The following is a 141,961-nucleotide window of genomic DNA, read 5'->3' on the forward strand; positions in this document are numbered from 1 at the left end:
ACCCCCCTGCTTTAATCTGGGCCTGGTCTGGACTACTGGCACTTGTAATCTGGCAGCAAAAAATGCACACAATGTTAGTCTAGAACACATGAGAGGGCAGAGAGACGTCTTTAACCTCATGCTGTTTCCGATTACCCAGATATCACTCTTTCAAGTTGTCTGCACCTTATCTCTGCATTGTCCTACAGGTCAAACTCTTGTCAGAAAAAGGACTAGAAGAAAACAAGATCAATAGCGAAAGAGAGAGTTCTGAGCAGCCACATCAGAGGTAGCCTTTGAAAGTGGAGCCGGGGGCCCCTGTCAGTGTTATGTTACAGTGAGCGCTGGTCTGGAATCTGGACACAAAGAACCTTGTGGGCCTAAATCATGTTTTTATTACCCAGTCATTAGCATGGATTGGCCTGGCTCAGCTCAATTTCCAGGGAGGGCTGGAGAGGCCTGTACTGATGAGTATACTCTTGACAGAGGTGGGGAGACGTTCTGTTAGACCTAGCTACAACCAGAGAGCCATGCGTTTCAGCTCCATCTTCCCACACCAGAAAGTTGCTGTGTTCGAGAAACTAAATTGAGTCGGACTATTGGCAACCCAGAGGGCGAAAATAGCCAAGTATCCTTGTCCTCCTCGAGGCTGCCTTGCGCTGTGTCCTGTAGAGCACTTAGCCTACTTGGCCAGCGGACCTTGGTCCTTGTCCACTTCAGTCTCTCTTTCCACAGAGAGGTTTGCCAAACTCTCCCGGCCTCACTGCAACTATTGTCTCATACACCATCGCAACAGACTCTGGGCCCACAGAACATCTACAAACCCCACACCCTCCATACTGTACACCAGGGTTCCCCAACTGGCAGCCCACGGGCCAAAACCGTGGTTTTATTTGGCACCCCAAGTTTTCTGACAAAAAACAACACATTTTTATTGTTGGACATAATATACTAAAAACACTCGGAGATCAGCTCAGAAATCTGTTCCCAAGTATTCCCACACATAATAGAGAGAAACGTGATCATATACAAATGCACACAAGGTTTGAAATGATGTTTTAGTCAAACATATCTGTCTGGGCTCCTTGCGGCCAATTTGCTGTTTACAAATGATTTGTAATTATGTTCTGGACCCCTGACCATCTGCTCGCGGCTGAATCTAGTTAATGATCCCTGCCGTACATCCACCCACACTGTCAACACATTGCTCTGCCTTTAACCTCAAACCTTTCTCTATTGTTACTCCCAAACACACATAATTGTAGGAACAGGCTCTCATCTCATCCTTCGGTCTTCACTCGGTCTGACACATAAATGAGCACACATGGCTGTTGTTAATCGAGTAAAACACTATCCTGCTAGATAAGAACTTAATTGAAAGATGTGTCAAACACAATTGTCTCATTTCTAAAGTGGGTTTTTCCATGAAGTGAGCTGCTCACAGGCTGGCAGGAGTGTGCCGGCTGGGCCGGGGTTGACAAAGCCAGGAAGGTCGACCCAGTTCAGTTGAGCCGTCCTGCACACAGAGTTGCATCAGGGCACAAAAATGTTCAGCCCAGCGACCAGAGAGCTGTAATTACAGAGGAGCTCTGCTGAGCTCGGCAGGAAGAACGTCAAGGCCTGAGAGAAGTAGCAAGGGATTAGCCAGAGGAAGAGGGCACTTCATGATGCACAAAATACTAATGAAAGAGAGGAAGGGTGGGAAAGACAAAAGTGAGATGGAGGGAATTGTAAGGGGTGAGGTTATGTTAAAAATTGTAACTCGTTAAGTTTCCATTGTAGTCTCTCAATTAACTTAAAACTGTATTTAGTGGTAGATACACAAACAAATGAGGTGGTTTGGCAGGTCATGTATCGGAGGACACGTGACTCGACCTTCACCTATCCCGAGCCCATTGGGCAGTTGCAGCATTGAGACAAGACCGTAATCGGATACCACAAAATTGGGGGTAAAATAAAAAAAACTGACAGCACTGCAGAGCAAAATGCATGTATTTTATTGGCTTGACAAAGCCATGTGGGGAAAAGCTATTCTTATTCCACATGAGTCTTTTTAGAGCCATTTGCTTTCAGTAAAAAAAAATATTTAAAAAATGCCCTGTCCCCCAAATCGTATGCCAGAAAACCTTCCCATTCGTCTTTCCTATTAATTACTTATCTTCATCTACTTCATGGCCCTTCCTACAAATGCCTGTTGTCCATCACTGACACCTTGTGGATCTCCAATATTACTGCAACTTTGTTTTTTGACCGGCATTGGTTAAGGTATATGCCATTTTCAGCTTCATAGTAATAGAGGATAAAGAGTTGAAGAAGTTACCCGGAACATGAAAAGTTTGAAAGAGTTTAAAAAATGTATCCATTTAGCACTTTGGTTTTGCTACAATGATCTGAATAATTATGGGCATCTCCAACTGACAGAAGTTCGCTCTTGCAGAAAACAAGCACAAAAGCTTTTTCAAACTTGTTTTATTTGTACATTCACGGGAGTAAACAAAAAAAAGCTTTAATAATGATTTAAAAAACTATTAAAACCATTTGTGTGGAGTTTTAATATGCACCCCTTCTCCAGCTTGCGTTGACCGTACAGGGAGAACTATTGGATGAGCAGAAAGAAGCATTTAGAAGATGAAAACACAGATCAGAGGAGCGTGTCATTTCTACTATCTTGCAGATAATAGTCTCATCCCTCAAACTAAACAAAGACAGAGGGAACAGAACACTGCACAAACACATCAGTCCTCCCTAGGACACAAGGCTGAGCACAGTGGACTGGGACAACATGCAGCAATGATGAAGCACCCCACAGAAACCAGTCGTGGAACACACACACATACAACTGGTGAAGGCCAAAAACCAGTGTGTGTATGCATAGAACTCTACGTAAAGCACTTACGTATGGGGGGGGGGGGGGGGGGTTGCCTTACTGTCAATCTCACAAGAACATAAGAAAACAAAAAAAGAAAACAGTCAGGCAAAATGAAATAAAATCTAAACTTTCATAATGGAGCAAGACAGATAGCAGCCTGGGGGAAAACACTGCTAAACCATGGTCCCCATCTGTGTCAGTGTGTGTTTAAAAAACGTGACAGATCGTGACTACATCTGTTGGTCTACTGTAGGGTCTTATATTGTAACAACGTAAATGTAGTGATGGGGAATGGGGGGGGGGGGGGGGTATTTTAAGACAGTTCCAGCCATACAAATTCCCTCTAGCGTCGTCTGTCACGAGGTGGGGTGTCACTGCGGCTGCGGGAGCGTCTGGCCCCCCCTGCACTGCTGCCCCCAGGTCTGCGGTAGCAGTCTTCTCTGTGTTTGTCACTCTCTCCATCTCTGCCCCAGTCTCTCTCTTGCTCTCTGTACCGCTCCCCCTCGCCTCTTTCTCCAGATGCAGCACTTGCGGCTTTCATCCTTTCTCTGCGATCTTCTTCCCTTTTCTTCTCCACCTCCTCTTGCTGCCCCTTCCTCCTCTTCTCTCGCTCCTTCATGCGCTCTTGATGAGCCGTCTCCTTCTGTGAAAACTGGCCACAAAGAGACAGAACATGGGAGAACGTCAGAGATGTGGACTGTGAACAATTGAAATCAATACTTTCAACAAATGTAAGGAAGGACATGTAGACCCTATTATCAATAACAAATGAATCTATAATCTTGTTCAGATAGTTGAGTTGTGTGTATAACTGACCTGCTCTTCTGTGAGGGGCAGCCAGTATATACAAGGGGCTGCTTTGGTTTTCTTGAACAGTTCATCCAGCAGTTTGACAGGAGGTTCATCTGCAGCTTTCTCTGAAGAAACACAAAGAGTAAACATACAGTTGACACAACAGGGCACAGATCGAAACACCCATCTTTCCATCACCAACTCGTCACCTTTCTTGTCCATCTTCCTCTCCTTGCGTTTCCTCTCTCTGGAGCGGGATCGTCTGGGGACCGCTTCCTCTCCAGGTTTTCCTGGACCAATGTCCCGGACCTTGTCCCTGTCCCACTCCCTCTCAGCCCGGGTCCTCTCCCTGTGCTCCATCTCACGCTCTCGCTCCGCCCACTGTTCCCGTTCGGGCAGGAAAGGGGGCAGGGCTGCCCCCCGACCAGGCACCGCCGCAGCCCCCCGCTCACCCTCCCCAGCCCTCTCAGGGGGAGGCAGGCCTCTGTGGAAATCCAGCTACAGAGGAAGGGGAGCGTTACCATAACGATAAGGGAACGATATCCATCATCAGGTAGGGCAAAATCACGAGAACGCAGATAGTCTTACCTCCTCCTGCTGAATGAAGTCCAAACTGAGGAACTTTGGGTTGCTTTGAGGCCATTTCACCCCATGCAGGGCTGCACGAGTGGCAATTGACTCCTCTGCACTGGAGTACTGGAAGAAAAAGGAGAGCAAGACAGGACATCCATGAGGAACAGTGAGGCTTGCCTTAGATAAGACAGAATAGGGAGATGTAGGTGATGTTCTGGGCTGCACCTCAAATGACACCCTCGTCCCCCCTATAGTCAAATGCACTAGCTTTGACCACAGCCTCCGACGGATGATAAAAATAAGTTAACTATATGGAGAATAGGATATCGGTTGAGACACAGCCCTGGATTCAGGATGATAGCTAACAGACAGAGACGTACTGTGACGTAGCAGTGAGATTTGATCTTGTCGATCCAGAAACAGTCCTCGTGCATGGTGCCGGTCCTACCGAGCAGCTCCTTCAGCTGGCTCAGGGTGAACGGACGAACCAGGTTGGACACGTGGACGATGTTGGACACTTTGCCTCGTGGAGGAGAGGGCTGCTTGGCCATGCGGACAGGGTCATCTATGGTGATGGACACGCCAGACTTCTTCTGGCTGATGGAGCGACGGATCATTGTGTCACTGGGGGTCACTGAGGACAGGAAAAGATAGAGATACATCAACCTGACCTCACTCAACATATCAAAGGGTAGAATCTAGCCCAGGGTTAGAGGTTTTGATCTGATAAGAAAATTAAGTTTATCTTCAATTTTGGATCAATCTATCACCTGTTTTCATCTCCATGTCATGGCTGGGGGGAGAGGTGCATTGTGTCTCCATGGAGTCGCTCTGGAATGAGCCATCCATCTTCTCCTCTCTGTCTTCTTTAACCTCCCTTCCATCCTCTCGGTCTTCCTCCTCGTGTCCACTCCTCTTGGACTCCTTCTGTCCATTCTCCTGGGTCACTGACGGGACCACCTACATTACAGGTGGGTGGAGAAGTGGCGGCACACACACACACGTTTTAATATGACATTCACAAATGCTAATAGCTTTGGGTTAATTAAGGATGTTAGCCGTTATAGTAAATCCTACTGAATGCACCTTTATTAATGAGTGCAGAAAAACCCATTTCCAGTAATACATTGCTACTACTTGAAACTAGATAAAAATGTAGTCCACAGACCAGGTGAAGTTAAAGTTGAACTCTGACCTGTGTGACTGTGCGTCTGATCTTGAGGTCCTGCTCACCCCGCTCCCTGCCCTCCACCCCAGAGAGGTGATCCTCCTCTGGGTGCAGATCCACCACCATCTCCTGGCCTGGACACAGTCTGATGTCTGGGATCAGAGACTGGGGAAAAACAGAATCAACAGATTAGGGGTGGGAGAAAGAAGCATCAAGACTCAGATAGTAAAAAGTTTGATAGAATGAATACTGGAGGTGTTTTAGATAATGAATATGAACAGAAGTATTTTTTGCAGTGTACTGATGCTGTACCTTCAGAGAGTCTGTGGTGATGCTCATGGATGATTTCTTGGTTGTGACTGCAGTGCTGGATCCCCATCGCCTCTTCCTCCCAGCCCCAGACTCTGTTTCGCCCTCTGCAGTAACAGCACCTGGAGAGGCCTTGCTGCCTTGAAGACATAGGGGAATTCAACCATGGCCAAACGCACAATCGCAAGCGCGCACACACACACACACACACACACACACACACACACACACACACACACACACACACACACACACACACACACACACACACACACACACACACACACACACACACACACACACACACACACAACTGGTGCTCACTCAAACATATGCAAACTAAACAAAAAACCAAGACTACCTACTGGGCTGAAAAAACAAAACAGGCATGAGCGTTTAGAGGGAGGTATACTCACTGCTAAGGGAGATCCTACGGGCTGTGAATGCTTTTGGTGTCACACACTGAAACAAAAAGAAATAAACACACCCCAAAGTAGAGAGGGGAAAAGGTGAGAGGTAGAGATGAAGAGGTGCATGGACAGATTGAAGGGAAGACAGGACAAGAGAAAGTGGGTGGGTGGGTGAACAAGGGAAGAGAAACTAGATGAGACTGCAGGTCACTTTCCACCTCAACATAGCCAGACTATGAATAGCACCAGAGTCATATAGAAGCGCTATATATATATATATATATATATAGATATCTCAATGGCACACTGTAGTTTATATATATGCTTGGTCTCAAAACGGTGCGTATGACTTTAAGATAATGACTGAAGCCCCAAATGTGTTTATGATTGGTGTAGAATGGTGTTAGGGGAGCTGAAGTCTCACACACACAGAAAGACATAGTAGCCTGATGACAATACTGCAGTTTAAATTCATTTCATTGCAATAGAACATCTGAATGGTGTAGCTGGTAAACCAAGAGGCTGCCAGGATTACTGAGTCATAAAACAAGACTATGAAATATTGGGTGGTTTATAACTATTTTTCATTCCAAACTGCAATAAATATGTAAATGAATCCATTTGGATTTGACAATTATGTCAGAATCAATTCCCCCATTTTAGGGTAAGAGGAGGGAGTCAACAAACTATGCATTTTCTAAATATAGGTTTTTGGTAAATAATAACATTGAGAAAGTGACTACTTATTCCCTGGTACTACTGACACCTGATGCTTACTGGGATGGATATGGCCCAATCTTGACTGCATGTACTGTATCTAGGCAACAAGGGTCCAATCAAAGGAGGTTGTCAAGTTTGGGTGGAAATCTGACAGCTGGTTGGCAGGCAGGATGGGCTCTGTAGTTCAGTGGTGGCGGGGCTTGAGTGGCTTAAGAGGTCAGATATCAGTCCTTTCAGATCTTTGTCATGCCTTTCTGTTGTGACTGTCCAACTGAGGTTCAATGGAGATGAGACAAGGATAATCAATAATTAACAAGAGTCACTCCAAACACTAGAAGGGGCGTAAGCAGACACCCTCTTCCTCCGGGGCATCAGGAGACAGTGTTGAGTGACAGGTAGCAGCAGAAAAAGGGATCAAATTGGCAAGTCCCCTTTTCTACCAACAACTAGACATTTGGTTGTGAGTCCAAAGAAATGCTGAAGACCATTGAGAAAGTTAACAAATGTCCAAGATCATGTCTTTGAAAAACAGCCATGAAGAGAGGCCCCAAGTTGTCCTCGTGAGAGATTAATGTGGATCCCATTCTGAACAGTTGGAGAACAAAATCCCAAAATGTCCTTTCTCAGAGAACCCACTTAGTCCAGAACAAATATCGACCAGTTAAACTGTCCATTAAGCAGCACATTCGGGTGTAGATGGTGAGAAGACAAATGTACTGAAGTGACCCCATGGGAAGACATCTACAGGCCTGTCGTTGAAGGGTTTGAAACAGTCTATTGAGTGTCTGCCTCTTCATCTCCACTCTGACCCCTCTGTGTGGTGAGATTGTATGTGGCCATACAGGTGTGTATGAACCAGTTGAGCCAGGTGTTGGTGACAGACAGACGAGATCAGTCATCCCAAACCCTCAGCCCATTAGTCCATTCAAGTGCCATCTCCGGGGCAACGTGGCTTTTGTTGCCACAGCTGTCCCACTGCAGTGCAGACTCGGGGGCCTATCAGTGGTATACCCAGGGCTCTTGGGGACATTGGAACAGGTGCAGCAGTAGTGGCAGAAGTAGTATGCAGGTACCATTATGGGCAATGGAAGAGGCATGAGCACCTTTATAACAAAGCGATCAATGGGGTTTTAAACATCAGCCACAGTAAGAGCATATCCCCTGCTGGTTCTGTCTGAGAGAGCATCAGCAAAGGTTAAGAAAAATACACAGCTAAGTAAAAAAATATTTAAAAAATAAACACCTTGCTAATTAAACCTCTTTAAAAAATGTATGTTTTTTAAGAGGGGGCAATGTCACCGAATCAGTATCTTAACACTACAAAAAAAAGGACTTAACTTTCATTTAGATATATATACATACATACATACAGTGGGGCAAAAAAGTATTTAGTCAGCCACCAATTGTACAAGTTCTCCCACTTAAAAAGATGAGGCCTGTAATTTTTATCATAGGTACACTTAAACTATGACAGACAAAATGAGAAAAAACAATCCAGAAAATCACATTGTAGGATTTTTAATTAATTTATTTGCAAATTATGGTGGAAAATAGGTATTTGGTCACCTATAAACAAGCAAGATTTCTGGCTCTCACAGACTTGTACCTTATTTAAGAGGCTCCTCTGTCCTCCACTCGTTACCTGTATTAATGGCACCCGTTTGAACTTGTTATCAGTATAAAAGACACCTGTCCACAACCTCAAACAGTCACACTCCAAACTCCACTATGGCCAAGACCAAAGAGCTGTCAAAGGACACCAGAAACAAAATTGTAGACATGCACCAGGCTGGGAAGACTGAATCTGCAATAGGTAAGCAGCTTGGTTTGAAGAAATCAACTGTGGGAGCAATTATTAGAAAATGGAAGACATACAAGACCACTGATAATCTCCCTCGATCTGGGGCTCCACGCAAGATCTCACCCCGTGGGGTCAAAATGATCACAAGAACGGTGAGCAAAAATCCCAGAACCACACGGGGGGACCAAGTGAATGACCTGCAGAGAACTGGGACCAAAGTAACAAAGCCTTCCATCAGTAACACACTACGCCGCCAGGGACTCAAATCCTGCAGTGCCAGACGTGTCCCCCTGCTTAAGCCAGTACATGTCCAGGCCCGTCTGAAGTTTGCTAAAGAGCATTTGGATGATCCAGAAGAAGATTGGGAGAATGTCAGATGAAACCAAAATATAACTTTTTAGTAAAAACTCAACTCGTCGTGTTTGGAGGACAAAGAATGCTGAGTTGCATCCAAAGAACACCACACCTACTGTGAAGCATGAGGGTGGAAACATCATGCTTTGGGGCTGTTTATCTGCAAAAGGACCAGGACGACTGATCCGTGTAAAGGAAAGAATGAATGGGGCCATGTATCGTGAGATTTTGAGTGAAAACTTTCTTCCATCAGCAAGGGCATTGAAGATGAAACGTGGCTGGGTCTTTCAGCATGACAATGATCCCAAACACACTGCCCGGGCAACGAAGGAGTGGCTTCGTAAGAAGCATTTCAAGGTCCTGGAGTGGCCTAGCCAGTCTCCAGATCTCAACCCCATAGAAAATCTTTGGAGGGAATTGAAAGTCTGTGTTGCCCAGTAACAGCCCCAAAATATCACTGCTCTAGAGGAGATCTGCATGGAAGAATGGGCCAAAATACCAGCAACAGTGTGTGAAAACCTTGTGAAGACTTACAGAAAACATTTGACCTCTGTCATTGCCAACAAAGGGAATATAACAAAGTATTGAGATAAACTTTTGTTATTGACCAAATACTTATTTTCCACCATAATTGGCAAATAAATTCATAAAAAATCCTACAATGTGATTTTGGATTTTTCTTCTCATTTTGTCTGTCATAGTTGAAGTGTACCTATGATGAAAATTACAGGCCTCTCATCTTTTTAAGTGGAAGAACTTACACAATTGGTGGCTGACTAAACCTTTTTGCCCCACTGTACACGTGTGTGTGTGTGTGTGTGTGTGCGTGCATGCGTATGTATATATATATATATATATATATATATATAACCAGGTCTCATTTTCTTTTTGCTTAAATCCCCCTGTCCCATTGTAGGCAATTAAGTGCTTTTAGGTCATGAAAAATGCTAAGTGATGAGATATGTGTGTATATAATATATATATATATATATGAATGTGTGTGTATGTATACACACAAATAAATAAACTGCTCAACAAAAATTAAGGGAACACTTAAACAACACAATGTAACTCCAAGTCAATCACACTTCTGTGAAATCAAACTGTCCACTTGTCCAATTTCACATGCTGTTGTGCAAATGGAATAGACACCAGGTGGAAATTATAGGCAATTAGCAAGGAACCCCCAATAGAGGAGTGGTTCTGCAGGTGGTGACCACAGACAACTTCAGTTCCTATGCTTCCTGGTTGATGTTTTGGTCACTTTTGAATGCTGGCGGTGCTTTCACTCCAGTGGTAGCATGAGACGGAGTCTACAACTCACACAAGTGGCTCAGGTAGTTCAGCTCATCCAGGATGGCACATCAATGGGAGATGTGGCAAGAAGGTTTGCTGTGTCTGTCAGCGTAGTATCCAGAGCATGGAGGCGCTACCAGGAGACAGGCCAGTACATCAGGAGACGTGGAGGAGGCCATAGGAGGGCAACAACCCAGCAGCAGGACCGCTACCTCCGCCTTTGTGCAAGGAGGAGCACTGCCAGAGCCCTGCAAAATGACCTCCAGCAGGCCACAAATGTGCATGTGTCTGCTTAAACGGTCAGAAACAGACTCCATGAGGGTGGTATGAGGGCCCGACGTCCACAGGTGGGGGTTGTGCTTCAGCCCAACACCGTGCAGGACGTTTGGCATTTGCCAGAGAACACCAAGATTGGCAAATTCGCCACTGGCGCCCTGTGCTCTTCACAGATGAAAGCAGGTTCACACTGAGCACATGTGACAGACGTGACAGAGTCTGGAGACGCCGTGGAGAATGTTCAGCTGCCTGCAACATCCTCCAGCATGACTGGTTTGGCGGTGGGTCAGTCATGGTGTGGGGTGGCATTTCTTTGGGGGGCCGCATACCCCCATGTGCTCGCCAGAGGTAGCCTGACTGCCATTAGGTATCGAGATGAGATCCTCAGACCCCTTGTGAGACCATATGCTGGTGTGGTTGGCCCTGGGTTCCTCCTAATGCAAGACAAAGCTAGACCTCATGTGGCTGGAGTGTGTCAGCAGTTCCTGCAAGAGGAAGGCATTGATGCTATGCTATGCTATGCTATGTATGTATGTATGTATGTATGTATGTATGTATGTATGTATGTATGTATGTATGTATGTATGTATGTATGTATGTATGTATGTATGTATGTATGTATGTATGTATGTATGTATGTATGTATGTATGTATGTATGTATGTATGTATGTATGTATGTATGTATGTATAATATATATACACACGTGTATATATATATATATATATATATATATATATATATATATATATATGACAGGGGGATTTAAGCAAAAAGAAAATGAGAGGTACGCTCAATAGTACCACCTAAAACTATGACCAACTAAGATCTCCAATTCCTCACTGACATGGTTCATTTTGATGTCTGACAACTGGAGTGATGCCTCCTCACTCGTTGGCCAGCGACAGTACGAGTCCTCTTTTCAGAGTCATGAAATCCCAGTGTTCCTCAGTGGCCTTACCTCCTCACTGCTCTCAGGAGCCTTCTTAGGCTCAGCCATGGCAGCCACATTCACCTCCCTATGGAGAGAATGAAAATGAGTTATGACAGTATGAAAGGTTAATGAGACAAGAGGATGGGGGGGGGTTCTAGTTCATGGCAAAAAAAGTATTCATTAGAGGGTAAAAATACAATATGGGGATAGGATGTACAAGCAATATGGTAGTGTCCTGTCCAAAAAATAATGACCTGCCTAACAGGGTGCTCCATTGCTGTAGCAGAGACAAGAAGAGCTGCAATATCTGGTGCAACTACTCCATATCACCAAAGGCGGGAATCCCCCATCTGCACATTTGCTTTTTTAGCATTTACTTCCATAAGAGAACAAGCCTCATTGATAAAATATTAGGCGTTTGTTTTGTACTAAATCAAAACCTAGAACTTGCTCTATTAGAATGTAATCATGCTTCCGTAAAAAAAAAAGAACTTGAGGTATGAAATTAGGTCTACTAACAAAATAGACAATAGATAAAAAATTATGATTGCCATTCGCGCATTCTCTTTCCAATTCATGCAGTCTGCAGTCACTTTGAAAAGCAAGGCCCGTTGGAATATCCTATTCAAGCGCAATCCCTTTTCACTTGGTTCATTCATTAATTCCGTCAAGGAGCGGCACAGTACAATGAGAGCGGTGACTGAACGTTCCCATACAACTCCCGTCCACCCACCATCATTCAACAGGAGGACTCTTGTGCTTCGCATTAAGAATCTGACAGCGCAAAATGTATCGCAACAAAATTGCAATGGGTTCTAAAAGAGCTGGACGAGAAACAATGTCGCTACAATGCAACACTGCAAACTGGGTGTTGCTTTAAAATCCAAGCACCACGACGAACAATCTCTTCTCTTCCTACCTTATGCTTAACGGCTTTTAATCCCCCCGGACAGCATTTTTACTAAACCTGGTAGAGAGCCAAATATCTCAGCCCGATTAAACCATACAAGGAGACACGCTTTGCAATGAATTAGGCTGCTGGCCGATGCAATGCGTTGTCATCGGTTACAACCAAACCATACACGCAGCACAGCCATATTGAATTGAATGAAAAAGGAGACAGGAAAAAAGGACCCTCATTTTCTCAGTCACACCGGTTTCTAGGCAGTCGCATTAAACGCCTGAAAGGAATTGTATTAAACTGCGATTATTCCGTTGACAACACATTTAATAATAGGGGGTCAAGCACCGCATGTTTTAATGGTATTGTTATTTTCCTGCCGTTTGGTCTACAAATAGAGACGGTAAAACCTGCGAGGTTGACACTTGTATTCTCTGGTATTTTTCAGATTGGCTTTATGGAGTTAAGTGTTTGGAATAGCAAACGCAATAATCAGTATTCTGAATAGACTGCACACAAAAGTTAGCTATATTTTTTTATTAAGATAATCATCGAGAATCTGTGGAAAGAACTGAAAACTGCTGTTCACAACTGCTCTCCATCCAACCTCACTGAGCTCGAGCTGTTTTGCAAGGAGGAATGGGTAAAATGTCAGTCTCTCGATGTGCAAAACTGATAGAGACATACATATACCCCAAGCGATTTACAGCTGTAATCGCAGCAAAAGGTGGAGCTACAAAGTATTAACTTAAGAGGGCTGAATAATTTTGCACGCCCAATTTTTCAGTTTTTGATATGTTAAAAAAGTTTGAAATATCCAATAAATGTCATTCCACTTCATGATTGTGTCCCACTTGTTGTTGATGCTTCACAAAAAATAAAGTTTTATATCTTTATGTTTGAAGCCTGAAATGTGGCAAAAGGTCGCAAAGTTCAAGGGGGCTGAATACTTTCGCAAGGCACTGTACTATGGAACGCCATTTGAGTCTGTGTCAATAAAAAAGCTGTACAGAAAAAGCAAACACCAGTCATGGACGATGTGTTTACAATACCACGTTGGTAATAAAGCATCATTTGTTCAACTGCAACTTCTGGGGTAGCTAGCTTTAGCTTGGTACCTAGCTAGCACCAATACAACCAGCCTGAAAACAATGACCAGTAGAAACTGCAGTCATTCTCATTATTCTTAGCAATGATTTCAAATCAAATTTTATTTGTCACATACACATCGTTAGCAGATGTTAATGCGAGTGTAGCGAAATGCTTCTAGTTCCGACAATGCAGTAATAACCAACGAGTAGTCTAATCTAACAATTTCACAACAACTAACAACACCTACACAAGTGTAAAGGGATGAAGAATATGTACATAAGGATATATGAATGAGTGATCGTACAGAACGGCCTAGGCAAGATGCAGTAGATCGTATCGAGTACAGTATATATATTTTTACCTTTATTTAACAAGGCAAGTCAGTTAAGAACCAATTCTTCTTTTCAATGACGGCCCTGAGCAGGTCAACTGCCTGTTCAGGGGCAGAACGACAGATTTGTACCCTGTCAGCTCGGGGGTTTGAACTTGCAACCTTCCAGGCTACCCTGCCGGGTATGTAAACATATAAAAGTGGCATTGTTTAAAGTGGCTAGTGATACATGTATTACAGACAGATGGCAAGATGCAGTAGATGTAAACATTATATTAAATTATATAGATATATTAAACATTATATTAAGTGGCATTGCTTAAAGTGGCTAGTGATAAATTTTTCCATTATTAAAGTGGCTGGAGTTGAGTCAGTATGTTGGCAGCAGCCACTCAATGTTAGTGGTGGCTGTTTAACAGTCTGATGGCCTTGAGATAGAAGCTGTTTTTCAGTCTCTCGGGTCCCTGCTCTGATGCACCTGTACTGACCTCGCCTTCTGGATGATAGCAGGGTGAACAGGCAGTGGCTCGGGTGGTTGTTGTCCTTCATGATCTTTATGGCCTACCTGTGACATCGTGAAGGGGTAGGTGTTCTGGAGGGGAGATAGTTTGCCCCCCCCCCCGGTGATGCGTTGTGCAGACCTCACTACCCACTGGAGAGCCTTACGGTTGTGGGTGGAGCAGTTGCCGTACCAGGCGGTGATACAGCCCGTCAGAAAGCTCTTGATTGTGCATCTGTAAAAGTTTGTGAGTGCTTTTGGTGAAAAGCAAAATTTATTCAGCCTTCTGAGGTTGAAGAGGCGCTGCTGCGCCTTCACCACGTTGTCTACCCTCCCCACTACTGTCCCATCGATGTGGATAGGGGGGGGGGGGGGTGTTCCCTCTGCTGTTTCCTGAAGTCCACGATCATCTCCTTTGTTTTGTTGACGTTGAGTGTGAGATTATTTTTTAGTCAATGAACAGCATTCTCACATAGGTATTCCTCTTGTCCAGATGGGTTAGGGCAGTGTGCTGTGTGGTTGCGATTGCATCGTCTGTGGACCTATTTGGGCGGTAAGCAAATTGGAGTGGGTCTAGGGTGTCAGGTAGGGTGGAGGTGATATGGTCCTTGACTAGTCTCTCAAAGCACTTCATGATGAGGGAAGTGAGTGCTACGGGGCGGTAGTCGTTTAGCTCAGTTACCTTAGCTTTCTTGGGAACAGGAACAATGGTGGCCCTCTTGAAGCATGTGGGAACAGCAGACTGGGATAAGGTTTGATTGAATATGTCCGTAAACACACCAGCCAGCTGGTCTGCGCATGCTCTGAGGACACGGCTGAGGATGCCGTCTGGGCTTGCAGCCTTGCGAGGTTTAACACGTTTAAATATTTTACTCACGTCGGCTGCAGTGAAGGAGAGTCCGCAGGGTTTGGTAGCGGGCCGTGTCAGTGGAACTGTTTTGTCCTCAAAGCGAGCAAAGAAGTTGTTTAGTCTGTCTGAGAGCAAGACATCCAGGTCCACAACGGAGCTGATTTTTTTTTTTTGCAATCCGTGATAGACTGTAGACCCTGCCACATACCTCGTGTCTGAGCAGTTGATTTGCAACTCTACTTTGTCTCTATACTGATGCTTAGCTTGTTTGATTGTCTTGTGGAGGGAATACCTACACGGTTTATATTCGGTCATGTTTCCGGTCACCTTGCCCTGGTTAAAAGCAGTGGTTCGCACTTTCAGTTTCGCGCGAATGCTGCCATCAATCCACGGTTTCTGGTTTGGGGATGTTTTAATAGTTGCTGTGGGTACGACGTCGCCGATGCACTTGCTAATAAACTCGCTCACCGAATCAGCATATTCGTCAATGTTGTTGTTTGACGCAATGCGGAACATATCCCAATCCACGTGATCTAAGCAATCAATGGAATGAGATTGGTCGTTGAACAGACCTAGGAATCCTTGTGAGTAAGTATTTGTATTAGCTAGGTTGCCACTTGTTGATTGCCTATTGAAATTGAACTTCAGTTCATGAAAATAAATAGCTAGCCTGCAACTTAACCCCGTTGCCCAAAGCTAACATTATAAGCAGCCAGCTAGCTTCATCTGGCTAGTGAGGCTCGACCAGAACAGGTTGTGTTGTAGAGCTAGCTACAATAAGGATTAGGCACAATAGTGGAATTTGCAGTTTGCCTTCAAAATAAAAGCATGTCATTGACAGTGAAGCAAATAGAATTATGCTATACTTTTATTTTGAAGTCAAACTGCAAAGTCCACTACTGTGGCTAATCCTTATTGTGACAAGCTTCACAGATGGATCTGACCACCATAAATCAAATAATATAACAGTCTTCTAAATTAGGGTTATTTTAGATGACACCAAGCTATATAGTTAGCTAGCGAACTTTTAACCACTGAAACAGATGATGTTGTTTTGCTATGTTTTGGGGGAAGAACATTGTTTGCATCCATGAGCTAGCTAGCTTTTATTGATCAGCACTGTAGGTGCGCGAGACAACTTTAACAGCATCATAGCATACATATCGATGAATCGTGGTGACATATGAAATTCTAGTGCTAGTGTAATCAATGTGTAATAACTACCTAAAAAAAATGTATGAACACGTTAAATAATTTTGTGAAGTGCAATCATATTCAGGTCCTGATTGGTCAAATAGTGTTATTTGATGCGTGTCTTTGACACGCAAAGACCCAAACGGCGTCCCATAGAAATCCTGGTTGAGAATGAAACGACTGAACAACGAAACAGCACAGCAAGTAAGTGAAAGAAATAGGTTTTGATTATGTTTTACTGATAATGGGGACATATGTAAATGGAAACAATAACTTTTTGGTCAGTGTGGTACGTGTGTGTAACCTTTATTTAACTAGGAAAGTCAGTTAAGAACAAATTCTTATTTACAACGACGGCCTACCCCGGCCAACGCTGGGCCAATTGTGCGCCACCCTATGGGACTCCCAATCACGTCCAGATGTGATACAGCCTGGATTCGAATCAGGGACTGTAGTGATGCCTCTTGCACTGAGATGCAGTGCCTTAGACCGATGTGTCCATTTGTGTGTGTTAACTATTTAAACTGTACTAAAACGCTTAGAAGGCCGCAAAAATGGTCAATATCAGGATCAGCTTTTTTTGGCAAGGAAAATATCACGTCGGTATCGACCAAAAATATAATATTGATGCATCACTCAAGGCAAGGGATGGCTACTTGAAGAATCTCAAATCAAAATTACATTTGTTTATCACTTTTTTGGTTACTACATGATACTACTAACCCTAAGAGCGTCTGCTAAATGACTTAAATGTAAATGTAACCCATGTGTGTTATTTCATAGTTTTGATGTCTTCACTATATACACTGCTCAAAAAAATAAAGGGAACAATAAAATGACATCCTAGATCTGAATGAATTAAATATTCTTATTAAATACTTTTTTCTTTACATAATTTAATGTGCTGACAACAAAACCACACAAAAATGATCAATGGAAAACAAATGTATCAACCCATGGAGGTCTGGATTTGGAGTCACACTCAAAATTAAAGTGGAAAACCACACTACAGGCTGATCCAACTTTGATGTAATGCCCTTAAAAAAAATCTAAATGAGGCTCAGTAGTGTGTGTGGCCTCCACGTGCCTGTATGACCTCCCTACAACGCTTAGGCATGCTCCTGATGAGGTGGCGGATGGTCTCCTGAGGGATCTCCTCCCAAACCTGGACTAAAGCATCCGCCAACTCCTGGACAGTCTGTGGTGCAATGTGGCGTTGGTGGATGGAGCGAGACATGATGTCCCAGATGTGCTCAATTGGATTCAGGTCTGGGGAACGGGCGGGCCAGTCCATAGCATCAATGCCTTCGCCTTGCAGGAACTGCTGACACACTCCAGCCACATGAGGTCTAGCATTGATTTGCATTAGGAGGAACCCAGGGCCAACCGCACCAGCATATGGTCTCACAAGGGGTCTGAAGATCTCATCTCGGTACCTAAATGGCAGTCAGGCTACCTCTGGCGAGCACATGGAGGGCTGTGTGGCCCCCCAAAGAAATGCCACCCCACACCATGACTGACCCACCGCCAAACCGGTCATGCTGGAGGATGTTGCAGGCAGCAGAACGTTCTCCACGGCGTCTCCAGACTGTCACATGTGCTCAGTGTGAACCTGCTTTCATCTGTGAAGAGCACAGGGTGCCAGTGGCGAATTTGCCAATCTTGGTGTATTCTGGCAAATGCCAAACGTCCTGCACGGTGTTGGGCTATAAGCACAACCCCCACCTGTGGATGTCGGGCCCTCATACCACCCTCATGGAGTCTGTTTCTGACCATTTGAGCAGACACATGCACATTTGTGGCCTGCTGGAGGTCATTTTGCAGGGCTCTGGCAATGCTCCTCCTGGCATAAAGGCAGAGGTAGCGGTCCTGCTGCTGGGTTGTTGCCCTCCTACGGCCTCCTCCACGTCTCCTGGTAGCGCCTCCATGCTCTGGACACTACGCTGACAGACACAGCAAACCTTCTTGCCACAGCTCGCATTGATGTGCCATCCTGGATGAGCTGCACTACCTGAGCCACTTGTGTGGGTTGTAGACTCCACCTCATGCTACCACTAGAGTGAAAGCACCGCCAGCATTCAAAAGTGACCAAAACATCAGCCAGGAAGCATAAGAACTGAGAAGTGGTCTGTGGTTATCACCTGCAGAACCACTCCTTTATTGGGGGTGTCTTGCTAATTGCCTATAATATCTACCTGTTTTCTATTCCATTTGCACAACAGCATGTGAAATTTATTGTCAATCAGTGTTGCTTCCTAAGTGGACAGTTTGATTTCACAGAAGTGTGACTTGGAGTTACATTGTGTTGTTTAAGTGTTCCCTTAATTTTTTTGAGCAGTATATATATATATATATATATATAATGAGTAGGTGTGTCCAAACTTTTGGCTGCTACTGTGTCTTTTGCACCAATTCTGTAAACTCACCTTGTAGTGTCTGTCTTCACCTCCTCTCCCTTGCTGTCCTTCTGCCTATTATCTTCTCCTGCATGTATTCCAAGGAATGGTTTCTGATGGTCATGAAGAGGATGGTGTCAGAGGAGAAGAACCATAAAATAAAATATATTTAGGAGATTTGTAGAGAATAAAGAGACTACAGTTCGAATCTCTGCTGACCTTCCTGTGTCTGGCTCCATCAATGTTTATGTCCTCTTCCTCCTCCCCAGATACTCGCTTTTTATGCTGTGGGGCTTTTGGGGCCTCAGTTGGATCCTCAGGTTGACTAACCGTTTCCGTATCCTGGGATATGGTGTTTGTCTGAGGTTTCTCAGGCTAAGGGAGAACGAGAACAAGTAAATGAATTGTATATTGTGCAGAATATCAAGACATGAGCAGCTGAGTCACAGTTGTAAGTATACATCTGTCATTTAGGCAACTTATGGTTAAAAAAAGAATGATGGGTGTTTGTGTTATGCCATCATTACGTCTCGGCTTGTCTTTTTTTTAACCCCTTTTTCTCTCCAATTTTGTGCTATTGAGTAAGCAATGCAAAGACAAAAAACAGTACATGACAATGGACTTGACCATCTTAATATTTCATCATTGTTTTGCTGCAAGTTGTTTCATGTTTATTGTGTGATTTACAAGTACATCATGTAGGCTTAAAGAGTCCAGCAAGAGCACACCTAGACCTATACCATGTACTTATATACACACGCACACAGAAAACCCCCTTGCCTCCATCTGTTACTACTAGAGCGAAACATGTTATTCATAAATCAGAAGCATTCCTGAAACATCGAACATCTGGATTTGATCACTTCGACAAGGTTACTTTGAACATGAATGAAATAAGAGCTTCTAATCTCCAATGACCATTGATTGTCACTGCTTGGGTGGTCTTGTAAAATCTAGACCCTGACAAAATGAAGAAGAAAAAAACCTAAAGAAAATCCAAGTACTAGGCTACATGGTTAATGAACATTACTATTCTCATATTGCTGTTGGATCATCATTTCATTGATTGAGAGAGAGAGAGAAAGAACACAAATAGACCACTCACCCTTCTACCACTGGGAGTGGTGTGTGTTTTGCCCTGGGATGATGATGAACCAGACGAACCTAAGGACGACGACCCAGAGTCAGAATCTGAGGAGTCATTAGACGAGGAAGACAGTCTTCCCAGCTTTTCTTCTTTCTTTTGACTTCTCTCCCTTCCTTTTTCTAACTTGCCTTCCACTGGTTGGGGTGAGGGAGGTAGCACAGCTCCCGCTGGACCTGAGGGGGTGTTTGCTTCTCTGGCCATCTCTCCCACCGCCTGTTTGTCTGTCTCCTCTCTATGTGCTTGGACATGCTCCTCTGAGACCAGGCTCTTACCCTTTTCTTCTTCAGGACTCTTGCCCAGTGTGGCAATCACTGGGGTCTCCCTCTCTGGCCCTGTCGTCCCCAACGTGTCTGCTCCAGAAACAGGGACCCCCTGACTTGCAGGCTTCTTTGGTGCTGCTTGCCAAGCAGAAGGCTGGGCCCCTTGCTGAGTACCTTCCTGCTCTGCTTCCCCAGGTTTGCTGGGGGACTGGAGAGCTAAGGAATGAGGATGGGGGCTTTCAGAGAATGTACGGGGCCTCTTGATGACCCTGGATGCAGAAGACTGGGATAGAACTATGGGGTCTCTCAAGAAACGGAACTTCTTGAAGGAGGACTGGGGTGACAGAGACGTTGCTAGAGATTGTGACAGGGGCGTACCAGATTCAGCTGGCCGGTTGTCTCTTAATGCTTTTTGGGGTAGGGATGGCACTTTGGGCTCCCCACCCTCCACTGTTGCCGCCATCTTACCTGCTCCTGTGGAGAGGGAAGGAGTAGGCAGGGGGGTAAGACCAAAATCACAACTACGCTTCCATGGAGGAAGATGACTTTCCCTCTCCTCTTTCTCTCTGTGCAAGGCCTTCTCCTGTTCCAAAGCTCTCTCCTTCTCCTCTTTCTCTCTCTGCAAGGCCTTCTCCTGTTCCAAAGCGCTCTCCCTCTCCTCTCTCTGCAAGGCCTTCTCCTGTTCCAAAACGCTCTCCCTCTCCTCTCTCTGCAAGGCCTTCTCCTGTTCCAAAACTCTCTCTTCTTCTCTTTCTCTCTGTGCAAGGCCTTCTCCTGTTCCAAAGCTCTCTCCTTCTCCCCTTTCTCTCTGTGCAAGGCCTTCTCCTGTTCCAAAGCTCTCTCCCTCTCCTCTTGCTCTCTCTGCAAGGCCTTCTCTTGTTCCAAAGCTCTCTCCCTCTCCTCTTTCTCTCTATGCAAGGCCTTCTCCTGTTCCAAAGCTCTCTCCCTCTCCTCTTTCTCTCTCTGCAAGGCCTTCTCTTGTTCCAAAGCTCTCTCCCTCTCCTCTTTCTCTCTCTGCAAGGCCTTCTCCTGTTCCAAAGCTCTCTCCCTCTCCTCTTTCTCTCTCTGCAAGGCCTTCTCCTGTTCCAAAGCCTTCTCTTTTTCTCTCTGTAGCACCTTCTGTTCTAAGGCCCTCTCCCTCTCCTCTCTTTCTTTCTCAAGGGCTTTCTCCCTTTCAATTATTTCTTGCTCCAAAGCCCTCACCTTCTCCCCCCTCTCTTTCTCCTTCATCTCCCGTTCCAAAGCTTTCTGCCGCTCTAGCTCCAAAACCTTTACCCTCTCCATACGCTCTAGCACCAAAGCATTCTCCCCCGCTCTCTCCAAAGCCTTCTCCTCCTCCCCCTCTCTCTCCAAAGCCTTCTGCTCCTCCCTCTCCAAAGCCTGCTCCTCCTCCCTCTCCAAAGCCTGCTCCTCCTCCCTCTCCAAAGCCTGCTCCTCCTCCCTCTCCAAAGCCTGCTCCTCCTCCCTCTCCAAAACCTGCTCCTCCTCCAAAGCCTGCTCCTCCTCCAAAGCCTGCTCCCCCTCCCTCTCTCTCTCCAAAGCCTTCTCCCTCTCCTCCCCCTCTCTCTCCAAAGCCTTCTCCTCCCCCTCTCTCTCCAAAGCCTTCTCCTCCCCCTCTCTCTCCAAAGCCTTCTCCTCCCCCTCTCTCTCCAAAGCCTTCTCCTTCCCCTGCTCCAAAGCACGCTCTCGTTCCATGGCTCTCTGCGTTTCTAATTGCATAGCTTTCTCTCGCTCTTCCCTCTCTTTTGCCAAAGCTTTCTCTCTTTCCTCCTCTTCTCGTTCAAGACCTTGTGCCCTCTCTTGCGCCAAAGCCCGCTCCTTCCTTTCTTGCTCCAAAGCTTTCTCTCGCGCCAAAGCCTTCTCCCTCTCCTTCCGCTCTTGCGCCAAAGCTTTCTCTCTCTCCTTCCTCTCTCGCTCCAAAGCTCTTTCCCTCTCTTGCTCCACAGCATGCTGTTGCTCAAATATTCTCTGCCTCTCCAGTCTTTCCTGCTCCACGGCACCAAGTCGCTCTTGCTCAGGGGATTTTTCTCTTTCACTCTCTGCCTGCAGCTCCTTTTCCTTGTTGTTTTCTTGCGGCCATGCAGCATCTCTCTCTTCCATAATAGTGGGCCTAAGCACACTCACAGGAACTTCACTGTGGGGGAGATGGCCTCCAAGAGCTCCCTGGTTTGTTACTGGAACCAGTCTGGGGAAGGGCAAACTGGCTGCAGCATTGGTTGTGTGGGTGATGGCAGACACTGTGCCCTCTTGAGGACCTCTACCAGAAGACATTGTTGCAGTTGCAGCATTGTTGTCCTGCCTCTCTGCATCTCCACGCCCATGCCACCCAACTCCAGAGAAAGCCCCCTCTGATGCCATTTTGCGTGCCAGCAGGGTCAGTGGGCCAGGCTTGCGCTCTGTGTTGCTTTGTGGATCTGGGCTGCTACTACAACTGCCACTGCTAGAGGAGCCAGAGCTGGAGGTACTGGAAGTACGCTGCCTAGCTGGGGGCTCACCTGGACTAGGGGGGCTTTGTTTAGGGGTATCAGGCAGTGGGAATGATAACTCTGGGGGAGGGGAGGGAGGAGGGGTAGGCTGTCGAAGCTGCGGAGACAATAGGGGGGGAATGTGCTGTGGGTGTTGGCGGGATCCTCCAGACCTTGCTCTTGCTAGTTGGCCTCTTGGTGGCTCTCCTAGATTCCTCCTCCTGGCACCGCTATCCCAGTCCTCATCAGCGTCATCATCACTATCTGCTGGGACTTGACTAGAGGTTGGGACTCTCTCTGGTCTCTGCTCGTCAACAGCTACACGCACAGCCAGAGAGGAAACAGCAGCAGAGGTAGGGGCAGGTGGAGGAGACACATGGCCGTCTCTGGACATGTGCCCCTCTCCCTCTCTTGCTGGGCCTGCTAGTCCCTTTCCCTCGGAGAGGCCAAAAAGTTTGTGCTGGTCAACCAACACAGGTGAGACATCCTGATGAGGTCAGAAAGAGAGTTGAGATCGAGTATGTAGCAGGACTATGCCAGACTTTCTCCCATGCAAGCAATTATTCAAGCCTTGATTAAACTGCATGTAAGATCGGTTCAATCATGCAAGATTCTCATATATGCAAGTTGTACAACAAGAGACTTAAAAACCCGAAAGAATACAGTGATTAGTCTGCAAAAAACCTGGTCTGGGGCAGCACAGGCAGCGCTGTTATTGTCCTGTGTGTGGTCCTCTTTGTCTGTATCTGGAAAAACATAGTAGTGATATGTAAGAGGGGAAAGTACACTCAGCAAGAAATGAGTCATCTGATCTGATTTGATACACAAACAAAGCTCTCTCAGTAAAGGCATGGAGCGGTCATGTAAACTTCTCGAGCATAAACCCAAAGCCAATATGTACAGGTGAGGGGGGGGCACTGCCAACTTACCATCATCTTCAACTGCTTCACGGGCCTCTCTCTCCAGACGCTGCCTCAAGAGCTCCTGCTGTTTTGACAAATACTGCTTTATGAAGCTGTTCTGGCTCATCTCTTCACCAATCTGAAATACACAAGACAAACAGAGACTAATAAAATCCTTGCCGATAACCCTCCGCTTGAAGAAGTAATCAGAGAAACTGCCAAATATCTACAAGGAGACGATTTAATTATGTTATGGTTCAATCTAAAAAAAAACATACAAAAATAAGGAAGAAAGTCACTATACATACTCCCAACAATTTAATGGGTAAACCTAACCAATGTTATTCTTCATGGTGCTAAAACATGATCCTTGCTATGCAACATCTTGATAGGTCTCACCTGGGAGTTTGGCTGCAGTCCTATGTGATGGTGTGATGTTCTCTGGAGGTTCTCCAGCATGAGAGCCTGTCACAAACATAAGGGATTATGACAAACAGTAAACAACCGTTAACTCCCAAAATAATTAGTAATTGTTGTATTGCATCTGATAATCATGTTGTTGAGCTTGCTCCACAATGTGCTCAGAGGAAAGCACACACACGGCAGAAACAGGCATGTGTGAACCAGTATCTGGGCCGAGGAGGACACGATGAATATCATCCTTCTCTGCCCAGATACTGGTTCAACTGACATGGAACACTTCAGCAAAACATCAAAGTCAAGATCAACGTCTCATAGTCGTAGAAGAAGCGTAGATTGGCCAATATAATACAAGACTTAACTAGTTAGTAGGCCTTATAATATATTTAAAAACTACTTGTTTGTTAGATGTATCTCATGCTACTTGCAATCCAGTTGGATGGCTAACATCACATCTTCTAATTATACAATCAAGCAAGAATTCGTAGATGATCCGAGGCTCAAAACCAAATAACATGTACTTATTATTATTCATTATTTTGTTTACTACGATTCCCAAAAGTTTAATAGGTTAAAGTACAATAAATAGAATATTACTTTGCAGTCTCGTCCACGTTTATACTCCCCCAACTCGTGCACATCAACAAAGCGCAGACTTTGCCGCGGTCGGTAAAACTAGTTATCGCCAGCAATAGTTAGCCATCAGACGTGTCTCATATTAACAACACACGTCCATTTAAACTTCGGGTAACAAGTTATTCATCAAACGAGCCATCAAATGTTTTAAAACATAGCACAAAGCTTCCAGCGACGACAAAACATCAACACCACATAAAGTAAACAGCACACACATTTTTATTCTCAAACTAGGCAAGCACTCCGGCCTGCAAGACAAGCATCCGCCAACACCGAGGGTTTAGCAACTGCAGGTTATAAATGGTCTCTGATCCTTAACGAAACGTACCCCTTTGAGTCTCTTAACGAGAGTATTTTTCTGTCCGCTTTTAGGAAGTCCGCGCTCCTCTAAAGCAGCTTTCAAATCCGCCACGCGAAGTGATTGTAGCGGCCTCCCGTCCAGTTTAACGTCTTCGAGGTCCGCCATTTTCCCTTTCCACTCGTTCGCGTCAGCAACGCCTTCCTTCAACCAACGTCAGAGACAACTTCTGGAAGAAGTGTAAACTGAATGACAATCTTAGATTTTATTAAAATTGGATACATACATACATTGGATGGTGGATTGTTATCTACACACGCTATTCACTGTGAATTTGCAGAAATAACGTACCTAAACATTATTTAGAAATGGTCATTTCCTACATTATGTTATTTGTGCCGACAGGGGGTACTCTTTCACGTGTCCAAATCATCTTTGGGTCATGTCAAATGAGAAGGGGACCCATAATTATTTTTGGTCTGACCGCCGCCGTGTCTTGAGAAACCAGAGAGAAAGAGGAAGAGAGAGACCCAACTCAGCGCAAAATCTGTCCTCCAAGCAGGTGCCAATTTTTCATTGTTTCGCACACCAAGCAAATATTTTTTTGTATGGAGATCACTGAGTTTGAGTTTTTACCCGACAAAGTCATGTTAGGATATATATCTGTTATCCTGTTTTGTGCCGAATCCACTGCAGTGTTTATAGTCATTGTGTAGGAGGGTGATTCCAAGATGTGGGAAGTGTGCAGGGGAGCATGGGACTGAGTATGTTGTAGTTTTGGTGGATACAATTGCGTCACATATAGGGATCCTCATGTTGCTGGGGATCGGAAGTGTCCGGTGCAATAGAGACAGGTTGAGGTGACCAGAGTCAGAATAGTGCAAAGGAGTCATATAGCAATGGTTATCCACTGTACCGCAGAAATATAACGTAAATAACAGAACATATATTTTGTGGTGGCAGCTGCAGATAAGTATTTGGGTATATGAGATTTGGCTTAAGAAGAGTTACAGGGTGTGTTGAGTGGTGGTGTCCTGTCCTCCCAGGTCATTGGCATGGTGCAGGAGCAGATAGGGTCAAGTAGTGGAATGGGGTAGTGGGTTTTTGAGTGTAGGTTTAATTGGAAGGTTTTTATTTTTATTAAATAGTGGTATATGTGTAGTGTTAATTGATGGTGCAATGTTTCGCTTTTATATGTGTGTATCACAAAATGTAACATGTTTGACCACACACACTACCGCACAGTAGGTGGCGGCATGCACAAACAAAATGTGCGAACGCCAAGATACCAAAGAAGAAGAATACAGGGCCATAATTGCTGCAGTATGACTAAAAGAGCGTCCTGGCCCTGCAATACATGAGCAACTCGCTGTCTGTATGACACTTGTCGTTGATGCTAGTACCCACGCTGAGATGAGTATAGGCTCTGACTCGGCACTACGTCTGCTTTTAAGTAGACAAGGTCGTCTCCAACATCCTTCAATAACATCCGTCCGACTTTGTTACCGTGTAGGTATTGGTACGCCTCCTGACTTTTTAAGTTGCTCATCGCCTTACCATCGCAAGCTACGGATTCAACAAAGTAAACGTGATACAAGACGACTTCGTCACGTCATCTTCCCAACCATCAATTCCCCATATCATTATTAGTTTTTGCAAAAGCTCTTCATGAATGTTTGTTTACTTGGAACCGGAAATAACGCCCATAATTCGCGCAAGGCATCATGGGACACGGGAAACTCATGCATAGAACAATGAGATAGATATTTCACCGGATGTATAAATGTGAAGCATCCGGTTGACATTTCCACTCACGACCAAAAGTGAGAGGAAGCCCAGTGGCTGAAGGTGGAACTACATGGATTTTGGCCGACATTATAATTTACTCATCGGTGAAACATTTGATCTCAATTGTTTTTTTCGTCTCAATACAGTTTGTTCCCGAAACTAGAATATGTTACGAACAGAGTGGACTAAGTTTTATAGACTCGACCCTTTGCCAAAATGTAAAAAAATTGCGTTGTATAAGAGTGCAAATGTGAATTGAGTTATTGTACACGCAGACTTCAGAGTATGCATTCCCCAATTGGGAAATGTACGCTAAAACGCGCCAATAAGATTGCGCTAGCTCGTACTTGGCTCTGCCCACTATGGCTCATTTGTTCCAATTTGAAACGACAGGCTGTGGTCTATCTTGGTTTAGTTATAAAATATATTTGGTGCCAGTGCGGCTCGGTTCAGTTGGAGGTTGCAACATGTTGAAAATAATAACGTGACTTGTAAAAAAAACGCTTAATGGTGAGGAATGTGTTTTAGATATCTAAGCATGTCTGGTGGTTAAGTCGTTAATTTTCCATATCAAATGTTACCGGCGTTTGGTACACTGCTAACTACCAAACAAGGAAGTGCCATTTGCTGTCGAGCTAGCTACTGTTGTGGTCGAAGCAGATATAATTAACAAAAACAACTGGTTACAATAGCCAGCTATCGATATAACATGATCGAAGGGGATGTCCAAGTTCGCTGGTAAACTAGCCCTTCATCATGACTATCAGTTCTATTACCCATACAAGTAATTGGACGAAGGCGTATTCTGTGGGGTGGGGAGATTTGTTAAGAGCCACGTCGCTTGTGGTACGGGTTTGGAAGCATAAGGACCTCCTTATCTTTCATATAGGCCAAAAACAAAAGGTGAAATTGATACACCCATTTTATAGTGTTCCCACACAGACATATTGACATGTTACTACATAGCTTGTTTATGGAAGCCAGAGTTGACTACCAGTGCTAATGAGCTATCAGCATCCCCGAACACTTGTGTGTAAATGGAAGTCAGACGGCACAAATATGTTGTCCCTGGAAAAATAGTTGGCTGTGTTAAAACCGTGTACTGTACAGGAAGTTTGTGGCACCTTAATTGGGGAGGACAAGCTCGTGGTAATTGCTGGAGTGGAATGGTATCAAACATGGTTTCTATTAATTATTATTTTTTCCTGTGAACTGAAAATAGAGGAATTTGTTTGAGTATCAATTCATGTTTAGATGGAGCATTTGGCGGTTTTGGCTTCTAGAGCCAGTTTGCCCTAACATGTACAGACTAAGGATTAACATCCTTGGACTAAGGATTAACATTATGCTCAATTAGTCCAACATTGGGCTAGGTGGTAACTAACATATCCTGATCCCGTATCAATTAGGCTAGCTAGTTGGACATGCCATCTCATCTGTTTATGTAAATGTGACATGAGACATTTATTTACCATGTTTTTATTCTGTTTTTCCAAAGATGTCCTGGTTCTTCCATGTCAATCAAGGCTCAAACCAGCAGCCCCCTGTCATGATGCCCCCAGCTGCTGGTGCCCTGTCTAGCAACACACACTATCCGACAATCAGTAGCAACACACTGGATACAGCTAACACTGCTGGGCAGGGTTGGCTCTGCACACAGTCCAGTTCGTCTTCACCCAGCCTGGCAGACTTTCCATCAGTACCACAGGGTTTCGTGCCTCCCAGCTTGGAGAACCTATCTTGTACCTCTCTGAAGTCAGCGGCAGGCAGAGAGCCCCTACCACTCTCCTACGTAACTCTTCAGGAGCAGCGTTGTGTATTGAGCTGGTTCTTGAGCTGGAGCACTGCCCAGAGGGAAAGGTTTCTGCAGGACCTGTTGGGGAAAGCTGTGCCAGGGAAAGTGTGTACCCTCCTCGAGTCGCTCAATACGCTACAGGTACAACCCATCCTGCTATCACAATTATTTAATGGTTTGTCCTACAGTTCGTTACCAGCTACTAGTAATGTAACAGTCATGTTGATCTCATTTGCACTGAAACCTCGCCACCATCTGTTCCTTTCCGATTCTAGGTTAAGGACAGCCCACCAAATATTTTTGAGTGCCAACTGCGCCTCTGGACCCAATGGTTTGAGTCATGGAATGAGGAGGAGAGGAACAGTTTCCTGCACATTCTAGAAGAGAGAGACCCAATCTTTGTTGCCCACTTTTACAGAGGTGTAGCTGGGACAGCAGGCAGGGATTGATGGATACAGGAGAAGAGGGTGTAGAATGGATAGGCAATGTGTGGGTGGAAGACAGAAACAAGTTAGGTTGGAGTGGTACATAGGGAAGCATATGTGTGGAGACAGTGAAGAACAGGCCAGTGGTTGAGAGCATTGGGCTAGTAACTGACAGGTTGCTGGTTCGAATCCCTGAGCCAACTAGGTTAAAATGTGCCCTTGAGCAAGGCACTTAACCCTAATTGCTCATGTAAGTCATTCTGGATAAGAGTGTCTGCTAAATGACTAAAATATATGTACAATCGTTTTCTGGCTAGGGGTGAGATGAATCTAGTAACATATGAGAACGCCCTTATAGTATTGATACATTCTGTTGACCACATACTTGAGGGTATTACAGAAGATGGACTGAATAAGGTGAACATATTTATTTAATTCTCTATTACCAAACGAATGGATAGATGTAATATCCTTATTGATCAACCTTTTTCCTCTTCTCTCAGTGCAGTTCCACCATGGCTGTGTTCAGGTAAAATGGAGTGAGTGTAGATAAAGTGAGTGGCCAGGTCCAATTCTGTTACCAGTGGGAATGCTTCTACTTCTGTAATGATCTTGAACAGTTTTTCTACAATGCCAGAAATAAAATGCCATTTCATAGATCAGGTGCAATATTTTATTTGTTGAATGATTGAAAATGCATAATTGAAATTACTTTATCTTGAATCACTACCACAGAAAAAAATTGAAAAGAAATGTGATTTTATACAGAAATTAATTTGATTTCAAATGCATTCTCTAGTCTATCCATGACACCGAACCAACACGAGTTAAGACAATCGGAGAATCCTCATCATTAGTCTCCAGACAGGAATTGAAGAATGGATATAGTTTATCTGTGAATCTATTGCCTGTGAATGTATGGAGAAGAGACCTGGTATCTGCATTGTAGAAAGAGACCTCTCCCTTCTTGTAGTCTAACAGTATTCCTAACTTCTGGGGGACCGCAGGCAGCTGAATATCAAGTGGCCGAGCTGCAAGGGCTTTGAGCACACCTTGTTTTGTCAAGATTATGGTCCAGTAGCCTTCTGCTGGTTTTAGTTTCAGCTGCCCCTTCCTATTAGCTGATCCTCTGGCAACTCCGATATTGTAACATGTCTTCCCAGCCACTTCAACCTCCCAGTAATTTCTCCCCCTGTTAAACCCAGTCTTTCCAAGAGCAGCAAGAGACAAGTCATACCGCCCTGGATCGTTGGGGACATTCTGTCGCTGTTCTGCTACAGACATTACTGTCTCATCCGGTGACAGAATGATTTTAGGATGGGCTGTGTCCGGGTCGAAGGCCACCTTAGCTGTGGGTAGAGAGGAATGGATATAGTAATGTTCTCTACTGCACAGAGCCAGACATTCATGCAATATCCATTCAATGTTTGTCAATTAACTTCCAGACTTACTCCTATGGACAACCGTTTCTGGATCTACCATAAGATCTAAGAGAGGAGTGCAATCCAAACACATTGTATTAATTCACAATAAAAGCTTAGACATGTTTTTGTCTGAAAAGGGTAAACATACACATCTTACCTTGTAAATTCATCTTGAGTTTGTCATTCTCCTCTTGCAAACCTTTAGAGTGAAAGGGGAGAGACGGCCAACGTGACGTGACAACCCCTCAAAATTATTTACAGTAATTAAGGCTATTGTTGAACTCTTTCACATGTTCAGTATTTGGTTTACATTATCACTGTCCTGTTGATTGGTCACTGATAATATGAATATCTCACTCTTATTTCTCTCCTGTAGTCTGGCATTGTCATCCTTGCTGTCTCTGAGTTGCTGCTGCAGTCTATTGAAGGCTGACTCCTTCTCTCGCAATTGCTGCTGCATTTTACGCAAGTCCTCTTGGTTTTGATCCGTTTGAAGCTGTACCTCTGTGTGATAAATGTTGTTCAGTATATACCAAATTCAGCAAATCATTTAAACTCCATACATTGACTCAAAGGACAATCTCACCTTTGCACCTGTGCTGGATTTCATCACATTCCATTTTCATTTCCTTCTGAAGTTTCTCCAGCTCTAAAGAGATAAAAGAGAAGTTAAAATATTTTCCCCCAAAATGTCCCAAGATGACCAGAAATGATTTCAGGGACCTGTGTGTCACACCTCTGTTTTTGGAGTCAAGTCTTGCATTCAGCTTCTCCTTGGCCTTAAGTTGTTCCTGTAGCTCTGGGTAGAAGGAAAGCTAAATTAATCATAATGACAAATGAGAATGATTTCCCAAACCCATTTACTTTTTAACACCATTCAACGTGAGATGATTATACATAAATGGAACATGGACAAACCAGAGATTTCTGATGCACTTTTATCTTTGGCATTTGAAGCTTCCGTTTGTATTGCTTTCATTTGTTTCTGTAGTTCAATGATATTCAGAACTGAAATAACAGAACAAAAAGGCACTGTGTAATACAATACTAACATCAAATCATGGTATTCAACCTTTTAGAAGATTATACATGTTTTAATGACTTCAAATGACTACTCTTGTCAACATACTCTGTTCTGCATTTTTGGCATCTACAGCCCTCAGTTGTGTAGTGTTTTCTTCAAGCTGCTTGCTCTTCTGCTTCAGTAGACTCTGAAGATCTGAGGAGGAAATATATTTATTTACAGTGCAGTCGGAGGGTACAGCCTTATTCTAAAATGGATTACATAATTTTCCCCTCATCAGTCTACACACAATACCCCATAATGACAAAGCAAAAACTGGTTGAGAATTTCATCAAGGATCTCTCTGTACTTTGATCCACTCATCTTTCACTCAATCCTGACGAGTCTCCCAGTCCCTTCTGCTGAAAAACATGATGCTTCCACCGCCATGCTTCACTGTGTGGATGGTATTGGTCAAATGAGCGGTGCCTGGTTTCCTCATGCCTGGCATTCAGAACAAGAGTTCAAACTTGGTTTCATCAGACCAGAAAATCCTGTTTTTCATGGTCTGAAAGTCCTGTCATGTGCCTTTTACTGAGGAGTGGCTTCCGTCTGGCCACACTACCATAAAGGCCTCATTGGTGGAGTGCTGCAGAGATGGTTTTCCTTCTGGAAGGTTCGTCCATCTCCACAAAGGAACCCTGGAGCTCTATTGGAAGAGTCTTGGTGGTTACAAACTTCTTCAATTTAAGAACGATGGAGGCCACTGTGGGGATCTCCAATGCTGTAGAAATGTTTTGGTGCCCTTCGCCAGATCTGTGCCTTGACGACAACCCTGTCTCGGAGCTCTACGGACAATTCCTTCGACCTCATGGCTGCTCTGCTCTGACATGCACTGTCAACTGTGGGTCATTATATAGATAGGTGTGTGCCTTTCCAAATCATGTCCAATCAATTGAATTTACCACAGTTGGACTCCAGTCAAGTTGTAGAAACATCAAGGATGATCAATGGAAACAGGATGCACCTGAGCTCAATTTCTAGTCTCACAGCAAAGGGTCTGAATACTTATGTCAATAAGGTATTTCAGTTTTACATTTGTAATAGATTTGCAAAAAAAAAAAAAAATGTTTCGCTTTGTCATTATGGGTTAATCTGTAGATTGATGAGGAGCATTTTTTGATTTAATCCATTTTAGAATAAGGCTGTAACGTAACAAAATATGGGAAAAGTGAGGGAGTCTGAATACTTTCCGAATACACTGTATCTTACCAATTATAATCTCCCCTGTGTTAAGATAGCATCCACTTTAAACTAAATGTTTCCCTTCGCATCAACCCAACAAGACGTTCAATAGTATTTTAATTAAACAAAATGTACCTTCCATCTTGTCAGCACTTGTCCGTTTGAGCTCTGATAATGTTCTTTCTAACTCTGTCAGTTTGTTACGAAGTCCCATGATCTCTGCAACTGAAAAATAAAAGCATGCCACTGGATGAAGCATTCAAAAACAGAAGTCACCCTCCAAATAATTGAGAAATAATGAACTTGTAGATTATAGATAAACTCCTTGAAACATGCTTGACAACTTACTGAGTTGTGGAATTCTACTGTCAGTTTCTTTCAGCTCGTCTTTCTTTTCATTCAGCTGGTCTCTCGTCTCCTGTAGCTGATTCTCTAGCTCTGAGACACACATTATTTCAAATGTTATCCTCTTTCCACCACAAAGTTTTCTATTACACCGTATGCCTACAGAAAAGCTCTTAATGGTAAATATAAGGATAATAAACGTTCCAGCACAATTGTAAGAGTACTGAGGATAAAGACAAATTACAATGGCACTCACCAGCAATCTTGGCCTCAGATGACTGATTTAACTCTAACTCTTGCCTCTGCAATCTTGTCACTTGATTTTGGAGTGCAATGATCTGCAGAACTAAATGAGCAGGGATATGCAGGATGTCACAATATTCAACATTTGAATTAATGTAGAAAATTCAAATCACGTTTGCAGCCAACCCTGAAATGATAAGGCTTTTCACACTCACTCTGTTTACAGTTGCCATTGTTCTTCTCCTCGATTGTGGCAATCAATGCATCCAGTTCATTCTCAAGTGCTGTGGACAAGAATAATTGAAGAGCTTGAATGTTACAAGTATAATGGGATTTGAAAACTTAATGAATGGGCTAAATGCAGTGTATTGTCATCACACCATCCTATATGTCTACCAGTGAAGGACTATCCCTCTGAGGATAGTATTGTTATTGGTCTAATGTGCTGAACACATAGACTCCTATGTTCTTCAGAACGCCTGCTACTCACCAGCAATCTGGTCAAAGTTTATCCCACTGCTAACTCCTTTCTGCAGGTTCAAGATCTCATTCTGTATTGCAATGATCCTTAGAACTGCAACAAACAAACAGCTTAACAATTTGAGGAATATCATATACAGATAAATACTGAGCAGGCTGGACCTAAACTGTAAAAGCTGTCTGTTCAACGGAAACAGACTATAAAAAGGCTAAATAATACGAACCGTTCTCTGGTTGAGGAGCATTATCCTCCAGTTCCTGTGTTTTCTTTGCCAGTTCTTTGATCTTCTCATCCAGCAACTTTTGGAGCTCTGAAAGACAAGGACAAATCATGACAGGATCAATGCTAACATATGTATATCTTTCAAAACAAACATGATTTGCCATGAATAATGCGCGGCAACAGGGATACTCACCATTGATCTTAGTTGCAGAAGTCACAGTTCTCTTCTTTAGATCGTCTACCTCATTAGTCAGGGTCCATACCTCAAGAACTGATAGAACACATTGAAATGAGCTGAGTAGTATTCTGAATCAGAAAGATAAACGAGACTACTCGCCTCATTCATCAGTGGGCACTGATGTGTATTCATCTGCTCACCGAGTTTGTCGTTGTATCCAGTTACATTGTCCAGTTTATTCATTGCAGAACCAAGCTTATCTTGCAGATCTGTGAGAGACCAACACAAATCAGCTGTTGACTAGGTTCTATTGAATAGGGTTCATATCATTTAGATCACTCAGTGTCATCAGCAAAAGGTAGAGAGAGGTGAAGCTCACTGTCATATCGGTCCTGGAGTCCAGAGCACTGTGCATCCTTATCGCCCAGCCTCTTCTCCAGGTCTGGTTTGAGAAAACAATATTAGACAGATGAGATGCGTGCTTCTGTTTCTTTACCTGTAGTTATGATTCAAGCAGCTTTGCTCATCAAGCGTCTAGTTACACAAGCTGGTGAACCAGACTAATATCAGAAGGACCTGATCTTGGCTTACCTTTGTTCTGGGCCTGACATCTGGCGCTCTCTTCCTCTCTGGCCTCTAGTTGTTCCTGAAGCACTGTAATTGAAGTACTAATGTTAGCATACTGCTACATATACTCAGTACATCATGATGACTATACATAACAATTTCCCCAAACCCATTTCTTTTTAACACTTTTCAACATGTGAGATTTTAATGATCATACATAAGTGGAACATGAGACAAAATAGACAAACCAGAGATTTCTGATGCAGTGTCATCTTTGCCTTTTGAAGCTTCAATCTGTATCTCATTCATTTGTTTCTGTAGTTCAATGATCTTCAGAACTGAAATAACAGAACAAAAAGGCACTGCGTAATACAATACTAACATCAAATCATTGTATTCAACCTTTTAGAAGATTATAAATGTTTAATGACTTCTAATGACTACTCTTGTCAACATACTCTGTTCTGCATTTTTGGCATCTACAGCCCTCAGTTGTGTAGTGTTTTCTTCAAGCTGCTTGCTCTTCTGCTTCAGTAGACTCTGTAGATCTGAGGAGGAAAGATATTTATTACAGCAGAGTCGGAAAGTACAGCCTTATTCTAAAATGGATTACATCATTTTCCCCTCTCATCAGTCTACACACAGTACCCCATAATGACAAAGCAAAAACTGGTTTTGAGAATTTTTTGCATATTTATTTAAAATATATATAATAATGACATATCATATTTACATAAGTATTCAGACCCTTTACGCAGTACTTTGTTGAAACACATTTGGCAGCGATTACAGCCTCGAGTCTTTGTGGGTACGACGTTACAAGCTTGGCACACCTGTATTTGGGGAGTTTCTCCCATTCTTGTCTGCAGATCCCCTCAAGCTCTGTCAGGTTGGATGAGGAGCGTCGCTGCACAACTATTTTCAGGTCTCTCCAGATATGTTCGATCGGGTTCAAGTCCGGGCTCTGGCTGGGCCACTCAAGGACATTCAGAGACTTGTCACAAAGCCACTCCTGCGTTGTCTTGGCTGTGTGCTTAGGGTCGTTGTCCTGTTGGAAGCTGAACCTTTGCCCTAATCTGGAGGTCCTGAGCTCTCTGGACAGGATTTCATCAAGGATCTCTCTGTACTTTGAGCCATTCATCTTTCACTCAATCCTGACTAGTCTCCCTGCCACTGAAAAACATCCCCACAGCATGATGCTGCCACCACCACGCTTCACCGTATGGATGGTATTGGCCAGATGATGAGCGGTGCCTGGTTTCCTCCAGACATGACACTTGGCATTCAGAACAAGAGTTCAATATTGGTTTCATCAGACCAGAAAATATTGTTTCTCATGGTCTGACAGTCCTGTCATGTGCCTTTTTATTGAGGAGTGGCTTCCGTCTGGCCATACTACCAAAAAGGCCTCATTGGTGGAGTGCTGCAGAGATGGTTTTCCTTCTGGAAGTGTCACCCATCTCCACAAAGGCTCTTCTCCCCCGATAGCTCAGTTTGGCCGGGAGGCCAGCTCTTGGAAGAGTCTTGGTGGTTACAAACTTCTTCAATTTAAGAACGATGGAGGCCACTGTGGGGATCTTCAATGCTGTAGAAATGTTTTGGTGCCCTTCGCCAGATCTGTGCCTTGACGACAACCCTGTCTCGGAGCTCTACGGACAATTCCTTCGACCTCATGGCTGCTCTGCTCTGACATGCACTGTCAACTGTGGGTCATTATATAGATAGGTGTGTGCCTTTCCAAATCATGTCCAATCAATTGAATTTACCACAGTTGGACTCCAGTCAAGTTGTAGAAACATCAAGGATGATCAATGGAAACAGGATGCACCTGAGCTCAATTTCTAGTCTCACAGCAAAGAGTCTGAATACTTATGTCAATAAGGTATTTCAATTTTACATTTGTAATAGATTTGCAAAAATTCAAAAAAAAATGTTTCTCTTTGTCATTATGGTTTAATCTGTAGATTGATGAGGAGCATTTTTTTATTTAATCCATTTTAGAATAAGGCTGTAATGTAACAAAATATGGGAAAAGTGAGGGAGTCTGAATACTTTCCGAATACACTGTATCTTACCAATTATAATCTCCCCTGTGTTAAGATAGCATCCACTTTAAACTAAATGTTTCCCTTCGCATCAACCCAACAAGACGTTCAATAGTATTTTAATTAAACAAAATGTACCTTCCATCTTGTCAGCACTTGTCCGTTTGAGCTCTGATAATGTTCTTTCTAACTCTGTCAGTTTGTTACGAAGTCCCATGATCTCTGCAACTGAAAAATAAAAGCATGCCACTGGATGAAGCATTCAAAAACAGAAGTCACCCTCCAAATAATTGAGAAATAATGAATTTGTAGATTATAGATAAACTCCTTGAAACATGCTTGACAACTTACTGAGTTGTGGAATTCTACTGTCAGTTTCTTTCAGCTCGTTTCTCTTTTCATTCAGCTGGTCTCTCATCTCCTGTAGCTGATTCTCTAGCTCTGAGACACACATTATTTCAAATGTTATCCTCTTTCCACCACAAAGTTTTCTATTACACCGTATGCCTACAGAAAAGCTCTTAATGGTAAATATAAGGATAATAAACGTTCCAGCACAATTGTAAGAGTACTGAGGATAATGACAAATTACAATGGCGCTCACCAGCAATCTTGGCCTCAGATGACTGATTTAACTCTAACTCTTGCCTCTGCAATCTTGTCACTTGATTTTGGAGTGCAATGATCTGCAGAACTAAATGAGCAGGGATATGCAGGATGTCACAACATTCAACATTTGAAGTAATGTAGAAAATTCAAATCACGTTTGCAGCCAACCCTGAAATGATAAGGCTTTTCACACTCACTCTGTTTACAGTTGCCATTGTTCTTCTCCTCGATTGTGGCAATCAATGCATCCAGTTCATTCTCAAGTGCTGTGGACAAGAATAATTGAAGAGCTTGAATGTTACAAGTATAATGGGATTTGAAAACTTCATGAATGGGCTAAATGCAGTGTATTGTCATCACACCATCCTATATGTCTACCAGTGAAGGACTATCCCTCTGAGGATAGTATTGTTATTGGTCTAATGTGCTGAACACATAGAGACTCCTATGTTCTTCAGAACGCCTGCTACTCACCAGCAATCTGGTCAAAGTTTATCCCATTGCTAACTCCTTTCTGCAGGTTCAAGATCTCATTCTGTATTGCAATGATCCTTAGAACTGCAACAAACAAACAGCTTAACAATTTGAGGAATATCATATACAGATAAATACTGAGCAGACTGGACCTAAACTGTAAAAGCTGTCTGTTCAATGGAAAACAGACTATATAAAGGCAAAATAATACGAACCGTTCTCTGGTTGAGGAGCGTTATCCTCTAGTTCCTGTGTTTTCTTTGCCAGTTCTTTGATCTTCTCGTCCAGCAACTTTTGGAGCTCTGAAAGACAAGGACAAATCATGACAGGATCAATGCTAACATATGTATATCTTTCAAAACAAACATGATTTTCCATGAATAATGCGCGGCAACAGGGATACTCACCATTGATCTTAGTTGCAGAAGTCACAGTTCTCTTCTTTAGATCGTCTACCTCATTAGTCAGGGTCCATACCTCAAGAACTGATAGAACACATTGAAATGAGCTGAGTAGTATTCTGAATCAGAAAGATAAACGAGACTACTCGCCTCATTCATCAGTGGGCACTGATGTGTATTCATCTGCTCACCGAGTTTGTCGTTGTATCCAGTTACATTGTCCAGTTTATTCATTGCAGAACCAAGCTTATCTTGCAGATCTGTGAGAGACCAACAAATCAGCTGTTGACTAGGTTCTTTTGAATAGGGTTCATATCATTTAGATCACTCAGTGTCATCAGCAAAAGGTAGAGAGAGGTGAAGCTCACTGTCATATCGGTCCTGGAGTCCAGAGCACTGTGCATCCTTATCGCCCAGCCTCTTCTCCAGGTCTGGTTTGAGAAAACAATATTAGACAGATGAGATGCGTGCTTCTGTTTCTTTACCTGTAGTTATGATTCAAGCAGCTTTGCTCATCAAGCGTCTAGTTACACAAGCTGGTGAACCAGACTAATATCAGAAGGACCTGATCTTGGCTTACCTTTGTTCTGGGCCTGACATCTGGCGCTCTCTTCCTCTCTGGCCTCTAGTTGTTCCTGAAGCGCTGTAATTGAAGTACTAATGTTAGCATACTGCTACATATACTCGGTACATCATGATGACTATACATAACAATTTCCCCAAACCCATTTCTTTTTAACACTTTTCAACATGTGAGATTTTAATGATCATACATAAGTGGAACATGAGACAAAATAGACAAACCAGAGATTTCTGATGCAGTTTCATCTTTGCCTTTTGAAGCTTCAATCTGTATCTCATTCATTTGTTTCTGTAGTTCAATGATCTTCAGAACTGAAATAACAGAACAAAAAGGCACTGTGTAATACAATACTAACATCAAATCATTGTATTCGACCTTTTAGAAGATTATAAATGTTTAATGACTTCTAATGACTACTCTTGTCAACATACTCTGTTCTGCATTTTTGGCATCTACAGCCCTCAGTTGTGTAGTGTTTTCTTCAAGCTGCTTGCTCTTCTGCTTCAGTAGACTCTGTAGATCTGAGGAGGAAAGATATTTATTACAGCGGAGTCGGAAAGTACAGCCTTAATCTAAAATGGATTACATAATTTTCCCCTCTCATCAGTCTACACACAGTACCCCATAATGACAAAGCAAAAACTGGTTTTGAGAATTTTTTGCATATTTAAAAAAATATATATATAATAATGACATATCATATATACATAAGTATTCAGACCCTTTACTCAGTACTTTGTTGAAACACCTTTGGCAGCGATTACAGCCTCGAGTCTTTGTGGGTACGACGCTACAAGCTTGGCACACCTGTATTTTGGGAGTTTCTCCCATTCTTGTCTGCAGATCCCCTCAAGCTCTGTCAGGTTGGATGAGGAGCGTCGCTGCACAACTATTTTCAGGTCTCTCCAGATATGTTTGATCGGGTTCAAGTCCGGGCTCTGGCTGGGCCACTCAAGGACATTCAGAGACTTGTCACAAAGCCACTCCTGCGTTGTTTTGGCTGTGTGCTTAGGGTCGTTGTCCTGTTGGAAACTGAACCTTTGCCCTAATCTGGAGGTCCTGAGCACTCTGGACAGGATTTCATCAAGGATCTCTCTGTACTTTGAGCCATTCATCCTTCACTCAATCCTGACTAGTCTCCCTGCCACTGAAAAACATCCCCACAGCATGATGCTGCCACCACCACGCTTCACTGTATGGATGGTATTGGCCAGATGATGAGCGGTGCCTGGTTTCCTCCAGACATGACACTTGGCATTCAGAACAAGAGTTCAATATTGGTTTCATCAGACCAGAAAATATTGTTTCTCATGGTCTGACAGTCCTGTCATGTGCCTTTTTATTGAGGAGTGGCTTCCGTCTGGCCATACTACCAAAAAGGCCTCATTGGTGGTGCTGCAGAGATGGCTTTCCTTCTGGAAGTGTCGCCCATCTCCACAAAGGCTCTTCTCCCCCGATAGCTCAGTTTGGCCGGGAGGCCAGCTCTTGGAAGAGTCTTGGTGGTTACAAACTTCTTCAATTTAAGAACGATGGAGGCCACTGTGGGGATCTCCAATGCTGTAGAAATGTTTTGGTGCCCTTCGCCAGATCTGTGCCTTGACGACAACCCTGTCTCGGAGCTCTACGGACAATTCCTTCGACCTCATGGCTTAGTTTCTGCTCTGACATGCACTGTCAACTGTGGGTCATTATATAGATAAGTGTGTGCCTTTCCAAATCATGTCTAATCAATTGAATTTACCACAGTTGGACTCCAGTCAAGTTGTAGAAACATCAAGGATGATCAATGGAAACAGGATGCACCTGATCTCAATTTCTAGTCTCACAGCAAAGGGTCTGAATACTTATGTCAATAAGGTATTTCAGTTTTACATTTGTAATAGATTTGCAAATATTCAAAAAAAAATGTTTCTCTTTGTCATTATGGGTTCATCTGTAGATTGATGAGGAGCATTTTTTGATTTAATCCATTTTAGAATAAGGCTGTAACGTAACAAAATATGGGAAAAGTGAGGGAGTCTGAATACTTTCTGAATACACTGTATCTTACCAATTATAATCTCCCTGTGTTAAGATAGCATCCACTTTAAACTAAATGTTTCCCTTCGCATCAACCCAACAAGACGTTCAATAGTATTTTAATTAAACAAAATGTACCTTCCATCTTGTCAGCACTTGTCCGTTTGAGCTCTGATAATGTTCTTTCTAACTCTGTCAGTTTGTTACGAAGTCCCATGGTCTCTGCAACTGAAAAATAAAAGCATGCCACTGGATGAAGCATTCAAAAACAGAAGTCACCCTCCAAATAATTGAGAAATAATGAACTTGTAGATTATAGATAAACTCCTTGAAACATGCTTGACAACTTACTGAGTTGTGGAATTCTACTGTCAGTTTCTTTCAGCTCGTTTCTCTTTTCATTCAGCTGGTCTCTCGTCTCCTGTAGCTGATTCTTTAGCTCTGAGACACACATTATTTCAAATGTTATCCTCTTTCCACCACAAAGTTTTCTATTACACCGTATGCCTACAGAAAAGCTCTTAATGGTAAATATAAGGATAATAAAAGTTCCAGCACAATTGTAAGAGTACTGAGGAGAAAGACAAATTACAATGGCACTCACCAGCAATCTTGGCCTCAGATGACTGATTTAACTCTAACTCTTGCCTCTGCAATCTTGTCACTTGATTTTGGAGTGCAATGATCTGCAGAACTAAATGAGCAGGGATATGCAGGATGTCACAATATTCAACATTTGAAGTAATGTAGAAAATTCAAATCACGTTTGCAGCCAACCCTGAAATGATAAGGCTTTTCACACTCACTCTGTTTACAGTTGCCATTGTTCTTCTCCTCGATTGTGGCAATCAATGCATCCAGTTCATTCTCAAGTGCTGTGGACAAGAATAATTGAAAATCTTGAATGTTACAAATATAATGGGATTTGAAAACTTCAACAATGGGCTAAATGCAGTGTATTGTCATCACACCATCCTATATGTCTACCAGTGAAGGACTATCCCTCTGAGGATAGTATTGTTATTGGTCTAATGTGCTGAACACATAGAGACTCCTATGTTCTTCAGAACGCCTGCTACTCACCAGCAATCTGGTCAAAGTTTATCCCATTGCTAACTCCTTTCTGCAGGTTCAAGATCTCATTCTGTATTGCAATGATCCTTAGAACTGCAACAAACAAACAGCTTAACAATTTGAGGAATATCATATACAGATAAATACTGAGCAGGCTGGACCTAAACTGTAAAAGCTGTCTGTTCAATGGAAAACAGACTATAAAAAGGCTAAATAATACGAACCGTTCTCTGGTTGAGGAGCATTATCCTCTAGTTCCTGTGTTTTCTTTGCCAGTTCTTTGATCTTCTCGTCCAGCAACTTTTGGAGCTCTGAAAGACAAGGACAAATCATGACAGGATCAATGCTAACATATGTATATCTTTCAAAACAAACATGATTTGCCATGAATAATGCGCGGCAACAGGGATACTCACCATTGATCTTAGTTGCAGAAGTCACAGTTCTCTTCTTTAGATCGTCTACCTCATTAGTCAGGGTCCATACCTCAAGAACTGATAGAACACATTGAAATGAGCTGAGTAGTATTCTGAATCAGAAAGATAAACGAGACTACTCGCCTCATTCATCAGTGGGCACTGATGTGTATTCATCTGCTCACCGAGTTTGTCGTTGTATCCAGTTACATTGTCCAGTTTATTCATTGCAGAACCAAGCTTATCTTGCAGATCTGTGAGAGACCAACACAAATCAGCTGTTGACTAGGTTCTATTGAATAGGGTTCATATCATTTAGATCACTCAGTGTCATCAGCAAAAGGTAGAGAGAGGTGAAGCTCACTGTCATATCGGTCCTGGAGTCCAGAGCACTGTGCATCCTTATCGCCCAGCCTCTTCTCCAGGTCTGGTTTGAGAAAACAATATTAGACAGATGAGATGCGTGCTTCTGTTTCTTTACCTGTAGTTATGATTCAAGCAGCTTTGCTCATCAAGCGTCTAGTTACACAAGCTGGTGAACCAGACTAATATCAGAAGGACCTGATCTTGGCTTACCTTTGTTCTGGGCCTGACATCTGGCGCTCTCTTCCTCTCTGGCCTCTAGTTGTTCCTGAAGCGCTGTAATTGAAGTACTAATGTTAGCATACTGCTACATATACTCGGTACATCATGATGACTATACATAACAATTTCCCCAAACCCATTTCTTTTTAACACTTTTCAACATGTGAGATTTTAATGATCATACATAAGTGGAACATGAGACAAAATAGACAAACCAGAGATTTCTGATGCAGTTTCATCTTTGCCTTTTGAAGCTTCAATCTGTATCTCATTCATTTGTTTCTGTAGTTCAATGATCTTCAGAACTGAAATAACAGAACAAAAAGGCACTGTGTAATACAATACTAACATCAAATCATTGTATTCGACCTTTTAGAAGATTATAAATGTTTAATGACTTCTAATGACTACTCTTGTCAACATACTCTGTTCTGCATTTTTGGCATCTACAGCCCTCAGTTGTGTAGTGTTTTCTTCAAGCTGCTTGCTCTTCTGCTTCAGTAGACTCTGTAGATCTGAGGAGGAAAGATATTTATTACAGCGGAGTCGGAAAGTACAGCCTTAATCTAAAATGGATTACATAATTTTCCCCTCTCATCAGTCTACACACAGTACCCCATAATGACAAAGCAAAAACTGGTTTTGAGAATTTTTTGCATATTTAAAAAAAAATATATATATAATAATGACATATCATATATACATAAGTATTCAGACCCTTTACTCAGTACTTTGTTGAAACACCTTTGGCAGCGATTACAGCCTCGAGTCTTTGTGGGTACGACGCTACAAGCTTGGCACACCTGTATTTTGGGAGTTTCTCCCATTCTTGTCTGCAGATCCCCTCAAGCTCTGTCAGGTTGGATGAGGAGCGTCGCTGCACAACTATTTTCAGGTCTCTCCAGATATGTTTGATCGGGTTCAAGTCCGGGCTCTGGCTGGGCCACTCAAGGACATTCAGAGACTTGTCACAAAGCCACTCCTGCGTTGTTTTGGCTGTGTGCTTAGGGTCGTTGTCCTGTTGGAAACTGAACCTTTGCCCTAATCTGGAGGTCCTGAGCACTCTGGACAGGATTTCATCAAGGATCTCTCTGTACTTTGAGCCATTCATCCTTCACTCAATCCTGACTAGTCTCCCTGCCACTGAAAAACATCCCCACAGCATGATGCTGCCACCACCACGCTTCACTGTATGGATGGTATTGGCCAGATGATGAGCGGTGCCTGGTTTCCTCCAGACATGACACTTGGCATTCAGAACAAGAGTTCAATATTGGTTTCATCAGACCAGAAAATATTGTTTCTCATGGTCTGACAGTCCTGTCATGTGCCTTTTTATTGAGGAGTGGCTTCCGTCTGGCCATACTACCAAAAAGGCCTCATTGGTGGTGCTGCAGAGATGGCTTTCCTTCTGGAAGTGTCGCCCATCTCCACAAAGGCTCTTCTCCCCGATAGCTCAGTTTGGCCGGGAGGCCAGCTCTTGGAAGAGTCTTGGTGGTTACAAACTTCTTCAATTTAAGAACGATGGAGGCCACTGTGGGGATCTCCAATGCTGTAGAAATGTTTTGGTGCCCTTCGCCAGATCTGTGCCTTGACGACAACCCTGTCTCGGAGCTCTACGGACAATTCCTTCGACCTCATGGCTTAGTTTCTGCTCTGACATGCACTGTCAACTGTGGGTCATTATATAGATAAGTGTGTGCCTTTCCAAATCATGTCTAATCAATTGAATTTACCACAGTTGGACTCCAGTCAAGTTGTAGAAACATCAAGGATGATCAATGGAAACAGGATGCACCTGATCTCAATTTCTAGTCTCACAGCAAAGGGTCTGAATACTTATGTCAATAAGGTATTTCAGTTTTACATTTGTAATAGATTTGCAAATATTCAAAAAAAAATGTTTCTCTTTGTCATTATGGGTTCATCTGTAGATTGATGAGGAGCATTTTTTGATTTAATCCATTTTAGAATAAGGCTGTAACGTAACAAAATATGGGAAAAGTGAGGGAGTCTGAATACTTTCTGAATACACTGTATCTTACCAATTATAATCTCCCCTGTGTTAAGATAGCATCCACTTTAAACTAAATGTTTCCCTTCGCATCAACCCAACAAGACGTTCAATAGTATTTTAATTAAACAAAATGTACCTTCCATCTTGTCAGCACTTGTCCGTTTGAGCTCTGATAATGTTCTTTCTAACTCTGTCAGTTTGTTACGAAGTCCCATGGTCTCTGCAACTGAAAAATAAAAGCATGCCACTGGATGAAGCATTCAAAAACAGAAGTCACCCTCCAAATAATTGAGAAATAATGAACTTGTAGATTATAGATAAACTCCTTGAAACATGCTTGACAACTTACTGAGTTGTGGAATTCTACTGTCAGTTTCTTTCAGCTCGTTTCTCTTTTCATTCAGCTGGTCTCTCGTCTCCTGTAGCTGATTCTTTAGCTCTGAGACACACATTATTTCAAATGTTATCCTCTTTCCACCACAAAGTTTTCTATTACACCGTATGCCTACAGAAAAGCTCTTAATGGTAAATATAAGGATAATAAAAGTTCCAGCACAATTGTAAGAGTACTGAGGAGAAAGACAAATTACAATGGCACTCACCAGCAATCTTGGCCTCAGATGACTGATTTAACTCTAACTCTTGCCTCTGCAATCTTGTCACTTGATTTTGGAGTGCAATGATCTGCAGAACTAAATGAGCAGGGATATGCAGGATGTCACAATATTCAACATTTGAAGTAATGTAGAAAATTCAAATCACGTTTGCAGCCAACCCTGAAATGATAAGGCTTTTCACACTCACTCTGTTTACAGTTGCCATTGTTCTTCTCCTCGATTGTGGCAATCAATGCATCCAGTTCATTCTCAAGTGCTGTGGACAAGAATAATTGAAAATCTTGAATGTTACAAATATAATGGGATTTGAAAACTTCAACAATGGGCTAAATGCAGTGTATTGTCATCACACCATCCTATATGTCTACCAGTGAAGGACTATCCCTCTGAGGATAGTATTGTTATTGGTCTAATGTGCTGAACACATAGAGACTCCTATGTTCTTCAGAACGCCTGCTACTCACCAGCAATCTGGTCAAAGTTTATCCCATTGCTAACTCCTTTCTGCAGGTTCAAGATCTCATTCTGTATTGCAATGATCCTTAGAACTGCAACAAACAAACAGCTTAACAATTTGAGGAATATCATATACAGATAAATACTGAGCAGGCTGGACCTAAACTGTAAAAGCTGTCTGTTCAATGGAAAACAGACTATAAAAAGGCTAAATAATACGAACCGTTCTCTGGTTGAGGAGCATTATCCTCTAGTTCCTGTGTTTTCTTTGCCAGTTCTTTGATCTTCTCGTCCAGCAACTTTTGGAGCTCTGAAAGACAAGGACAAATCATGACAGGATCAATGCTAACATATGTATATCTTTCAAAACAAACATGATTTGCCATGAATAATGCGCGGCAACAGGGATACTCACCATTGATCTTAGTTGCAGAAGTCACAGTTCTCTTCTTTAGATCGTCTACCTCATTAGTCAGGGTCCATACCTCAAGAACTGATAGAACACATTGAAATGAGCTGAGTAGTATTCTGAATCAGAAAGATAAACGAGACTACTCGCCTCATTCATCAGTGGGCACTGATGTGTATTCATCTGCTCACCGAGTTTGTCGTTGTATCCAGTTACATTGTCCAGTTTATTCATTGCAGAACCAAGCTTATCTTGCAGATCTGTGAGAGACCAACACAAATCAGCTGTTGACTAGGTTCTATTGAATAGGGTTCATATCATTTAGATCACTCAGTGTCATCAGCAAAAGGTAGAGAGAGGTGAAGCTCACTGTCATATCGGTCCTGGAGTCCAGAGCACTGTGCATCCTTATCGCCCAGCCTCTTCTCCAGGTCTGGTTTGAGAAAACAATATTAGACAGATGAGATGCGTGCTTCTGTTTCTTTACCTGTAGTTATGATTCAAGCAGCTTTGCTCATCAAGCGTCTAGTTACACAAGCTGGTGAACCAGACTAATATCAGAAGGACCTGATCTTGGCTTACCTTTGTTCTGGGCCTGACATCTGGCGCTCTCTTCCTCTCTGGCCTCTAGTTGTTCCTGAAGCGCTGTAATTGAAGTACTAATGTTAGCATAATGCTACATATACTCGGTACATCATGATGACTATACATAACAATTTCCCCAAACCCATTTCTTTTTAACACTTTTCAACATGTGAGATTTTAATGATCATACATAAGTGGAACATGAGACAAAATAGACAAACCAGAGATTTCTGATGCAGTTTCATCTTTGCCTTTTGAAGCTTCAATCTGTATCTCATTCATTTGTTTCTGTAGTTCAATGATCTTCAGAACTGAAATAACAGAACAAAAAGGCACTGTGTAATACAATACTAACATCAAATCATTGTATTCAACCTTTTAGAAGATTATAAATGTTTAATGACTTCTAATGACTACTCTTGTCAACATACTCTGTTCTGCATTTTTGGCATCTACAGCCCTCAGTTGTGTAGTGTTTTCTTCAAGCTGCTTGCTCTTCTGCTTCAGTAGACTCTGTAGATCTGAGGAGGAAAGATATTTATTACAGTGGAGTTCGGAAAGTACAGCCTTGATCTAAAATGGATTACATAATTTTCCCTTCTCATCAGTCTACACACAGTACCCCATAATGACAAAGCAAAAACTGGTTTTGAGAATTTTTTGCATATTTAAAAAAATATATATATAATAATGACATATCATATTTACATAAGTATTCAGACCCTTTACTCAGTACTTTGTTGAAACACCTTTGGCAGCGATTACAGCCTCGAGTTTTTGTGGGTACGACGCCACAAGCTTGGCACACCTGTATTTGGGGAGTTTCTCCCATTCTTGTCTGCAGATCCCCTCAAGCTCTGTCAGGTTGGATGAGGAGCGTCGCTGCACAACTATTTTCAGGTCTCTCCAGATATGTTCGATCGGGTTCAAGTCCGGGCTCTGGCTGGGCCACTCAAGGACATTCAGAGACTTGTCACAAAGCCACTCCTGCGTCGTCTTGGCTGTGTGCTTAGGGTCGTTGTCCTGTTGGAAGCTGAACCTTTGCCCTAATCTGGAGGTCCTGAGCTCTCTGGACAGGATTTCATCAAGGATCTCTCTGTACTTTGAGCCATTCATCTTTCACTCAATCCTGACTAGTCTCCCTGCCACTGAAGTCGCTCTGGATAAGAGCGTCTGCTAAATGACTTAAATGTAAATGTAAATGTAAAAACATCCCCACAGCATGATGCTGCCACCACCACGCTTCACTGTATGGATGGTATTGGCCAGATGATGAGCGGTGCCTGGTTTCCTCCAGACATGACACTTGGCATTCAGAACAAGAGTTCAATATTGGTTTCATCAGACCAGAAAATATTGTTTCTCATGGTCTGACAGTCCTGTCATGTGCCTTTTTATTGAGGAGTGGCTTCCGTCTGGCCATACTACCAAAAAGGCCTCATTGGTGGTGCTGCAGAGATGGTTTTGTTTCTGGAAGTGTCGCCCATCTCCACAAAGGCTCTTCTCCCCCGATAGCTCAGTTTGGCCGGGAGGCCAGCTCTTGGAAGAGTCTTGGTGGTTACAAACTTCTTCAATTTAAGAACGATGGAGGCCACTGTGGGGATCTCCAATGCTGTAGAAATGTTTTGGTGCCCTTCGCCAGATCTGTTACTTGACGACAACCCTGTCTCGGAGCTCTACGGACAATTCCTTCGACCTCATGGCTTAGTTTCTGCTCTGACATGCACTGTCAACTGTGGGTCATTATATAGATTGGTGTGTGCCTTTCCAAATCATGTCTAATCAATTGAATTTACCACAGTTGGACTCCAGTCAAGTTGTAGAAACATCAAGGATGATCAATGGAAACAGGATGCACCTGATCTCAATTTCTAGTCTCACAGCAAAGGGTCTGAATACTTATGTCAATAAGGTATTTCAGTTTTACATTTGTAATAGATTTGCAAAAATTTAAAAAAAAGTTTCTCTTTGTCATTATGGGTTAATCTGTAGATTGATGAGGAGCATTTTTTGATTTAATCCATTTTAGAATAAGGCTGTAACGTAACAAAATATGGGAAAAGTGAGGGAGTCTGAATACTTTCCGAATACACTGTATCTTACCAATTATAATCTCCCCTGTGTTAAGATAGCATCCACTTTAAACTAAATGTTTCCCTTCGCATCAACCCAACAAGACGTTCAATAGTATTTTAATTAAACAAAATGTACCTTCCATCTTGTCAGCACTTGTCCGTTTGAGCTCTGATAATGTTCTTTCTAACTCTGTCAGTTTGTTACGAAGTCCCATGGTCTCTGCAACTGAAAAATAAAAGCATGCCACTGGATGAAGCATTCAAAAACAGAAGTCACCCTCCAAATAATTGAGAAATAATTAACTTGTAGATTATAGATAAACTCCTTGAAACATGCTTGACAACATACTGAGTTGTGGAATTCTACTGTCAGTTTCTTTCAGCTCGTTTCTCTTTTCATTCAGCTGGTCTCTCGTCTCCTGTAGCTGATTCTTTAGCTCTGAGACACACATTATTTCAAATGTTATCCTCTTTCTACCACAAAGTTTTCTATTACACCGTATGCCTACAGAAAAGCTCTTAATGGTAAATATAAGGATAATAAACGTTCCAGCACAATTGTAAGAGTACTGAGGAGAAAGACAAATTACAATGGCACTCACCAGCAATCTTGGCCTCAGATGACTGATTTAACTCTAACTCTTGCCTCTGCAATCTTGTCACTTGATTTTGGAGTGCAATGATCTGCAGAACTAAATGAGCAGGGATATGCAGGATGTCACAAAATTCAACATTTGAAGTAATGTAGAAAATTCAAATCACGTTTGCAGCCAACCCTGAAATGATAAGGCTTTTCACACTCACTCTGTTTACAGTTGCCATTGTTCTTCTCCTCGATTGTGGCAATCAATGCATCCAGTTCATTCTCAAGTGCTGTGGACAAGAATAATTGAAGAGCTTGAATGTTACAAGTATAATGGGATTTGAAAACTTCATGAATGGGCTAAATGCAGTGTATTGTCATCACACCATCCTATATGTCTACCAGTGAAGGACTATCCCTCTGAGGAAACATGATAACTATTGTTATTGGTCTAATGTGCTGAACACATAGAGACTCCTATGTTCTTCAGAACGCCTGCTACTCACCAGCAATCTGGTCAAAGTTTATCCCATTGCTAACTCCTTTCTGCAGGTTCAAGATCTCATTCTGTATTGCAATGATCCTTAGAACTGCAACAAACAAACAGCTTTCAACAATTTGAGGAATATCATATACAGATAAATACTGAGCAGGCTGGACCTAAACTGTAAAAGCTGTCTGTTCAACGGAAAACAGACTATAAAAAGGCTAAATAATACAAACCGTTCTCTGGTTGAGGAGCATTATCCTCCAGTTCCTGTGTTTTCTTTGCCAGTTCTTTGATCTTCTCGTCCAGCAACTTTTGGAGCTCTGAAAGACAAGGACAAATCATGACAGGATCAATGCTAACATATGTATATCTTTCAAAACAAACATGATTTTCCATGAATAATGCGCGGCAACAGGGATACTCACCATTGATCTTAGTTGCAGAAGTCACAGTTCTCTTCTTTAGATCGTCTACCTCATTAGTCAGGGTCCATACCTCAAGAACTGATAGAACACATTGCAATGAGCTGAGTAGTATTCTGAATCAGAAAGATAAATGAGACTACTCGCCTCATTCATCAGTGGGCACTGATGTGTATTCATCTGCTCACCGAGTTTGTCGTTGTATCCAGTTACATTGTCCAGTTTATTCATTGCAGAACCAAGCTTTTCTTGCAGATCTGTGAGAGACCAATACAAATCAGCTGTTTACTAGGTTCTATTGAATAGGGTTCATATCATTTAGATCACTCAGTGTCATCAGCAAAAGGTAGAGAGAGTTGAAGCTCACTGTCATATCGGTCCTGGAGCCCAGAGCACTGTGCATCCTTATCGCCCAGCCTCTTCTCCAGGTCTGGTTTGAGAAAACAATATTAGACTGATCAAATCAAATCCAATTTTATTTGTCACATACACATGGTTAGCAGATGCTAGTGCGAGTGTAGCGAATTGCTTGTGCTTCTAGTTCCGACAATGCAGTAATAACCAACAAGTAATCTAGCTAACAATTCCAAAACTACTACCTTATAGACACAAGTGTAAGGGGATAAAGAATATGAGATGCGTGCTTCTGTTTCTTTACCTGTAGTTATGATTCAAGCAGCGTTGCTCATCAAGCGTCTAGTTACACAAGCTGGTGAACCAGACTAATATCAGAAGGACCTGATCTTGGCTTACCTTTGTTCTGGGCCTGACATCTGGCGCTCTCTTCCTCTCTGGCCTCTAGTTGTTCCTGAAGCGCTGTAATTCAATTACTAATGTTAACATATTATTAGATAAATGAGGTACATATTCAAAGATTGTATGAGTCATATTTTAATAAGTTAATGATATATTAAAAAATCAACAAAATAATGATATATTTATCATGCTTGATGAAGTCCAAACACTCACCAGTAACATCAGCAGCAGTTTCATTGAATTGCTGAGATGCAGCATTTTGTATGTCTCTGAGTTTCCTTTGTAGATGAATAATTTGCATAACTTCGAGTACAAAAAAAAGTAGTGAGTTACAGTATTTTAAAGTGGCACTAAATAAATAAACGTTATCATGGAACTTTTAGATAAGTCTTTGTTCTGTTGAGAACAAGGTAAAAAAGTACTTAAGCAGCATGTCCATTATATTCAAAATATGCAGTGAGCTATTTTGAAAACAGTCGTTGGCTATTTCAGGATACTATCCAATTTGTAAGTCGCTCTGGATAAGAGCGTCTGCTAAATGACTTAAATGTAATGTAAATGTATAGTAACTCACTCAGGTAAGAATTCTTGCTGTCTTTCTTCTTCAGTCTTTTTATGTTCTCCTCAAGCTGCCTCTCGCTTTCCTTAAGCTGTGTTGTCAGCTCTGAGAGATGGAATTTAAAAGGTCATATCACAACCTGAGAAATCTGACTTTATCATCATTAATTCTACTTTGGGCTCTTTTCAATCTGTATCACTGAAGCATTTCAGATTGCGCGCTAGAAATGTAAAGGTCATTTCTGATTGAGCCGACATATGCAGAATTTACCATGAATGCTGACATGAACATTGCCTTTCAATTTCAATCAGTTTTAACTCTGAATTTCAGCAATATGGATTGAATATATCCCTTTATTTCTATTCAGTACCAGTCAAAAGGTTGGACACACCTACTCATTCCAGGGTTTTTCTTTATTTGTACAATTTTCTACATTGTAGAACAATAGTGAAGACAACAAAACTATGAAGTAACACATATGGAATCATGTAGTAACCAAAAAAGTGTTAAACAAATCAAAATATATTTTAGATTTTAGATTATTCAAAGTAGCCAGTCTTTTCCTTGATGATAGCTTTGCACACTCTTGGCATTCTCTCATCCAGCTTGATGAGGCAGTCACCTGGAAATCATTTCAATTAACAGGTGTGCCTTGTTAAAAGTAAATTTATGGAATTTCATTCCTTCTTAATGCGTTTAAGCCAATCAGTTGTGTTGTGACTGTAGTATCTGTGATCTATATCTGTTTGTATTAGTTACTATGCTGTTACTAAGCAGTAATGTATTACGGTAGTGTTATGTTACTACACCTAATAGGAAATGCACATGCGCACTATTTGGCTGGGGCTGTAGAGCACGAGAGGTTTTGACTAAACGAAACAAACTGTACTCCCGTCTCCTGCCTGGTCATTTATCCACAGCACAAATATTACAGTGACAAGGTAGAGGTGATATACAGAAGATAGCCCTATTTGGTAAAAGACCAAGTCCATATTATGGATAGAACCGCTCAAATAAGCAAAGAGAAAGGACAGCCCATTATTACTTTAAGACATGAAGGTCAGACGATCCAGAAAATGTCAAGAACTTTGAAAGTTTCTTCAAGTGCAGTCGCAAAAACCATCGGTTATGATGAAACTCGCTCTCATGAGGACCGCCACAGGAAAGGAAGACCCAGAGTTAAGTTCATTAGAGTTACCAGTCTCAGAAATTGAAGCACGAATAAATGCTTCACAGAGTTCAAGTAAGAGACACATCTCAACATCAACTGTTCTGAGGAGTGAATCTGGCCTTCATGGTCGATTTTCTGCAAAGAAACCACTACTAAAGGACACCAATCAGACTAAGAGACTTGCTTGGACCAAGAAACACGAGCAGTGGAAATCTGTCCTTTGGTCTGACGAATCCAAATGAGAGATTTTTGGTTCCAACCGTTGCTTCTTTGTGAAACGCAGAGTAGGTGAACGGATGGTCTCTGCATGTGTGGTTCCCACCGTGAAGCATGGAGGAGGAGTTCTGATGGTGTGGTGGTGCTGGTGACACTGTCTGTGATTTATTTAGAATTCAAGGCACACTTAACCAGCATGGCTACCACAGCATGGTTACAGCATTCTGCAGCGATACGCCATCCTATCTGGTTTGCTCTTAGTGGGACTATAATTTGACCCAACACACATCCAGGCTGTATAAGGGCTATTAGACCAAAAAGGAGAGTGATGACTGCTGCATCAGATGCACTGGCTCCCACAATCACCCAACCTCAATTCAATTGAGATGGTATGGGATGAGTTGCATCGCAGAGTGATAATAACTGCTCAGCATATGTGGAAACTCCTTCAAGACTGTTGGAAAAGCATTCCAGGTGAAGCTGGTTGAGAGAATGCCCAGTGTGTGCAAAGCTGGCATCAAGGCAAAGGGAGGCTATCTTCAAGAATCTCAAATATAAAATATATTTAGATTTGTTTAACACTTTTTTGATTAGTACATGATTCCAAATGTGCTATTTCATAGTTTTGATGTATTAACTATTATTCTACAATGTAGAAAATAGTAAAAATAAAGAAAAACCCTGGAATGAGTTGGTGTGTCCAAACCTTTGACTGGTACTGTATTAGTTTTATTGATATTACCAGTGATCTTGGCTTCAGGATTTTCTTCTTTTAGCTCTGCTATTCTCTTTTCTATTTCACTTATTTGATTCTCAAGGTTTGACATTTTTGGACCTGAAATTAAAAACGAAATATAATTTAACACTGTGTAACTGTCAGACATTACAAATAAAACATGTTTGTCTCCTGAAGGAAACTGTGTCAGTGGGATGGATCCACTTAGTCTGTTCATCACCCTTTCCACTTTGCTCAACCAGCTTGGCCAACTGCTTCTTCTTATCCTCCAACTGCTTCTCCAGCCCTACTAGAAATATGAAAAAGAAAAGGACCACCTGATAAACGAAGATTTTTACGTAAAAGAGAAGTAACTTGAATCACATTAAAATAGTGAATAGAGATGACACTTACGAACTATCTGGGCTGCGGTTGACTGACTGAGAGCTGACAGCATTCTCTGTAGGTTGACCACCTCACTCTGTAATGTGGTTATCGTCAGAACTAAAAAGTAGAGGGAGAAGGAGATGAAAGACAGTCAATAAAGGTGTTGAGCTCCCATAATTGAATCTTGCCTGAAGTAAACATGACGAGAACTATCATCACACCCACTGGGCACACCATGTCATTTCAACGTGGAGAATTGGGTCATATTTGGGAGATACGTTGATCAATGAGATCCAACCTATTTCACCCACTCAAAAAGACTGCCAAACGTTTGTTGAATTACCAATGTGTTATCACTATGCTTTCAACTATCTTAAAGCACAAACAAATTCCAAAAAAAAATTAATGTCAGATTTTTGGTGTAGATGTCACCTGAATGTGTTATCACTGCGCTTTCAACCATTTAAAAGCACAACAAAGTTCAAATGGGAATACAATGTCAGATATTATGTTTATAACAACTTACTGTGTTATCACGGTGGTTAATCTAGTAGCACAAACAAATAACCTGTTTTGCAGTTAATATTACATTAATGTACATGGTGCAAATGATCAATGCCGTTTCAGATTCTGTACAGATTATTATAGCAATTGTGAAGATTTCCACAGACCTGTGACCCTAAACATGCACGCTTTTTATGATCACATAAGAAGAAATGTATTGTTATAGTAACCTCAAAATGTGGCCATGGATGTCTTACTAATGTTAAGGCTGAATAAATACATACAGTACATCAGTTTTAGGGCATTTACTGTCTTACAAAAGTAGTATTGAATTGTGTTTGGTTGACAACACAACCAAATATCAACATTTAAAGGAGATGTATCTACTGCTTGGATAGATAGATCTGAGCCCCTGGCTGAATCCTATTATTTTAGTTTTTATACTTTTATTTTTTGGTTGAGATGGAGATGTGAATCCAACATACCCAAGAATAGTAAAGCCCCCTTTACTGGCTGAAATAGCTGACCAATCAGCCTGTTGCCAACCCTTAGTAAACGTCTGGAAAAAATTGTGTTTTGACCAGGTATAATGCTATTTCACTGCAACAACAAAAATGGACACTTACACAAATGACTGATGATTGGTTGAGAGAAACTGATGATAAAATTATTGTGGAGGCTGTCTTGTTAGACTTCAGTGCAGCTTTTGACATTATCGATCATAGTCTGATAATGTGGAAATTGAGTAAATTGAGGTGACTAAACTGATTGGTGTAACCCTGGATTGTAAACTGTCATGGTCAAAACATATTGCTACAACAGTACCTAAGATGGGGAGAAGTCTGTCCATAATAAAGCGCAGCTCTGCCTTGACAACGCTATCAACAAGGCAGGTTCTACATGTCCTACGGGCCCTAGTTATTCATTCCTTTTCCATTTTAGTAAGCACGCTTATCCAGAGCAACTTCTTTATTTATTATATATTTTTTACTTTTTAGTGATATCCAATTGGTAGTTGCAGTCTTGTCCCATCGCTGCAACTCCCGTATGGACTCAGTAGAGGCGAAAGTTGAGAGCCATGCGTCCTCTGAAACACGACCCCGCCAAGCCGCACAGATTCTTGACAGACTGTTCACTTAACCAGGAAGCCAGCTGCACCAATATGTCGGAGGAAACACCATACAGCTTGCAACCAAAGTCAGCATGCATGCGCCTGGCCCGCAACAATGAGCACTAGAGCGCAATGGGACAAGGACATCCTGGCCGGCCAAACCGTCCCCTAACCTGGACCAACTGTGCCCCACCTCATGGGTCTCCCGGTCACGGCCGGCTGCGAAACACAGCCTGCGATGCAGTTTCTGAGACCGCTGCACCACTCTGGAGAGCCCCAGAGTAACTTACAGTAGTTGCTCTTGGGGAATCGAACCCACAACTAACATTGCAAGCACCATACTCTACCATCTGAGCTACATCATCACATTACATCATCACAAACCACTTGATTCCTCAATGTACTCAATTACTGTATTGTGTATTGTTTTTCTTCATGGTGATGGAAAGTACAAAACAGTAATGTACATTTAGGAAGACCCAGAGTTACCTCTGCTGCAGAGGATACGTTCATTAGAGTTACCAGCCTCAGAAATTGAAGCCCAAATAAATGCATCAAAGAGTTCAAGTAACAGACGCATCTAAACATGAACTGTTCTGAGGAGACTGTGTGAATCAGGCCTTCATTGTCGAATTAATGCAAAGTAACCACTACTAAAGGACACCAATCAGAAGAAGAGACTTGCTTGGGCCAAGAAACACAAGCAATGGACATTAGACCGATGGAAATCTGTCCTTTGGTCTGATGAGTCCAAATTTGCAATTTTTGGTTCCAACCACTGTGTCTTTGTGAGACACAGAGTAGGTGAATGGATGATCTCTACATGTGTAGTTCCTACCATGAAGCATGGAGGAGGAGGTGTGAGGGTGCTTTGCTGGTGACACTGTCTGTGATTTAGTTAGAATTCAAGGCGCACTGAACCAGCATGGTTACCACAGCATTCTGCAGCAATACTCCATCCCATCTGGTTTGCGCTTAATAGGACTAACATTTATTTTTCAACAGGAAAATGACACAACACCTCCAGGCTGTGTAAGGGCTATTTGACCATGAAGGAGATTGATGGAGTGCTGCATCAGATGACCTGGCCTTCACAATCCCCAGACCTCAAACATGTATATATACACTGCTCAAAAAAATAAAGGGAACACTTAAACAACACAATGTAACACCAAGTCAATCACACTTCTGTGAAATCAAACTGTCCACTTAGGAAGCAACACTGATTGACAATAAATTTCACATGCTGTTGTGCAAATGGAATAGACAACAGGTGGAAATTATAGGCAATTAGCAAGACACCCCCAATAAAGGAGTGGTTCTGCAGGTGATAACCACAGACCACTTCTCAGTTCCTATGCTTCCTGGTTGATGTTTTGGTCACTTTTGAATGCTGGCGGTGCTTTCACTCTAGTGGTAGCATGAGACGGAGTCTACAACCCACACAAGTGGCTCAGGTAGTGCAGCTCATCCAGGATGGAACATCAATACGAGCTGTGGAAAGAAGGTTTGCTGTGTCTGTCAGTGTCCAGAGCATGGAGGCGCTACCAGGAGACAGGCCAGTACATCAGGAGACGTGGAGGAGGCCGTAGGAGGGCAACAACTCAGCAGCAGGACCGCTACCTCCGCCTTTGTGCAAGGAGGAGCACTGCCAGAGCCCTGCAAAATTACCTCCAGCAGGCCACAAATGTGCATGTGTCTGCTCAAACGGTCAGAAACAGACTCTATGAGGGTGGTATGAGGGCCCAACGTCCACAGGTGGGGGTTGTGCTTACAGCCCAACACCGTGCAGGACATTTGGCATTTGCCAGAGAACACCAAGATTGGCAAATTTGCCACTGGCGCCCTGTGCTCTTCACAGATGAAAGCAGGTTCACACTGAGCACATGTGACAGACGTGACAGAGTCCGGTTTGGCGGTGGGTCAGTCATGGTGTGGGGTGGCATTTCTTTTGGGGGGCCGCACAGCCCTCCATGTAGCCTGACTGCCATTAGGTACCGAGATGAGATCCTCAGACCCCTTGTGAGACCATATGCTGGTGCGGTTGGCCCTGGGTTCCTACTAATACAAGACAATGCTAGACCTCATGTGGCTGGAGTGTGTCAGCAGAGGAAGGCATTGATGCTATGGACTGGCCCGTTCCCGAGACCTGAATCCTATTGAGCACATCTGGGACATCATGTCTCGCTCCATCCACCATCGCCACATTGCACCACAGACTGTCCAGGAGTCGGCAGATGCTTTAGTCCAGGTCTGGGAGGAGATCCCTCAGGAGACCATCCGCCACCTCATCAGGAGCATGTCCAGGCATTGTAGGGAGGTCATACAGGCACGTGGAGGCCACACAAAGTACTGAGCCTCATTTTGACTTGTTTTAAGAACATTACATCAAAGTTGGATCAGCCTGTAGTGTGGTTTTCCACTTTAATTTTGAGTATGACTCCAAATCCAGACCTCCATGGGTTGAACAATTTGATTTCCATTGATAATTTTTGTGTGATTTTGTTGTCAGCACATTCAACTATGTAAAGAAAAAAGTATTTAATAAAAATATTTAATTTATTCAGATCTAGGATGTGCTATTTTAGTGTTCCCTTTATTTTTTTGAGCCGTGTATATATATATTTTTTACTATTCTGAATTTTCAGGGGGTGCTGCAGCAACGTCAGCACCCCTACCTCACATGTTTCCACATCACAATAAATGACATTGAAACAACATTGAATTAACCAGTTTGTGCCCAGTGGGATGTTCAGCTTTCCTGTCCATCCTATTATCAAAACTCACCCAGTTTTGAGTCGTCATCGGCCTTGTCCTCCATTTCAGCAGTCAGGTCATTCAGCTCTTTCTGTAGCACTGTGCAAAATATGTACAACTAAGTTACAGATGTGCTTGAATAATGTATGTCTCATGAGTAGTTTTACACTAAAATAATCAAAGTATTTCTCTGAAATTACCTTGTAATTAATGAAATGCTGTTTTCACTCACCTGCAATCTGGTAAATGTTGCTCTGAGTATCCACTCCTTTCTGGAACTCCCATATCAGATTCTGCACCTCAATTATTCTCAGAACTGAAAAAGGACAACCACATTTGAAACGACTCGATTGAATTAACCAAAAAATGTAGAATTAGTCTCATTTGTAATTTGTCAGTGTTTTATTTATTATAATTGCATAGCATTCCACGTGCTCTCTCAGGATGGGTTAAATCAGTGAAAACTCACTCCTTTGTCCGTTTGAACTTTTTTCCTGCAGTTCGTTGCTCTTCGTTTTTAATTCTCGGTTTTTCTGCTCCAGTTGCTTCTGCAGCTCTGAGAGACAGATACAGTTAAAATATAACAAATTAAACCATGACAGTTTTTCATAACAGAACAACCCTTCTGCAGTGCATGGAGTAATGAGGGGGAAAGCACTGGCAGTGACACTCACCATCGATCTTGTCTGCGGCTTCTGGAGAAATGATTTGAGTCCTCAGCCACTTCACTTCATCATTCAGAACCATGATACTTAGAACTGTTAGAACCAAAATGATCTACTATTACTATACAGTAAGCTGCTGTCAACTGAAAACACAATGTACCAATTATAAATTAGCAGAAACTTTCCAACTGGCCTCACTCACCTAGTTTGGAGATGCCTGAATTTTGACTGTTAAGTAAGTTTATCTTGTCCTCTAATTCACCCCTCACCCCTGTGAGAGGCACACACAAAACAGGCTTAGGATCATAAAGAGAGTTTCAACATCTCAGAATATCATGATGATGTGTGAGAACCAGTTTAGTCAAAATGTTAAATGTTGAGGACATGGTGAATGAAACATATTTCCAGGTAGAATATTCTGGCTTTAGTGATAGGCAGAAGAAAGAGTCTCACGGTCATATTTGTTCTCGAGACTGAAACACGTTGCATTATTCTCCTTCAGCTGTTTCTGCAGGTCTGTTTTAAAAGGAAGGAGCATAATCTATCAGACATTCTTATCAAAGTAACACAACAATCAAATCAAAAATTAAACGTAGAACACTGTGGGTTTTATACCTAAAGTAATGATTAGAGCAGACTAGCGCTGTAGGCCTGTAGTGATAAAAAAGACAGGAACAGAGGAAGTGGTCTTTACCTTTGTTTTCAGCCCGAACTCTGTCAATCTCATCCTCTTTGTCCTGAACTTGTTGCAGAAGTGCTGGAGTTCAAACAGTTCATTTTGATACACATTAGAAAATTAGAGCATCATACTTCACACAACCCAATGAGGGTGTATTCACAGGAGGGTGCATTCACAGGAGGGTGCATTCACAGAAGGGTGCATTCACAGAAGGGTGCATTCACAGGAGGGTGTATTCACAGGAGGGTGTATTCACAGGAGGGTGCATTCACAGGAGGGTGCATTCACAGGAGGGTGTATTCACAGGAGGGTGTATTCACAGGAGGGTGCATTCACAGGAGGGTGCATTCACAGGAGGGTGCATTCACAGGAGGGTGTATTCACAGGAGGGTGTATTCACAGGAGGGTGCATTCACAGGAGGGTGTATTCACTGGAGGGTGTATTCACAGGAGGGTGCATTCACAGGAGGGTGCATTCACAGGAGGGTGCATTCACAGGAGGGTGCATTCACAGGAGGGTGCATTCACAGGAGGGTGCATTCACAGGAGGGTGCAATCACAGGAGGGTGTATTCACAGGAGGGTGCAATCACAGGAACATTGGAGATACTAGCAATAAATATCTCACCAGTGATCTGGGCTGCTGTTGTCTGCATCTGCTGTGTTGTTTGTATCTGTAAATCCCTTTGTTCCCTCATTATATAAATTATCTTCATAACTGGTCAGAGAGAAAGAAAATTAGCAAAGTAACAGGGTGGGATTATTTTAGTCTGTATCCCTTCTTCAAATCATATTTCATAAATTGTTGAAAATATCTTTTGTATTTTCTGGACAGTTAGATATGATAAAAAATATCAAATTTTGCTGCTTCACTCACTCAGCTGTACGCTAGTCTCGTCCTCCCCCTTCAGTTGTTTCTTCCAAGCTTCTTGTTGTTTTTCCTTGTTGTTTAAATTCTTCTGCAGCTCTAATAAAAACGCACAATGCTTTTGACATTCTTCAAATCATGCAACATTTAGTGCAAAAGGGTTCACAGTCAGTGGTGCAACCAATAACAATTACAAGTAGGGTTGGCATGTACCTGCATGTTGGGCATTGGTCTTCTTTTGTAGGTTTGATATTTGTATGTATAGGTTATTTATTGCATTCTGCAATGCTAAAATCTCCTCAGCTGAAATAATCAAGAACAGAGCAGTCAGTGGGACATGCAGAGACACTAGATCCTATTGCAGCATATCTCCGTCTAGGATCATTATGGAGAGACACTAGATCCTATTGCAGCATATCTCCGTCTAGGATCATTATGGAGAGACACTAGATCCTATTGCAGCATATCTCCGTCTAGGATCATTATGGAGAGACACTAGATCCTATTGCAGCATATCTCCGTCTAGGATCATTATGGAGAGACACTAGATCCTATTGCAGCATATCTCCGTCTAGGATCATTATGGAGAGACACTAGATCCTATTGCAGCATATCTCCGTCTAGGATCATTATGGAGAGACACTTGTCCACTTACTTAGTTCAGTGTTAGTGTTGTTGTCAGGCAGTTGTAATATCTTGTCAATTAGTTGCTGTTTCATCTCCTTCAGTTGCCTCTGTAGATCTATTTTAAAAAAAGCAATTTAGCTTTATCAGAGATCAGTTCAACTCAATGTCCAACTCGGGGGAGGGGGGGGGGGGGTAATTATGTCTATAAAATAACAACTATTTAGTCACCAGTCATTTTAGTTTTGGATTCCTCAGTGAGCTCCGAGATCCTTTTCTGTAGCTCTGTAATCTCATTCTCTAATGTGATCATCATCACCACTGAAAAGCCAAGAGAGATAACTTAGCAATGCATTTTGGAAGAAATTCTCCTCTGATATTGTCAGCATGCTCTGTGAGCTATCTTGTGTGAGTGGGCGTCTGTTTGCCCTACAGATGTTTTCCCCCCAGGTGAGTCAGTTTCAGGAATCCAACCCAAACAAACTGACCTATTTTGGAGTCATCACTCCCTTCGGAGTTGCTCTCCAGTTCATTGATCTTGGCATCCAGTTGTCTCTGTAGAACTAGACAGAACAATAGTAAAATGATTTGCAGGCGCCAGGCTTTTGGGAAAGGAAGAAGGTAAGTATTCTATGGTAAAAAGATACGCAAGGAACATTTCTAAATCTTGAGTAGTTTAGATTATACTGTACCAGTGATTTGGGTTAAAGTCTCCAGACTGCGATTTGTTTTCTCTAACTCCCAGATCTGGGTCTGCAGTTCAATTATCTCAAGAACTAAAAAATAACCAATGTCATAGTCAAGTGAAATTACACATGCATATTTAAAATGTACAAAGCTGCTATCCTGCATTCTTTCTAAGAAACTGGACTGAAAATGATTCCCTGATTCTGAACCAATTTTACACAATTCACCACTACTGAACAGTAACATGAATGCTGAAATAACAGGGTTCTTCTCTTACTACGTTGAGAACTGTGACTGTTCTTTTCCAGTTGTTCTGTTTTAAACTGCAATTGTTTTTTCTTTTCCTCCAGCTGGCTCAGTAGGTCTAAAAGACAAATAAACATCCTTCATGAAGAACCAGTAAGGTAGGTGTTAACATTTTGATTTTAACACAGTTCAGAATGGTACAAAAATCATTACCTTGATTTGATAAAAATGAAAATACATTTTGTTCACTAGGTTTCATAGTGACTATGTGGAGATAACTCACTACAGCAAATTATACATTGTAACAAATGTTGAACAGAGTGGAATTGGAGGGTGTCATGGTTATGTTCATGGAGAGAAGGCATAATAAACAACATTCTACCAGTGATCTTGGTGGAAGTTGAGGTGGATGTGTTCTTCTTCTGTAATTCATTCACTTCATAGGTAAGAGCTGTGATCCTCAGAACTATAATGAGAAAAATAGGAAAAAGAAATAAATATGAGTGATAGGGTTTCTACCAGTAATCTAGCATCTATGCTAATACCGATTAAGTCAGTTCCACTCACCCAGGTTTCCATTGTCATGCGACATCTGTTCCAATTGACTCATCTTATCCTCCAACTGAGCTTGCAGTTCTGTTAGATATATTGTATTGTTTCAAGCATTAACAGTATTGTACCGTAGTATAGTTGTTCTATAAGAAGTTGTTTGACATATGTCTAAAAGATAAGACTTGCAGTGGTGAGGTAACACTTACTGGCAATGTGATCTGATGTTTCCAGACCGCAGGTTGCAGACTTCACTCTCAACTGTCTCACTGTGAGCTTCAGTTTAAACACTTCTTGTTCTAAAATGAATAATAAAGAATTTTAGAGCCATTTAATTGGTCCCTACACTTGACATCGAATAATTGGTCTTAGATGCCCAAAATTAAATGAAAGCTTATTGGTCGCATACAAAATTTTGCAGATGTTATCGCAGATGCAGTGGAATCATGGCTGGCTCTAGCCTTTTGGGGGCCCTAAGAGGCCCACCACCTCGCGGGCAAAACATTTTAGTGGGCCGCCCTTGACGGTAGAGATAAAAAATATTTACGTTTTAAAGTTAATTTCCTGCAATTCTACACATTTTGCCATGAGGTGAAGAGAAAATGTTGCAGTTTTAAAGGAACTTTTCTGCAGTTCTACACATTTTGCCATGGGGCGGAGAGAAACATTTTTCAATTTTGAAGCTAATTTCCTGCAATTCTACACATTTTGCTATGACATCTTTATGCCATGTAAATGATATCTGAGTGAAAGTGACTAACAAAATAAATAGGAGCACCCTGGAGGTCAGGACCTCTGGGCACATGCCCTGCGTGCCCGGTCGGTATTCGGCCATTATCACTACAAGTTTAGATAGCTGGCTAGACTAACTTATCAATCTAAAAATTGTTAGCTGACATGGGTAATTGATTGGCTGTCAGTGACTGACATAACAAGTAAGTTGAGACATCGACTGAGTTGCTAAAAGTATGAAAAATTATGTTTTTTAGGGTCGTTTATGTAGGTTATGCCTGGAGCCGGCCCTGAGTGAAATGCTTAAGTTTCTAGCTCCAACAACGCAGCAATATCAAGCAATACAATAACAATATACAATTAAGACACATCAGAACGAGCAATGTCAGAGTCCAAAATAATAATATTAGAAACATTCTGAGCAAAAAATGTAAGTAATAATACAAAAAAATACAAAATACTGCAAAGTTGGCTAGGAGCTAGAAAAAGGGCGACCGCGCTTTAGGTGATATGTAGGACCAGCAGCAATACAACAGCTCACCCAGTTGAATGGTGTGGCTGGTTTTCTCATGCAATTGTCTGTTTGTGTCCTCCAGTTGCTCTTTCAGACCTGTGAAGACAGTTGTGTTAAAATAACATAGGTTCAATAGAATCATTTGTCACATCACATACAGGTCGCATCTATTCAGATTATATGGTTACATGACAACACTCATTTTAGGTAGGCATATGCAACAATATAATCTGTTATTACCACATTATGTATTTCAACCCCCCCCCCCACCCCTCGCTGAATTGCTGTAAAATTGGTGAACAATGTGCAGCATCTTATGATACCAGTATAATAATAGATTTGATATGAAGAAGTGTTTGCAAAAGCAAGGTACTCACCCTCACAGGTGTTCACAACAGTGCACTGTAAAGAAAATTGTAAGTTGATCCATTAAAAAAAAATTAAGGCAACCAGCTGCCATATCATTTCTAGTTTGCTCAACTTTGAGGCAGGAATGTTTTGCTAACATACAGGTAACTGCCAAAATAAAGGAAACATCAACATAAAGTGCCGTAATAGGGCACACTTTTGCTGGTGGTGAAAAAAGCTGTTTCAGGCACCGCTCCAGAATCTCCCATAAGTGTTTAATTGGGTTGAGATCTGGTGACAGATGGCCATGGCATATGGTTTACATTGTTTTCATGTTCATCAAACCATTCAGTGACCACTCATGTCGTGCTCTGTGGATGGCGGCATTGTCATCCTATGGAGGCATAACCATGGTAGCCAAAATAATGGCCTGCCCTGCAGGGGAGGGCTGAATTTTCAGTGTGCCACAGAAGACTACACAGGTCTGCTAATACAGGACTAATAAAGGCCTGGTGCACTAATTTTGTAAAATAAAAATAATTGTTTCAAAAACACATATTTTTGTTTTTATTATGATTTTTCAGGGGATGCTGCAGCACCCTCAGCACCCCTACTTCCTGTGGCTATGGTTGCCAGTACAATCGTGAGTTAGCACAATGTGTTGTTTGTCTTGTTTAACTTCCATATGAAAATATATCATCCGCTAAACTATATATTTTAAGTTGGATGAACTATAATATCGACTTTTGCTCAACTATGTAAATTATTTGTATATGGACACATGAATGTTGTAAAGTTGTTATTTTGTATGAGTATATCAATGTTGTCCTTAATCACCTTTGACTCCTTTCTAGTTATTTTAAATATACCTTGACTAACTACAGACCATATAAACAGGTACAACAATCTCCCCAATGGGGAAAACTTATCCACTTGCTTTTTTGCTATATCTGTTGTAATAAATCAGAAAGTAAAATACAACTTCCCGAAAGGCAGATAAGAAGACATGTATTAATAAGAAGACTTGTATTTTAATCCAACACAGTATATTAAGTAAAAACGTGTTGTGTAATCAACTTAGTTAGTTGTGTTAAAGGCAAAGTTCATACAAGTTCTTACCTGACCAAGGTAGCCATTTGGTAAAGTGATCTGAAGATAAGAAAAACAGAACATTACATCATTCTAACACCCAATTTCTAACCTAATCACATTGAACATTATTATCGGGCAAGTGGAAACCAGACAAACCTGTATGGACAAAACAACTGTTATATGCTACGAGAGAGGGACCAAGCTTGGTTTAAAAATGTGCGTATTTTGGAGTAAGAGACAGAATGTATAAGGCTCTTATGTAACAGTGTTGCTTTCTTCCCTCTCCTTGCCCCAACCTGGGCTTGAACAGGGACCCTCTGAACACATTAACAACTGCCTTCCCACGTAGCATCGTTAACTATCGCTCCCACCCAAAACAATTACATCACCGATTGAAATACTACTAGCATGCACAGTTAACTAGCTAGCCATTTCACACCTATTACACTTACATTGTGCTTCCGGAGGATTGCGTCTACATCCATTCCATGAGTTATTGGCCCCTGTAACACCACAGGGGGATCTACATTCTTTATGTCTCTCTGGATGCGAGGTTGCAAAGCATGGCCACCTTCATGGGGGACTGACAAACAAAACACATTAGTGCTCAATGACTGTCCTTAACCATTTAAACTACACATAGAAATGTATATATTGTATTCTATTGCTATTATCCAGTAGTACAATATCTGTCTATGCCGTGAAAATAGCTTGAAGCAATACATTTTCAAACTCAGTTGTGACTTACCATGTCTACTTAACGAATCCTGAAGGAGACAGGGGAGAAGGAGGCAAATTAAAGTTGTCTGTATTCTTGCCATCATTCTCAGACAGACTTATGCTCGTTCCACAGTCGTCTAGCTTTTATAAAGCTGGCTGCTCCCAACGTAGTTTCTGAATACTCTTCTAAAGACCTCATCCAAGGGGGAGGGATGAAGTATCCAAGATACTCTCCAACTAATTTAAACATTGTGTAATTTTGACCTATTTCCAAATCAGGAAAACAGAGAACTTGACAACCAGCCTAGATTAGAGCAATATTAGAGCAAATAGACTTATCAGAAAATAGTCTTGCTGACGGGAAACAGGAACAGGAATCCAAAGTTCATATAACTGATATGTTATATTAACCAACCAATGGGTAGCGGTCTGGTTGCGTCCACACACTCCTCTGGACAAGGGCCAGGGATGTGCGGTAAATTAAGCGGAGCTGCTGGCACTGGACGATTAGGGGCAAACAATCACGGTTTATTCATTGCATACTAAACAAAAATACGTAAACTGTTGGTCCCATGTTTCATGAGCTGAAATAAAAGATCCCAGAAATTTTCCATACGCACAAAAAACGTATTTCTCTCCAATTTTGTGCACAAATTTGTTTCCATCCCTGTTACTGAGACTTTCTCGATTACCAAGATAATAATATAATAATAATATATGCCATTTAGCAGACGCTTTTATCCAAAGCGACTTACAGTCATGTGTGCATACATTCTACGTATGGGTGGTCCCGGGAATTGAACCCACTACCCTGGCGTTACAAGCGCCATGCTCTACCAACTGAGCTACAGAAGGACCACTATAAACCATCCACCTGACAGGTGTGGCATATCAAGATGTTGATTAAACAGCATTACACAGTTACACCTTGTGCCGGGAACTATAAAAGTTCACTCTAAAATGTGCAGTTTTGTCACATAGCACATTGCCACAGGGAGCATGCAATTGAGGGAGCATGCAACTGGCATGCGGAATGCAGGAATGTCCACCAGAGCTGTTGCCAGAGAATTCAATGTTAATTTCTCTATCATAAAACGCCTCTAATGCTGTTTTAGAGAATTCGGCAGTACGTTCAACTGTTCTCACAACCCAGACCACGTGTATGGCATCGTGTGGGCAAGTGGTTTGCTGATGTCAACGTTGTGAATAGAGTCCTCCATGGTGGCAGTGGGGTAATGGTATGGGAAGGCATAAGCTACGGACAACGAGCACAATTGTAATTGCAATTATCTATGGCAATCTTAATGCACAGAGATACTGTGACGAGATCCTGAGGCCCATTGTCGTACCATTCATCTGCCGCCATCCCCTCATGTTTCAGAATGATAATGCACAGCCCCATGTTGCAAGGATCTGTACACAATTCCTGGAAAATTCCTGGAAAATTCCCAAATTTCAATTCCAAAATGGCCCAGTTCTTCCATGGACTGCATACTCACCAGACATGTCACAGATTAAGCATGTTTGGGATGGTCTGGATTGACGTATACGACAGCATGTTCCATTTCCCGCCAATATCCAGCAACTTCACACAGCCATTGAACAGGAATGGGACAACATTCAACAGGCCACAATCAACAGCCTGATTAACTCTATGTGAAGGAGATGTGTTGCGCTGCATGAGGCAACTGGCAGTCACACCAGCTACTGACTGGTTTTCTGATCCACACCCCTACCTTTATTTTAAGGTATCTGTGCATATCTGTATTCCCAGTCATGTGAAATCCATAGATTAGGGCCTAATAAATATATTTCAATTGACTGATTTTCTTATATGATCTGTAACTCAGTAAAATTTTGAAATTGTTGCATGTTGCGTTTATATTTTTATTCAGTATAGTTGGATCTGTTTTCACAGAAGTATGACTGGTAGCAGAGAGATTAAAATAATTAATGGCTTAGATAAGATTGCTTTAGCTGGAGTCAGAGTGTTATTATGGAGATACAAAATTGACAAACTGTGACACTGGATTGACATAAAATGGAAAAAGTTTAGATTATTATGAAGATTCTGCATAGGTTATAGAGGAACACAGCCCTCTAACACTTGTATGAACTTTTCAACAGAAATATGGAGAAGTAAGACTTTACGAAACCATTCATTCCAACTGTGACCCTGGATTGACATCAAAAGGTGAGATTTTCAGATGATCATGAATATGATGCACTGTCATAAATGTCTTGCACAAGAAGAATACTGCAGAAAAAAGCACATCCAATACCAGCTACATTCGTGTTTATCATGCGACCAACACCCTTATTTGCCATGATAAACAGTAGATAACCAGTGTAGTCAAGGCACGTAGCCTCTAAACAGCTACAAGAGTAATACCCTACAGCTAACCCAGTGCTGCTCGGTGATGTAAATATTAACAAGTCCACTATTTTCACCGTTACAGGTGTAAACAACAAAAAAAAGTTCATTTCAGTTCACTATAGTACGTGTTCTCTCACTCTACTAACAACTCAGTGTAAACACCAGATCAAATCAGTTTGGAAACTGAATGAAGAAATGTTGGTCACTTGTACTGTGAAGGAGCCTATGGCTAATTGAGCTACTGCCATGGGTAAGCCTTGCTCACAACACTTATTGTAGTGTTGTGGTATTGTGGACTTGATATTGTAAATGTGTACTATTAGATTAATAATGTATTAATTTCTAGTATGATGTATTGTTTTATTTAGGCCAGTGGTGTCAAACCAATTCCATGGAGGGCTTTGTGTCTGCTGGTTATTGGTTTTTCCTTTCAATTAAAGACATCCAGACGAGGGGTGTCCCTTACTAATTAGTGACCTTAAGCTGTTGTGTTTTGCTGTGATGTAATTGTTTTAATCCTGTTTGGACCCCAGGAAGATTCGGGATCCTATACTAAGTACTGGGGAGTCTATACTAAATATTAATAAGGGGGACAAAACAATGCTGTCTAGTCTATTCCAACAGCACTATCTGTATATGCTGTGAAAAAAACTGAAGCAATACATTTTCAAACTCACATGTGTCTTACCATGTCTACTTAAAGAATCCTGAAGGAGACAGGGGAGGCAAATTAAGGAGGCTGCTGAGGGGAGGACAGCTCATAATAATGGCAAGAACGGCGGAAATGGAACAGCATCATGATGTATTTGATACCATTCCACCAATCCCACTCCAGCCATTATCACCAGCCTGTGTTTGCAAGCATCCACACTAGATGAAATTGTATATATATATTTCCCCAAAGCCAACACCTCATTTGGCCGCCTTTCCTTCCAGTTCTCTGCTGCCAGTGACTGGAACGAATTGCAAAAATTGCTGAAGTTGGAGACTTTTATTTCCCTCACCAACTTTAAACATCAACTATCTGAGCAGCTAACTGATCGCTGCGGCTGTACATAGTCCATCTGTAAATAGCCCACCCAATCTATCTACCTCATCCACATACTGTTTTTATTTTATTGACCTTTTTGCTCTTTTGCACATCATCATCTGCTCATTTATCACTTGTGTTAATCTGCTAAATTGAAACTATTCGCTACTATGGCCTATTTATTATCTCCTCATGCCTTTTGCACACACTGTATATAGACTTTATTTTTTCTACTGTGTCATTGACTTGTTTATTGTGTTATTGGCTTGTTTATTGTTTATTCCATGTGTAACTCTGTGTTGTTGTCTGTGTCACACGGCTTTGCTTTATCTTGGCCAGGTCGCAGTTGCAAATGAGAACTTGTTCTCAACTAGCCTACCTGATTAAATAAAGGTGAAATAAAAATAAATAGTCCTACAGCCTACGCCTGTCAATCAACTGATCAAAGCATCCTACTGCACGCTGTAGGCCTATTCATAAGGTGGTAACACAGACCATTCAAATCAAAATGCATCACATTTTCTTGGTCGCATACACATATTTAGCAGATGTTATTGCGGGTGAAACACAATGTTTGTGTTTCTAGCTCCAACAGTGCAGTAATATGTAACGATACACAACACACACAAATTTAAAAAGTCAAAAGAAAGGAATTAAGAATTACAGAAATATTAGGACGAGCAATGTCAGTGTCTGGAGTATAAAAATATATATATATATATACAGTGCCTTGCGAAAGTATTTGGCCCCTTTGAACTTTGCGACCTTTTGCCACATTTCAGGCTTAAAACATAAAGATATAAAACTGTATTTTTTTGTGAAGAATCAACAACAAGTGGGACACAATCATGAAGTGGAACGACATTTATTGGATATTTCAAACTTTTTTAACAAATCAAAAACTGAAAAATTGGCCGTGCAAAATTATTCAGCCCCTTTACTTTCAGTGCAGCAAACTCTCTCCAGAAGTTCAGTGAGGATCTCTGAATGATCCAATGTTGACCCAAATGACTAATGATGATAAATACAATCCGCCTGTGCGTAATCAAGTCTCCGTATAAATGCAACTGCACTGTGATAGTCTCAGAGGTCCGTTAAAAGCGCAGAGAGCATCATGAAGAACAAGAGACACACCAGGCAGGTCCGAGATACTGTTGTGAAGAAGTTTAAAGCCGGATTTGGATACAAAAAGATTTCCCAAGCTTTAAACATCCCAAGGAGCACTGTGCAAGCGATAATATTGAAATGGAAGGAGTATCAGACCACTGCAAATCTACCAAGACCTGGCCGTCCCTCTAAACTTTCAGCTCATACAAGGAGAAGACTGATCAGAGATGCAGCCAAGAGGCCCATGATCACTCTGGATGAACTGCAGAGATCTACAGCTGAGGTGGGAGACTCTGTCCATAGGACAACAATCAGTCGTATATTGCACAAATCTGGCCTTTATGGAAGAGTGGCAAGAAGAAAGCAATTTCTTAAAGATATCCATAAAAAGTGTTGTTTAAAGTTTGCCACAAGCCACCTGGGAGACACACCAAACATGTGGAAGAAGGTGCTCTGGTCAGATGAAACCAAAATTGAACTTTTTGGCAGCAATGCAAAACGTTATGTTTGGCGTAAAAGCAACACAGTTCATCACCCTGAACATACCATCCCCACTGTCAAACATGTATATATATATATATATATATATGCCATTTAGCAGACGCTTTTATCCAAAGCGACTTACAGTCATGTGTGCATACATTCTACGTATGGGTGGTCCCGGGGATCGAACCCACTACCCTGGCGTTACAAGCGCCATGCTCTACCAACTGAGCTACAGAACCCCACCCCATGGTGGTGGCAGCATCATGGTTTGGGCCTGCTTTTCTTCAGCAGGGACAGGGAAGATGGTTCAAATTGATGGGAAGATGGATGGAGCCAAATACAGGATCATTCTGAAAGAAAACCTGATGGAGTCTGCAAAAGACCTGAGACTGGGACGGAGATCTGTCTTCCAACAAGACAATGATCCAAAACATAAAGCAAAATCTACAATGGAATGGTTCAAAAATAAACATATCCAGGTGTTAGAATGGCCAAGTCAAAGTCCAGACCTGAATCCAATCGAGAATCTGTGGAAAGAACTGAAAACTGCTGTTTACAAATACTCTCCATCCAACCTCACTGAGCTCGATCTGTTTTGCAAGGAGGAATGGGTAAAAAATATTTCTCTCGATGTGCAAAACTGATAGAGACATACCCCAAGCGACTTACAGCTGTATTCACAGCAAAAGGTGGCGCTACAAAGTATTAACTTAAGAGGGCTGAATAATTTTGCACGCCCAATTTTTCAGTTTTTGATATGTTAAAAATGTTTGAAATATCCAATAAATGTCGTTCCACTTCATGATTGTGTCCCACTTGTTGTTGATTCCTCACAAAAAATACAGTTTTATATCTTTATATTTGAAGCCTGAAATGTGGCAAAAGGTCGCAAAGTTCAAGGGGGCCGAATACTTTCGCAAGGCACTGTATACACACAGTTGAAGTCGGAAGTTTACATGCACCTTAGCCAAATACATTTAAACTCAGTTTTTCACAATTCCTGACATTTAATCCTAGTAAAATTCACTGTCTTGGGACAGTTAGGATCACCACTTTATTTTAAGAATGTGAAAGGTCAGAATAATAGAATAATAACAGAGAGAATGAGAATGTTTAACTTGGGTCAAACGTTTCATGTAGCCGTCCACAAGCTTCCCACAATAAGTTGGGTGAATTTTGGCCCATTCCGCCTGACAGCACTGGTGTAACTGAGTCAGGTTTATAGGCCTCCTTGCTCACACACACCTTTTCAGTTGTGCCTCACATTTTCTATAGGATTGAGGTCAGGGCTTGTGATGGCCACTCCAATACCTTGACTATGTTGTCCTTAAGCCATTTTGCCACAACTTTGGAAGTATACTTGGGGCCATAGTCCATTTGGAAGACCAACTTAACCTCATGACTGATGTCTTGAGATGTTGCTTCAATATATTCACAATTTTCTCATGATGCCATCTATTTTGTGAAGTGCACCAGTCCCTCCTGCAGCAAAGCACCACCACAACATGACGCTACCACCCCCGTGCTTCAAGGTTGGGATGGTGTTCTTCGGCTTGCAAGCCTCCCCCTTTTTCCTCCAAATATAACGATGGTCATGATGGCCAAACGGTTCTATTTGTGTTTTATCAGACCAGAGGACATTTCTTCAGAAAGTACGATCTTTGTCCCCATGTGCAGTTGTAAACCGTAGTCTGGCTTTTTTATGGCAGTTTTGGAGCAGTGGCTTCTTCCTTGCTGAGCGGCCTTTCAGGTTATGTCGATATAGATACTTTTGTACCTGTTTCCCCCAGCATCTTCACAAGGTCCTTTTCTGTTGTTCTGGGATTGATTTGCACTTTTCACACCAAAATAAGTTCATCTCTAGGAGACACAACGCGTCTTCTTCCTGAGCGGTATGACGGCTGCGTGGTCCCATGGTATTTATACTTGCGTACTATTGTTTGTACAGATGAACGTGGTACATTCAAGCGTTTGGAAATTGCTCCCAAGCATTGATTGATTTCTTTTGATTTTCCCATGATGTCAAGCAAAGAAGCAGAGTTTGAAGGTATGCCTTGAAATACATCCACAGGTACACCTCCAATTGCCTGAAATTATGTCAATTAGCCCGTCAGGAGCTTCTAAAGCCACAACATAATTTTCTGGAATTTTCCAAGCTGTTTAAAGGCACAGTCAACTTAGTGTATGTAAACGTCTGACCCACTGGAATTGTGATACAGTGAATTATAAGTGAAATAATCTGTCTGTAAACAATTGTTTGAAAAATTACTTGTCATGCACAAAGTAGATGTCCTAACTGACTTGCCAAAAATATAGTTTGTAAACAATAATTTTGTGGAGTGGTTGAAAAAAAAGTTTCAATGACTTTAACCCAAGTATATATATATATATATATAGTTGAAGTCAGAAGTTAACATACACTTAGGTTAAAGTCATTCAAACTTGTTATATACATACACACATATATATATATATACTGCTCAAAAAAATAAAGGGAACACTTAAACAACACAATGTAACTCCAAGTCAATCACACTTCTGTGAAATCAAACTGTCCACTTAGGAAGCAACACTGATTGACAATAAATTTCACATGCTGTTGTGCAAATGGAATAGACATCAGGTGGAAATTATAGGCATTTAGCAAGACACCCCCAATAAAGGAGTGGTTCTGCAGGTGGGGACCACAGACCACTTCTCAGTTCCTATGCTTCCTGGTTGATGTTTTGGTCACTTTTGAACTCTATTGGTAGCATGAGACGGAGTCTACAACCCACACAAGTGGCTCAGGTAGTGCAGCTCATCCAGGATGGCACATCAACACGAGCTGTGGCAAGAAGGTTTGCTGTGTCTGTCAGCGTAGTGTCCAGAGCATGGAGGCGCTACCAGGAGACAGGCCAGTACATCAGGAGACGTGGAGGAGGGCAACAACCCAGCAGCAGGACAGCTACCTCCGCCTTTGTGCAAGGAGGAGCACTGCCAGAGCCCTGCAAAATGACCTCCAGCAGGCCACAAATGTGCATGTGTCTGCTCACACGGTCAGAAACAGACTCCATGAAGGTGGTATGAGGGCCCGACGTCCACAGGTGGGGGTTGTGCTTACAGCCCAACACCGTGCAGGACGTTTGGCATTTGCCAGAGAACACCAAGATTGGCAAATTCGCAACTGGCGCCCTGTGCTCTTCACAGATGAAAGCAGGTTCACACTGAGCACATGTGACAGACGTGACAGTCTGGAGACGCCATGGAGAACTGCTGCCTGCGGTTTGGCGGTGGGTCAGTCATGGTGTGGGGTGGCATTTCTTTGGGGGGGCCGCACAGCCCTCCATGTGCTCGCCAGAGGTAGCCTGACTGCCATTAGGTATCCAGATGAGATCCTCAGACCCCTTGTGAGACCATATGCTGGTGTGGTTGGCCCTAGGTTCCTCCTAATGCAAGACAATGCTAGACCTCATGTGGCTGGAGTGTGTCAGCAGTTCCTGCAAGAGGATGGCATTGATGCTATGGACTGGCACGCCCGTTGCCCAGACCTGAATCCAATTGAGCACATCTGGGACATCATGTCTCGCTCCATCCACCAACGCCACGTTGCACCAGACTGTCCACGAGTTGGTGGATGCTTTAGTCCAGGTCTGGGAGGAGATCCCTCAGGAGATCATCCGCCACCTCATCAGGAGCATGCCCAGGCGTTGTAGGGAGGTCATACAGGCACATGGAGGCCACACACATTTAACTTGTTTTAAGGACATTACATCAAAGTTGGATCAGCCTGTAGTGTGGTTTTCCACTTTAATTTTGAGTGTGACTCCAAATCCAGACCTCCATGGGTTGATTTTAATTTTTGTGTGATATTGTTGTCAGCACATTCAACTATGTAAAGAAAAAAGTATTTAATACGAATATTTCATTCATTCAGATCTAGGATGTGTTATTTTAAATCAAATCAAATCAAATGTATTTATATAGCCCTTCGTACATCAGCTGATATCTCAAAGTGCTATACAGAAACCCAGCCTAAAACCCCAAACAGCAAGCAATGCAGGTGTAGAAGCACGGTAGCTAGGAAAAACTCCCTAGAAAGGCCAAAACCTTGGAAGAAACCTAGAGAGGAACCAGGCTATGTGGGGTGGTCAGTCCTCTTCTGGCTGTGCCGGGTGGAGATTACAACAGAACATGGCCAAGATGTTCAAATGTTCATAAATGACCAGCATGGTCCAATAATAATAAGGCAGAACAGTTGAAACTGGAGCAGCAGCACGGCCAGGTGGACTGGGGACAGCAAGGAGTCATCATGTCAAGTCCTGAGGCATGTTCCTAGGGCTCAGGTCCTCCGAGAGAGAGAAAGAAAGAGAATTAGAGAGAGCACACTTAAATTCACACAGGACACCGATTTGGACAGGAGAAGTACTCCAGATATAACAAACTGACCCTAGCCCCCCGACACATAAACTACTGCAGCATAAATACTGGAGGCTGAGACAAGAGGGGTCAGGAGACACTGTGGCCCCACCTGAGGACACCCCCGGAAAGGGCCAAACAGGAAGGATATAACCCCACCCACTTTGCCAAAGCACAGCCCCCACACCACTAGAGGGATATCTTCAACCACCAACTTACCATCCTGAGACAAGGCTGAGTATAGCCCACAACGGCACAACCCGTGGCGGAGATCTTTGTCTGGCGCCAACCCAGACAGGATGATCACATCAGTGACTCAACCCACTCAACCCATTTTAGTGTTCCCTTTATGTTTTTGAGCAGTGTATGTATGTATGTATGTATGTATGTATGTATGTATGTATGTATGTATGTATGTATGTATGTATGTATGTATGTATGTATGTATGTATGTATGTATGTATGTATGTATGTATGTATGTATGTATGTGTGTGTGATGGGATGTATAGACAATATGGACAGTATATGGATAGAATAAGTAGTATATCTGAAGAATAGCCTATGTACAGCAATATATAAATAGGTTAGGCCTTGACTAGAACACAGTATATACACATAAATTGGGTAAAACAGTATGTAAACATTGTTAAAGTGACCAGTGTTCCATGACTGAACATAAGGCAGTAGCCTCTAAGGTGCATGGTAGTAACCGGATGGTAGCCGGCTAGTGACAGTGACTAAATGTTTTTTACTACTCTTCCTGGGGTCTTCTTGACATAATACAGAACATGAATAGACAAGACCAACTTTTTTTAAGGACAGAACTACATGCAATTAAAGTGTGTCAGTGTGTGTGTGTGTGTGTGTGTACATTGACTATGCAAACGATTTGGAATTTAATTGATGCTTCTTCTATAAACAAAAAGTGATGTAGTCAGTCACTCTACTTTTAGCCAAGGGAGTCTTGCATGCATAGAATTGAAATTAGCCTTCTGATTACAGTAAAGAGCAAGACAACCGCTTAAACGTCCTGTTTTGAATGCTTCATGCCGAATTAACCGAACAAAGACCGCAGTGAGGCATAAAATAGTAACACAAGAGGAATAAAATACACAAGAACGGAGCCCAAATGTCCTTTATATATTCTTTCTATATACACTTGTGTTCCCCATGTACTATTTGTATTGATTTGTTGTTTAACTTAAAACATGGGCGAGGGAGGAAAGAATTAACTTGAAATGGACCGCCCTTGTTTGGAAATTCGTCACTCGTTCGTCCCGCGACGATTGTGTTTTCAGCCACTGGTAGCTTGTGGGTGCTTTATATGCACTACAGTCAATTATGATTGCATGTCGACTTATATTAACTATATAATGATTAATATACGTATGATATCTAGCAAATTAATTAGCTAGTTAACGTTATCCTGCCTAACTAATTCTGATGAAGGAAACATTTTTATTTCTACAATTTCCAAACGCTAACCAAACAAAAACATTACTTTTACGAGACGTATTTGTGCAGTCATGTGCATTAGTAGCACAATTTCTAACTTATTTACTTTCGTTTTTACTTACACTTGTATGTCGACTCCATATTGACATTGAGGTTTTAAGTTTTGGCAGACTTTTCTTAGCAGATGTACAATCATCGCGAATTGAATTATGGAGCACTTTTTTAAATATAAAGTGGAAAAAGTTAGCTTTTGAATTAGACCATTTGCATTTGTGAATATGAAATTTACCTAGTATTATTAGGAGATTAATTAAATATACTACATCTTTATCTATGTCAGAATTTCTGAAATAAATCATATCAAAACCATTAAATAGTACAACCGTCCTATTTTTTTTTGTAACAGAATTCTGCATGTCAATCCAAGAAATTCTACTATAAATACAGGCAAAAAACTAATGCAAAATTAAGTCTTCTTCACCATTCCAAAGAAATCACATTTATAGTCAATATTCAGCTTGAATCTTTCCAAAACATGTTTCACCGGATAAATTCTATGTAACATTTTAAATTAAACCTCCTTTACCTTGTTACTGATACAATATTTGCTAGCAATTTTCCATTTATTCCCCCATTGTATATCACCATAGATATTTGATCAAAATAATCTTGCAGAGGGAATTGTAGTACCACAAACAATATTCCTAATCTGTTTATTACTACATTTAATAGTTGATGTTAATATTGCCAATTCATATATTTTCATGTAAATCTAGAGATACAACCCCCCTTGGAATCGCATCAAAAACAATTGCATATTATTTTGGGGTTATTGGAATTTCAAACTTATCAAGAAATTCCTCATATGAGAGTAGATATCCATCCTCATTCAGTAACTGACCAACCAAAATAATTGTATTCTCAAACCAGTTACGAAAAAAAGAGACTTATTTTTAAATCGTGTTTGTTTTGTTGTTCCATATAAAGTATCTGTGAGGGGAACAATTGTATTTATACGCTAACATCCAACCTAAAATTGCCTGCTTATGGAATTTGGAAAATTTTACTGGGATTTTATCAACATTAAATAAAACGACATTGAAGCAAAAACTTTAAACCAACAGTGTCACAAACTTCTGCCGAAGTTGGCTCCCCTGCCTGTTCGGGCGGTGCTCGGCGGTCGTCGTCACCGTCCTACTAGCCGCTACCGATCCCTTTTTCGTTTGTCTGTTGGTTTTGTCTTGTCTTATTAGTTTCAACTGTGTGTATATAGCTTCCCTATATGTAGTAGTTTGACCCGCCCTTGTTTTGTGCGGGATTGTTTTTTGTTACTCTGTTGGTTTTGGTTTCATGTTTGTATTCTCCGGACTGTTTGGTCCTGTGTTTGGGCTGGTCTGTTTGCGTGACCGTTTTTTTGCCGGAGAATACATTTTGATTTACCGAACCCTGCTCTCTGCGCCTGATTCCAACCCACCACTCCTAGTAGGCTGTGACAGAATCCCGCACCTCTACATGGAATCAGCAGGAGCAGCCGCATCTCCTCTCCCATCGATGGAGGAAAGGGTCCTCCATCATACCAGCGTTCTCCATAGGATTGGTTCGGCCATGGACCAAATGATGGAGAGGATGGATCGATGGAAGAGGAGTGGCCTTCCCACCTCATCTCCAGCACCTCCTGTTCCTGCTACCGCATCTGGCTCCGGTGCTCTTCAGCAGACGCTCCCACGGGAGTATGATGGAACGGCGGCTGGGTGCCAGGGTTTCCTTCTACAACTGGAACTGTACCTGGCTACCGTGCGTCCTGCTCCCTCCGGAGAGGAGAGCGTGAGCGCCCTCGTCTCCTGTTTGACTGGGCGAGCTCTCGAGTGGGCCAACGCAGTGTGGAATGGTCCGGACTCGGCGAGGGATCATTACCCCGAGTTCACCCGCCGATTCCGAGCTGTGTTTGACCATCCACCAGAGGGTCGTGCGGCGGGTGAACGGCTGTTCCACCTGCGTCAGGAGACGAGGAGCGCGCAGGACTTTGCCCTGGAGTTCAGGACCTTGGCCGCAGGAGCAGGGTGGAACGACAGGGCCCTGATAGATAATTTCCGATGCAGTCTCAGGGAGGACGTCCGCAGGGAGCTAGCATGCCGGGACACCACCCTCACACTGGATGAACTCATTGACATGGCTATCCGTCTCGACAACCGGCTGGCTGCCTGTGGGCGTTCGGATCAGGTCCTGTCGTTTCCACTTCCCAGCCCTCCTGCCCCTATCCCTATGGAGTTAGGAGGGGCGGCTTCGAGGGGCACCGGAGGAGGAGTGTCCTCCTGCACCATTTGTGGTCGGCGAGGGCACACGGCCGACCGGTGCTGGAGGAACTCGTCTGGGAGTCGGGAGGGCAGGCGGAGCACTACTCGATCACCTCAGGCGAGTAAGCACCAGACTCACCCAGAGCTTCCTGTCGGTCATATGTATGTGTTAATTTATTTCCCTGGGTTTCTTCCCTCTCTACAGCATAAGGCGCTAGTCGATTCAGGCACAGCTGGGAATTTCATAGATCGTGGACTCGCGTTAAGGCTAGGGATTCCCCTGGTGTCGTTAGACCTACCTTTCCCTGTGCACTCCTTAGATAGTCGACCATTAGGGTCAGGAGTAGTTAGGGAGGCTACGGTGCCGCTGGACATGGTAACACAGGGGGGGTCATAAGGAGCAGATTAGTCTGTTCCTTATAGATTCACCTGCGTTTCCAGTGGTGTTGGGAATTCCCTGGCTAGCTTAACACAACCCGGTGATTTCCTGGCGACAGGGGGCTCTTAAGGGGTGGTCAGAGGAGTGTTCAGGCAGGTGTATAGGAGTTGCCATTGGTGCGACTACGGTGGAGAGTCCAGACCAGGTTTCCACCGTGCGCATTCCCTCTGAATATGCCGATTTGGCTATCGCCTTCAGTAAAAAGAGGGCGACCCAATTACCACCCCATCGTCGAGAGGACTGCGCGATAAACCTTCTGGAGAACGCTGCACTTCCTAGGAGTCACGTGTATCCATTGTCCCAGGAGGAGACAGTAGCGATGGAAACATATGTTGCTGAATCGCTGGGACAGGGGTACATTCGGCCCTCCGCATCACCCGTCTCCTCAAGCTTCTTTTTTGTGAAGAAGAAGGATGGAGGTCTGCGTCCGTGCATTGATTATAGAGGTCTAAATCCATCACAGTGGGGTTTAGTTACCCACTACCTCTCATCGCTACGGCGGTGGAATCATTTCACGGGGCGAGCTTCTTCACAAAACTGGACCTGAGGAGTGCGTATAATCTGGTACATATCCGGGGAGATGAGTGGAAAACTGCATTTAGTACTACATCTGGTCATTATGAGTACCGCGTCATGCCATATGGGTTGAAGAATGCTCCAGCCGTCTTCCAATCCTTCGTAGATGTGATTCTCCGAGACCTGCTCGGGCAGGGAGTGGTAGTGTACATCGTTGACATCTTGATCTATTCTGCCACACGCGCAGCGCATGTGTCTCTGGTGCGTAAGGTACTTGGGCGACTGCTGGAGCATGACCTGTATTGCAAGGCGGAGAAATGTAAGTTTTTCAAACAGGCCGTTTCCTTCCTGGGGTATCGTATTTCCACCTCCGGGGTGGTGATGGAGGATGACCGTGTTACAGCCGTGCGTAATGGGAGGACCGGTTCGCTTGCATTGGTCAGCAGAGGCGGGCAGAGCTTTCAGTCGTTTGAAGGAGCTGTTCATCAATGCACCCGTGTTGGCGCATCCGGACCCCTCTTTAGCGTTCATAGTGGAGGTGGACGCGTCCGAGGCGGGGGTCGGGGCCGTGCTGTCCCAGCGCTAGGGCGTGCCACCCAAGCTCCGCCCTTGTGCTTCTTTTGAGAAAGCTCGGTCCGGCGGAGTGAAACTATGACGTGGGGGACCGGGATTTGTTAGCTGTAGTCAAGGCTCTGAAGGTGTGGAGACATTGGCTTGAGGGGGCGAAACACCCTTTTCTCATCTGGACTGACCATCGTAATCTCGAGTATATCCGGGCAGCGAGGAGACTAAATCCACGTCAAGCTAGATGGGCCATGTTTTTCACCAGGTTTCGGTTTACCATCTCATACCGGCCAGGCTTCCAAAACACCAAAGCTGACGCGCTGTCCCGCCTCTTTGATACCGAGGAGCGGTCCGTTGAGCCAACTCCCATCATTCCACCTTCATGTCTCGTGGTATGGGAGGTGGACGCGGAGATAGAGAGGGCCTCACGGTTAGAGCCGCCCCCCCCCCTAACTGTCCAGCGGGGGCTCAGTACGTGTCGAGGGGGGTCCGGGATAAGCTGATCCGGTGGGCTCATACTCTCCCTTCCTCGGGTCATCCTGGCATCGAGAGGACAGAGCGGAGTCTTAGAGGGAGATACTGGCGGCCCACACTGGCTAAGGACGTGAGATTTTATGTCTCCTCCTGCTCAGTGTGCGCTCAGAGCAAGGCTCCTCTGCACTTGCCTAGAGGGAAGTTACAACCCCTCCCCGTACCACAACGGCCGTGGACACACTTATCGGTGGATTTTCTTACCGACCTTCCCCCGTCCCAGGGAAGTACTACAATTCTGGACGTTGTGGACCGGTTTTCTAAGTCCTGTCGTCTCATCCTGTTGCCCGGTCTCCCTGCGGCCCTGCAGACAGCGGAGGCCTTGTTTACCCATGTCTTCCGGCACTATGGGGTGCCTGAGGACATCGTTTCTGATCGGGGTCCCCAATGCACGTCCAGAGTGTGGAGGGCATTTATGGAGAGACTGGGGGTCTCAGTCAGCTGAACCTCAGGTTTTCACCCCGAGAGTAATGGGCAGGTGGAGCACATAAACCAGGATGTGGGCAGGTTTCTACGGTCCTATTGCCGGGACCGGCCTGGTGAGTGGGCAAGGTATGTTCCTTGGGCTGAGCTCGCTCAGAACTCCCTACGCCACTCCTCAACTACCTTGTCCCCTTTTGAGTGTGTGTTAGGTTACCAGCCGGTCCTGGCCCCATGGCATCAGAGCCAGACCGAGACTCCTGCGGTTGAGGAATGGGTACAGCGCTCCAAGGACACCTGGAAAGCCGTCCAGGACTCGCTAAGGTTAGCGGGAGAACGGCAGAAGAGGAGCGCTGACCAGCACCGCAGTGAGGCCCCCGTGTTTGCACCGGGGGACAGGGACCTGCCCCTCCGCCTGCCCTGTCGGAAGCTGGGGCCGCAGTGTGTGGGGCCGTTCAAAATCATGAGGAGAATAAACGAGGTGTGTTATAGGTTACAACTTCCTAGGTATTACAGTATTAACCCCTTGTTTCATGTGTCTCTCCTCAGGCTGGTGGTGGCCGGTCCCCTGAAAGAAGGTGCCTGAGGTCCCTCCACCCCCTCTGGACATCGAGGGGTCCCCGGCGTACACGGTTCGTGGCATTATGGATTCGAGATGCCGGGTGGGGGCCTACAGTACCTCGTGGACTGGGAGGGGTACGGTCCGGAGGAGAGATGCTGGGTTCCGGTGGGGGATATTTTGGTCCCTTCTCTCCTGAGAGATTTCCACCGCCTCCACCCGGCGCCTCGTCCTCCGGGTCGTCCTTGGCGCGCTGCGAGAGCCGCGCGTCAGGGGGGGGGGGGTACTGTCACGACTTCCTCCGAAGTTGGCTCCCCTGCCTGTTCGGGCGGAGCTCTGCGGTCGTCGTCACCATCCTATTAGCCGCTACCGATCCCTTTTTTGTTTGTCTGTTGGTTTTGTCTTATTAGTTTCACCTGTGTGTATTTTGGTTTAATTAGCTTCCCTATATGTAGTAGTTTGACCCGCCCTTGTTGTATGCGGGATTGTTTTTTGTTACTCTGTTGGTTGTGGTTTTATGTTTGTATTCTCCGGACTGTTTGGTCCTGTGTTTGGGCTGGACTGTTTTATGCGCCCTGTATGTTGGTGTGACCGGTTTTTTGCCGGAGAATACATTTTGATTTACCGAACCCTGCTCTCTGCGCCTGATTCCAACCCACCACTCCTAGTAGGCTGTGACAAACAGAGTCAAATAAATACTTAGGGAAGACATTCCAAATACTGTTCTGGTTCTTGATATACTTCAGAATCCAATTTATTTTCAAACTATTATTTAGAGAATTGAAATCTAAAACCTCAAGACCTCCTTGTTATTGGGTATTAGTGATAATATCTTTCCGTAGATAGTGAGGCTTGTTCCTCTAAATAAAATTATAAAAAATCTTATCTAAGTACTTTACAATTTTAGGGGATAATTCAAGTGATAACAAGACATAAACCAATTTGGATAACCCTTCAGCTTTGGACAATAAAACCTGACCGTATAAAGAAAAACCTCTCAGCAACCAGAGGTTCGATTTCTTCTTTGTTTTCTCAATAATGGGGTTAAAGTTTAATTCACTCCTTTGTTTTTCATTCTCGCATATAACAAATCCAAGATAATTAACCTTATATTTAATTGGGATACCATATACTTCCTGTAAAACACAGTCCTTGAGTGGAAATAAGACTGACTTATTGATATTAATTTTCAATATAGGAAACTGCTTTAGAAATCTAATTTCTGTTTCTCAAAAATATGGTGGTATCAGCCATTTGACATAGTTTAAATTCCTTGCCAAGTGCTAAAACACCTTGAAAATTCCCTTTCTTGATATGAAGAGCCATAATTTGAGTAACCAATGAAAATAAAAATAGACTAATTGGGCAGCCCTGCCTAATGCCACGGCCAATATCAAATCTGCGGGATGTCCTGTGAGCTAATTTTACAGAGCTAGAACAACCACTATATAAAGTTTGGACTGCTTTAAAAAAAATCCCCAAATGCTTTGAACATAAACTCATGTTCTACAGTGTCAAAAGCTTTATAAAATACAAACATAACACAACTATCATCAAGGGGATGAGGTCATTATAGTCAATCATATCTAAGATCAACCTGATGTTATTACTCACGTGTCGACAATGCATTAAACCAGATTGTTCATCATATTTACCTTTCATAAATAAAGGTAAATTAAAAAATCTATTATATGATGCAAGCCTTGTTTCAACCTCTTAGCAAATACAAGTGCAAATCATTTACCATCATTATTCAACAGGCTAATGGGTCTCCAGTTGTCAATATAAAGACTATCCTAATTAGGTTTGGGAATCAAAGTAATTACACCTTGCTTTAAGGAAGCCGGTAACTCCCCTTTTCTATTGATTCTTGGAACATAGCAAGAATGAAAGGAATCAATTTAACATTGAATGCTTTATAAAACTTGCTTATTAAACCATCATTTCCAGGGGACCTATTGTCCTTAAAGGCTTTTAATACAGTCTTGTCTCAATTTCAGATAACTCATCATCACAAAAATCCCTGAAATCATAATCTATCTTCTTAGCAATGTTTGCTACATTGTCTAAGAAAAGATCCATATTGGAAGTTGACTGGACTGGTGTATATAGATTCTGACTAGACAACATGCTGAGAGATTTATTTTTGTCATGCCCTGACCATAGAGAGCCTTTGTTTTTCTATGGTATAGTAGGTCAGGGGGTGACTGGGGGGTTTTCTAGTTATTATTTTCTATGTGGGTTTCTAGTTTAGCTTTTCTATGTTGGTGTTTGTTATGATTCCCAATTAGAGGCAGCTGGCTATCGTTGTCTCTAATTAGGGATCATATTTAAGTATAATTTTTTTCCACCTATGTTTTATAGGATATTGTTTTGAGTTAGTGTATGTTACACCTCTTAGTTACGGTTCGTTGTTTGTTTCGTTCTGTCTTTGTTGTTTTGTTCATTTTTAATAAATAATATGTGGAAACCATATCGCGCTGCAGCTTGGTCCAATAATTATTCAGACAACTGTGCCACTTTTGGATTTTCATTGGGAGTATTTTTAATCATTCATTTACATATTTTCACCTGCCCTTTTTTCTAAATTAAAGAAATATTTTTGTTTTTCTCTCCCTCTTCCATCCATTTTCGTTTTGATCTTACAAATGCTCCCCCAGCCTTTTCCTCGTAGATACAGTCTAAGTGTATTTGCAATGATAGCTCCAGTAATTCCTGATTAGTTAGTTCAGTTTTTTTAGTATGATCCATTATTCCCTTTATGATGTCACATTCTCACTCTCTTGGCATGAGCAATTTCTTTCCCCATTGAAATAGCTAAAAGCCTTAAATTTCACTAGCTCCCAGTAACTTCCAAACGTATTCATAACACAGGCACAATTCCAGTATTTATCAATAATTCCTGCTACTTCCTTCTTAAATTGAAATTGAATGCACCAATTTGTAAGTCGCTCTGGATAAGAACGTCTGCTAAATGACTTAAATGTAAAATGTAAATGTAAATACTTCATTATCTAGTTAAGTCTTGTTCATTTTACAGTAGCATTTACTAACTTTTTTTGTTGACAAAACATGCATATTTATCTTTATTGAGATCCCTTTGTGGTCTGTGAAAAATCGATGGTTCAATCGAGACTATATCAACCTAGTCAGCCATTTCTTCAGATATCAGCCAGAAATCAATACAGGATTGAATAGATAAATATTTGGTACCCCATGTAAACATAATATCTGGGCTCTTTTGTCTCCAAATATCTAGAACACCTAACCTTAGACATATATTCCTTATCTCAAACAGAATTGCTATCCTTAGGAGGCCATCTATCTAGATTATCATGTAATACTGTATGAAAATCTCCACCCAGTATTACATTTACATTTACATTTAAGTCATTTAGCAGACGCTCTTATCCAGAGCGACTTACAAATTGGTGCATTCACCTTATGACATCCAGTGGGACAGTCACTTAACAATAGTGCATCTAAAACTTAGGGGGGGGTGAGAGGGATTACTTATCCTATCCTAGGTATTCCTTAAAGAGGTGGGGTTTCAGGTGTCTCCGGAAGGTGGTGATTGACTCCGCTGTCCTGGCATCGTGAGGGAGTTTGTTCCACCATTGGGGGCCAGGGCAGCGAACAGTTTTGACTGGGCTGAGCGGGAGCTGTACTTCCTCAGTGGTAGGGAGGCGAGCAGGCCAGAGGTGGATGAACGCAGTGCCCTTGTTTGGGTGTAGGGCCTGATCAGAGCCTGGAGGTACTGAGGTGCCGTTCCCCTCGCAGCTCCGTAGGCAAGCACCATGGTCTTGTAGCGGATGCGAGCTTCAACTGGAAGCCAGTGGAGAGAACGGAGGAGCGGGGTGACGTGAGAGAACTTGGGAAGGTTGAACACCAGACGGGCTGCGGCGTTCTGGATGAGTTGAAGGGGTTTAATGGCACAGGCAGGGAGCCCAGCCAACAGCGAGTTGCAGTAATCCAGACGGGAGATGACAAGTGCCTGGATTAGGACCTGCGCCGCTTCCTGTGTGAGGCAGGGTCGTACTCTGCGGATGTTGTAGAGCATGAACCTACAGGAACGGGCCACCGCCTTGATGTTGGTTGAGAACGACAGGGTGTTGTCCAGGATCACGCCAAGGTTCTTGGCGCTCTGGGAGGAGGACACAATGGAGTTGTCAACCGTGATGGCGAGATCATGGAACAGGCAGTCCTTCCCCGGGAGGAAGAGCAGCTCCGTCTTGCCGAGGTTCAGCTTGAGGTGGTGATCCGTCATCCACACTGATATGTCTGCCAGACATGCAGAGATGCGGTCGCCACCTGGTCATCAGAAGGGGGAAAGGAGAAGATTAATTGTGTGTCGTCTGCATAGCAATGATAAGAGAGACCATGTGAGGTTATGACAGAGCCAAGTTACTTGGTGTATAGCGAGAATAGGAGAGGGCCAAGAACAGAGCCCTGGGGACACCAGTGGTGAGAGCGCGTGGTGAGGAGACAGATTCTCGCCACGCCACCTGGTAGGAGCGACCTGTCAGGTAGGACGCAATCCAAGCGTGGGCCGCGCCGGAGATGCCCAACTCGGAGAGGGTGGAGAGGAGGATCTGATGGTTCACAGTATCGAAGGCAGCCGATAGATCTATAAGGATGAGAGCAGAGGAGAGAGAGTTAGCTTTAGCAGTGCGGAGCGCCTCCGTGATACAGAGGAGAGCAGTCTCAGTTGAATGACTAGTCTTGAAACCTGACTGATTTGGATCAAGAAGGTCATTCAGAGAGAGATAGCGGGAGAGCTGGCCAAGGACGGCACGTTCAAGAGTTTTGGAGAGAAAAGAAAGAAGAGGAGAGGAGTGGAAAGAAGGAGGCTGAGAGGAAAGAGTCAAAGGTAGACGTGGGGAGGTTAAAGTCGCCCAGAACTGTGAGAGGTGAGCCGTCCTCAGGAAAGGAGCTTATCAAGGCATCAAGCTCATTGATGAACTCTCCGAGGGAACCTGGAGGGCGATAAATGATAAGGATGTTAAGCTTGAAAGGGCTAGTAACTGTGACAGCATGGAATTCAAAGGAGGCGATAGACAGATGGGTAAGGGGAGAAAGAGAGAATGACCACTTGGGAGAGATGAGGATCCCGGTGCCACCACCCCGCTGACCAGACGCTCTCGGGGTGTGCGAGAACAAGTGGGCGGACGAAGAGAGAGCAGTAGGAGTAGCAGTGTTGTCTGTGGTGATCCATGTTTCCGTCAGTGCCAAGAAGTCGAGGGACTGGAGGGAGGCATAGGCTGAGATGAACTCTGCCTTGTTGACCGCAGATTGGCAGTTCCAGAGGCTACCGGAGACCTGGAACTCCACGTGGGTCGTGCGCGCTGGGACCACCAGAGTAGGGTGGCCGCGGCCACGCGGTGAGGAGCGTTTGTATGGTCTGTGCAGAGAGGAGAGAACAGGGATAAACAGACACATAGTTGACAGGCTACAGAAGAGGCTACGCTAATGCAAAGGAGATTGGAATGACAAGTGGACTACACGTCTCGAATGTTCAGAAAGTTAAGCTACGTAGCAAGAATCTTATTGACTAAAATGGCCAATGGAAATTTAGACAATTTTACTTATTTTCCTCTCAATGTCTCTAAATAAAATACAGTTTACTTGACTTGTTATTGGAAGAATAAGTATTTACAACAATGAATTGAGTGTGGTTGACATATACCAATAGTATAATCCATCTCCCTGTATTATCCGCTTCATGACTCAATATATGACCCTTAAAGTTGCCTTTTAAAATAGTGACACCTACTGACCGATTAGTAGCAAATGAAAACCAAATATCATTCCCCCCATTGACACTTCCAAAACGCAGTATCTGTGGAAAAGGCATGAGTTTCTTGAATAAAATAAAAGTCAGCACTATTACCCTTACAATACAAAAAAATATTTCCTTTTCAAAATATGACGGATTTCCCTGGCATTAATAGAAAAAACAGAAATGGACATTTACTATCACAGTGACTATATGAAGAACATTACACTTGTTTTCACATGAATCGGGTTCTCACAAAAAGGTCTTACTAGTTGCAAATAAAAACAGTCTTATGCACCACGCAAGAGGTTGACCTAAATGATATATATATATATATATTGTTTTATACAATTGCAAATAACATTGTACCATAGATTGGTAAAACGAATAGCCATCAAGATAACATTGTCAGTGCGAATTTCCCTGCAATAAATAAATAAATAAATATAAAACGTTTTGCTCACACAAACAATGCTCTTTCCTCAAGAAATATAAAGTTTTATCAGATGCAAATAAAACTCAGTGCTGCACCACTCACTTGATAAATTCAGCAGTCAACAAGCTAGGCATCAGCGTGAATTTCCCTTTGATTAGCAAAAGCCATGGCTCACGCAAAGTATGCACTTTTCCCTTCCTTCCTCTGTCAATCAACCTCCACAGATGACTCCGAGCTTCTTTGTCAAATGCTGTCAGATCCTCAGGTTGTTCTTTAAATAGTCCTTTTTCTTTGCACTTTTCCATGTCATATCCCTCGCTGTCCTGGAGATGAATCTCATGATCACTGGATGTGGTGGCTGGTTGTTTTCCCTATCTCTCACCCTTCCCAGGCAGTGCACTACATCCAGAGAACCTGCAACAACATTTCGCTCCTCCTCCGCAACTATTGCCCTGCAAATGTCCTTCACTCTTGCTTTGATGTTGTCGTCAGATTTTTCTGCTATTGCATAAATTCGAAGATTCCACCTCCGACCATACCGGTCCTTCTTGTTTACATTTGACTCCATTTCAGTGAGTTTTTTCTCCTGCTTTGCAACCTGAATTTTTAATATTGCGTTCTGTTGCTTCAGTTTTTACTTCATCAGCATTGAAATCAATCGCTTTCTTCATGTTCAAATCAAATCAAATGTATTTATATAGCCCTTCGTACATCAGCTGATATCTCAAAGTGATGTACAGAAACCCAGCCTAAAACCCCAAACAGCAAGCAATGCAGGTGAAGAAGCACGATGGCTAGGAAAAACGATACTGACAGTGTTCTTTTTCACCAAATCCGTGATTTCATCTGCGTTCTCTTTGATTTTAACCGTGAGGATACGGACGAGAAGTCCACAATCATCTCCTTAGTTTTGTTGACGTTGAGTGTGAGGTTATTTCCTGACACCACACTCCAAGGGGGCCTCACCTCCTCCCTGTCAGTTGTTGGTAATCATCGCTTCACTACTTCCGTTGTCCTGTAGCTGGCTCAGTGATGGTTCACTTCTCAGCTTCTTTGGAAGTTGCTCTTTGGTTGGGGTATTCAGGTATGAATCACATTTACCCCCTTTTTTACACTGCAAACATATGAGTGAGTTTCAACAATGTCTCTTTTCTCCTTGGAAGTTTCAACATCCATTATCTCAGCAACAGTTTGGTCATGTCCTGATTCCATGCTACTAGCTATGAAGACGTTAGCAAGCTAATTTAACTACACACGCTGAAACTTTTCGATAGCTACCGTTAGCTTGTTCGTTGGAAATCGTCAAAAATATATTTCAATGGTTTGATTAATTACAAAATTATTCAAAATAGCTACATTGTATGGTTAGATATAATTTGTTTGTGAAAAAAAAATGCAACTGCAGCTTAAAACTATAAACTTTGTGAGAAAATCCTAAAATTGTTCCTCAGCTAGAAGTGTTACACCCTCTCATGCCGCCATCTTGACCCCTTGGTCAACTTTAAACAAGTTTACCAAACCCTCCATGCTTTTTATCTTGACTGTGATATTCGTATCCTATCCTCTTCAGTGTGACAGGCTAGCTGCAGACACAGCCATTGACCTGAGGAGAAGGGGAGTGGCCTCTGTCAGTCTATGACCTTGAGTAGTTCAGAGTTGGTGTCTCAACTCATCATCATTGAGAAGGATTCTCCACCAGGTATTTATCCTAAGGTAGATGATAAACCATTTGACAGTATTGCTCTTCAATATGAGTTTGAAAGACTGATGCTGTTTTCTTCATGATTTTCTGAATTATACATTTTCATAGGCTTTACTAGTTCTTATCATTTCACTGTAGTGACTTTGATAAAGGCATTACCCCCGTTTCTCTAAATTCAGAGATGCATTTGCCAATGAAGACACCACAGAGCTGAGTGGGAAGTGCATTGTGGAGATGGCGGAAAGGTACATTACATTTACATTATACTACAGCATGTACATGGTCATGCACCGTTATACACTCAGTGGCGAGTTTATTAGGTACACCACCCCATTCACAAAAATGGTTAGCATCTACAGAGAGTTAGTCACGTGGTCGTGGCTTGCTATATAAAGAAGGCAGACAAGCATGAAGGCATTCAGTTACTGTTCGAATGAAACATTAGAATGGGTAAAACTAGTGACCTGAGCAACTCTGAGCGTGGTATGATCATCAGGTCAGGCGCGCTGGTCCCAGCATCTCAGAAACAGCCGGCCTCCTGGACTTTTCACGCACAACAGTGTCTAGGGTTTACTGAGAATGGTGCGACAAACCAAAAACATCCTCGGTCCTCTGCCAGGACCTAGGATCAAGGGAGACTGTGCTGCCATCCTGTTAGAAGATAACAGATTATTTTAGTTTCACAACATAAACGTTTTCAATATATTCATTCAAGAAAAGTCACGCCTTGGGAGTTTTATTGAAGACTTAGTTGTTAGCTATCTGTCTAGTTTTGCATGGGAACGCAACTCAAGGGCAGAATAGTGAAAAAACATCATCACAGCGGGCTCAAGCACAAGAATAACTGCACACGGTGGTGGTTATGTTTCTACGTTCATCAGCCAACAAAGCCTCTTATCCTAGGGAAGACCAGCAGTCTACGATGCAACAACCAGAGCCAGGTGTTCAACAGAGAGAGATGGAAGAGCCTCTTCAGCACATTGGGACCAAGTCTCAATCTACAAGATCAAGGTCATCAAAACAGTCAAGCAGATCCTCAACAGCGAGTTCTGCAGCCGTCAAAGCACGCGCCAAGGCGGAGGCAGCACGCGCACAAGTCTCTTATGCTGAGAAGGAAGCTTCTGTGATGAAGCAAAAGGCAGAAACAGAGAAGCAAAAAGCTGACCTCGAGGCAACTTTATATGTTCTCCAAGTTGAGAGAGCAGCTGCTGCTGCGTTGGCTGAAGCTGCAGCCTTTGAAGAAGCTGTAGAATCAGAACGCAGAGAGCTTCGCAAAGAACTAGACACAGGGACACAGCCCTTAAGTCCAGTCCAACGTACATGTGAGTATGTGCAACAACATGCTAGGCCCTACTTTGCTGAACTTCCATTTGAAGTGGAGAAACAAGAGCTTAGTGTTGACCCAGCTACATACCATAATCCAGAAAGTAGCAAACAACAGAACATGAGCAGAGACTCTCCGTTCAAAAGAAATGAACAGCAGCATGGTGGAAATGGAAAGCAAGCCCACTTCCAGTCACACACACACAACTTCCCTGAGTCACAAGTGGCACCAGACCTCACCAAGTACCTCCTACGACGTGAGATGGTGAGTTCAGGACTCCTGAAGTTTGATGATCGCCCTGAAAATTATTGGGCATGGAAAGCATCCTTTCTCAATGCGACCAGAGACTTGAATTTATCAGCCAGGGAAGAGTTAGATCTAATTACCAAGTGGCTAGGGGCAGAGTCGTCTGAGCAAGCAAACAGAATTAGATCTGTCCATATTTTCAACGCAACAGCAGGGCTTAACATGGTCTGGCAACGACTAGAAGAGTGCTATGGTACACCCGAAGTGATCGAGAATGCACTGTTGAAGAAAATTGATGATTTTCCAAAACTGGCTAACAAAGACAATCACAAACTAAGAGAACTAGGTGACATTCTTCTCGAACTGGAGTGTGCTAAAGTAGAAGGGTACCTTCCAGGCCTCGCTTATCTGGACACATCTCGGGGGGTAAACCCTATTGTAGAGAAACTTCCATTCAGTTTACAAGAAAAATGGATAGCACAGGGATCCAAATATAAGGAGGACTATCGGGTAGCATTCCCACCATTCACGTTCTTCTCGAGATTCATCAGGAACCAGGCGAAAATTAGAAATGACCCCAGCTTCACCCTCTACACCTCAACTAACCAGGTGTCCATGAAAAGTGAGAAACCTGCCAGGTACAGCAGCAAGACACCTGTGACTGTATACAAGACAGATGTGTCATCTGAGGCTTCAGACCACCAAACCAAACCCAGTAAGACCAAGGTTGAAAACCCTGACCGTCACTGCCCAATACATAACAAGCCTCATCCTCTTAAAAGGTGTCGTGGGTTTAGATACAAAACTCTAGATGAGCGCAAATCATATCTCAAAGACAATGGCATTTGTTTCCGATGTTGTGGGTCAACTCAGCACAGAGCTAAAGACTGTAAGGTTTCAATCAAGTGCTCTGAGTGCGACAGCGACAGGCATCTTGCTGCTCTGCATCCAGGCCCAGCCCCTACAAATACAGACACCGCTACAGCAGAGACAGAGCATGGCGGGGAGCAAGGTGACGATGCTCTTCTATCTGTCACCTCAAAGTGTACAGAGATCTGTGGTGAGGCAGTCAATCCAAGATCATGTTCAAAAATATGCCTAGTCAAAGCTTATCCGGCTGGGAAAAGAGAGAAAGCTGTCAAAATGTATGTAGTGCTTGATGAACAGAGTAACAAATCTCTGGCCAAGACAGAGTTTTTCAGTCTCTTCAACATCAATGACAACTCTGCTCCATACACCATGAAGACGTGTTCTGGGGTAACAGAGACTTCAGGCAGGAGAGCCGTCAACTTCATGGTGGAGTCTATAGATGGACACATGCAGCTCACTCTCCCTACTCTGATAGAGTGTGATATGATGCCAGACGATAGGATGGAGATTCCCTCCCCCGACATTGCGTATCATCATCCCCATCTGCAACCAGTTATGGACAGAATTCCAGCTGTGGACCCAGGCGCTCCCATCCTCCTGCTCTTAGGACGAGACATCTTAAGGGTACACAAGGTACGAGAGCAAATCAATGGGCCCCACGACACTTCTTATGCACAGCGACTCGACCTCGGGTGGGTCATTGTGGGTGAGGTCTGTCTGGGAACGGCTCACCGACCAGCCAATGTTAACGTGTTCAGGACAAACATACTTCAAAATGGTCGCACATCCTATCTGAGCCCTTGCCCTGACATCATCCAGGTAAAAGAGAACTACAACAGCGTAGCTCAGAAACACATCTCTCCCTCTACAGTGCACTTGAGAGATCCAATCACAACTGTGAACACAGACAGCCTGGGATGTTCCGTGTTCGACAAAACACAAGACGATGATAAACCAGCACCATCAGTGGAGGACAAAGCCTTCTTGGACATTATGGACAAACAGGTTTTCCAGGATGATGGAAACAACTGGGTGGCTCCACTACCCTTTCGCCCCAATAGACGTCGCCTTCCTAATAACAGGGAGCAGGCCATGAACCGTCTCACATCACTTCGCAGGACTTTAGACAAAAAGCCTGACATGAAGCTTCATTTTATTGACTTCATGCAAAAGATGCTGGATAACGACCAAGCCGAACCTTCACAGCCACTAGAGGGAGACAAAGAACGTTGGTATCTGCCCATATTTGGTGTTTACCATCCACAAAAGCCTGAACAAATACGAGTAGTATTTGACTCCAGTGCTAAGTGTCAAGGCGTGTCACTTAACGATGTTCTGCTCAGTGGTCCAGACTTAAACAACACACTCTTGGGTGTCCTAATACGTTTCCGCAAGGATTGCATTGCACTAACAGCAGATGTGCAACAAATGTTTTACTGTTTTGGTGTACGTGAGGATCACAGAGATTACTTAAGGTTTCTCTGGTATGAAGACAACAACCCAGATAGAAACATAACTGAGTACAGGATGAAAGTCCATGTATTTGGGAACAGCCCTTCACCAGCCGTAGCCATCTACTGCATGAGACGAGCAGCGCTACAGGGTGAGAAGGAACACGGGTCAGAACCCAAGCAATATGTAGTGAGGAACTTCTACGTCGATGATGGTCTGACATCAGTAACTACTACAGAAGAAGCTATCAATATTCTAAGAAAAACACAAGCAATGTTGGCAGAGTCCAACATGAAACTACACAAGATTGCATCCAATAGCAAAACAGTTATGGAAGCCTTCCCTATGGAGGACCGTGCGAAAGACTTAAAAGATCCTCTCCCCTTTCAACGGAGCCTGGGACTATCCTGGAACCTGGAAACAGACAGCTTCTCATTCCAGGTGTCCCACAATGAGAAGCCTTTTACTCAGAGAGGCATCCTGTCCACAGTGAATAGTCTTTATGACCCCCTTGGGTTCGTGGCTCCAATAACAATGCAAGGTAAAGCCTTAATCAGAGAACTCTCTTCTGATCAGAGTGAGTGGGATGTCACTCTTCCAACAGAAAAAGAAGAGAAATGGAAACAGTGGAAGCAAGTCCAGTGTCTCGCTGACACCTTTTGGAAAAGGTGGAGACAGGAGTACCTGACAACGCTGCAGAGATGCAGAAAATGGACAGCAGAAAAGCCAAATGTAAAAGTGGGAGATGTTGTCTTATTGAAAGACAGTCAGGCACACAGAAATGACTGGCCAGTCGGGCTTGTGGTAAAAAACCTTTCCCAGTACTGACAAAAAGGTTAGGAAAGTAGAACTAAAAATTGTCAAGCAAGGAGCTGCTAAGGTGTTTCTGAGACCAATCTCAGAGATTGTTGTTCTTCTTTCTGAAGCATCCTAGAGACAAAAGATAAAAATAGAAAGGACATTTGTTTCTCGATATGTTTTATTTAATAGTGGCACAATTTCATTATACCAGGTGGGGAGTGTGCTGCCATCCTGTTAGAAGATAACAGATTATTTTATTACAATGGTTAAATTGGATTTTCATTGTGTTCAATGGTGTTATTTGCCCCCTAGTGGCGCTTTCTGGTACTTAGAGAGACGACGCAAACAGGAAGTTCAGAATTTGTTTTGCACGCATAGAGCAGCTACAAGCAACGCTACGGTTCAGGTCTTTCAATGTAGTTATTTCTTGTCACGCTTCAGCCTTGGAAAAATATTTGTTTGTAAGTTCGATTCAAGCATTTAGCTAATGATGATAATCTTGTTATTGATAGAGTTTCTTACATATCAATGTTGGTTGCATTTACTCACAAATTGCAATGCCTTTTGTGTATGTCGTTAGCTGTATTACTTTGCTCATGCGTCATGCAAACTAATTGTAAAATATACAATACTGTAGTTTTGTTACTGTTTCTAGTGTAATATGCTTTGTTATTCTACATAGATGGTTATACATTATTAGAGTAATGAAAGGAGCAATTACCATATGGTTAACAATTAGATATATGGTTTGGCATCATGCCAGATGCATGGTACCTTAGCACGTGCTTTGTATTATGCAACTTCAAATGTTTAATGTACAGCTACAGTATGTCGGTGTGAATTGAACACTAAAGTATATTATTTTCTGTATTTTGCAGTTTCACAACATAAACGTTTTCAATATATTCATTCAAGAAAAGTCACGCCTTGGGAGTTTTATTGAAGACTTAGTTGTTAGCTATCTGTCTAGTTTTGCATGGGAACGCAACTCAAGGGCAGAATAGAGACACTCAAGTGTTTTAGTACTATATCTCTTGACACAATGATGAAAGTAATCATGGCCTCTAAACCTTCAAGCTGCATACTGGACCCTATTCCAACTAAACTACTGAAATAGTTTTTTCCTGTGCTTGGCCCTCCTATGTTGAACATAATAAACGGCTCTCTATCCACCGGATGTGTAACAAACTCACTAAAAGCGGCAGTAATTTTTAATTTAAATTTAATTGTACCTTTATTTTACTAGGCAAGTCAGTTAAGAACAAATTCTTATTTTCAATGACGGCCTAGGAACAGTGGGTTAACTGCCTAGTTCAGGGGCAAAACGACAGATTTGTACCTTGTCAGCTCGGGGATTCGATAATAAAGCCTCTCTTGAAAAAGCCAAACCTTGATGCAGAAAATATAAAGAACTATCGGCCTATATCGAATCTCCCATTCCTCTCAAACATTTGAGAAAAAGCTGTTGCGCGGCAACTCACTGCCTTCCTGAAAACAAGCAATGTATACGAAATGCTTCAGTCTGGTTTTAGACCCCATCATAGCACTGAGACTGCACTTGTGAAGGTGGTAAATTACCTTTTAATGGCGTCAGACCGAGGCTCTGCATTTGTCCTCGTGCTCCTAGACCTTAGTGCTGCTTTTGATACCATCGATCACCAAATTCTTTTGGAGAGATTGGAAACCCAAATTGTTCTACACAGACAAGTTCTGTCCTGGTTTAGATATTATCTGTCGGAAAGATATCACCTTGTCCTCTGACAAACAAATCAACTGTACATTTCGGTGTTCCTCAAGGTTCCGTTTTAGGACCACTATTGTTTCCACTATATATTTTACCTCTTAGTGATGTCATTCGGAAACATAATGTTAACTTTCACTGCTATGGGGATGACACACAGCTGTACATTTCGATGAAACATGGTGAAGCCCCAAAATTGCCCTCTCTGGAAGCCTGTGTTTCAAACATAAGGAAGTGGATGGCTGCAAATGTTCTACTTTTAAACTCAGACAAAACAGAGATGATTGTTCTAGGTCCCCAGAAACAAAGAGATCTTCTGTTGAATCTGACAATTAATCTTGATGGTTGTACAGTTATCTCAAATAAAACTGTGAAGGACCTCGGTGTTACTCTGGACCCTGATCTCTCTTTTGACAAACATATCAAGACTGTTTCAAGGACAGCTTTTTTCCATCTATGTAACATTACAAAAATCAGAAACTTTCTGTCCAAAAATGATGCAAAAAAAGTAATCCATGCTTTTGTCACTTCTAGGTTAGACTAGTGCAATGCTCTACTTTCCAGCTACTAGATAAGCACTAAATAAAGTTCAGTTAGTGCTAAACACAGCTGCTAGAATCTTGACTAGATCCAACACATTTGATCATATTACTCCAGTGCTAGCCACTCTACACTGGCTTCCAGTTAAGGCAAGGGCTGATTTCAAGGTTTTACTGCTAACCTACAAAGCATTACATGGGCTTGCTCCTACCCATCTTTCTGATTTGGTCCTACCGTACATGCTAGAGATCAACAGATTAATCGGAATGGCCGATTAATTAGGGCCGATTTCCGATTATTCTTTTTTTATTTAATTATTTTTTGTATACCTTTTATTTAACTAGGCAAGTCAGTTAATAACACATTCTTATTTTCAATGACGGCCTAGGAACTGTGGGTTAACTGCCTTGTTCAGGGGCAGAACGACAGATTTTCACCTTGTCAGCTCAGGGGTTCCAATCTTGCAACTGCAGTTAACTAGTCCAACGCTCCAACCATTGCACTCCAAAAGTAGCCTGCCTGTTACGCGAATGCAGTAGAAGCCAAGGTAAATTGCTAGCTAGCATTAAACTTATATTATTAAAAAAACAATCAATCATAATCACTAGTTATAACTACTAATCCAGTTTAGCAGGCAATATTAACCAGGTGAAATTGTGTAATTTCTCTTGCGTTCATTGCACGCAGAGTCAGGGAATATGCAACAGTTTGGGCTGCCTGGCTCATTGCAAACTAATTTTACCAAATTATGACATACATTGAAGGTTGTGCAATGTAACAAGAATATCTAGATTTAGGGATGACACCCATTAGATAAAATACCGAACGGTTCCGTATTTCACTGAAATAAAAAGTTTTGTTTTCGAAATGATAGTTTCCGGATTCGATCATATTAATGACCAAAGGCTCGTATTTCTGTATGTTATTATGTTATAATTAAGTCTGATTTGATAGAGCAGTCTGACTGAGCAGCAGCAGGCCCGTAATCATTCATTCAAACAGCACTTTTGTGCGTTTTGCCAGCAGCTCTTCGCAAGCACAGCGCTGTTTATGACTTCAAGCCTATCAGCCTAATGGCTGGTGTAACCAATGTGAAATGGCTAGCTAGTTAGCTGGGTGTGCGCTAATACTGTTTCAAACTTCACTCGCTTTTAGATTTGGAGTAGTTATTCCCCTTGCGCTGCAAGGGCCGCGGCTTTTGTGGAGCGATGGGTAACGATGCTTCGAGTGTGGCTGTTGTTGATGTGTTCCTGGTTCGAGCCCAGGTAGGGGCGAGGAGAGGGATGGAAGCTATACTGTTACACTGGAAATACTATAGTGCCTATAAGAACATCCAATAGTCAAAAGTATATGAAATACAAATTGTATCGAGAGAAATAGTCCTATAAATACTATATTAACTACAACCTAAAACCTCTTACCTTGGAATATTGAAGTCTCATGTTAAAAGGAACCACCAACTTTCATATGTTCTCATGTTCTGAGCTAGGAACTTAACCGTTAGCTTTTTTACACAGCACATATTTTACATGGCACATATTACTTTCTTCTCCAACATTTTGTTTTTGCATTATTTAAACCAAATTGAACACGTTTCATGATTTATTTGAGGCTAAATTGATTTTATTGATGTTTTATATTAAGTTAAAATAAGTGTTAATTCAGTATTGTTTTAATTGTCATTATTACAAAGTTTAAATAAATCAGCCGATGTAATCGGTATCGGCTTTTTTGGTCCTCCAATAATCGGTATCTGCGTTGAAAAATCACAATCGGTCGACCTCTAGTACATATTTGCACGTACGCAACGGTCACAAGACGCAGGCCTCCTAATTGTCCCTAGAATTTCTAAACAAACAGCTGGAGGCAGGGCTTTCTCCAAAAAGGCTACATTTTTATGAAATGGTCTGCCTACCCAAAGACCTCTAAGTCTTTATTGAAGATTCATCTCTTCAGTAGGTCCTATGATTGAGTGTCGTCTGGCCCAGGAGTGTGAAAGTGAACGGAAAGGCACTGGAGCAACGAACCGCCCTTGCTATCTCTGCCTGGCCGGTTCCCCACTCCACTGGGATTCTCTGCCTCTAACCCTATTACAGGGGATGAGTTACTGGCTTACTGGTGCTCTTCCATGCCGTCCCTGGGAGGGGTGCATCACTTCGAGTGGGTTGAGTCATTGATGTGATCTTCCTATCTGGGTTGGCGCCCCTTGAGTTGTGCCGTGGCGGAGATCTTTGTGGGTTATACTCAGCATGGTCTCAGGATGGTAAGTTGGTGGTTGAAGATATCTTTCTAGTGGTGTGGGGGCTGTGCTTTGGCAAAGTGTGTGGGGTTATATCTTGCCTGTTTGGCCCTGTCTGGGGGTATCGTCGGATGGGGCCAGTGTCTCTCGACCACTCCTGTCTCAGCCTCCAGTATTTATGCTGCAATAGTTTGTGTGTTGGGGGGCTAGGGCCAGTCTGTTATATCTGAAGTATTTCTCCTGTGTGAATTTAAGTATGCTCTTTCTTTCTTTCTTTCTTTCTTTCTTTCTCTTTCTCGGAGGACCTGAGCTCTAGGCCCATGCCTCAGGACTACCTGGCCTGATGACTCCTTGCTGTCCCCAGTCCACCTGGCCGTGCTGCTGCTCCAGTTTCAACTGTTCTGCCTGCGGCTATGGAATCCTGACTTGTTCACCGGATGTGCTACCTGTCCCAGACCTGCTGTTTTCAACTCTCTAGAGACAGGAGTGGTAGAGATACTCTGAATGATCGGCTATGAAAAGCCAACTGACATTTACTCCTGAGGTGCTGACCTGTTGCACCCTCAACATACAGTGTGATTATTATTATTCGACCCTGCTGGTCACCTATGAACATTTGAACATCTTGGCCATGTTCTGTTATAATCTCCACCCGGCACAGCCAGAAGAGGACTGGTCTCCCCTCATAGCCTGGTTCCTCTCTAGGTTTCTTCCTAGGTTCTGGCCTTTCTAAGGAGTTTTTCCTAGCCACCGTGCTTCTACACCTGCATTGCTTGCTGTTTAGGGTTTTAGGCTGGGTTTCTGTACAGCACTTTGAGATATCAGCTGATGTAAGAAGGGCTTTATTAATACATTTGATTTTGATTTGAATCAGTGGTAGTCCTGTGGGTGAAAACAGCTAGTTGATGAGGTCGAATGAGAATGTTAAGAAACATGCAAGCTAACATGCAGGCCACAAACAGGCAAATAACAGCACAACACAACAGTATCTCGGGAATACACAACTCATCGGGCCTTGTCACGGATGGGCTATTGCAGTAGACAACCACACCGGGTTCCCCTCCTATGAGCAAAAAACTAGAAGCAGTGGCTCCAGTGGGCACACGATCACCAACACTGGACAATTGAGTGGAAAAATGTTGCCTGGTCCAACAAATCCCGTTTCTTGTAGCATCATGCTGATAGCAGTCAAGAATTGGCATTCCCTTGTGTCAGCGGTACAGGCTGGTGGTGGGTGTGTAATGGTGTGGGGAATGATTTCCTGTCACACATTAGGTCCCTTGATACCAATTGAGCAATGTTTCCATGCCCTGAAGAATTCAGGTTGTTCGGGTGTCAAATGGGGTCTCGACTCAGTGCTAGATGAGTGTACCTAATAAACTGTCCAGTGAGTATTTAACTATAAAGCCTTAACAAAACAGGCTGAATATCCTTTTGAAGATTTGTTTGTTTTAGATCTGGGCTCTCACCTTAACTGTTTTTTGATTTGCAGATGTTTTTCAAAGTTCTGTTTTGCATTCCGTTTCCAATTTGAAGATAACCTGATGTCGCTGTCAGGAAACGTGTTGACCTGGTTAGGGGCTACAAGATGTTGACGTTAGTGAGATAATCTATTTGCACGCTGAACTGAAATGTACATAGGCCTATACACAAGTCTCTAACTTCCTCTATTTTCAGGTCGGAGTGTGACAGACCACACCTCCTTCAAATTCCTCCTTACCCAGGTCCTATATCTTTCCTGGCTCTCCTAGGTGGTACCCGCATTTTTCCGGGTTCCTCAATTTGTTCTTACCCTCACCATGGACGCTTCTGAGACTCCTCAAACTCGTGACACATGGACTACTGCAGTGGCAGTACATTACACGGTATTCCTATACATAGAATACTAAATCATTATAATTCTGTGTTCATATTCCTATGGAGGATCTACACCGTTGTTGTTTATTGAGTATGAGTTTTACCAATTAATAAGCTTGGATGTGATTAACCTTGCCAAACTATTGCCTCAGATTTACAAAAGTTGGGAGATGCTACCACGTCTAAACACAAAATGACTGATAAAGCATACTTTATTCAAATGAGCATTGTATGAAGAGACATGCCAGCTGTGATTTTTTAGCTGCACCTAAAAACACCAACCAAATGTGAATGTATTTTGTAATACTGATAGCAATAAAAGTATCTACATTCCTATACCACTTAACACTAATATGTTGTGTGTAGCAGGGTAATTGTTATTGCATGAGTTTACTTTGGGCTCTTGTTGTGCACTGTCACGAACCAGCTTGAAGCTCGTAACAAAAGGGAGATAATGTGGAGATAAGGAATAACAAAATATATTAACTAAGGTAACCTAAATGCAATTAACAATGGGGTGTGTGTAATAAGTGTAATTGAGTGTTTTTCATGCATAAATGTGAAATCTATAAAGGTGTCTGCATGGAGAGTCTTCCCCCAATGAATCTGGAAGAGGTCTATTTATCCCGGGACACACTTGGGCCCAGGTGTTTCCCATGTAGCTGACGACCCTCCCAACTCCTCCCACTGGTATCCTAATAAGGAAACAAGAACAAAGAGAGAATATGGCAGGAGTGGAAGGGTCGTCACAGCACTTATTTAAACAGTTATTTAAATGTTTTATTAATAGCCTCATCAGAGAGGAATGTGAAGCCAGATGTTTTACTCAGCCCAAAATCTGTGCACGAAAAATAAGCCCATGAGGTGAGGAATTTTGGTATTTTTTTGGATATCAATGAGTGTTGAATTTGGTCAACAAAAATGGAATTGCTCATTTGCTACATGAGACTTATTTGACGAAATAGAAGTTCGGAAATTGTTAGGTTATTAATGTACTGATGTAAGTGAACGCACATTGCATTCCAGCAATTTAGGGGAAAAAACGACTTCTGAATTGTGCCTGTGGATATAACCAGATGTTTACCGTGCGAACGATTTGTGCTGAACGACATGTTTCTCCAAAACATCATTGAACAGACTGAGGTATGTTTGCGCCCGTTTGGTGGGTGTGGCTTGAAGTAACGTGTTTAAAGGGCAGTGGCCATGCAGACAGCGTTCCACAACCCAACCCCTCCCCGTTTTTCAACTGGTTTAGTACAACGTTTCCGTTCAATTGAACGTCCCAGAGCGTTAACGTACTGAACGCAGCTCCACTTTAGCATGGACATTGCCATCGAGGGCTTACACATTTGTTATGTAGTAAACTAGGTAGGGAGTCCTATGAGTTGGAAGCAATCAGAAAATTAAGAAAATTGACTAAGCCTTGCTCAATTGCGCTGCCCATGCTGTCACAGGGACTATATTGGCACAGATACAAAGATGAGTCGTATATCTCTATGGCCTGTTGTTCACACGCGTCTCTGCCCTCTCATTGGCTATAAATGGTCCCACCTGATCTCGATCCTCCCGTCTGTTTTCGATGACATGTACTTCTATTGTTCGAGTGGTCACTTGACTATCTTGTCAATATAATAGACCATCGTTCGTCTAATGGAATCTGAACGTACTCTTTCTAAACAACTAAGATAACCTTACAAACATGGCGATTGCGATTACTATAAGTGTGTAATGAAAGAGTTATTTTGCCGACCAGTCCCAATGACCGGCACCTCCCTCCTCCAATCCCTGTCTTTGCATAGAATGGCACACCCTCTTTACCGTCACTCATGAGATACTGAGGGAGGGGGTGCTCTGAGTTCCTGGTCCTCCTAGCCTCGATTTGGCCGGACACGACACACTTTCGGATTTACAGAACAAAAGCAACAACGGACCGAGGGGGGTAGGTACAGTAAGGAAACAATTTTAAACAATTAACAAATCGATTATTCAATTCTAAAGGCGTATCATATCAAGTATCAGTTTGGGTCTCAACTTGAGACAGCTACAAAGTTCTAGAATTGTTTCCGAAACGAAAACCCGTTTTGAGGTTCGACGAATAAAGCATCAGGGTCAGACAAACGGTATTGTTCCCCCGTTTTGTTCTCCAACTTCAGCGATTAACAAACGAGAAGACTGGGATATTTTGTTTTCACTTTACCAAACTCCAGAGTGAAGGGGTGAAGTACACGATTCCGGTAAGTTTTTATTTTTTGTTATTACTGTAGCGTGTCCGTGTGAGTGCGCTTGTGCAGTCTGACCATTTTAGCTAGTACGCCACAAAGGATCAAGACATCGGAAGGGTAGGCCTATTGTCATGGCCACCAGTCCAATCTGTGAGCTGTTTAACATCGTATGCTGTCTTGATGTATGATATGAGGCCTGGTTACCGTTAGTAAAGCGATTAATATCTTTCTGTCGTCGGCAATATAAAATGTTAACGGGTTATTAGTTTGCTCGCTCCCTGGTTGGCCCAATCATTTTTGGGATATTAACGAATAACTTCCGAGAACCAGAGTTCCAACAGACCACAGCAGGATACACTTGAGTGATTTGGTTCTGGGTTCCGATACTAGATATTCCTGACCGTCACAGGCTCTTAAATTCTTCAACATAACTTGATCTAATTTTTCAAATACTTGACTCCCAGTTTCTTTTCGTGTTAATTTGTTTATTATTATAAGCAATCGTAGGGTTTCCCAAACTCTGTCCTGGGGCCTCCCAGTGGTGTAGTGTTAAGGCAAAAAAAAAAAAACAGTACATCTGATTAAATAATCACCTCATCAAGCTTTGATTATTTAAATCAGCTATGTAGCACTAGGGCAAAAACTAAAACGTGCATCATTGGGAAGACCAAAGGCTGAGTTTGGGAAACCCTGTGCTGTGGTAATCATCATGTGAACTCCTAGCTGGAAGGACACAGGGTGTGCGTCATTTGTCACAGTCCTGCACCCTTATTCATTCATCATACACACCTGATTCCGCTAACAAAGTTTCGGTATTGGTGGTCAAAGTAAGTTGAATCGGGTGTTACACTGCCAGTCTGGGACATGCACACTGCGGCCCGCCAGGGTAAATAGACCGCTTGAGTATGGGCACTTGGAATAAATCCCAGTTTTGTGTGTTTGTCTGGGGGAAATTACTTTAAATTTACACCTGTTGCATGTCATAGTTTGCTCTGTGAATTGGCAATGAACTTATGCTTTTGGTCAGATAAGGACAGAGGTTGCACATAAATTCCTTCAAATAGCCGGTTTCAAGTTGGCCTTTTGTATATAGTCAATGCCTCTGCTTCAATGTTTTTTTAATAATGCAGGTTATTATACAATACTTTCCTATATAAATGACAATGTTTTATTTATGTATATATTTTATCATGTATGAATTGCCTACACATTGAATATGTCAATTGCTCAATCTCTTTTGTCTTTCCATAGGTGTTTCTGCTGTGCCTCACTGCCTCTGTCAGGGGCGGTCAAACTTGATTCTGAGGACTGACGACTTGAAGGGAAACAAGGACGAGGGAACAAAGCCAGTGCTGGAAAGGGTAAGAGAAGCGCTTGTGGCAGATTTCTCACACCCCACCCTCACAACACAAAAGTCAATCACCACACTTTGGTTCCAAGGGGGAAGGGAGCACAATCTGGACAGAGGGTATACAACCAGTTTCATGGTGAGACTTTGAGAAGGGAGTGTGACTTAGAGGGGGAGGGGAAACAGCTGTCAGGTCTTTGACTTTGGGAATAGAAAGTCCTCTAGATACTTTCATCTAGACTGACTCATATACTGCTCCTTTGACACCTTTTCCCCTAAAGCACATGACACCATTATAGTATCTAGACATTGGCAACCTCCAGTGTGATTTCTCACTGTTAATGTTATAATGAATTTATAAAGCACACAATGTATTTGATATCTTTATCATATCTCTACCAGACTGGAGTGACGGGCGGTGACCTCACCGATGGCAACACAGGTTGACCGTAACAGGAGAATAGGACTGGAGGTAAACATGAAGGAGTCATCCCAGTGTGATGTCACATGGACAGAGAATGAAGGCAAGCATGCCTCCCTGCATTTCTCCAAGACTTCACACTATCAGATCACCAATGGAAAGAGCAATCTATCCTCTGACCCCAGTGCAACAGACAGTGATGTAAGTGAGGGCAGAGATGGGGGTGTTAGTTTCAGCACCAACCATAACTCTGTGGTGTGCCTACCTTTGGTCTCCGAGGGCCTGAAGCTAGTATGGACACAGTCAGATCAGACACGTGAGCTTGACACCATCCCAGAGCTGGTCCAGGCATTCAATGTGTTCCCATACCCAACATCTCGTGAGGTGAATGCCTTGGCACGGCTCTGTGCCCTGCCTCTGGACAAAGTCAAGGTCTGGTTCATGGTGCAGAGAATCAAATACGGTATCAGCTGGGCCTCAGAGGAGATTGAGGAGACGCGTCGCAAGTTGGCCGGACCTGAGCGGACTAACGACAATGCAAATGAGAAGGAGATAAAAATGAGCAATGGGTGTGGGGCAATATCTGTGGAGGCAGAGGATGATGATCAAATTAATAATTGTCTTCACTCCTATCTGCTTCACCCAAGAAAACGAGCCAGACATGAGACCTCAGAACCCTGCAAACCAGCCGCCACTGTCCAACATTTCAGTTCCTCTCTCCCACCCCCTCAGGATTCATACTACTACCGCCCTCCTGTGGACATGCCAGCAACTACCGCAACTGATGCTTCCCTGAGCCTCTCTGAGACCTCACTTGGCTCTCCACAGCAACAACAACGCGGACGCTACAAAAAGACCAAAGCCCAACTTGCAGTCCTTCGCAGCAGCTTCCTGCGGGAAAACTGGCCCGCAGAGACTGAGCTCCGACGCCTGCAAGAGGAAACCAGCCTGAGCCGCAATGACATCCGCAAGTGGTTCAGCGACAGCCGGTACCAGCTTAGAAATGGGCGTGGACTGCTTGGAACATCCATGGTCTATCCTCAGTTGACCACAGGAGAAGCAAAGAACGAGTCTCAGCAACTTCGACCTCTTCCACTCGTAGCACACAGGCCTCGGGATCAAGAAAATGGTGTTGAAATGCAGGGAAGGGCTCAAGAGAAGGGAGCTCGCAGCAACGGGGTGAAAGATTCACACTTCTTCCAGAACTTTCTGTCAAACAGCTTGGAGGCATTTGGGGAGGGAGCAGTGGGAGTGGAGGCAGAGGAGGACGAGGTTGCGGAGGAAGCCTCAGTTCACACTGAAACTGTTAAGGAAGTGAACGAGGCGGTGGTGAAACAAGAAAAGCCTCTACACTTTAGGGGCAGTAAGAACCCAGAGATTAAACCACCACCATCAGCCGTTACCATCTCCACTTCCCCTCCCCCCTCGCATTCTACCACCTTTTCAACTTTGACCGCTAATAAGCGTAGTTCTACTAGCACGGTGCAGAGGTCTGCTCGCTCAGCCAAAGCCTCACTGACAGCCCTGTCTCTCTCCAGTCCTTCCTCATCTCCTCTTCTTACACCCGCTGGCCGACCACGGAAGACCAAGGAACAACTGGACATACTAAAGGAGCACTTCTTGCGTTGCCAGTGGCCTAAGAGTGAGGACTACACCCAGCTGGTAGAGCTCACAGGCTTGCCTCGTGCAGACGTCAGCCAGTGGTTTGGGGATACGCGCTATGCTGTTAAAAATGGTCAGCTACGTTGGGTGCAGGGGGTCCGTGAGCAATTCCGAGAGCAATTCCTGGCTGAACTAGCCACACAGCAAAATGGCAGTGGTGGAAACGGTTCCAGTGGAACTCCTCGGGTTACGGGTAGCCGCAAACGAAAGTCTCAAGTGAATGGCGCAACAGCACCAACATTCACTGCAGATTCCCCGGACATCAATCCGCTGGAGGTTTACCATCGCTCGACAGGGGTTCTTCATGAGAAAGACCTAGATGCCCTTTGCAAAAAGTCACGAATGAGCTACCAGCAGGTGCGGGACTGGTTTGCATCTCAGGAGAGCAAGGCATTTGACCCAGAGGCCAATGTTACTGATTGAGATGAGGAACTTGTGGAATGGTAGGAGTTGGAAAATAGCAGTTTTTTGAGGACAAGACTGATCATGTTTTACCCAGAATTTCTCATAAATTTGACAAATTTTTCATATTGAATTACTTTGCTTTAATGTGAGCGGGTGTGACTTAAATGCTTAGTATCAGCACAGATTTTGCGACTGTGCTGAATTATTGCTGCATTCCCCCCCCCATAAGTTTGGACTTTAAATCCTGATGGTGCTGCCTACTGTAGACAGGACAGTACATAGTACACTGGTTCAACCCCCCCCACCACCTATTTTGTTTGTGCTGTATCATTTGTAGTCCAGTATTGTAGCAACATATTAACTGGATAAAAAGTATGTATTGGTTGGAGCTCCTTAGGTACTGTAGTTTAGTTCTGTATTTTACAGAAGTGAAACTGCACTGGGAAAACCTAAACATATAATTTGAGTCTTAGGGTAAAGACACTGATTAATCACTTAATGTAGAAATCATTCCTTTACAACCTACATGTCCTTTTTACAACAACAAACTGGACATCCACATGTAATACTTCTGAATAGACAGGTTGCACTTTAATTTTTGAGCCCTAACATTTTAGCTGTGATGTTTATTAAATGCATTCCTTTTCAGAAAAATTGAATTCCTATTAAAATTGTTATGCAGTTTGCACTGACCTGCAATGTTCTAAAGTGAAGTTCAATGTCCACGAAGACTACAAATTCAAACCATATTTTGGATAAACTGAAGAACTGCACTCTTTGGTCTGGTATAATCCTGTATTTTTCACTCTGCTCACCTGTCTCAATTTCTGTTTACCTGTGAAGGGCTGCAATACAGGCTTATTTTATCGTTGGGTTTTCAGTTGATTTCACCTAGTCCATGCCCCAGATTAGTGGGGACAGTATTCTTCCTATATTTAGCATTTGTGTGAGGTGATTGAGGGGCAAAAGAAGTCACTGGAATTGTGTAATCCAACCAAATTCAGTTCAGCAGAGAAGGGATTGAAGCATAATAGATTGTCTTCGTCTACTTTAATCCAAAGCAATAAAGTGTTTTGTGCAGGCCATTTTCTATGCCGGAGAGGAAAATTACTTGTTACAGTCATCCAGGTATACCAGGAAAAGTATTTTAATCAACATTAAGCAACATTTTCTACAGTGTAAATGTTTTTTCTATTAGCTATGAGAATATTACAAAGGAAGTACAAGAATGCGAAGGAGAAATGTTTGTCGGAACACTTCTCAGGTTCCAATCCCTTTAATTGTAGTTGTAAACAGTTTTTCAATGTTTTACTTAACTGGACACATGGCACTCATTTCAAAAGTCAGATTCTCCCATACTTTTGTATCTTTTATATCTAGTAGTTGTGAAAGTAACACTCCAAAACCAAAAGTGGTCCCTGAAAATTGCGTACTAAGTCACATATGTGCACCACCTCATTGCTCTCTACGGTTTCCCCTGAGTTGTTGGGCCCGTCCTGCAACCTCATTGGATAATGCTGGGCAGGCCTCTTGCTAGCTTCCACTCAATGCGAGGGCTATAACTCAATTGTTAAGAGGATGGCCCACGTGGGGTGAAATGTAGGGGAAATGGTGCTGCACAGTTTCAAGAAAAGTATTTTCAAACTAGGGATTTTGTGGCTAATTGAATTGAAGACAGTAATTCTGCTCATAGATTATGCATATATGAACTACACTTTGACACATCCCAAAGCGGGAGGTTTAAAAATATATATATATATATACTTTGTTTGCCAAAGTACCGGAGCATGTCTTTTTAATGTTGTATTATGTTCAATTTAACATTTGCACAACTACATCACTCGAAACAAGTAAAAAAAAATATTTAAAACATTGTGTGTGTTAACTGCTTCCCTGCACTTTCTGAGATCGGGGTCAGCTGTTCATCAGATTCTGCAGAAAAAAAGTAAGAACTATGCCAAAATGCTTAAGGACACGTACTGAAATCAAAGTTGGGTCTTTGCCATTTCAACTCCAGTCACTTTAGGAGCTACTTAATTTAAAACCTAAATTTAACTGGATCTCAATTTTGTCACTGGAATTGAAATTAATACAGTATGAGACAGTATGAAACAATAACCTACCAGTTTACTGGCCATTTCTGAAAGGCCTTGGGGAGTGCAGTGATGACCCAGTCAAGAACTGGAAAATGTTTGGAGTCAGATTCTCAGACCTGAGGATTGGGGAGAGAGGTTTGCTAATTTAGTTTTACACTAAACTACTTTACAGTAAACTACTTTGACGACACAGTCCCAGGAACGATACTTTTGTAGTATAAAGAGACCGATCTAGATTCAACTCTCAGATGTCTCCCACACAACTCTTCTGCAAAGGATTCAGGTAGGGCAGTTGTGCTTCATAGATCTGAGGTGAGGACAATCCTCCATTTGCCTATTAATTATAATGAACAAAAATATTCCAACTTGCAACAATTTCAAAGATTTTACTGAGTGACTGATTTCCTTACATGAACTATAAATTTTAAATAAATTAATTAGGCCTTATTCTATGGATTTCACATACCTCGGAATACTGATATGCATCTGTTGGTCACAGATACTTAAAAAATAAATAAAAGGTAGGTGCATGGATCAGAAAAAAATGGGCCTCAGGATCTTGTTGCGGTACAGTTACCCGGGATTCATCTGCAAAGAGCACATTTTTCCAGTGTGCCAGTAGTGATCGAAAGTGAGTTTTGTCCACTGAAGTCAATTTCGACGCCAAACTGCAGTCAGGTCGACACGCTGGTGAGGACGACGAGCACCCAGATGAGCTTCCCAAGACGGTTTCTGACAGTTTGTGTAGAAGTTCTTCTGTTGTGCAAACCCAGTTTCATCAGCTGTTCGGGTGGCTGGTTTCAGACGATCCAGCAGGTGAAGCCGGATGTGGAGGTCCTTGGCTGGCGTGGTTACACGTGGTCTGTGGTTGTAATACCAGTTGGAAGTACTGTCAAATTCTCTAAAATGACGACGGAGGCAGCTTATGGCAGAGAAATGTTCATTCAATTATCTGGCAACAGCTCTGGTGGAAAATCCTGCAGTCAGCATGGCACAACTTCAGACGTCTGTGGCATTGTGTGACAAAACTGCACATTTTAGAATGGCCTTTTTTTGGTCCCTGGCACAAGGTCCACCTGTTTAATGATCATGCTGTTTTACCAGCTTCTTGATATGCCACACCTGTCAGGTGGATGGATTATCTTAGCAAAGGAGAAATGCTCACTAACAGGGATGTAAACAAATTTGAGAGAAAAGCTTTTTGTGCGTATGAACATTTCTTTTCATGTTGCTTTTATATTTTTGTTCAGTGTAATTGACACTCAACCAATTATCAGTTTCTGGCTGACTTTTATCCAAATGAGAATCTCCCACACTACATGTACCTGTAAGAATTACCTTAATACCAGTAGATAGCATTTTTGCTGTTAGCCAAATTGCTAATTAAAGGCTTAAAATATTAACACATTTGTGAATCATTGCATTAACCAAGAGTGCAACATTATGGTTCAGATGAGAAGCTCCTGTATAGTTTGATGTGCATTCCTTATTTTGTTTGTCTATATACTATGGTATTTACGGTACGCTAACAGGTCCTTCTGTAGCTCAGTTGGTAGAGCATGGCGCTTGTAACGCCAGGGTAGTGGGTTCGATCCCCGGGACCACCCATACGTAGAATGTATGCACACATGACTGTAAGTCGCTTTGGATAAAAGCGTCTGCTAAATGGCATATATTATTATTATTATTATTAGGTGCACACACATGCATGAAGAAAGAACATGGCTCTGGTCACAGAACATCCAAAGGATGAAGTAAGGATAGTGAAAACAGAAAAGTAGCAAATCTGATGTTGAAGAGCAATCTTACTACAACATTACTAATGTAAATCCACCCTTACCACTACTTTCAACGATGCACCATGGAAATGGAAATCAACTGATATGCATCAATTCTTACCGGGTGGGAGTGCTAATAATGGTGGGAGTCCCTATGAGAAGAGAGAAGAAAAAAAAAATCAGTCCCACATTAGACAGTTTAATGTTCAAAGTGATTTACAGAAAAATAGTTGTGTTGCTTGAATGAACTACCATGGTATGCTAAGACAATTATATGCCAATCTGTAACCATCTGTTTGTGGATTGTTGATGTTTGTGACATCTTTCAAATAATGTTTGGCATGAAAATGTGCCAATGATTCTTTTTTTCATGAAATTAAGTTAATCTGTTGTGTGCCACTCACTGAAGCCACCACGCTCGTGCAGAGAGCCAAGGCTGGAGATTGATGTGGCAGAACCAGGCGGAGTCTGAGAGCGGGAGCAGGAGAGAAACATAGACCATAAGAAAAGACACTTACTGGAGGAGTGTTTCTCAGTCTGCTACAGTTAAAACAGAGAAGGGACATGAAAACTGCTTTAGCAAAGAAGGAATGAAAACTCACTGCGAGGGTGAGCCTAGGGTTTCTATCTCTGAATCTCTCCTGGGTTTCAGCAAAGCCTTGGTGGCTGAAACAGTTATTGACAGGTGAAAATATCTATGAATTTAATAAATTGAGAGAATATAGGACATTGTGTTTGAAAGACTGCTGTTAGACAGTCAGTGTGATGTGTGTATGCATACATACTTGTCTGTGCAACCACATTCATATATCTCCTACCTAACAGGACGTGAGCGAGGGGTGACTGTAAGTGTAAAGACAGATAAGGAAAGTTACACACCATTGCCCATCTGAGGTTTAAAATGGATTGGAATTTCTCCTATTGGGGATTCATTTAAATTGTATCACCTTGCTAAGATCTCTGAAATGCCTCTGATCACAACCCATCAACATTCATCTTTACCTGGGGAGGTAACAGCCACTGGGAGAGACATCCTTTGGGCACTGCTAGGGGAAACAGATCAGTTGTAAGTCAACGCTTTGAACTAATGAGATAATGACAACATATTGAAAATATATTTCTCAGATGTGATAAATATTTGAGACTTATACCCATTTGTTTGAAATTGTCCAGGTGATGCCTGTGAAAAAGAGGAAAGTCTAAAATGAGTATTGTGACAGCAATAGCGTACTTGATTAATCAAAGTCAAAAGACAGTCTTTACTAATGCTCAAAGACATTTGATGCTAAACACACTGAAAATCATACCCTCCTCTGAGAGAGAGGTTTCTTCAACTCGGCATTCTCTCTTTTCAGCTCTAAAACTTGCCTGCATAAAGGTTATGCGAGAGAAAGAAATGTCACTGTAATTGACTGAAGTAAGACAGAAGAATAATAGTAACATACTATCAGTTGTTGTTACTGAACCTGTAACACTGATCTGTGACATCCTTCAGTCTCCTCTCCAGCTCCATAGATTTGTTTTTGAAGTAGACAATGACCCTTTCCTTCTGCCTTCGCTGAAATAGAGCAATCTGACAGGCAGATATATCATTGTTCAAATAGGTATTGCGCTGGTAGGCCCATAATAAACATGTGTTTAACTTTAATTTTTACACTGCTTTTACCCCGCAACTTTTATATCAAATACACCTCACACAAAATGTAAAACAGAGTTGAACCTGTGCTATGTGCTCCAGACGAGACTGAATGAGCTTAACAGGGTCTTTGAAGAACACCTGCTCCTGAGGCTTCATCTTCCAATATAGGAAGAGTGATGTAGGGAAAAGAAAGTGTTATAAGTATGTAGAGATGAGGGACACTTGATTTACTGGGTAGGCTACATGTTGCTGTTGATGAATCAGTGACAGTCATTGAATTGAACAAATAAAACCAACCTGGTCTGAGATGGCCAGGTAATTGCAGCTGGCTCCACACACAGTGCAATGTTCTGAGGGGGAAAAAAGGCAACATTTCGAGACAACACAACAGTATGAAATAAGAACAGATCTGGGACCATAGGATGGGTGTGGGCGGGGGACAGGGAAATTACAACAGTCATACTTTTATTAGGGTTGATGCAGCCTTCACAGCAGATGTGACCACAGCTGGAGACAGCAAAGTTCTGCCCCTCTCTTCGGAAGCAGCTGTTACAGTGGAACCAGTCCATCCTAATGCCTTGTTCTTGACTAGCTCTTGAATCTTGACACAAAACCGTGGAGAGAAAGGTTAGAATTCAGGATGACTGGATTCCATGATGATAACGTTAACTAGTTATGTTCACGCATTTTAACCAGGTTTATTGTCTCAAGTTTGCGTATCAATTGGACTTTTGTGTCGCTAGCAAACTAGCCAGCTAGCTAACATTAGATATGATCAATGACTGGTTTGAAACCTAGTCTGAATAGCCAGTAATGCTAGCTTAGCAGCTAACGTTACCTAGCAAACCAGCTAGCTAGCATAAGGTTGTAAAGTGATGCAGGGGAGAGAAAACACGTCAGACACAATCAAATATGACTCATTTCAATGTTGTTGACTACCTTAGTTTTGAAATGTTGACCATCAACCGAAGATGAGGAGCTGAAAAGTCTGCTTTATTTTATATTATTACTGTAGCAACTAGTCCTGTTCTCCTGCACTGCAGGGTGTTGGTACCGTTGAATGCGCGCGCGTCGTTGATTGGTCGAGTCCTCCATAGCGCGCTAAATTAGTAGACGTTTGGATGGTTGCCCAATTTCATCCCTTCACATGATACGGTAACCGTACAGAGAGAAATCCCAGTGAACAAAATGTCCTGGACTCCCGCTAAAATATGTCTTTGATGATAACTATATGGTTTATAAAATATTAAAAGTGTATTCCATTGTCAATATTGTATGACAAGACTGAGCAAAAACAGGTGCGCAACAGATGTACTTGTCACAACAGTATCAATACCCTGGTCATTGTTTGCTCAATTTCACCTTGAATTTCCAAAATATACAAGTTTAACCAGGAAAAATGACTAAACTAAGAACAGTGGCTAATCATTAATCCTGTTGTTAGTCTTTCACATTGTGTAGGCCTGCACAGCGCATTGGTAAAGTATTTTAGCCTTATTCTAAAATGGATTCAATAGTTTTTTCCCCATAGTCAATCTGCACACAATACCCCATAATAACAAAGCAAAAACAGGTTTTTAGAAAATGTTGCAAATGTATATATATTTTTTAAAGTACCAATTACATTTACATAAGTATTCAGACCATTTACTCAGTACTTTGTTGAAGCACCTTTGGCAGCGATTACAGCCTCAAGTTTTTTGGGGTATGACACTAATCTTGGCACACTTGTATTTGGGGAGTTTCTCCCATTCTTCTCTGCAGATCCTCTCAAACTCTGTCAGGTTGGATGGGGAGCATATTTTCAGACCTATTTTCAGGTCTCTCCAGAGATGTTAAATCGAGTTCAAGTCCGGGCTCTGTCTGGGCCACTCAAGGACATTCAGAGACTTGTCCCTAAGCCACTCCCGTGTTGTGTTGTCTTGGCTGTGTGCTTAGGGTCGTTGTCCTGTTGGAAGGTGAACCTTCATCCTAATCTGAGGTGCTGAGCGCTCTGGAGCAGGTTTACGTCAAGGATCTCTCTGTACTTTGCTCCATTCATCTTTCCCTCAATCCTGCATAGTCTCCCAGTCCCTGCCGCTGAAAAACATCCCCACAGCATGATGCTGCCACCACCATGCTCCACCTTAGGGATGGTATTGGCCAGGTGATGAGCGGTGCCTGGTTTCCTCCAGATGTGACGCTTGGCATTCAGGGCAAAGAGTCCAATCTTTGTTTCATCAGACCAGAGAATCTTGTTTTCTCTTGGTCAGAGTCATTTAGGTTCCTTTTGGGAAACTACAAGCACACTGTCATGTGCTTTTTACTGAGGATTGGCTTTCGTCTGGCCAGTCTACCATAAAGGCCTGATTGGTGGAGTGCTGCAGAGATGGTTGTCCTTCTGGAAGGTTCTCCCATCTCCACAGAGGAACAATGGGGCTCTGTTAGAGTGACCATCAGTTTCCTGATCACCTCCTGACCAAGGCCCTTCTCCCCCAATTGCTCAGTTTGGCCAGCTGTAGGAAGGGTCTTAGTGGTTCCAAACTTCTTCCATTTCAGAATGATGGAGGCCACTGTGTTCTTAGGGACCTTCAATTATGCAGACATTTTTTTGATAGCCTTCCCTAGATCTGTGCCTCGACACAATCCTGTCTCAGAGCTCTACGGAGAATTCCTTTGAAAAAGTGAAGGGGTCTGAATACTTTCCGAATACACTGTATAAAGGAATGCTATGACTCAAAAGATTTTAAGGGAGGAGGTTAGGTAGCGGTGGAAAAAGTACCCAATTATCCTACTTGAGTACAATATACCTTAATAGAAAATGACTCAAGTAAAATTGAAAGTCACCTGGTAAAATACTACTTGAGTAAAAGTATAAAAGTATTTGCTTTTAAAATATACTTGAGTATCAAAGTAAATTTAATTGCAACAATATACTTAAGTATCAAAAATAAAAATCATTTCAAATTACTATATTATGCAATCCAAATGGCACAAGTTTTTTATTTTAACGGTTAGTCAAGGGCACACACCAACACTCAGACATAATTTACAAATTAAGCATTTGTGTTCAGTGAGTCCACCAGATCAGAGGCAGTAGGGATGACCAGGGATGTTTTCTTCAAAAAAGTATGTGAATTGGAAAATGTTCCTGTCCTGTTAAGCTTTCAAAATGTAACTGGTATTTTCCTTAGTAATGTAGTGAAGTAAAAGTAGTCAAAAATATAAATAGTAAAGTACAGACACCCTGAAAAACTACTTAAGTAGTACTTTAAAGTATTTTTTACACCACTGAAGTTAGGTATAGGCCTACTATAGTATGGAGACCACCGTAGTTCTGTTGGTACTGTGCTGCCATCTGTCAGTGGCAGACAAAGTAAATGATATCACCTGGCAGCAGCCCATGCCTGACATCTGGAATGAGCTGAGACAGATGAGATGTTGGTAGAGCAACTGAAATACACCAAGATGGAACTTGCTGAAGTGGAAGTCAGCCTGAAAACCAGGTGGCCGACCTGATCAGACAGAATGAAGGTAGGGGATCTCACAGCTGCTGAGCTACATGCCTACACACTGCATTACAACTAAATAGCCTTTGTGTGATATTGATTGGTTTTGCTTGCGTGTTTAAGCACAAGATGTTGAACTGAAAGCCATTGAGGTCAGACTACAGGCAAGTGAACACCTAGCGGAAGAACTGGAGAGCAAATGAAGGTAAAATATTTTGTGGATAATAGGCAGAATCTCCAGCACACCCAAAATTGATTAGTGAAGGTGCAGGAGGCAAAATGCAGAACGCCTCAGAACACTTCCAGTAAGATCCTAAATTAATTTGAATAGTAGCTGAACTTTCAGGTAGTAAACATTCAGAACAATAGTGGGGAAAGGCATATTTTGTTTCTTCCATTGTTGCGCTATTGCTCTTTTTGAAAGCATGGGTACCTTATACAAATCATTTTTTTCTAGTATTTCATCTAGTATTTGTAGTGGAAATATTCATCTAGTATTTGTATTTCTGATTGTGTGAGTGGATTTTTTGGGTACTTCAGATTCTGTCCCACTGTAGAGATATGCTCTGCAGAGCAACTGACTGAAAGCTCAGCTACTATTAAAATAAACATTCATCTGACTGAAAGTGAGACTTGTTTTTCAAAATAGTGTAATGGAGTGACTTGGCTCCGGCTTCCCGTGACTGGTTAGTGATCTGTAACAAATACCTCAGTTCATAAAAGGTTGCCTTCTCTGCTAGGTCAATATAGGCCCCGCCAATCAGGACATAACCTTGACCTACAGAAACAGCAACGCTTACAGACTCATCTTCATTTTTGTACCATTGTAATAACCAACGGCACTCAATTATTTCACAAATACAGGCATTCAGACAGTGAAGGTACTGCAGAGTCAATAGCGGCGGTTATGAGGCACATATCTAGGCTGTCGTAGAAACAGCATCTATGAATATCAAAATGCTGGCAACTACAGACAATGCAGTGGTGCTACAACTGGAGAGAGAATTACGCGAGCCTTGAAACAAGTAATCTGGTTTGAGATCATGAAGACAAGTCTAGCACAATCCATGGATTTCTGATCTCCTTTTGACATGATCATTTGGGGTGTAACAAAACCAGGTTCACATCACAGGCCAGTGAATTGTCAGTGGTTATAAGTGGTCCAAGGACAGCATTTTGACTTGACCTAAAAAAAATAGAGTTTAATCATTGAAAAGGGTGGCTGGACATGCCTTTCTTCCCCCCCCCTGACATCCCATTCTAGTGCCCTGGGACGATAAGTAAATTCATCTTTCTGCACCCCACTCAAGTCATGCAAAACCTGATGTTACTCCCCTTCTGGGACTTGCAGCTGAAGTCACAGCAGCTACAGAGGTTACTATGGGAGGAGTCATCAAGGAGGTCTCAACTGATTTTTTAAAAATTAAGTCAAGATTTGAATGGCACTGTTTCTCTCCAAATTAGATACTTTGGACAAGTTGAGGTCCCTCCTTTCAGTAAAAGTAGTTCAATTGAATAGGCGTATACAATATTTTTTACCCATGCCCTTGCACATAATGGCAGGCCTTCCTGCTGGTATCAAGGCCGCTGGGGTTCCAGGCCAAAAGTTTGCAGTGTATATAGACCTGAGAAGAGATTAGGGATCAGTGTTCATATTCATCAGTGTCAAAATGTAAGTCACATAAGTTTACCACTGCAACGGTAAACTTGAAGGCTTGCAGAGAGACGGATTTCAGAAATGTCTTGTCTTGGTTCAAATTGAGTTTGAAGTCATGCTATCCACCAGACATGTCAAATGGTTTGCCATCAATCAGGAATGGTTCATCACATGAATCCACATCACACAAAAGCACCAGTCACATCTTGCCGTATAACCCATTTGTAAAACTCCTTGGCGAAGAGGAACACGGAGCCCACCGGATGCAGCTCTGGTGTTGGTCGCCACACACTCAGCAGCAAGGGCTGATGGTCCTTCTGCTCCACTGTTGCCAAGATGTGGATGAAGGCACCAAGGAGGTATTCCCTAGACAGATATGATCCAGAGAAGTAATCTGCAGGATACACATCATATGGGCAGTCTTGCATCTGTTAACGTCAAGCTTACTAGTAGTCTCAAAAACCTATCCGTCATAAGTCCCATGTGGTAGACCACATCTCCTTCACCATTTGTATGAAATAGCACTAGGTCAAGTATGGGAGGTGCTCAATCTAAAGTACAAAGGAAATATATTAAACATGTAGCTGACTGTGCAAGTTCAGCGTTGGAATAGTTCTCCAGCATTAGCATACATGATACAACAGAACAATTATTATATTCCTTAGGGGTACACAAAACAGCCACATCTCACCTGTCATAGACAAACAACTGGGTAAGACTGAAAGTCAGAGTTCAGGTGAGCTTTGGGAGTAGACATAGGTCAGCTCATTCAAGTACATCAGTGTGTCCCCAGTAGTGAGGAAGGAGAGAGTTAGACAACCCCAACCAAATACACATGGGTACATTTGCTAAAGCCTACCATCCTCCTGAAGGTGGTCATTTAGTGCCACATGGAACATATCCCTCAAGTGTCTCTGCTGGGGAGGCTAACAACTTCCCAGACAGGAGTGAGGGATCGATCTGTGACCTGGCTGCCCTGCATCTCAGAGTGACTGAATCAGGGCTTCTGCCATATCTGGTAGGATAATTGTTTAAAATATTTTTTACAAACTAACATCTGCTGCTTTTTGGTCTAGTACAGTTCAAATTTAAAATGCAATAGGCCTGCATGAAAGACAATGATACAAATGACCTTGTGCCACAATGGCAGAAACAGCTATGCATAGGAGAGCCACACTGCGGCAAAATAAAGCCATCATGATTGAACGCAAAGGTTCAGTTGGGATGCCTATAATAATTGTCAGCAAGCAATCATGTTAACCCCTGCCATCTGTGTGTTTTGCAATATTAAAAACCTCCAGCTGCAGGCAATCAATTACTGATCTGGAAAACATTAGTATGAACTTATTCCAGTCTTGCAATTAATTATCAGATGCTTATGCTGTGTTTGTAACCAAGTGGGAGTTATTAATTTACCAGTTGTGAAGTCGTAAATACTAGTTGGATCCATTCCAGTGTTTTGAACTCATTGAGAAACGCAGATTGGCTAATGGCCAACAAGCTGCACAAACTAAAAGTACAGCAATCATGCTTGTAAACAAGCTATAGTGTTCAAAAACCATAGATTGCTTTTAATGAATGTTTTGTTGCATTTAACTGAAGAAAATCCAATTGAGAATTTTCATGGTAGATGAAAGGTCAGCATGTGGGAGCTCAGGATGAACAACATTTCACCCACTGGTTTCTGTACAGCACATTGGGCCAATCGTGCGCCACACATAGGGACTCCAAATCACGGCCGGTCGAACCAGGGTCTGTAGTGACGCCTCCAGCACTGAAATGCAGTGCCTTAGACTGCTGCACCACTCGGGAGCCCATTATTATTGAACCTATAGTCAAGAGTTCCTGTTCAAAAGTACCAGGTCACAAAAAGCCATGAGTCGACCCCCCAGGCCAAGGAAAAGGCCAAGTCAGCTACAGTCGACATCTTCACCCCACAAGAGGTTCCTGGAGGACAACGCAAAGAAATCATTTTAAAAAGGGAGAAAGAAACCTGACGCTTGGTCTGTAATGAGTTCTGTTACCAGATACAGTGCAAGTACTGGGCTCGTGAGCTATGATGAAATTTAACTGGGGTGGGATTCATTTGTGACCTGTCAGAGGGGAAATGCCAGTGTTATGAAATGTTTAATCAGTTATATGTCAATGAATGTGCCAAAAACAGTTTGCTCTTGAACTGCTGGGATTTTCAATCTATGCGAATGATAGTCTAGTTAAACTGTTAGAAAGGTAGACATTTGCCAGTGAGGTATGAAAGACACTGAAACCAAGATAATCTTTGGGGTATATTCCCCTGATGGACACTCTCCTAAAAAAAACACACATTTAAACTAAGGTAAACTACCGCCATTTTCCTGAATTGTTACCTAAGCATGGCCATCAGCCACCTACAATCCCTAAACTTGGCTTGTCAATTTCATCTTGGAGTGGGCTACTGCTGAAAAAGTATAGCCAACAAGAAGCAGGTTCACTTATGACAATCTTTCAAATAGCGCTACCATTGCATGAACACCTGCTGTGACTATCATTAGCAAACGAATTATGCCAAGAGAAGAAAGTGTTACAGTTCAAGAGTAATCAGGACACGAAGTCGCAAAATACTGAGCACTCTCATTGAGATCATCTTACAACCAGATGGTCACCTCTTGGCTATTTTGTGTAGATACCGGCTCCGCACTACTGGATTTAGGGTACATCTCATCAGGATCATAGCATTTTGACAACCATTAGAAACAAACACCATTGTAAAGTAGTCATTTTATTGAAACATGCTCAAGTCAAAGGACTTCATATCCATACTGGGGATAGTAGAAAGTGATGCACCCTTCAGGCCACCTACAATTAGATGGCTGTAGAGACAGAAAAGACAGCCATCCCTGTAACAGGTTGAAGAATTGTTAGTAACATGCATCTCATTGCCGTTGGGGGATTTTACAGTAAAATAACCAGCACACACACCTGACAAGCAAAGTGTTCCAGACCATTACACCGACCAGTCAACTGAATACAGAACACAATGACAGATGAGTAGGTTACAGGTTCAAGTTCATTTGGCATCAAAGCTGATACAATTAAAAGCCAAGTGTAAACTATAGTCTTCAATGCCAAAATCACCAACCTTGTTCTACAGTAGGATATTTTACAAATTCACTGGGGATCCGGGTTTCAGAGTTTTCCACTATTGTGAGCGGTCCAAGAACAGAGTTTTGAACCAGGCCCTGGGGTTCTGAGAAAAATATATATATAAATTACTTCAAGCTGCAGTCCCATCAGAACTCAAGAGTGATCAGCTCAAATGAATATGGAACTACAGTTTAGTCAGGCTTGAAATGAAGTGCCTCAAAATACCTGAATCCACACCCCTCTTCAACCGAGGCTTGCAACTCGAGTCACAGCACTTGCAGAGGTCACTTTGAGACGGGTCGTCCAGCAGCTCCCATCTATGAATTTTTAAAAAAGTTGGCTGTTGCATTGGCACTAACGTCATTATGGTCGTTATGTGACCAATACTTACTCTCCAGTCTCTTTAATGTAGTGGCAGGCCTTCTTTTCTATATCAAAAACCTCAGGGTCCCATGCAACAAGCTTACAATGAATATACACCTGGGGTGAAATAAGAGAACAGTCAAGAGCTACAGTATGAAAACAACCCAGTCATACCGAGAACTTGTGGTCCACTCACTTCCTCGCCTAAGGCAAACTTGAAGGACTGCAGGTAAAGCAGAATAGCAGACGAGTGGTACCTAGGCAGGAACCTGGAGTTCCCAGTCTTCCCATCTGCAAGGCAACTGAAAATGCATTGTGCAATGAGCAGACAAACAGAACTTCCATCCAGCAAATAAGCTAACTTTAAAATGTATTCAATACTTTAGCGCTAGGCAGTCAAAAACCAAAACGTGCACCCTACATGGCCATAGCCAGGTCTGGTACATACCCCTTGTTGGTGATGATGGGGTACACCAGGCTCGCAGACTGCAGTTCTGGTGTTGTGGCCGCCACACACTCCTCCAAGAGCAGCAGCAAGGGCTGATGGTCCTTCTGATCCACTGCTGCCCAGATGGGGATGAAAGAGCCCAGGGGAAACAGGCTGCTCTTAGCCAGACCAGTAAGGTCTTCTACATGCAACAGAGAGGGGAAGGGGCACAATGCTCATACGTACTGTACAGCCACAGGTTTCAACTAGCTTTGGGCAGTGTCCTCTGCTAGGAATTTCTTTACCAGTTAAGTTGACTGAACATATTCTTACACTAATTGATGTTGTATGAGTCACTCACCATTGAGGAGTGCCATGTGGAAAACCAATCCTCCATGACCCTCAGCACTACCATAGGCAGGGATAAGGAATGGGGGAATCCATCCCTCAGGTCTACATACAAGGGGGAATGTTTAGTTTAATAATGAAGGTGGCAAAGGCTTAGGAAGATTTGATTCCAACACCATAGCTAGAGTACACTACACCCAATAGAGCCCTAAAACTCAACTCAGTTCCACTGCATTTAAAAAAAAATCTTTCCCCTCTAATTAGGGACTGATTTAGACCTGGGACACCAGGTGTGTGCAATTAATGATAAAGTAGAACCGAAAGACAGCAGGGGCCAGACCTCTTAGGGTAAGAGTTGAGTACCCCTGGCATAGATGGTTACCTTATGTAAACACACTTAATATGGTGACTAATAGCAGCAGGTTTGGGCTTTCGGTTAGGTCTGTAAGTCAGGCTGGTTGAATAGATGTGTTTTTTGCCAGTCACCTGGGGAATAGAAGGAGAAGCATTATTCGTCGCAGGATCCAAAATGGCATACATTGGGTCAAGAGTTAGACAAGAGTTACCCGTTTCTTGATGGCACAGCCATTGAGGTTGTAGTGGAATGTCGCCATCCCTTCTCCCGTGGGAAGAACAGAAAATGTGGACGGAACACAGTGTCCAAGGAAAAGACGGGCAGCATGTTCAACCAACTCTGGACTGACCTTCCATGTCACTTTAATGGAGTGTTTCTCACAATCCACATTAAAATCTAAAAATATAAATTTGATAATGTCATCATTCACATCTCAAGAGCCAACACCACAACTTGGCTAGTCTGTTAGGCGGCCAGCATGAGATAAGTAGCCTATTCAAGTTAACATGGTATCAGCGCTACATAATCATATTATGCGTTCATTATTAGACGTACCTTCATTGGCAGCGCTTGCTGCTACGACAGCCAAAAGAATTGCACATTGCCAAAGGAGAGACATGACTGAATGATCTAGGAGTGCCCACAAACTAGAAATATTTATGGACCAATTGATCCTAATCATTTTAATTCTGAACACCTGTGAAAGGTCAAGGAGCGATAATTATAGACCTAAAAACATACCAACATCATCAGTTTTGGTATTTCCTGGTCTGAAAACATCCTTGAATTTGTATGGGTTTTAAAAGTAAAAATTGTAATAGTTACATATTTTCCCCATAAAGTAGTCTGCAAAGCGGAACCTATGTCTCACAAAACACAAAATGAGGGATTTTCGGTGAAATACATCAATTATATTTTACAACTGTGTTTGTGTTTCACCCCTCCTGAATTTCACCAAAATCCTGAATGCATATCAATCAAGATATGGAACTCAAGGGATAACAAACTCTACTGAGTCACTACTGGCACAAGTGAACTCCAAGATTTCATCTTTGTCCTCTGCTATACAAGCTATCTGCAGGCAGATTCAGAGGAATCTCCTGGACAAGTACGCTACCAAGTACATCATACAACCCTCGTCCTCACATTATATTATCCCTTGACACCATTTTTTAAAAACCTTTGTTTAACTAGGCAAGTCAGTTAAGAACAAATTCTTATTTTCAATGACGGCCTAGGAACAGTGGGTTAACTGCCTGTTCAGGGGAAGAACGACATCACTTAGATGGCTTTACATATCCATGAATATTCCTTAGAACAACAGAAGAAATAAAGAAAACCTTTTTTTTAAACAGAGTTGGAAGAGACTGGGACTACTTTCCTAGTTTGGTGGCTAAGCCCTCCATAGTGAATGGTCTCTGAGCCATTGTCTCAATAAGACGACTTACAGATTTCACTACCCTGCCAGTGCGTGTTCTGACCACATCTTGCGAATCACGTGAACCCGGTCTTTGTAAGTCTTGGTCACTTGCTAAATCAGTGGGTGCAATTGAGTCAGGAATACCTGAAGGTTCTGTGTCAGGGACTACAGCTACCCTGTCATAGTCAGGAATGCTAACAGCAGTCTCATTATTGAGAGATAACTGAGCTTGACGGTCTTGATTTGGATTGTCCCTGCAGCTGTACGCTGACTGTTCTTGCTCCATCTCATCTCTGACTGTCTCCTGTCTCTCCGAAAAGTCCTGATTTGCGGGGTCATCTACTCCACAGTTTATCCATGAACTGGTCATATCTCCAGAGCTTTCCTCTTCATCAAAGCCTGAAAGGTCCATTGACTGACCCTCATACTCTGGATCTACAGCTCCATCTGATTGAGATTCACGTGAATCATCCTTAGGTGTTTCTACCGGCAGAAAGCTGATGTCTAGAAGAAGGTTCCGATGTACCACCTTGGTGTTTCCTTTATCATCCACCACCTTATATATGTGTGTGTGTAAGTTTCTGTCAATGACCGTGTACACCTTAGCTTCCCACTTGTCGGCAAGTTCTCTTTTCCCCATTTCTCCTTTTTTTAGCGAGAAGCACTCTGTCTCCTTTGTTCAGGTGAGTGCTTCTGACTTTTCTGTCATAATGTTTGGCCTGTTTCTGTTGTTCTTTAACTGTATGCTGTTGAGTGATGCTCACTGCTTCATGGAGATGGGACTTCAGTGTTTTGACATAGCTACTATAGTCAACAAGCACAGGATCCCTCAAAACTTGCTTGAACATTATATCAACAGGGAGTCTCGGAACGCGACCTAACATGACTTGGAATGAAGGAGTGCACCCATCTTCCTCCATTAGATCCGACTTTGTCATTTTGGATATCACATCCACCTTGGTTTGGTCCACAGCCACCCCGTCACCATTAATGACATGACCCAAAACTTTCATAGACGTCCGCAAGAAATTGCATTTCTTTGGACTCAGTTTCAGGTTGTGCTGTCTCAGTCTCTGGAACACCAGCTCCAATCTATCCAAGGCTTGTCTTTCGCTTGGTGCAAACACCAAGAGGTCGTCTAGGTAACACAGCAGGCTACTGAAGTTTAGGTCTCCAAAAATGCTAAGCATCATCCTCATAAATGAAGCTGGACTATTGCATAGGCCCTGCGGCATTCGATTGTATTCATGCAGACCCAGTGGGGTAGTGAAGGCTGTATACTTTTTGTCCTCCTCTCAACATAGGTATGTTGTAAAAGCCTGATGTCAAGTCCATCGTACTGAAGTAGGTGTAGCCCCCTAGAGCTTCAAGACAGTCAGATTGGTGTGGAAGTGGATGTGCATCTTTGTGTGTCCTTGCATTTAGCCATCTGAAAACTGTACATATACGAAGCCCACCATCTTTCTTCCACACCATTACTAGAGGGTAAGCATATTCGCAAACATATTTCCTGATTATTTCCTGTTCCTCCATTTCCGTCAACACTTGTCGTAGTTTCTGGTAATGGGCAGGCGGAACCCTCCGATATGGTAGGCGAAATGGTCTGTCATCTGTGAGTCGAATGCAATACTCAAAGCCCTTGGCTTTGCACGATGCAGTGCGCTCTTGGAGAACAGATCATTGTAGTTAAGAAGTAACTGAACTAATTCCTCTCTTGATGCTTGACTGGTTTTACAGGGTTTGATGTCAATCTCTCCCAACCCTACATCAAGCAGTTTCTGCTTCAAATCCACGGAGTCGGTTGTAATGGGCTGCTTGAAGTCCTCCACAGCCAGACAGGGAGACACATCAGCCAGCTTTCAATTTGTCTTTAGAGTTTGTCCGATAGGTTAGTGACTTTCATGGGCACCCACCTGTCGCCCCACAGGGGTGTGATGACTCGACCCACCATGATATTTCATGGCATGGTGCTCCCTGGAGACATTGGCACGCTGTTGGGAAGCCTCCCCACACTAGCTGCTCTTGTTTAGCGAGGAGTGTGACAGCCTGGTTGAGTTTGACTGTCCCTATTTTTCTGGGCATTTCTTCACTCTGCCAACATGTCAGGTTAGTCATCATGTTCAAAAAGTATTCACCTGCAGATGATGGCTGCGAAGCACATTCTGATATGAGGCTCCAGTACTCGTCAGTACCCTTCATTTGATGCATAAGGTGTTTTATCAAGTTTGTACCGAGGATGAGATCATCATGCTGACCTGGGACTATGAGCACAGGGACTAAACAACTAATCCCATACACATCAAGGTCAACTTCATACATGCATTTTGTTTCCCCCCCCCTAAACCAACGAGAATGACTGGCTCTGATAGTGGTTTCTTCTCTAGACTAATATTTTCCGCCAGCATTCTTTGTTCTGCTGCTTCGCTTAAAGAACAGGCTATGGAGCCAGTGTCAAGCATCCCTTTCAATTGGAACTGGTTATTTACAGTGACTGGGGCATAAAACAGTTCATCAAATGGCGCTACTCTGTATATTCTGCGCTATGATCCAAACCCCTTTTGGTGCTGTACTACATGCGTTCACATATCGTCGTTCTAAATCTTCATCACACTCGAGAGTTTGTTTCTCTTCACCCGCATATCCCCCCTCCAAATGCGGGCCCGCTAGTTTAACGGCTCCGCTCCATTGGTTGCTCGTGTGTCCTCCTCACTGTATCTAGGCTCAGACTTCGGACAGTTTTTCTTCCAGTGACCTGACTCAAATAATGACCAACACAGACCCTCCCTTCTACAGTGAGCAAGTGTAGAGTGGTTTGAACCGTTACACACCTTGCAATATTTCCTGTAAGAGTACCCTTGGTTAGGTGGGTGCTGCGGTCTTACTGTTGTCTGAGTGTTCTGCGATCAAGTAAGCTTATCAAGGTTTGCATGCAGTTTCCTTCAGTTTGATTAGAGGGTGTGACAATTACCTCACTCTGGTTAGGAGACACTGGACAAGATGTCACTTCATCTTCAAGTACATGTGACAGGGCAGGAACGGAAAACAAGGGAAGAAATAGGGACTCTAATCAGGGAAAAGATAAGGAACAGGAAGCATAGGACACAGCACGATAGAGAGAGGAGAGAGAGGGGAGGGGAGAGAGAGGGATAGTGACCACCCGTCTCACAGCAGCAGGGTGCTTTGACCTGGTCAACATTTGGGCTTTCATTTCAGACTGATACTCGTCTAGACGTTCTTGTATCTCAGCTGCTGTCCACCTATCGGCTTTTTAAAACTTTAAAACCGCAGAAAGAGAAGGATTTCGGCAGTGTTTCGAAAAACATCATCATTACCTCTCGGCTGGAGTCCTCGGTGCTCCGACCCTGCCTCCTCAAACACTCGTCGGCCACATATACTGCCTTGTTCAACCGGATCCAGTACTCCAGTGCATTTTCTCCTAGTACTGGCAAAGTGTTGTAAAAATCATCAAGAGGCATGGATGAATATGTCAACTCACTGAAATGTTGTTTCAGTATATCTATTATTACTTTGGGGTTCTCGTGAGGTTTCAGAGATGTATTGCTGCTGAGTGTTATCTTTATGATGTCTCTAGCGCTCCCCATAAGCTTGGACATGATCTCCTGTGACTGTTCTATGACCGGCAAGCCCCTCTTTCTCAGGGAGACGTCCATGAGTTCCTCCCATTCATGTACTGAGTACTTGTCAGACCCATCCCCTCTGAAACATGGAGGCTCTCTCACGTCAGACTGCATGACCAAGTTCATACCGGATAAATTAAGGGAGGGTGTGTCAGTGAATGTCTGGCCTGCACTGGAGCTCTGAGCCTGTCCTCCTTCTTCTCACCTTCCATCCTAATTTGAGATGATATAGACTGTCCTATCTGGTTGGCTAGTTGTGTGATAAGATTTCCAAAGTCAGGACTGGCCACCTGGTGACCAAGCTGGTGTTGATCAACGGCGATTCACAATGATCCACGTTGATCAGGGCCACGGCACCAATGTAACCGGTTCTGCACCGGTACCTTTCTGCGTTGGGTTCTGGTAAGGTGTAGGTGGAAGATAAGGCTTTGGACACAATTCAGCCAGTTGTCTCTCTTTTAATGACTGCATGGAATGGATACAAATACAAGGCAAAAGTTACTGCTGCAGTCGGACTCCATACAAGTATATTTGCCTCTCCTCATCACGCTCTGAGCAAACTGAGGAGTAAGAGCGTGGCTCCCGTTGAGAACATCACAGCATTAACACAATTTAGAAATTAAATACAATAAAAATAATTCACTCTTGAAAGTAATGTAATACATCTTAAAATAACCTTTGAATAATACATTAAAATAAATAAGAGGGATTTTTGGTGAGATATATCAAGTACATTTTACACCTGTTACACAGGAAATCAATCACTGATCTGGAAATCATTAGTATGAACTCATTCCAGGCTTGCAATTAATTATCAGATACTTATGCTGCGTTTGTAACCAAGTGGGAGATTTGAATTTACCAGTAGTGAAGTCGTAACTAGTTGCATGCATTCCCGTGCTTTGAACTCGTTGAGAAACGCCAAGCTGCATGAACAATAAAGTAAAAGTACAGCTATCATGCTTGTAAACAAACTATAGTGTTCAAAAACCATATTAATAGATTGCTTTTTATAAATAATGTTTTGTTTTGCATTTAACTGTAGTAGATGACATCAAAAAAAAATGCAATTATTGAGGTCATTTTGTAGTGATGACATCAGAGGTCAGCAATCTCAGGATGATGCTATAACAGTTATGCCATTGGATTTTTAGTCATGATATGGTTTTACCACTTGGTTTGAACACAGCATTAAGATCTGACAGCTTTTTTATCAAATAATGTTTTGTTGTCAGTGAGTGTGTCAGGAACCAGATTGCTATAACATATGTGGTTAGCTGATATTTTGTTGTAAGATCTGGCATGCCTCAACAAAGCCTGGTCAGAGGAACACACCCTTAATCTTGTGCCAGTTTTATTTGCAGGACAAGGATTGTCCAGACTTTCAAGAATGCCTGAATTGCTTTGGCTTGCTTTTATGGTTGACTGGGTGGATGCAAGCTTCACCATTCAATTATTTCAGATCTAGAGGAGTGCAATTATAATATGGCATGAGACAATTATTGCATTCTGTCCATGCTGGCTTTCTAGGGCTACCTGAGACATGAAACAGATAGCCTGTATGCACTGCCACCTGTCTCAAATGTATTAATTGATATTTGTCCTAAATGTGTAATAAAAACACTTCAACCACTTAATTTATATTTAACACTGGGTTTTAGCCATTTTTGTTGTTGATTTGACGAGACATACGAGACAAGAAATGAAAGCGCATCGCAGCAGGCGATTCAATTGTCGGGACAATTTTTTTATGCCAACTTTCTAAATTTACATTTTTTTAAAACAAAAAATCACTGGAAAAGTAATGGAATAGCTCGTGATATCATGGAAGGAAGAAAGCAATACTGCATTTCCAGAGAATTTGAACAGGTACAGAAAGAGACTTAAGCTTGTTTGGAATTGGAACTTTCCCATTTCTTATTCATCGCTTAGAAGTGTTGTAAATTTACCATCAAATCAACTGGGATATAGGGTACTATTGGGCGAGACGCACCCTGGGTTAAGGCGTGCCCTGCCCCCTGAAAATCTCACAACAACAACAAATGTCCTCTATTTCAACATTTTTGAAGTCATGCCATCAAACAATTTTGAGTGAAATGTATTTAATTATTTATCATTTAGAAAAAGTTGTATATATAATCCAATGAAGTTAGATAGATTTTGTTTTTTGATATATACATGTAAGGAAGCCTTAAGATAAATCATCCATTTGTTTAGAGGGAAACATTTGGATTTTATTAGTAGGTTAGTATGTTGAGGGCAGGAATCCGTCTGCCACACCAATGCGGCAAGATATCTCTTTATTGATCATTTGTATCTAGCTGTAATTTAGGCACTGACTAGCCAAGTTAGCTAGCTAGCAACCTAACGAGCAGAACGTTTAGTTTTAGTTTAGTTTATTTTATTTTTACAGGGACAGTGCACATTAATCAACGTTTCAGTAAAAGTGCCGGTTTTAGCCAGCTGGCTAATTTTCAACCGCAGTCCCTGGGCAGGTTATTAAAAACAATTACAATATAGACAATAGCACCATAGAACAAGCAAGACATAGCAACATAGGACAAGCAAGACATAGCATACAGACAGAGCAACATAGGACAAGCAAGACGTAGCAGACAGAGCAACACAGAACAAAAAGCAGCAAGACAAAATTCATAAAAGCAACAAAGTGTTTCCACACCTCACAAGCTACAGACAACAGACAACATGGAAAGCGGCAACACACAGCTAGGGACCATGTTCACAAATCTGATTGACCTTTAGCCATGTCCTCAAGCATTTTGTGAAAGTGTGATATGTGGTGCAGTTATGTGTGTCTGATGGCAGTGTATTCCAGACATGGGAAGCTCTCACAGAGAATGCAGATTTACTAAAGGTGCTTTTCCTTAGGGGAACTATACAGTCACCTCTCATGGCAGACCTTGTGGATCTGCTGCCATATGTCTGGGTTTTCTGTTTATCAAAAATATTGAGTCTGAGGTGAATTAAATGCATGCCAGCTAGTTAGCATAACATGTCTGTTATCATAGTCAGATAATCCCCCAGTTATCAGGATTAGGGGCGGAATTAGAATAGGAGCCAGGGTTAGGATTAGAATAAGGTTTGGGGTTAGGATAAAAACATATGCTAAATGGCATACGAATAGGGTTTACGGTTAGGCTAGGTTCAGAATAGGAATTAGGTTACGGGTCAGTTGACCTGGCGGAGAGGATGGGAATCCAAAACACATTGAATAAGGAAAGGCAGTTGGCAGGCATAGACTGGTTTTAACAGTTTTATGAAGCAGCACCCAGGATTATCCATCCGTATATCCCACAAGCAACCAGTCTGGCTCGAGCTGTAGGCTTCACACCCACCATGACCTCTACCCCTGCCACATCAACCACCAACACAACTTCCACCTGTTGTGTCAGAATCCAAATTCTTTAGGTAACATTAATAAATAAGATGTTTTATCAATTGTCATAAGTATGCTTATGTGGGGAAAGTTACTTGTGCCCCAGAGGGGAGAGGTCAGGCTTGTCTTCTTATGGGAATGTGTCTGTAACTATTACATGTCCCCTCTGAGGTTGTCCTTATCTTGATTTAGTGTAAAGCCTAGGAGGCTCACTGTCTTTTCTGATCTTGTCCAGGAGGGGGTGTATTTGAGATGGGAGTATCTCAAATTGACAAATGCCATTGGATGAGGTAATGTTTTGGTCCTAAGTGGTACCAAGAAGTGGAGAACTTTGTTTAAGAGACCAAACTGAACGATAATTTATAGCTAATGCTGTCTGGCTATGGGATACTCCTCTCTCAAGTAAAGTCTTCCTTTGTAATGTTCCTAAAAATCTGTTATTTGTCATGTGAGCTGAGAGGAGTGTGTCTTCACTATAAATGATACTAAGAATGGTTTTTTAAGCACTCTGAGAATTAATTTATAGACACTGAATTGATCTGAGAGTCACAGGGCTATGGTGAAGCTCATAATTAAATATGGACTTTATATAACTGGCTTGCTCTCATGATTTGGTAATACAGGAAATTTCCACGACACACCCCACAGGTCTCCAGTGACCTTCCTCCAAATATTGGTAAGGGAAACGTCAGCACACATTTAACTAGGCAAGTAAAGAACACTTATTTAAAGTGACCGCCTACCCCGGCCAAACCCTAACAAGTGCACCGCCCTACAGGACTCCCAATCACGCCCAGTCAATTCAGGGTCTATAGTTACGCCTCCAGCACTGAAATGCAGTGCCTTAGACCTCTGCGCCACTCGGGAGCCCATCATTATTGAACCAATAGTCATGAGTTCCTGTTCAAAAGTACCAGGTCTACAAACAGCAGCCATATTGGAGTCACCCCCCAGGCCAAGGAAAAGGCCAAGTCAGCTACAGTCGACATCTTCACCCCACAAGAGGTTCCTGGAGGACAACGCAAAGAAATCATTTTAAAAAGGGAGAAAGAAACCTGACGCTTGGTCTGTAATGAGTTCTGTTACCAGATACAGTGCAAGTACTGGGCTCGTGAGCTATGATGAAATTTAACTGGGGTGGGATTCATTTGTGACCTGTCAGAGGGGAAATGCCAGTGTTATGAAATGTTTAATCAGTTATATGTCAATGAATGTGCCAAAAACAGTTTGCTCTTGAACTGCTGGGATTTTCAATCTATGCGAATGATAGTCTAGTTAAACTGTTAGAAAGGTAGACATTTGCCAGTGAGGTATGAAAGACACTGAAACCAAGATAATCTTTGGGGTATATTCCCCTGATGGGCACTCTCCTAAAAAAACACACACATTTAAACTAAGGTAAACTACAGCCATTTTCCTGAATTGTTACCTAAGCATGGCCATCAGCCACCTACAATCCCTAAACTTGGCTTGTCAATTTCATCTTGGGGTGGGCTACTGCTGAAAAAGTATCTTACAACCAGATGGTCACCTCTTGGCTATTTTGTGTAGATACCGGCTCCGCACTACTGGATTTAGGGTACATCTCATCAGGATCATAGCATTTTGACAACCATTAGAAACAAACACCATTGTAAAGTAGTCATTTTATTGAAACATGCTCAAGTCAAAGGACTTCATATCCATACTGGGGATAGTAGAAAGTGATGCACCCTTCAGGCCACCTACAATTAGATGGCTGTAGAGACAGAAAAGACAGCCATCCCTGTAACAGGTTGAAGAATTGTTAGTAACATGCATCTCATTGCCGTTGGGGGATTTTACAGTAAAATAACCAGCACACACACCTGACAAGCAAAGTGTTCCAGACCATTACACCGACCAGTCAACTGAATACAGAACACAATGACAGATGAGTAGGTTACAGGTTCAAGTTCATTTGGCATCAAAGCTGATACAATTAAAAGCCAAGTGTAAACTATAGTCTTCAATGCCAAAATCACCAACCTTGTTCTACAGTAGGATATTTTACAAATTCACTGGGGATCCGGGTTTCAGAGTTTTCCACTATTGTGAGCGGTCCAAGAACAGAGTTTTGAACCAGGCCCTGGGGTTCTGAGAAAAATATATATATAAATTACTTCAAGCTGCAGTCCCATCAGAACTCAAGAGTGATCAGCTCAAATGAATATGGAACTACAGTTTAGTCAGGCTTGAAATGAAGTGCCTCAAAATACCTGAATCCACACCCCTCTTCAACCGAGGCTTGCAACTCGAGTCACAGCACTTGCAGAGGTCACTTTGAGACGGGTCGTCCAGCAGCTCCCATCTATGAATTTTTAAAAAAGTTGGCTGTTGCATTGGCACTAACGTCATTATGGTCGTTATGTGACCAATACTTACTCTCCAGTCTCTTTAATGTAGTGGCAGGCCTTCTTTTCTATATCAAAAACCTCAGGGTCCCATGCAACAAGCTTACAATGAATATACACCTGGGGTGAAATAAGAGAACAGTCAAGAGCTACAGTATGAAAACAACCCAGTCATACCGAGAACTTGTGGTCCACTCACTTCCTCGCCTAAGGCAAACTTGAAGGACTGCAGGTAAAGCAGAATAGCAGACGAGTGGTACCTAGGCAGGAACCTGGAGTTCCCAGTCTTCCCATCTGCAAGGCAACTGAAAATGCATTGTGCAATGAGCAGACAAACAGAACTTCCATCCAGCAAATAAGCTAACTTTAAAATGTATTCAATACTTTAGCGCTAGGCAGTCAAAAACCAAAACGTGCACCCTACATGGCCATAGCCAGGTCTGGTACATACCCCTTGTTGGTGATGATGGGGTACACCAGGCTCGCAGACTGCAGTTCTGGTGTTGTGGCCGCCACACACTCCTCCAAGAGCAGCAGCAAGGGCTGATGGTCCTTCTGATCCACTGCTGCCCAGATGGGGATGAAAGAGCCCAGGGGAAACAGGCTGCTCTTAGCCAGACCAGTAAGGTCTTCTACATGCAACAGAGAGGGGAAGGGGCACAATGCTCATACGTACTGTACAGCCACAGGTTTCAACTAGCTTTGGGCAGTGTCCTCTGCTAGGAATTTCTTTACCAGTTAAGTTGACTGAACATATTCTTACACTAATTGATGTTGTATGAGTCACTCACCATTGAGGAGTGCCATGTGGAAAACCAATCCTCCATGACCCTCAGCACTACCATAGGCAGGGATAAGGAATGGGGGAATCCATCCCTCAGGTCTACATACAAGGGGGAATGTTTAGTTTAATAATGAAGGTGGCAAAGGCTTAGGAAGATTTGATTCCAACACCATAGCTAGAGTACACTACACCCAATAGAGCCCTAAAACTCAACTCAGTTCCACTGCATTTAAAAAAAAATCTTTCCCCTCTAATTAGGGACCGATTTAGACCTGGGACACCAGGTGTGTGCAATTAATGATAAAGTAGAACCGAAAGACAGCAGGGGCCAGACCTCTTAGGGTAAGAGTTGAGTACCCCTGGCATAGATGGTTACCTTATGTAAACACACTTAATATGGTGACTAATAGCAGCAGGTTTGGGCTTTCGGTTAGGTCTGTAAGTCAGGCTGGTTGAATAGATGTGTTTTTTGCCAGTCACCTGGGGAATAGAAGGAGAAGCATTATTCGTCGCAGGATCCAAAATGGCATACATTGGGTCAAGAGTTAGACAAGAGTTACCCGTTTCTTGATGGCACAGCCATTGAGGTTGTAGTGGAATGTCGCCATCCCTTCTCCCGTGGGAAGAACAGAAAATGTGGACGGAACACAGTGTCCAAGGAAAAGACGGGCAGCATGTTCAACCAACTCTGGACTGACCTTCCATGTCACTTTAATGGAGTGTTTCTCACAATCCACATTAAAATCTAAAAATATAAATTTGATAATGTCATCATTCACATCTCAAGAGCCAACACCACAACTTGGCTAGTCTGTTAGGCGGCCAGCATGAGATAAGTAGCCTATTCAAGTTAACATGGTATCAGCGCTACATAATCATATTATGCGTTCATTATTAGACGTACCTTCATTGGCAGCGCTTGCTGCTACGACAGCCAAAAGAATTGCACATTGCCAAAGGAGAGACATGACTGAATGATCTAGGAGTGCCCACAAACTAGAAATATTTATGGACCAATTGATCCTAATCATTTTAATTCTGAACACCTGTGAAAGGTCAAGGAGCGATAATTATAGACCTAAAAACATACCAACATCATCAGTTTTGGTATTTCCTGGTCTGAAAACATCCTTGAATTTGTATGGGTTTTAAAAGTAAAAATTGTAATAGTTACATATTTTCCCCATAAAGTAGTCTGCAAAGCGGAACCTATGTCTCACAAAACACAAAATGAGGGATTTTCGGTGAAATACATCAATTATATTTTACAACTGTGTTTGTGTTTCACCCCTCCTGAATTTCACCAAAATCCTGAATGCATATCAATCAAGATATGGAACTCAAGGGATAACAAACTCTACTGAGTCACTACTGGCACAAGTGAACCTCTTCATCAAAGCCTGAAAGGTCCATTGACTGACCCTCATACTCTGGATCTACAGCTCCATCTGATTGAGATTCACGTGAATCATCCTTAGGTGTTTCTACCGGCAGAAAGCTGATGTCTAGAAGAAGGTTCCGATGTACCACCTTGGTGTTTCCTTTATCATCCACCACCTTATATATGTGTGTGTGTAAGTTTCTGTCAATGACCGTGTACACCTTAGCTTCCCACTTGTCGGCAAGTTCTCTTTTCCCCCTTTCTCCTTTTTTTAGCGAGAAGCACTCTGTCTCCTTTGTTCAGGTGAGTGCTTCTGACTTTTCTGTCATAATGTTTGGCCTGTTTCTGTTGTTCTTTAACTGTATGCTGTTGAGTGATGCTCACTGCTTCATGGAGATGGGACTTCAGTGTTTTGACATAGCTACTATAGTCAACAAGCACAGGATCCCTCAAAACTTGCTTGAACATTATATCAACAGGGAGTCTCGGAACGCGACCTAACATGACTTGGAATGAAGGAGTGCACCCATCTTCCTCCATTAGATCCGACTTTGTCATTTTGGATATCACATCCACCTTGGTTTGGTCCACAGCCACCCCGTCACCATTAATGACATGACCCAAAACTTTCATAGACGTCCGCAAGAAATTGCATTTCTTTGGACTCAGTTTCAGGTTGTGCTGTCTCAGTCTCTGGAACACCAGCTCCAATCTATCCAAGGCTTGTCTTTCGCTTGGTGCAAACACCAAGAGGTCGTCTAGGTAACACAGCAGGCTACTGAAGTTTAGGTCTCCAAAAATGCTAAGCATCATCCTCATAAATGAAGCTGGACTATTGCATAGGCCCTGCGGCATTCGATTGTATTCATGCAGACCCAGTGGGGTAGTGAAGGCTGTATACTTTTTGTCCTCCTCACACATAGGTAGGTTGTAAAAGCCTGATGTCAAGTCCATCGTACTGAAGTAGGTGTAGCCCCCTAGAGCTTCAAGACAGTCAGATTGGTGTGGAAGTGGATGTGCATCTTTGTGTGTCCTTGCATTTAGCCATCTGAAAACTGTACATATACGAAGCCCACCATCTTTCTTCCACACCATTACTAGAGGGTAAGCATATTCGCAAACATATTTCCTGATTATTTCCTGTTCCTCCATTTCCGTCAACACTTGTCGTAGTTTCTGGTAATGGGCAGGCGGAACCCTCCGATATGGTAGGCGAAATGGTCTGTCATCTGTGAGTCGAATGCAATACTCAAAGCCCTTGGCTTTGCACGATGCAGTGCGCTCTTGGAGAACAGATCATTGTAGTTAAGAAGTAACTGAACTAATTCCTCTCTTGATGCTTGACTGGTTTTACAGGGTTTGATGTCAATCTCCATCCCAACCCTACATCAAGCAGTTTCTGCTTCAAATCCACGGAGTCGGTTGTAATGGGCTGCTTGAAGTCCTCCACAGCCAGACAGGGAGACACATCAGCCAGCTTTCAATTTGTCTTTAGAGTTTGTCCGATAGGTTAGTGACTTTCATGGGCACCCACCTGTCGCCCCACAGGGGTGTGATGACTCGACCCACCATGATATTTCATGGCATGGTGCTCCCTGGAGACATTGGCACGCTGTTGGGAAGCCTCCCCACACTAGCTGCTCTTGTTTAGCGAGGAGTGTGACAGCCTGGTTGAGTTTGACTGTCCCTATTTTTCTGGGCATTTCTTCACTCTGCCAACATGTCAGGTTAGTCATCATGTTCAAAAAGTATTCACCTGCAGATGATGGCTGCGAAGCACATTCTGATATGAGGCTCCAGTACTCGTCAGTACCCTTCATTTGATGCATAAGGTGTTTTATCAAGTTTGTACCGAGGATGAGATCATCATGCTGACCTGGGACTATGAGCACAGGGACTAAACAACTAATCCCATACACATCAAGGTCAACTTCATACATGCATTTTGTTTCCCCCCCTAAACCAACGAGAATGACTGGCTCTGATAGTGGTTTCTTCTCTAGACTAATATTTTCCGCCAGCATTCTTTGTTCTGCTGCTTCGCTTAAAGAACAGGCTATGGAGCCAGTGTCAAGCATCCCTTTCAATTGGAACTGGTTATTTACAGTGACTGGGGCATAAAACAGTTCATCAAATGGCGCTACTCTGTATATTCTGCGCTATGATCCAAACCCCTTTTGGTGCTGTACTACATGCGTTCACATATCGTCGTTCTAAATCTTCATCACACTCGAGAGTTTGTTTCTCTTCACCCGCATATCCCCCCTCCAAATGCGGGCCCGCTAGTTTAACGGCTCCGCTCCATTGGTTGCTCGTGTGTCCTCCTCACTGTATCTAGGCTCAGACTTCGGACAGTTTTTCTTCCAGTGACCTGACTCAAATAATGACCAACACAGACCCTCCCTTCTACAGTGAGCAAGTGTAGAGTGGTTTGAACCGTTACACACCTTGCAATATTTCCTGTAAGAGTACCCTTGGTTAGGTGGGTGCTGCGGTCTTACTGTTGTCTGAGTGTTCTGCGATCAAGTAAGCTTATCAAGGTTTGCATGCAGTTTCCTTCAGTTTGATTAGAGGGTGTGACAATTCCCTCACTCTGGTTAGGAGACACTGGACAAGATGTCACTTCATCTTCAAGTACATGTGTGACCACCTGTCTCACAGCAGCAGGGTGCTTTGACCTGGTCAACATTTGGGCTTTCATTTCAGACTGATACTCATCTAGACGTTCTTGTATCTCAGCTGCTGTCCACCTATCGGCTTTTTTAAACTTTAAAACCGCAGAAAGAGAAGGATTTCGGCAGTGTTTCGAAAAACATCATCATTACCTCTCGGCTGGAGTCCTCGGTGCTCCGACCCTGCCTCCTCAAACACTCGTCGGCCACATATACTGCCTTGTTCAACCGGATCCAGTACTCCAGTGCATTTTCTCCTAGTACTGGCAAAGTGTTGTAAAAATCATCAAGAGGCATGGATGAATATGTCAACTCACTGAAATGTTGTTTCAGTATATCTATTATTACTTTGGGGTTCTCGTGAGGTTTCAGAGATGTATTGCTGCTGAGTGTTATCTTTATGATGTCTCTAGCGCTCCCCATAAGCTTGGACATGATCTCCTGTGACTGTTCTATGACCGGCAAGCCCCTCTTTCTCAGGGAGACGTCCATGAGTTCCTCCCATTCATGTACTGAGTACTTGTCAGACCCATCCCCTCTGAAACATGGAGGCTCTCTCACGTCAGACTGCATGACCAAGTTCATACCGGATAAATTAAGGGAGGGTGTGTCAGTGAATGTCTGGCCTGCACTGGAGCTCTGAGCCTGTCCTCCTTCTTCTCACCTTCCATCCTAATTTGAGATGATATAGACTGTCCTATCTGGTTGGCTAGTTGTGTGATAAGATTTCCAAAGTCAGGACTGGCCACCTGGTGACCAAGCTGGTGTTGATCAACGGCGATTCACAATGATCCACGTTGATCAGGGCCACGGCACCAATGTAACCGGTTCTGCACCGGTACCTTTCTGCGTTGGGTTCTGGTAAGGTGTAGGTGGAAGATAAGGCTTTGGACACAATTCAGCCAGTTGTCTCTCTTTTAATGACTGCATGGAATGGATACAAATACAAGGCAAAAGTTACTGCTGCAGTCTGGACTCCATACAAGTATATTTGCCTCTCCTCATCACGCTCTGAGCAAACTGAGGAGTAAGAGCGTGGCTCCCGTTGAGAACATCACAGCATTAACACAATTTAGAAATTAAATACAATAAAAATAATTCACTCTTGAAAGTAATGTAATACATCTTAAAATAACCTTTGAATAATACATTAAAATAAATAAGAGGGATTTTTGGTGAGATATATCAAGTACATTTTACAACTGTTACACAGGAAATCAATCACTGATCTGGAAATCATTAGTATGAACTCATTCCAGGCTTGCAATTAATTATCAGATACTTATGCTGCGTTTGTAACCAAGTGGGAGATTTGAATTTACCAGTAGTGAAGTCGTAACTAGTTGCATGCATTCCCGTGCTTTGAACTCGTTGAGAAACGCCAAGCTGCATGAACAATAAAGTAAAAGTACAGCTATCATGCTTGTAAACAAACTATAGTGTTCAAAAACCATATTAATAGATTGCTTTTTTATAAATAATGTTTTGTTGTCGTAGTAGATGACATGAGCATGTGGGATCTCAGGATGGAACCAGATTGCTATAACATATGTGGTTAGCTGATATTTTGTTGTCAGGAAAGATCTGGCTGATATTTTGTTGTAAGATGCCTCAACAAAGCCTGGTCAGAGGAACACACCCTTAATCTTGTGCCAGTTTTATTTGCAGGACAAGGATTGTCCAGACTTTCAAGAATGCCTGAATTGCTTTGGCTTGCTTTTATGGTTGACTGGGTGGATGCAAGCTTCACCATTCAATTATTTCAGATCTAGAGGAGTGCAATTATAATATGGCATGAGACAATTATTGCATTCTGTCCATGCTGGCTTTCGAGGGCTACCTGAGACATGAAACAGATAGCCTGTATGCACTGCCACCTGTCTCAAATGTATTAATTCACATTTGTCCTAAATGGGTAATAAAAACACTTCAACCACTTAATTTATATTTAACACTGGGTTTTAGCCATTTTTGTTGTTGATTTGACGAGACATACGAGACAAGAAATGAAAGCGCATCGCAGCAGGCGATTCAATTGTCGGGACAATTTTTTTATGCCAACTTTCTAAATTAAAATTTTTTTAAAACAAAAAATCACTGGAAAAGTAATGGAATAGCTCGTGATATCATGGAAGGAAGAAAGCAATACTGCATTTCCAGAGAATTTGAACAGGTACAGAAAGAGACTTAAGCTTGTTTGGAATTGGAACTTTCCCATTTCTTATTCATCGCTTAGAAGTGTTGTAAATTTACCATCAAATCAACTGGGATATAGGGTACTATTGGGCGAGACGCACCCTGGGGTAAGGCGTGCCCTGCCCCCTGAAAATCTCACAACAACAACAAATGTCCTCTATTTCAACATTTTTGAAGTCATGCCATCAAAAATTTTGAGTGAAATGTATTTAATTATTTATCATTTAGAAAAAGTTGTATATATAATCCAATGAAGTTAGATACATTTTGTTTTTTGATATATACATGTAAGGAAGCCTTAAGATAAATCATCCATTTGTTTAGAGGGAAACATTTGGATTTTATTAGTAAAGTGGTAATATGTTAGGTTAGTATGTTGGGCAGGAATCCGTCTGCCACACCAATGCGGCAAGATATCTCTTTATTGATCATTTGTATCTAGCTGTAATTTAGGCACTGACTAGCCAAGTTAGCTAGCTAGCAACCTAACGAGCAGAACGTTTAGTTTTAGTTTAGTTTATTTTATTTTTACAGGGACAGTGCACATTAATCAACGTTTCAGTAAAAGTGCCGGTTTTAGCCAGCTGGCTAATTTTCAACCGCAGTCCCTGGGCAGGTTATTAAAAACAATTACAATATAGACAATAGCACCATAGAACAAGCAAGACATAGCAACATAGGACAAGCAAGACATAGCATACAGACAGAGCAACATAGGACAAGCAAGACGTAGCAGACAGAGCAACACAGAACAAAAAGCAGCAAGACAAAATTCATAAAAGCAACAAAGTGTTTCCACACCTCACAAGCTACAGACAACAGACAACATGGAAAGCGGCAACACACAGCTAGGGACCATGTTCACAAATCTGATTGACCTTTAGCCATGTCCTCAAGCATTTTGTGAAAGTGTGATATGTGGTGCAGTTATGTGTGTCTGATGGCAGTGTATTCCAGACATGGGAAGCTCTCACAGAGAATGCAGATTTACTAAAGGTGCTTTTCCTTAGGGGAACTATACAGTCACCTCTCATGGCAGACCTTGTGGATCTGCTGCCATATGTCTGGGTTTTCTGTTTATCAAAAATATTGAGTCTGTGGTGAATTAAATGCATGCCAGCTAGTTAGCATAACATGTCTGTTATCATAGTCAGATAATCCCCCAGTTATCAGGATTAGGGGGCGGAATTAGAATAGGAGCCAGGGTTAGGATTAGAATAAGGCTTGGGGTTAGGATAAAAACATATGCTAAATGGCATACG

At 42.6% G+C, this 141,961-nt stretch overlaps 8 protein-coding genes and 1 long non-coding RNA gene across 18 annotated transcripts; 3 read left to right on the forward strand and 6 right to left on the reverse strand.

Annotated features, from left to right (window-relative positions):
- Window positions 1-2,431: 2,431 nt before the first annotated feature.
- On the reverse strand, window positions 2,432-20,757 carry LOC124009387 (apoptotic chromatin condensation inducer in the nucleus-like). 2 transcript variants are annotated; one of them, XM_046321181.1, is made up of 14 exons: window positions 20,019-20,757; window positions 19,849-19,907; window positions 18,963-19,118; window positions 18,774-18,856; window positions 11,508-11,565; window positions 6,107-6,152; window positions 5,694-5,830; window positions 5,409-5,546; window positions 4,984-5,173; window positions 4,594-4,847; window positions 4,229-4,336; window positions 3,850-4,138; window positions 3,665-3,765; window positions 2,432-3,500 (listed from the first exon to the last, which is right to left on the reverse strand). In XM_046321181.1, the coding sequence occupies exons 1-14, from the start codon at window positions 20,611-20,613 to the stop codon at window positions 3,192-3,194; spliced, it is 2,523 nt and encodes an 840-aa protein (XP_046177137.1). In that variant the 5' UTR covers window positions 20,614-20,757; the 3' UTR covers window positions 2,432-3,191. The 2 variants fall into 2 exon arrangements, with proteins under 2 accessions (XP_046177137.1, XP_046177136.1); XM_046321180.1 differs by having other exon boundaries at window positions 19,849-20,757.
- Window positions 20,758-21,755: 998 nt separating this feature from the next.
- LOC124009388 (apoptotic chromatin condensation inducer in the nucleus-like) lies at window positions 21,756-25,091 on the reverse strand (the record flags this gene model as incomplete). Its single annotated transcript, XM_046321182.1, has 5 exons — window positions 24,902-25,091; window positions 23,917-23,982; window positions 23,545-23,656; window positions 23,300-23,361; window positions 21,756-23,102 (listed from the first exon to the last, which is right to left on the reverse strand). Coding segments are annotated over exons 1-5 (1,725 nt in total), but the record flags the coding sequence as incomplete, so codon positions are not given.
- A 2,330-nt stretch (window positions 25,092-27,421) lies between these two features.
- Window positions 27,422-29,538, forward strand: lg22h14orf119 (linkage group 22 C14orf119 homolog). Its single transcript, XM_046321183.1, has 3 exons — window positions 27,422-27,562; window positions 28,158-28,595; window positions 28,730-29,538. The coding sequence occupies exons 2-3, from the start codon at window positions 28,158-28,160 to the stop codon at window positions 28,901-28,903; spliced, it is 612 nt and encodes a 203-aa protein (XP_046177139.1). The 5' UTR covers window positions 27,422-27,562; the 3' UTR covers window positions 28,904-29,538.
- On the reverse strand, window positions 29,539-66,533 carry LOC124009386 (putative leucine-rich repeat-containing protein DDB_G0290503). 2 transcript variants are annotated; one of them, XM_046321178.1, is made up of 94 exons: window positions 66,375-66,533; window positions 66,079-66,209; window positions 65,654-65,683; window positions 64,564-64,588; window positions 64,214-64,282; window positions 63,150-63,239; window positions 62,959-63,027; window positions 62,774-62,857; window positions 62,423-62,509; window positions 62,151-62,234; window positions 61,947-62,021; window positions 61,690-61,779; window positions 61,490-61,576; window positions 61,048-61,137; window positions 60,844-60,933; window positions 60,595-60,684; window positions 59,983-60,045; window positions 59,742-59,804; window positions 59,491-59,559; window positions 59,298-59,381; window positions 59,093-59,179; window positions 58,856-58,939; window positions 58,654-58,722; window positions 54,279-54,368; window positions 54,106-54,174; window positions 53,892-53,984; window positions 51,778-51,867; window positions 51,417-51,506; window positions 51,201-51,263; window positions 50,815-50,877; window positions 50,636-50,704; window positions 50,451-50,528; window positions 50,259-50,345; window positions 50,042-50,125; window positions 49,757-49,825; window positions 49,555-49,644; window positions 49,302-49,391; window positions 49,089-49,178; window positions 47,309-47,398; window positions 47,099-47,188; window positions 46,875-46,937; window positions 46,663-46,725; window positions 46,484-46,552; window positions 46,299-46,376; window positions 46,107-46,193; window positions 45,892-45,975; window positions 45,615-45,683; window positions 45,413-45,502; window positions 45,160-45,249; window positions 44,947-45,036; window positions 43,219-43,308; window positions 43,009-43,098; window positions 42,785-42,847; window positions 42,573-42,635; window positions 42,394-42,462; window positions 42,209-42,286; window positions 42,017-42,103; window positions 41,802-41,885; window positions 41,525-41,593; window positions 41,323-41,412; window positions 41,070-41,159; window positions 40,857-40,946; window positions 39,131-39,220; window positions 38,921-39,010; window positions 38,697-38,759; window positions 38,485-38,547; window positions 38,308-38,376; window positions 38,123-38,200; window positions 37,931-38,017; window positions 37,716-37,799; window positions 37,439-37,507; window positions 37,237-37,326; window positions 36,984-37,073; window positions 36,771-36,860; window positions 35,046-35,135; window positions 34,836-34,925; window positions 34,612-34,674; window positions 34,400-34,462; window positions 34,221-34,289; window positions 34,036-34,113; window positions 33,844-33,930; window positions 33,630-33,713; window positions 33,355-33,423; window positions 33,153-33,242; window positions 32,900-32,989; window positions 32,687-32,776; window positions 31,433-31,522; window positions 31,222-31,311; window positions 31,040-31,102; window positions 30,890-30,952; window positions 30,661-30,807; window positions 30,461-30,502; window positions 30,331-30,366; window positions 29,539-30,228 (listed from the first exon to the last, which is right to left on the reverse strand). In XM_046321178.1, exons 1-94 carry the CDS (start codon window positions 66,448-66,450, stop codon window positions 29,675-29,677), a joined length of 7,938 nt encoding a protein of 2,645 aa, XP_046177134.1. In that variant the 5' UTR covers window positions 66,451-66,533; the 3' UTR covers window positions 29,539-29,674. The 2 variants fall into 2 exon arrangements, with proteins under 2 accessions (XP_046177134.1, XP_046177135.1); XM_046321179.1 differs by lacking the exons at window positions 34,036-34,113; window positions 34,221-34,289; window positions 34,400-34,462; ... (7 more) ...; window positions 37,716-37,799; window positions 37,931-38,017.
- A 23,211-nt stretch (window positions 66,534-89,744) lies between these two features.
- On the forward strand, window positions 89,745-91,051 carry LOC124009204. The gene is made up of 3 exons (XR_006834241.1): window positions 89,745-89,819; window positions 90,306-90,448; window positions 90,617-91,051. It is a non-coding gene; the product is annotated as an uncharacterized LOC124009204 (long non-coding RNA).
- Window positions 91,052-102,227: 11,176 nt separating this feature from the next.
- Window positions 102,228-108,436, forward strand: LOC124009237 (zinc fingers and homeoboxes protein 1-like). Of its 3 annotated transcripts, XM_046320824.1 has the most exons (4): window positions 102,809-103,446; window positions 103,661-103,741; window positions 104,981-105,090; window positions 105,480-108,436. In XM_046320824.1, exon 4 carries the CDS (start codon window positions 105,508-105,510, stop codon window positions 107,581-107,583), a length of 2,076 nt encoding a protein of 691 aa, XP_046176780.1. In that variant the 5' UTR covers window positions 102,809-103,446; window positions 103,661-103,741; window positions 104,981-105,090; window positions 105,480-105,507; the 3' UTR covers window positions 107,584-108,436. The 3 variants fall into 3 exon arrangements, with proteins under 3 accessions (XP_046176781.1, XP_046176780.1, XP_046176783.1); XM_046320825.1 differs by lacking the exons at window positions 102,809-103,446; window positions 103,661-103,741 and adding an exon at window positions 102,228-102,371; XM_046320827.1 differs by lacking the exon at window positions 103,661-103,741.
- Window positions 108,437-108,696: 260 nt separating this feature from the next.
- Window positions 108,697-114,363, reverse strand: LOC124009238 (RING finger protein 212B-like). 6 transcript variants are annotated; one of them, XR_006834260.1, is made up of 14 exons: window positions 114,018-114,363; window positions 113,542-113,679; window positions 113,376-113,428; window positions 113,160-113,234; window positions 112,906-113,012; window positions 112,747-112,807; window positions 112,591-112,619; window positions 112,442-112,485; window positions 112,258-112,282; window positions 112,042-112,134; window positions 111,844-111,907; window positions 111,502-111,591; window positions 109,689-109,777; window positions 108,697-109,497 (listed from the first exon to the last, which is right to left on the reverse strand). XR_006834260.1 is itself a non-coding variant. In XM_046320829.1 (14 exons), exons 2-13 carry the CDS (start codon window positions 113,645-113,647, stop codon window positions 109,693-109,695), a joined length of 741 nt encoding a protein of 246 aa, XP_046176785.1. In that variant the 5' UTR covers window positions 113,648-113,679; window positions 114,018-114,358; the 3' UTR covers window positions 108,697-109,497; window positions 109,689-109,692. The 6 variants fall into 6 exon arrangements, 2 of the variants coding, with proteins under 2 accessions (XP_046176785.1, XP_046176784.1); XR_006834259.1 differs by having other exon boundaries at window positions 111,561-111,591; window positions 112,442-112,482; window positions 114,018-114,362; XR_006834258.1 differs by having other exon boundaries at window positions 111,561-111,591; window positions 114,018-114,361.
- A 6,605-nt stretch (window positions 114,364-120,968) lies between these two features.
- On the reverse strand, window positions 120,969-123,551 carry LOC124009206. The gene is made up of 11 exons (XM_046320766.1): window positions 123,395-123,551; window positions 123,051-123,235; window positions 122,867-122,970; window positions 122,498-122,589; window positions 122,158-122,338; window positions 121,906-122,011; window positions 121,738-121,826; window positions 121,572-121,663; window positions 121,342-121,449; window positions 121,182-121,223; window positions 120,969-121,099 (listed from the first exon to the last, which is right to left on the reverse strand). Exons 1-10 carry the CDS (start codon window positions 123,519-123,521, stop codon window positions 121,207-121,209), a joined length of 1,101 nt encoding a protein of 366 aa, XP_046176722.1. The 5' UTR covers window positions 123,522-123,551; the 3' UTR covers window positions 120,969-121,099; window positions 121,182-121,206.
- A 9,377-nt stretch (window positions 123,552-132,928) lies between these two features.
- On the reverse strand, window positions 132,929-135,511 carry LOC124009203. The gene is made up of 11 exons (XM_046320764.1): window positions 135,355-135,511; window positions 135,011-135,195; window positions 134,827-134,930; window positions 134,458-134,549; window positions 134,118-134,298; window positions 133,866-133,971; window positions 133,698-133,786; window positions 133,532-133,623; window positions 133,302-133,409; window positions 133,142-133,183; window positions 132,929-133,059 (listed from the first exon to the last, which is right to left on the reverse strand). The coding sequence occupies exons 1-10, from the start codon at window positions 135,479-135,481 to the stop codon at window positions 133,167-133,169; spliced, it is 1,101 nt and encodes a 366-aa protein (XP_046176720.1). The 5' UTR covers window positions 135,482-135,511; the 3' UTR covers window positions 132,929-133,059; window positions 133,142-133,166.
- Window positions 135,512-141,961: the final 6,450 nt, after the last annotated feature.

This window comes from Oncorhynchus gorbuscha, linkage group LG22 (genome assembly GCF_021184085.1).
Source record: "Oncorhynchus gorbuscha isolate QuinsamMale2020 ecotype Even-year linkage group LG22, OgorEven_v1.0, whole genome shotgun sequence".
NCBI classification, from domain to species: Eukaryota; Metazoa; Chordata; class Actinopteri; order Salmoniformes; family Salmonidae; genus Oncorhynchus; species Oncorhynchus gorbuscha.

Bases quoted from the DNA above. Each gene is read 5' to 3' on its own strand.
- LOC124009203 (XM_046320764.1), bottom strand. From the start codon at position 135,481: ATGATTAGGATCAATTGGTCCATAAATATTTCTAGTTTGTGGGCACTC. The intron at 135,196-135,354 runs GTACGTCTAATA...TTATATTTTTAG, and splicing joins AGCAAGCGCTGCCAATGAAG to ATTTTAATGTGGATTGTGAG. The intron at 134,931-135,010 runs GTAACTCTTGTC...TCTATTCCCCAG, and splicing joins GCTGTGCCATCAAGAAACGG to GTGACTGGCAAAAAACACAT.
- LOC124009237 (XM_046320825.1), top strand. From the start codon at position 105,508: ATGGCAACACAGGTTGACCGTAACAGGAGAATAGGACTGGAGGTAAAC.
- LOC124009206 (XM_046320766.1), bottom strand. From the start codon at position 123,521: ATGATTAGGATCAATTGGTCCATAAATATTTCTAGTTTGTGGGCACTC. The intron at 122,590-122,866 runs GTAACCATCTAT...CCTTGTATGTAG, and splicing joins ATTAAGTGTGTTTACATAAG to ACCTGAGGGATGGATTCCCC. The intron at 122,012-122,157 runs GTATGTACCAGA...ATGCATTTTCAG, and splicing joins CCCATCATCACCAACAAGGG to TTGCCTTGCAGATGGGAAGA.
- LOC124009386 (XM_046321178.1), bottom strand. From the start codon at position 66,450: ATGATGGCAAGAATACAGACAACTTTAATTTGCCTCCTTCTCCCCTGT. The intron at 58,723-58,855 runs GTGAGTGAAAAC...TATTTTGCACAG, and splicing joins CAACATTTACCAGATTGCAG to TGCTACAGAAAGAGCTGAAT. The intron at 30,953-31,039 runs GTGTGACACACA...TTATCTCTTTAG, and splicing joins ACTTGACTCCAAAAACAGAG to AGCTGGAGAAACTTCAGAAG.
- LOC124009238 (XM_046320828.1), bottom strand. From the start codon at position 113,647: ATGGACTGGTTCCACTGTAACAGCTGCTTCCGAAGAGAGGGGCAGAAC. The intron at 112,620-112,746 runs GTATGATTTTCA...TCTTTTTCACAG, and splicing joins AACCTCTCTCTCAGAGGAGG to GCATCACCTGGACAATTTCA. The intron at 111,592-111,843 runs GTGAGTGGCACA...CTCTTCTCATAG, and splicing joins GCACGAGCGTGGTGGCTTCA to GGACTCCCACCATTATTAGC.
- LOC124009387 (XM_046321180.1), bottom strand. From the start codon at position 20,613: ATGGCGGCAACAGTGGAGGGTGGGGAGCCCAAAGTGCCATCCCTACCC. The intron at 4,848-4,983 runs GTGATAGATTGA...TCCTGTCCTCAG, and splicing joins TGACATGGAGATGAAAACAG to TGACCCCCAGTGACACAATG. The intron at 3,501-3,664 runs GTCAGTTATACA...CTTTGTGGCCAG, and splicing joins TGCCCCTCACAGAAGAGCAG to TTTTCACAGAAGGAGACGGC.
- lg22h14orf119 (XM_046321183.1), top strand. From the start codon at position 28,158: ATGTCCTGGTTCTTCCATGTCAATCAAGGCTCAAACCAGCAGCCCCCT. The intron at 28,596-28,729 runs GTACAACCCATC...TTCCGATTCTAG, and splicing joins AGTCGCTCAATACGCTACAG to GTTAAGGACAGCCCACCAAA.